Source organism: Orcinus orca, chromosome 2 (assembly GCF_937001465.1).
Source record: "Orcinus orca chromosome 2, mOrcOrc1.1, whole genome shotgun sequence".
NCBI classification, from domain to species: Eukaryota; Metazoa; Chordata; class Mammalia; order Artiodactyla; family Delphinidae; genus Orcinus; species Orcinus orca.
The window spans coordinates 71,612,261-71,756,439 of NC_064560.1; the positions used below are offsets into that span (position 1 = coordinate 71,612,261).

Here is a 144,179-nt window from a genome sequence, read left to right on the forward strand (position 1 = left end):
TGGCCAAGATTCCCAGCCTTCTGAATTCTGGGAAAGGACTGTCATTCCTGAGTTTGTGATGTGTTGTAGCCTAACAGCCTCCGGTGTAAATGGTTGCTAAACATCAGGGCCACCAGCAGGCATTCTGAGATCTTCAGAGACTAGGAGCCTCTCACACGTGCTTCCTTTCCCTTTCATGTGTAAAGGACCTCCACAGGATGAATGCCCTGAGTTCAGTGTCAGTGATCATGGATGTCGTGCCAGGAAGGTTGTTCATTTTGCACTAGCAGCCACTGGGAGATTGACACACTATAGAACATTAAGTACTTTTCATATCAAGGCTTTAGCATGTTGCTTACTTTGGGTAGTCGGGGAGATCGATTCCACTGAATGTCGTCTACATGTAGCAGATGTACTGTGGAAGAAATATCCCACCTTCATGCCAGATTTTGACATATTGTCTGAGGTCCATGTTAGGAGGGAATTGGTGGCTTTTTTAATAAGACTGAGTATAAGGCAATATACTGTTTCTCCTTGAGAAACTGGCTCACCTCTACCATGTGGGCAAAGAGCTGGGTTCTGATCCCGGGGACTGCTCCGGCATGTGCTGCCCATGTGCAGAGAACGAAACAATTTCCTATCTGCAAAGGATGCCTTCTCTTGTTTCAATGTTATTGCTTCCCCATAAAGGTCTGTACAAAGCCTCAGCATGCCTCTTGGTATGCTATTTTTTTTATTGAAGTATAGTTGATTTACAACGTTGTGTTAGTTTCAGGTGTCCAGCAAAGTGATTCATATATACATATATATATATATAATATTATTTTTTCAGATGCTTTTCCATTGTAGGTTATTACAAGATATTGAATGTAGTTTCCTGTACTCTAGAGTAGGTCCTTGTCATTTATCTATTTTATATATAGTAGTGAGTGTCTGTTAATCCCAAACTCCTAATTTTTCCCTCCTCACCTTGGTATGCTATTTTCATTTCTGCAATTGTGATTCTGTAATTCATTATATTCAGCACAAAAAGCAAAAGACACGTGTTCAGGTTTTATGTTAACAAAGTCCTTCCCCTTGACTGGCTGCTATTTAAACACTCTAAGACCACACGCTTCTCCCATGTTGTCTTCATCTGCTTAAGCCTGAATCTGTGCCTGTAGGTGGGGAATGACTGGATACTATTACCCTGATAGCTGATGATAATATTTCTACATCCACTGTTAAGCTTCTTAAGTTTCTTCTTCACTTGAGGAGTGTTTAGCATATCGTTTTCTAAAGACCATCCTCGGTGTGCCTTAGGTAAAGTACGATTCAATACCACGTTCGTGGGAGATTATCTAGGACTAAGCTGCTGAGTGAATATCTCAGCTCCCCTCAGCCGGTCTCTCCATAAATGCACCTTTATAAACCTCTCAGGGGCAAACTGGGTCACTTGATGTTGTTTCAGAACATCTGGAAAATAGTCATTGGGGTGGGGAGGGCTATAAAAGCATTTTGTGCTGAGGCTCCGGGGATCTCAGGAAAACACGGATGTGACACACACCAAATGATTCTAAAACGTCCACTTGTTTGTAAGTACCTGAACTACTCATTATCTGCTCTGACTTCACATAAGAGGGGTTTGACAAGGACGCTGAGTTCAGATCTGTGTTGTGGCTCCCACACAAGCTTCAAATCCCTTTTCTGGCATTTTTAGGCAATCGAGAAGCAGACTGCAGTTGAGCGGAGCTGAATCTCATTTCGCATGCCTCCCCAGAGTGAGCAGAGGACCGAGGCACCAACAACAAGAGCCTCCAAGCGACCAGCAGGTAACCACACAATAGATAGGACATCGTCTCTGTTTGTAGGTATTCCCCAAATATGACCAGGTATGTAAAGCAGCCAGAAAATGGATTGTCCTTCCTTAGGCACTTCCTTCATTGGTTGCAATACTTCTTCACAGGGAGAGGTTTAGACATTTCGGGTATAAAAAGTCCTTCCTTAAACATCTTGAATTCCAAGCCGGGGAACTTCTTAAGTGATTGAGTCATGTGTTTTATGGTTCTCACTTTCCTTAAAATATTAGTTAAGGAAACAAATGAGAGCTTTTCTTTAAGGGGCGCAGTGAGAGCTAAACTGGCTGACCCTCCATGCTAGCTATATTGTACTTTCCTCCTTGATTAGCACGGGTACCAGGCTCTTCCTTCAAATTAAGACAATATGCTTGAAGTGATGAACCGTATTGGCCATCTATCTTCCTTTTGTGATCTGGCTCTCATCGAGCTGAAATGAAGCCATTTCTTCTGCCTGTGGCTGATTAAACACAGAGTAAGTCCTAAGGAGGCTCTAATGATCCTCCACAGAGCCTGCGTCAGCCCAGCCCGCACCTGCAGGCTTCGGCTTCTCCACTTCCATCAGAAAATGAAGCATCTGTTTCAGGGAGGTGGTATCTTTTTATCATCCGGTGTATCACTCTGGTCAGAGTGGATGCAGCTCATTTGGTACCCAAGGCTGCCTCCCGTGCCACAGGTAACAAATTGTCCCTCAGGAAGTCTTGTTCTCGTCAGGGGTGAAAGGACACAACTTTGGGTAAAAATCTGTGACTGGTAAAAGTCTCCATGGCTCACAGCCCATGGTCTTCTTTTAAGCAAAACAGGTTGGGAAATGACAAGAGGAATCTTTTAAATAAACCAATCCTTTGTTCATCAACTCATTGATTCTTTTATTCATTCATTTCATAAACACTCATCAGACACCAGCTATGAATGGAGCCCTGTGCCAGGAACTAGAGCTAGAGCATGGACATGGCCCCTGGAGGTTACATCCTAGTGAAGAGACAGACATTAAACAAGTAATGATGAGTTAAGTACTTAATTACCACTGTGAGGAGTATCCCAAATAATAAAGGACTCTGGGAATATATAAGAGGGGGACTGACGTTTTCTGGAGTTCCGGGAAGACTCCCTGGGGAAGTGACATTTAAGCTGAGACCTCAAAGACAAGATCGAGTTGTGAGTTCATAGAAAGCCACAGGGTACAGCATGTTCAAAGGTCCTGGGGTGGAAAGGTAATGTTTAAATCATCCAAGCACTCAAAAACCCAGTGAGAGGGAGAGTGGCTAAAAAACAGGACTGACAATGTGGGCGGGGATCAGATCAAGCAGGGCTATTTTAGGCTGAGTTAAGGAGTTAGAATTTTATCCCAAAAGTTTGATTGGAACCAGTGGTTTGTAAGCAGGAAAGTGAAATTGTCATTACCATGATAGAACCTTACTACCATTTTTGAGTAGTGGTAAAGTTGCACTTTCCTTGCCAGGCACTGTACAGATTTGTAATTTATGATCTCCAATGGTTCCAGCATTCCATTGAGGTGAGAGGAAACTGAGGCTGAATGAGGGTAAGATCACACCAGATCACACAGCTGGCAGTGTGGGACCAGGTCCTGGCCAGGCCAACCCCACACAGACTGACTCTTAACCTGCTAAGCATTTGTGACACTTATATAACATTACTTTGTCCAACTCTATGACACTTTAGGAGAATTTACAATTTATTTATTGATAATGTTCAAACGATGATAGCTCCATTTAAATCATAAGAGAACTAAAAATAGTAGAGCTAACTTACCTTGTCCCTTAGAAAGGAATCTTGGCACAAAGGTATTAAATTAGTGCCATGTAGAAGCTAAAAGCCCAAGATCTGGAATTAGATTGACTTGGGTTCAAATCTCAGCTTGTCCAGTTCCTGACGGTGTGATCGAGAACAGGGGGACATGGAGACTGATGCTCGGTTTCATTCTCTATAAATGGATATGTGAACACCGAGTTCACTTGGTTGTGGTGAGGATTAAATGAATAGTTATGCAAACCACTTTTCTAACTTTCTGAGGCCCCCCAATACACATTTGTCACTAACACCACCAGCACTGCCACCATCTTCATCATCATTATTATCGTCATAGCATCATCATCATGGTTACTTAACTAACTTGCCAGGTTAGTGGGACATTAAACATCCCACCTCTTTCTCCTAGCATGTGCTTTTTAGTCTATTGCAAGTGCATTGCTCATTTTCCAGCTCTCACATTATAGAAAGGAATGTGCACTAATCCCTGGCAGGTAGCTGAAAACCAAGAATGCCTAATAAGTCAGGCATCAAATAAACCCAAGAACATTTGAAAGCAGCACAAAGTAATTCCAAAACGACTTAACTGTGCAGAAGAAGATACTTGATGGAGATGAGTAGCTATGAAGCATTTTAAATGTAATTCCCCTTTTAAATAAGCAGCTATAACAGATGAAAGGAACCTGTTTTGCTTTGAAAACTGCTTTTTTGTCTTGATAGTTTTTTTTTAATTATATGAGGAATCAAATGGATTGGCTTTTACATGAACAAAAGTTTACATACAAATATTATATAAATTGAACATAGATGTTTATAGGTATAGGTGATGCAAATTCCTCCCAAAAGGATATCAAATATCTAAATCCAGGGCTTCCCTGGTGGCGCAGTGTCTGCCTGCCAATGCAGGGGACACGGGTTCGTGCCCCAGTCCGGGAAGATCCCACATGCCGCGGAGCGGCTGGGCCTGTGAGCCATGGCCGCTGAGCCTGCGCGTCTGGAGCCTGTGCTCCGCAATGGGAGAGGCCACAACAGTCAGAGGCCCGCATACCAAAAAAAAAAAAAAAAAAAAAATCTAAATCCAGGAAGATATCTGGGCAGGACCATCTATCTGCTCTCCTGATGGTTATCTAACACCCACCACACTATTTTTTTTTTGGCCACGTTGGGTCTTCATTGCTGTGCGTGGGCTTTCTCCAGTTGCAGTGAGTGGCGGCTACTCTTTGTTGGGTGCATGGGCTTCTCATTGCCGTGGCTTCTCTTGCTGTGGAGCACGGGCTCTAGGCACGTGGGCTTCAGTAATTGCAGCACACGGGCTCAGTAGTTGTGGCACATGGACCCTAAAGCATGCAGGCTTCAGGTGTGGCTTGCAGGCTTAGTTGCTCGGTGGCATGTGGGATCTTCCTGGACCAGGGATCAAACTCGTGTCCTCTGCATTAGCAGGCAGATTCTTAACCACTGCGCCACCAGGGAAGTCCCAACACACTATTCTTGGTGTTAGTTATAGACAAATTTACACAGCAGATCCACAAAAATTACTTACTATTAAATGAAACGAGGCCTGTAAGAGCCTCCTGTCCAGTGCTTGGTAACATATTCAACCTTTGATCAATGTTAGCTATTGCAATAATACAAAAAAAAAAAATTCGGGTTAAAAAGTTTTTTGCTTTTTCTAATTTTATTGAGATATGATTGAGCTATAACACTGTGCAAGTTTAAAGTGTACTGGTGATGATTTGATACACATGTATACAGCAAAACATACGTGTGCATGGTAAGATCATTTAAGATCTACTCTCCTAGCAATTTTCAAGTATATAATGCAGTATTGTTAGCTATAATAACCATGCCATACATTAGATCCTTGGAAATTATTCATCTTATAACTGGAAGTTTGTATCCTTTGACTAACATCTCCCCATTTCTCCAAGCCCTCAGCCCCTGGCACCAGCATTCTACTCTTTGTTTCTATGAGTTTGACTTTTTTAGGTTCCACATATAAGTGGGATCCTTACAGTATTTGTCTTTCTCTGTCTGACTTATTTCACTTAGCGTAGTTCTCAAGGTTTATCCATAGTGTTGCAAATGGCAGGATTTCCTTATTTCTCGTAGCTGAATAATATTCTATTGGGGAATATTATATGTATAATATATCTCACATCTTCTTTATCTGTTCATCCATTGATGGACACCTCGGTGCTTCCGTATCTTGGCTATTGTGGATAATGCTGCAAGGAACATGGGAGTGCAGACACCTCCTCAAGATCCTGATTTCATTTCCTTTGGATAAATACCCAGAAGTGGAATTGCTAAATCATAGAGGAGTTCTATTTTTTATTTTTTGAAGAGCCTCCATACTCTTTTCCATAGTGGTTGCACCAATTCACATTTCCATCAACAGTGCAAAAGTGTTCCCTTTTCTTCACATCCTCACCAACATTTGCTATCGCTTGTCCTTTTGTTAATAGCCATCCTAACAAGTGTGAGGTGATATCTCATCATGGTTTTCGATTTGCATTTTCTTGATTATTAGTGATGTTGAACACCTTTTCATGTACCTGTTGGCCATTTTTATGTTTTCTATAGGAAAATATATATTTAGGTATTCTGACCATTTCTTAATTATATTGTTTGGGTTTTTTTGCTGTTGAGTTGCAAGAGTTTCTTAAATATTTTTGATATTAACTCCTTATCAGATATATGGTTTGCAAATATTTTCTGTCATTCAATTTTCATTTTGTTGATTGTTTATTTTACTGTGCAGAAGCTTTTTAGTTTGATGTAGCCCCACATGTTTAATTTTGCCTTTGTTATTTGTACTTTTAATGTCTTTTCCAAAAATTTATTGCCAAGGCCAGTGTCAAGAAGACTTATCCCTATGTTTTCTTTTAAGTGTTATGGCTTTTGGTCTTATGTTTAAATATTTAATCCATTTTGAGTTATTCTGAGTTAATTTTTGTGGGTGGTGTGAGATAGGGTTCTAATTTTATTCTTTTGCACATGATTATCCAGTTTTCCCAGCACAATTTATTGAAGAGATTAGCCTTTCCCTGTTGAATATTCTTGGTTCCTTTGTCAAATATTAGTTGACCATATATGCAAAGGTTTATTTCTGGGCTCTGGATTCTGTTCCATTAGTCTATGTGCTCATTTTTATATTAGAACCATATTGTTTTGATTTCTATAGCTTTGTAATATAATTTGAAATAAGTAAATGTGATGCCTCCCGCTTTGTTCTTTCTCAAAATTGCTTTGGCTATTCAGTCTTTTGTGGCTCCATATGAATTTTAGGATTTTTCTATTTCTGTGAAAAGTACTATTGGAATTTTGATATCTGCATTGAATCTATAGATGGCTTTGGATACTATGGGCATTTTAACAATATTATTTCTTCCAATCTATGAATAAGAGATATCTTTCCATTTATTTGTGACTTCTTCAATTTTTTCATCCAAATCTTACAGTTTTCTGTGTACAGATTTTTCACCTCCTTGAATACATTTATTCCTATTGTTTTTGATGCTATTATAAATGGGATTTTTTTCTTTATTTCTTCTTCAGATATTTTGTTGTTGTTAATATATAAAAACACAACTGATTTATGTATGTTAATTTTTTATCCTGGAACTTTACTGAATACATTTATTAGTTCTAAGAGTTTTCAGTACAGAAACAGTTTTACTTTTTTCTTTCCAGTTTAGTTAACTTATTTATTTTCTTGCCTAACTGCTCTGGTTAGGACTTCTAGAACTATGTTGAATAGAAGTGGTAAAAGTGGGCACCCTTGTCTTATTCTCAGTCTTAGAAGAAAGACTTCAATGTTTCACCAAAAAGACTTTTAAAACCATCCAGTTTAATTCCTATGTGTTCACAGATGATGAAACTACAGTCTCAATAGGTCATAGAACTTTCAAAATATTTCACCTCTACTAAGAACAGAGTCTATACCTGTTAGGACATGAAGAAGTTAAGGCAATCTGAGATCTGAGATAACCAGAAAGTTCCAACCTACTTAGCCCTCTGACAAAGTTGTTCTCATCTTATGGGACTCTTCTTTCATCACACTAATCCAACTGCCATTCCTTTCTTCTCATCTGCCCTTACTAGGTTATATGTTTCATTAAGGCAAGAACTGTGTATATGTCATTTTCCACACTATTCCCAGCATCAACACAGTCACCTGGCATGTAGTAGGTACTCAATATATTATTTGTGGAATTGGATAGAAACATATCGGCATGTAGCACAATGCCAAAGTTCAAGCCAAATTGCTACATTGTCCATCCCAGAATTATGTGCAGGACTTAGCTAAATGTTAAGCCTCCTCACTGAGACTCTGAGAGATAAGAACATTTGTTAGATAAATGTTTGTAACCCAAAGATACAAGGTGGCATGTGCCCAATAAGCCATGCTTATTGTGACTGACTCATTCTCAGTACAAATTCCTGTCTATCTGAGAGATAACTCAGTCTATAGTGAATGAGACCAGGTAAAAGGTAAAGATGGTCCAGCAACTCAAGGGCTGAACCTGAAGCTTAAGGAAAAATGGCTACACACTGGAGACCACTTTCAGGCAGAGATGCATTTCCACTGCCATCCATGCATCCAGTGCATTTCCATTGCCAATCACACTGAGGTTTTGCTCATGGCTATCTTAAATGTAGTTGGATACTCCCTCTAGTCCTGGAAGTGACGTGACAGAGGTGAGGAAGAAGTCCTGTGTCTTTGTAGGAAAGCTTCTATCAACTGCCTGACACCTGAACTCAAATATAAAATTTGTCAGCAACACTTTTCCCACTGCCTTTCATGGTAAGGCTCCTTCCACTCAAAATGTCCAGATGGGGGACACAAAAAAATGGATGCAGTTAGACATGGAGGGAATCAAAGATCACTTGCTCTCTCTCTGAGACTTAATCATCTGTGAAACAAAGGATTCTAAGACTTGCCCAATCCACCTCACTAGATGGTTTAAAGCACTACGGACAGATGTCTTCAGGAAGATAAGGTCTATACAATTATAAGCTGGTGTTTCTTTCTTGAAAGCCTTCCACTAGGTGTTACAGGGTTAACAAAATGAAAAAAACCACACAGCCCTGCTCTTCAAGGCACTTACAGTCTAGTACACACATGCGAGCACAGTGAGTTAAAAAAAAATTTATACACACACAGACAGTTGTTATTTTATCAAATATCTCTGTAAAGGAATCCATTATAGAACACACTGAAGCACAAATGAAATAATCTTTGTTTGATTGATTTTGAATACCCTTAGACCATTTCAGTCAAATAAGTATATAAAATTGTACACTTTTAGGAGAGAGGAATAAAGAATATATAAACAGGGCCCTTTATGTGAAATTCTATATAAGTCAACTCAGAATCAGACATAACTAAAATGGAATAGGAAGATGTGTCCAATTACATATCTGCCTCTTACTTCCTTTACAGCATCAGTATTCCATAAGTCCACAAGATCACAGCTTGACCGACAGAGGTCATACACAGAGCAGAGGATTTGTACTGATGAAAAGTTTATTTTTTTCCCTTATCAAAAAACAGGCATATTTGATTGCCAAAAGTGCTTAAAGTGGATTATATCTACATTTGACTTTGTGTTAAGTACAGAGACAGAAATCTCTAAAATTTATAAACAAGTTTCTCTCTTCCTTCAGAGTTCGAAGCAAAAAACAACTTGCACTGTATCTCAAACATACTACAGCTTGAATGTTACAGGGACATAAAATTTATTTATTGTTGCTGTAGCTCAAATTTTCCATCCTACTACATGTACAGAGTTGGAGTTTACCAAAATAGCATCAGCAACACTGCCAACAAGATCCTATAACCTTAACACAAAGTAAATATGAAAGTAGAAAAGAAATGTAACCTTTTTAAAGTTCTCTCTATGCAAATACCATGCAGAAGTCACTGACTACTGAAAACTGCACATCTCTTCAATATCTGAACCACCCCGAAAAATCATCATGGCAAGCTTGTTATTTTGATCTTTCACAGATTTCTTTAAATTCCTATTCACTTTCTGTGATGGTCTGTGTACCTACAATCATCATCTATTAATAGTACATTTCTTAAGAGTCCCATACAGGCATAACCACAAAATCACAAAAAGAGCTTTTTTATAAAGTTTCTGGGGCTATTTGTCTTTGAATACTCACTCTATGATCAAGTCATCTTCTAAAATGATCATTAAAATGAAAAATACATTCAAAATATATAAAGAACAAATACAAGTTAAGAGCAAAAAAAACCCCAACAATTTGATTTAAAAATGGGCAGAAGATCTGAACAGAGTTTCCAAAGAAGACATACAGATGGCCAACAGGTACGTGAAAAGATGCTCACCATCATTTATCATCAGGGAAATGCAAATCAAAACCACAATGACATGTCACCTCACACCTGTTAGAATGGCTATCATCAAAAAGACAAGAAATAAAAAGTGTTGGCAAGGATGAGGAGAAAAGGGAATCCTTGTGCACTGTTGGTGGGAATGTAAATTGGTGGAGCCACTATAGAAAACAGTATGGAGGCTCCTCAAAAAAATTATAAATAAGGTTTCCCTGGTGGCGCAGTGGTTGAGAGTCCGCCTGCCGATGCAGGGGACACGGGTTCGCGCCCTGGTCTGGGAGGATCCCACATGCCGCGGAGCGGCTGGGCCCGTGAGCCATGGCCGCTGAGCCTGCGCGTCCGGAGCCTGTGCTCCGCAACGGGAGAGGCCACAACAGCGAGAGCCCTGCATACCGCAAAAAAATATATATATATATAACTAGAACTACCCTGTGATCCAGCAATCTCACTTCTGGGATTTTTTCCAAAGAAACTGAAAACACTAACTCAAATAGATTGATGAACGTCCATATTCATTGCAGCATTGTTTACAATAGCCAAAATATGGAAACAAACTCTCTCTATAGATATATTGCCATTTATGACAACATGGATGGACTTTGAAGGTATTATGCTAAGTGAAATAAGTCAGACAGAGAAAGACAAAAACTGTTATGATCTCTCTTATATGTGGAATCTAAACAACAAAAAGAACAGCAACAAGCTCACAGATACAGAGAAGAGATTAGTGGTTGCCAGAGGCACGGGGTGGGGGGTAAGAGAAATGAATGAATGGGGGGGGTTGGTTTAAATAAATCGAATAATTTTAATTAAAAAATGAAATATACTAACAGTAGCAAAATAAGTATTGAAACTCATGGGACCACAAACTCCCTATCTTGCTACCCCATTTATTTGAACCCTTTATTAGCATGAGTTCATGTCCAACATTGGTTGGGAGTCTGAACTGAAAACGAAGAACTTTGGAGCACAGGCATCCATGATGACACTGGAGGCCAGGTAGATGGAGCAGGATGCTGTGTATTTCCCAGGCAGTGCCAGAAACTCAGTCTTACCTTCTATCAAGACACTGCAGGATGAGGCTAAAGGGGCTGATTTGACGAAAGCCATTGTGAGACTCAGGTCCAAGATGTGTTGCCTCCAAGCTGAAGTGATGAAGTGTGACACAGATCGAGGAACCTCCCACAGCCTACCTCAGACCCTGCAGCAGCTCTGACTCCCAGCCACGGATAACGGCTGAGCCCAGCAGAGCCCAGATGGAGCTATGGAAGGGACCAGGCATGCACACGGGGTCCTGCTGGTGGCCAGGCAAGGCCCTCAAGAACTATTAATGTTAATTTGACTTCCTGGGTGCCAGTTAATTGAGACCCAGGAACATCCAATTTCCCTTCCTGTATGGAATATGGAGTTGAACATGCATTCCCCACCTGAAACCTATGAGCAGTATTTGTTAAGTCTGGAATACTTAGCAGAAAGTTACCTAAAATGTTCATTGATAACATGAAGCGTGTCCCTGTGGTTCTTTCTCTAATATAGACTCTCCACCTCCAACACTAATACACCTCTTCTATGTATTACCAAATAATTCTGCTGCATATCTTTTTAATATTTATTTTTTATAGAAGTATAGTTAACTTGCAATATTGTGTTAGTTTCAGGTGTACAGTAAAGTGATTCAGTTATACATATATACATATATATCTATTTTTTTCAGCTTCTTTTCCCTTCTTTACAAAATATTGAGTATAGTTCCCTGTGGTATACAGTAGGTCCTTGCTGGTTATCTATTTTATATATAGTAGTGTGTGTATGTTAATCCTAAACTCCTGATTTATCCCTTTCCCCACCCCTTTCTCCTTTGGTAACCATAAGTTTGCTTTCTATGTCTGTGTCTATTTCTGTTTTGTATATAAGTTCATTTGTATCATTTTTTAAATATCCATACATAAGTGATATCACATGACATTTGTCTTTGTCTGGCTTATTTCACTTAGTATGATAATGTCTAGATCCATCCATGTTGCTGCAAATGGCATTACTTCATTATTTTTATGGCTGAGTAATATTCCATTGTATAAATACACTATATCTTCTTTATCCATTCATCTGTCGATGGACATCTAGGTTAATATAGCTTCTAAGGGTGTCTAATTTACTAGTAAGAAACTGCTTAAGAATTAGGAGAATCCGGCTCCCTGTCTTTTAAAATACATTCAGTTTTCATAAAACTTAAATATTATGGTTCATCTTCTTATAATGATTGGCATACATAATTAGGAGAATCCAGCTCCCTGTCTTTTAAAATACATTCAGTTTTCATAAAACCTAAATATTATGGTTCATCTTCTTATAATGATTGGCATACATAATTTTGTGTCAATATCTAAGTCTAGAATTTGGTGCTTACTTTGTGATGTACAATTAATATTGATAATATAGAATTAAGTACTCTTGATAAGCTACTCTAAGAATCTAGGTACAGAATAGATCAGTAAATCAATGATACAAAGAAAAGAGCACTTCTTGAATTTTTTTTACTGTTGCAATGTCAGAAGTCACTTAGAAACAGAACTACATGAGCAACTTAAACAAAGGAGAAAAATCCAGAACTCAGTATTTCTTCCAGCTTCTTGTAGGAGCTCTGACAAAGGGGAAATAATCTAAATAATCTAAATCTAAATAGAAAGTTTTGTTTTATAAGCTTGTTGGTTTGTTTGGGTTTTTTTATGCAAGAGACTGTTAAAATTTACACTTGTAAATTTGTATGAATCTTCCCTTTCACATCATCATTGTCCCCTTAGCAGTTAATAAGGAAGCTGTGTTTTCCCTGAATTAGATAAAACAATATCCAGATTCAAAATAAAAAGATGGAATTACTAGCAAACTTTGCTAAGTTAGTAAATCAAGGCCTTTTCTTATTCTTTGTATAAGGTCAAAAATGTGACATTCCAGGCTTCACTGGTGGCGCAGTGGTTGAGAGTCCGCCTGCTGATGCAGGGGACACGGGTTCATGCCCCGGTCCGGGAAGATCCCACATGCCACGGAGCGGCTGGGCCCGTGAGCCATGGCCACTGAGCCTGCGCATCCAGAGCCTGTGCTCTGCAACGGGAGAGGCCACAACAGTGAGAGGCCCGCCTACCGCAAAAAAAAAAAGTGACATTCCCTTAAATGATACAATTGAGGATCTTTACCCAGTTGTTAATTCAGAAGTATGTTCCTGTGCAAAAGAAAAAAAAAGTATTTACCATGGATTCATGGATTCATATTTTAGCATTTCTGAAAGCATGCCTTTGTGAAAAAATTCCCTAAACAAAGAAAACCTTTACCTGTGTCAAATTCAACAATCTGCTTACGTTGGTAACATGAAACACAAGCTCCTCTTCCAGGAGCTCCAACTTTGAGAATAGTTTAAGTGACCAATGACATAAAAAATGAGTTTGCTTTAGACCTTTCTTTTTGGTAGCCATGACATAGTAAGGAAAGGATAAAGAAAGACACTTGTCAAAGTAATACAGTATTTCACGTCCGCTGATTAGGTCTGTTCACAAGTGTAACAGCTGTAACCAAGGTCTTATTACGCAGTTAAAAATTCCGATTTTGATGAAAGGTATTGGACCAGGCCACATTTGTGGTAAAAATGTTTTCCTTTTTTTTTTTTAACTCTTCTGCCAAAACAAATGAATTTCTCAGTCACTATATGTGATACTACAATAGAATCAGTGGATCTTGCCAAATATGGAAATCTTCTAAAAAACTGCTCTTATCAACTTGGAAGAAGCCAAAAAGTGAAATGGATATTGTGACGCCCTGTAGACTCACGATATCACATTGGATGAGGCATGTGAAAGTACTTTGTAAATGATAAATAAAGCACTACAAGCATGCAAATTATTCAAACTACCTGTAAAGCTTCCTTCATGATGATGATGGTGATGGTAACAATAATAATAATAGCTATCACCGATTGAGTGATTTTTATTATATGGCAGCAACTATGCTAAGCACTTTCCATGTATTTGCTTATTTATTACTCACAACAATTGGTTAATGTTAGACTATCATTATCTCCATTTTACAGAGGAATACTAAAAGCTCAGAGAAGTTAAGAAAATTGCCTTAGGTCACACAGCTCATCAGCCTATGACATTAAAGTAGTTCTTCACGCCCTCATGCAAATACAAGTGTTGGTAAAGAATTCATGGATTAGGTCTAGTTATGTTATGTGATCCAGGTAACCCCACATATGGTCATATTACTTTTTAGTTACTGAAGAAAAAGGACACATACACATGTACACATACATGCAAACTTATTCAGATTCCCAGAGATATGTCAAGTATCCTTGAACTAACACATAGGTGTGTTCTCTTGATTTGACAATGATTCAAATGAGTCATGTGATTTTGTTCTGCAAAGGCTCTTTCTAGCATAAGGTAAGCATGTACTAAATGTTTGATAAACATGTGTTTCCCAGCTTGGCAGTATTTGCCTTACTTGCCTGGCACGTTATTCAGAAATCTTTGGTTTGCAAATGACAAAAAGTCAACTCAAACCAGCTAAAAGCAAAAGAGGAACTGATTTGCTCATGTAAGTGAAGAGTCTAGAAAGCTCTGGTTCCCAGCATGGCTGGATGCTAGCACTTGGGCATGTCTTGTCCATCTCACTGCTGCTCCGGCTCTACTCTGCCTTTCTCTTCCTTGGCTTCCTTCTCAGTCAGCTTCTCTTCACCAGCAGTTATTGGATTATATATGGCTGCTCTAGAGATGTCAGCACTTCTCTCTTTATATCACCAACTAAAGTCCCAAGGAAGCCTTGAGTTGGCATAGCCTGCATCATACACCCATCCTGGAACTGACCACTGCCTTCAGAGAGATAAGGCATCTGATTGGCCAACCAAGAAGGAGGAAGAGGAACAGAGGAAAGGAGGAGAAAGAATAAGACAAGAAGAAGTTGGTGATAAACTGAAGGGTGACACAAGAGTAGCCTTTCTTAGTCCAGAGATATCTTGCTGATTTTTAGTTTCAATATTATCTCAAAAACTTAGCTTCCAAGAAATGAAGTGAATGATAGGTTATTCCATCCTCTTGTTAGATTACATTCTGTATTTGTGCTGTCTTATTTATTATATTTAAAGGAAATGGACACAGAGCTTTGAAGAGGGCAAGGCTTATATGGATGTTGCCATTCAGGAGGGAAATTGTTTCTTTCCCTGCTTCATTATACTTGGTGATAATTATGATCCGTACCTCGGTGACAATTATACCATTCCAAGAAATCCACATTCGTCTTCCAATTCGTAAATTAACAAAAGGACACTAGAGAGTGTGCCCTGTTACACGTTTATAATCTTTTTGTCTCAGACTCTATGAACATGATGGGAGTTTCCCTGTGATCCTTTCTCACACAGTCATATCCTTCTGCCCTATTGCACACAAAGGTCTCATTGATTGGAAGGGCAGCTACACTGATGTGCAGGGCCAAAGGGTTAAGGATCCAGGAAATTCCCAACTGGTTTAACAGGAATGGGCACCACACCTTCTTGAAGCTCTACAGTGACCAAGTCACAAAAATTGGGTCCACCATGAGAATTGGGGAAACTCAGGGAAGTGCCTTCAGGCGACAAGGGTCTGTGGAGATTGAGAGCTCGGATAAGGGCAAATGAGTATCTCACGCTGCTCTGCTACATTCTAGTCTTGCATTTTTCCTAAGACTTCTTCTCACCCAAGGGGGTGGGGGGAAGTGAAGAGAGAAATGGAGAGCCATTCCACAGCCACATAGGTGCCCATCCTCATGCCCTGATCCTAAATCCCCCACAGCACTACTCTTATTAGACACTCTCCCTTCCCTTTGAGACAGGCTGGGACCTGGGACCCTCTGCTGCAGTGCTTGCACCTGGACAAATGTCTCCTCAAGCAACAAAATACAAAGAAACTATAAGGGACTAAAAATAACTGTGTGCATGTGCAGTTGGGACAAATTCTGGACAACAAGATACAAAGAGACCAAAAAGCCCAACTGCCACTTCTGAAGAGCCAGGAAAAAAAGCAGGGTACTGCACATGCCCCCTGCACACACCACCACCAAAGGGGTGGGCAAAACACCTAAGCCAGCCCTCTGGCCCAACCCTTGGACCCGCCCTCACCCTCACCCCATATAAGGGACCAGCTCTCCTGCCCCCCCCTCAGGGAGCAAGCTAGCAAAGAAACCTGTTACCTGTTCTTGCTGCCCCCTGCTGCAGCAAGGACTCCAACAAAGCCTTGCCTGAATTCGTTGTCTGGCCTCTGATCAGTTTCTATTGATTAAGGAGGCCAAGGACTCTGGTCAGTAACACCTTGACTCTTTTCTTGATCTCTCCTTTTTCTTTTAGATCCAGAGGCAGAACGCCAAATAAGTCATACTCCTCTACTGATAACACACTATCATTATAAATTTGTACCAAGCCCTTCCCTCATTGTTTATTGCCTTTTATCCCATTTCCCTTCCCCATTTTCCTCTCCAACCCATCACCACAGCACTAGTAGATTTGATGATCTCCTTGAATTTCCATGTATCCTCATAAAACACGTGGTATGTCCTTGTGCTGTGTGTATGTATGTTCTTAACTTTTACAAATTATGTCCACAGACTTAGTTCTGTTTCTTTTTCTTTTTGTCCACCCAGCACAGTTTTTAAGATTTATCTAGATACTTCAAGCTGTTTTGCATGGTATTGCATGGTAAGCCTCATTATCTATTCCCCCGAGGATGAACCCCTATGTCGCCACCGTCCTCACTACCACAAACCACACTTTGATAAATATCCTGGTCCAGCCCCCTCAGGGACCTGTACGACAGCTTCTCTGAGCTCTACATCTGGGAGTGGGACTGAAGAATGGTTTCCATCTGGCTCTTCTGTCCTGACTACTCTATGCAACACCTACCACGGTGACAGTACCAGGTTCATATCATGTAAATGGGAGAATCTGAGGCTTAGAGAGGTTAAGTGATATGCCTAACCCCACAGAGCTGGTTCAGTGCTACAGAGTCAGGATTCAAAGCCAAGTTTCTCTGACTCCCAGGCTTGCTCCCTTCCACTGTACCACACTGCCTTCCACAGGGACCTTTTGATTCAATGACCTATACTAGAGGCAGCAGGACACAGAAACAGGCCAGGAAAAAGTATCCGTTCCTTTCACCAGACATCCATTCCCCCAGGGGCCTTCAAACCTGCAGGGAGAGCTAACCGTGCCACAGGGGCCTGGGTTCCCCAGCCTGGCCTGCAGCACTGTGTAATCAAAGGTGCGGGAGAGCCCCACTGGCTGGGGGCCAGGCAAGCTTAGCCCCGCCTCGCACCCCTGATGCAGGCAGATTAACAGCTGCCATCTGGCAAGCAGAGTCTTTCCATGCAAACTGCAAACCCCCCCTGTGGGTGAATCACTAGTGTGTCCAATACCAGTCAGGGCCAATAAAACTTTGATGGCTCTATTAATGAAGACGAAAACTTGAGATATGCCAAATACAGATCAAATGGCATCTTGGTAACATGATTATCTCTGAATTACTAGCTGCATAGTGAGACAGCCAAGCGACTAATCCTGGAGAAGGCTGGGTGCTTCGGATGCAGGAGACACTACTTCTTGCCTCCTGGGTGTTTTTTATTGCATCAAAGTAGTACTTTACTAAATGGAACACCTCAGAAGGCCCTCTTTTACAGAGAAGATTTAATTTCTTGAAGTTCTGAGGTTCCAAATTCAGAGTGGTCTGTAACAAGATGAGCAGGGACTACGTCAGGAAGAAACGAGGAACAAACACAAGAGTCTAGCAAATGTTCATGTCTACAGCATTGTTGATAAAATTAGCAGAAACAGCAGGATAGGAATGATAGAGAGGAAAGTAAAAGCCACAAGTCTCTCCTGCTTTCCTTTTATTTTAAATTTTAATAGTAGTTTTATTTAACTCAGTATACCAAAAAATGCCATCATTTCAATATGGATTCAATATAATAATTAATGAGGTATTATATATTCTTTTCCAAGACTAAGTCTGAAATTTGGTGTATATTTTACAGTTTTAGTACATCATAATAAGGACTTGCCACAGTTCAAATGCTCCGTAGTCTGGGTTGGGTTCCTCTTGCATTTCCATCATAACCTGTTTCTGTCATTCTTCCACTAGACTGTGTTCTTGAGATCAGGGACTCTGCTTTGCTTCCCACATCCCTAACACATAGTACAGTATACATAGTTGGTACTCAACAAATACTTTGTTACACAATGAAAAGGTGTCATTGAATGAGATAAAAGCCTTCATGCAGAGCAGAGGCTCTTTCCATTTCTGACTTTAGCTCACTATTATCTAGTAAGTTCTTCTATGCTAGTGTTTTCAATACGTGAGCTACCTTAATGCCTGTCATTTCTATGAGGTAGGCATTGTCATTCCTTTTTTCCTTATGAGAATGTTAAGGCTTAAAAGTGTTAATAACTTGGCTGGAGTCAAACCTCGAGTATTGGGCCAAGCTGAGACTCAGCCTTGGGTCCTTCCATGTCCAAAGTGAGTGTCCTCTTAAGGAAATGCCATGGTTTGACATCCCAATTTTAGGGAGCTACAGAGAATTTTGAGAGGGTTCCAAGAATTATTTCCAAAACAAATGGAAAGCTAGCCCCAGTAGAAAGGCTTTGAACATTTCACCTTTAGGACAGAAAATTGGGACTCATCAAGTGGTAGTATGTTGGAGAAGTGGGGTTGTGTGTGAAGATCTGTGAATAATTTGACACATAAAATGTCTTTCAATTTAGCTGGAATTCTGTAACAAAGACTTGACTTGGCAGCTGTGGAATAGACTATGATACCTCCAAGAATCCCATTTAGCCACAAATGTCTATAAACTTCCTTACAATTTCCATAAGAGGCCAAGTACATGAATTGGTGGCATGGCACGTGGTCTAAATTGTGTGATGTATAAAGTTATCTAAAGATGTCTTGAGAAAACCCCACATTTTTCCTTTTCTCTTGAAGTGCATTTGCGTGCACACCAGATAGCTAAACAATCACTGACTCTAAAACTTCTGATATACTGTACCTTTTCAGTCAGATGCATAATTGTGGTAGGACTCATTGTTTAATGTTTCAGGATCATTAGCAACTTTAATTTTTCGTTAAACTCTTTTTTTTAACATCTTTATTGGAGTATAATTGTTTTTCAATGGTGTGTTAGTTTCCGCTTTATAACAAACTGAATCAGTTATATATATACATATGTTCCCATATCTCTTCCCTTTTGCATCTCTCTCCCTCCCACTCTCCCTATCCTACCCCTCCAGGCGGTCACAAAGCAACGAGCTGATCTCCCTGTGCTATGTGGCTGCTTCCCACTAGCTATCTATTTTATGTTTGGTAGTGTATATATGTCCATGCCACTCTCTCACTTTGTCACAGCTTACCCATCCCCCTCCCCATATCCTCAAGTCTATTCTCTAGTAGGTCTGTGTCTTTATTCCCGTCTTACCCCTAGGTTCTTCATGACATTTTTTTTTCTTAGATTCCATATATATGTGCTAACATACGGTATTTGTCTTTCTCTTTCTGACTTACTTCACTCTGTATGACAGACTCTAGGTCTATCCACCTCATTACAAATAGCTCAATTTTGTTTCTTTTTATGGTTGAGTAATATTCCATTGTAAACTCTTGAAATCCCTTTCTGGAAAGACAAATGAGATCACATTCTGCATTCTCCTGGTTAACAGTGGCATTATCGCGTGCAGTTCCTCAAACAATCAGCTAAATTCCATTGTCATTCTGAATTTCTTCTCTTTCTTTTGTGATGCATTCACAAACTTACTCAGTCTTCTGCCTGCTTAATGGAAGAAATTTTATAGAAACTACCATAAACAATACTTAATTGTAAATGGCTTTAAAAAGCCATATGGAAGGATGAATAATCTTCTTTTTGTTTCCATTTTTCCTAAATATTCTTTCACTTTGTGTTTTGCAATACCTTTTGCACTCGCTTTGGTCAAAATTGTTTTTGGCCATTTGCCTGTTTGAAATGTCCTACAAAATGAATTGCTTCTTTTGTAAATAAGAAAAAACTTCGAGAAATATTGCTTTGAAATACTGTGCTGGAGTTATAGCTAGCTGGTAGCACTTTCTGTAGGGGCAAAAGGGGGTAGAGAGTTTATTGTTTGTTCAGCATATATAAATCATGATCCGGGTAATATTTTGTGCTTGCCTTCATATCTTCTAGTGGCTGTAGTTTGGAGCATCACAAATATACTTTCAGGAAAGAATTGCATATTTCCTGTGTAATGAGAGCCTTTCATTTTGGGTTAAACTTTCCAGTGACACCCGATAGAAATTGGGACATATCTTTAACCACAAATTTCTTGGCTGACATTTAATGAGGACACCATGATTTTCAAGTGAATGAATTCACCCACTTTTATTGGCTTCCTTTTTTTACTTTCTACTTTAAGAAGTTAATTTATTCCTCTTACAATTTAAATGCTCTTCTAATATTATTCTTGCAAGGTAACTTTGGATTTGGCCACTCATCATCTTCCGTCTTTCCCATATCACCCTATGCTTTTAAGAAAAAAATATCTCTAAATGGCACATCAGGAACAAATATCAGAATTGGAGATCATTTTTATACCAGAGTAGTTGTCAAAATTAACCCAATATTGCATTGCAGGTCAATTCACTTATAGGGCACATTATCGTATAGATAATAATGTTTTTAATTTCTTGCAAGCTTAGAAATGACAGTGAATGCACACTAAAAGGAAATTTTAAAGCTCACATTTAAAAGAGAAATAGTTTTCTACTTTTACCCATTTAAATGCAATGAAATCGTATATGTATATACACTATGAGTCACTATGTAGGATTATTAAAAGAACTTTCCTTTCAGAGATTTTCTTTCCAAGTACAATTCTTGAATCACATATCTTAATATAATATTCAAAATTATGAAGACAGAGAGAAAAAACTTTATTGAAAAGATGGACCATTTAAGGCAGGATTGGATTGATGGTCAATTAAAACTGTATCTCCACACTTTCATTCATGATGTGGATTCTTTTTTTTTCTTTACCTCTGTAAAGTCGTTGAAATAAGATATATTATGCCAAGATATCTGGGCAGGAAATTGCCACTAGGTGTGAACAAGAGACATCCAATCTCTCCATTCTAATGAAAATGTGATCAGTCACATTTGTACTGAGAAGAAAAGACAAAATATGACAAAGACTCAAAAATTTAGAAAAGTACCATTAAAAATCAGCTCTGTGGGGCTTCCCTGGTGGCGCAGTGGTTGAGGGTCTGCCTGCCAATGCAGGGGACACGGGTTTGTGCCCCGTTCTGGGAAGATCCCACATGCTGCGGAGCGGCTGGGCCCATGAGCCATGGCTGCTGAGCCTGCGCGTCCGGAGCCTGTGCTCGGCAATGGGAGAGGCCACAACAGTGAGAGGCCCGCGTACTGAAAAAAAAAAAAAAAGAAATAATAATAACCAACTTTTAGGCTTCAGTTCCTTGTGAGATAGATAGAGAGAGAGAGAGAGAGAGAGAGCGAGAGAGTGTGTGTGTGTGTGTGTGTGTGTGTGTGTGTGTGTTTTAATACAAGTGTTTTCTACAAATAAACTTGGCCACCAAACTCTTTCTTTAGCTGCTGGTGTATTTTTGTTTTCATATGTGGCACTGAATGCATTTCTGTAGTTGTGAACAACTACATTTGATTAAAATCTGTCAGATTTATCTTTTTAGCAGGAGAAAAGAAATATGTGTTTCTCCAGAAAGGAAATCAATGTGTCTTTATGATAGATGCAGAGTGGAAGGCTGGGTACTGTCACTTTAAGTGATGAAGCAGAAAGACAGGGTAGCTCCACAGCTATCACCAACCTGCTGCCGACATAGCTGTTGGGAGGCAAAGCCCTGTTTAAATCTCATAATCATTGTTTATAGGATAGACTTACAGTCACTGACCTAATAGTTATTACTCTAACTTGTTAAGTTACAAAGTCTAGCGTCTAAGGTGTCCACAGTTTACTTTGTTTAAATTTTCTTAGCAATATCTTTGAGCCAGAGCTCTACTTTGTTGCTCTTCAGAGAAAGAGTCCTCCCCTCCCCATAGGAAGGCACCAGGTCTGCAAAGGCAGATAACTGTAGCACAGAATCTCCTTTCTCAAGAGAAACAGAAAACAGAAACCAGCTCCCAGGCTATGCCAGAGACACATGAAGCAGAAAACATCCTTAAGGGGACATAATGAGAGACTGCTTCATGGCAAAAATATGTCCAGAGATCTCCCTCCTGTTGAGATCCATGCACCTCCCCAGGACCCCAAGGGTAGATAGAGCTTCAGATAGAACTGTGCTGGATAGAAAAGAAACTTCTGCCCTGACGTTGTGAGGTTATAAGTTTCTCCATTCAGAGATGCTACAACCAGCGGACACTTACCCTATTAAGACTGCCTGAGAAAGTCATGGTGAGCAGAGATTTCTTTTCAGCATGAGTATTAGTGTCTCTGTGGCTACAACCAGCAAAACCATCCTAATGAGCTTGTAAAGGAATGTCAGGGTCTATGAACTCACATGTCAGCTAAAATTACTGTCTCTCTTGCCTCATGAATGACATCTGTCAGTAAAGTATTTGAAGTGCTTGTGGCCAATTTCTATAATAATGCTCTATGTATAAGCCCCTCGCCTAACCAACTTTTTAAAAATGCTTTGTTGGTTTGTGTTCCTTAATAAGTGTTTTTAGAAGGCATTTTATTGACGTGAGCGTGCACATGTATGCTCTGCATATTAAGACAGGCCTGATTAAACTATTAAATGACATTATATGCAGAGTACCTAGGGAGGGTTTGGAACATCATAGATATTCTTCACAGGTCCATTCCTTATTTATCACACCTCTCTTCAACTTGCATATCCTACAAATTAAATAAATAAGCACAAATAACTAATGCATTTGCTCAAAGCTAAATGACTCTTTTCCTTTTCCCCTAACGTTCACTTTCCACCACCCTTACTTCACGATCCCCAAGCTATTCAAGAATCAGGGTTTAAGAATTACACATTGGGCCTCCCTGGTGGCGCAGTGATTGAGAGTCCGCCTGCCGATGCAGGGGACACGGGTTTGTGCCCCAGTCCGGGAAGATTCCACATGCCGCGGAGCGGCTGGGCCCGTGAGCCATGGCCGCTGAGCCTGTGCGTCCAGAGCCTGTGCTCCGCAACGGGAGAGGCCACAACAGTGAGAGGCCCGCGAACCGAAAAAAAAAAAAAAAAAAAAGAATTACACATTAAGAATTCATTGGTCACCATCACATCCACTATAAATGATTGGAAGCCTTCCTACAATTTATATAAAATTGAATTGATTAAGATACATTCTTGCATTCTGATAATAGACTCTAGTAATGGTGTTATATGATTCTGATACAGTGATGGATTGGATTTGCTAATATTTTGTTTATAATTCTTGGTAGAAATTGGTCTTCAAATTCTGTACTATCTTTAGAAGTTATCTTCACAAAATGATTTTAGTACCTTTCCTTTTTATGGTTGAATAGATATTCTATAACACTGGAATTGATTTTTTTTTTTTTTTTTTTTTTTTTTTTTTTTTTTAAGGCTACGGACATGCAGGCTCAGTGGCCATGGCCCACGGGCCCAGCCGCTCCGCAACATGTGGGATCCTCCCGGACCGGGCCACGAACCCGTGTCCCCTGATCGGCAGGCAGACTCTCAACCACTGCGCCACCAGGGAAGCCCCTGGAATTGATTTTTAAAGACTGTAAGGAATTCATCTGTAAAACCATCTAGGTCTGGTGCCTTTTATAGTAATAGATCTTTTACTTTCCAGTCTCAATGATAATTGATCTGTTCATGATTCTTTAAGTGATCATTTGAAGAGTTTGTATTTTTACTAGGAAAACCGGACTCCAGGTTTCCAAATTTATTTCTATAGAGTTGCACATAATATCTACCAGTGAGTTTTCTCCATATCTGTGCTTATGTTTCCTTTACAATGCTGAATTTATTTTGCTTTCTCTCTAACCAGGCTTTACAGGGATGTATCTAGTTCATTAATCTTGCAAAGTACCTAATTTTGATTTTGCCTACCCCTTTTCATGTTTTTTTTCTACGTCATAAGTTTTAGTTTTCATCTTTATTAACTACCTCCTTCTTTAGTCCAATTTTTCTTCTACTTTTTAGTTTGAGTATTTTAAAATTACTTTCAATCCTTATTTTTTTAAACAATAAAGATAATCTCAGGATATAATTTTTTAAGAGTACAAAGTTTGCTTGAATGTCTCATATAGTATATACTTTACTGTATTATAACTACACTCTCATAGCTGAATAAGCATCACACCTCCATAGTTGCCATATTTGTATTATAATCTTTTATGTATATATTATCTCATACAATGAGAATCTCTTCCTCTTTAAATAATTCTTTGTATTCCTGAAATACTGAGCACAGCTTTTTGCCCATGTAGAACCTCATTAAATACGTGTAGGATTTTTTTTTAAAAATTATGGAAGGCATGAAACTTGCTAGAGTATCTAATTCAGCAAAGCCTATGCACATCTACCCATTTATCTCCAAGAATTAGGTGATGCTGGAAAACTGAATGCTCAGGGGGTGATGCTATTAGAAGAAAGCATCAGATTTAAGCAAGATAGAGCTGGGCTCCAATTCCAACTTTTCCACTTACCAATCAAGTGATTTACCTTTTCCAAACCTCAATTTATTCACATATAAAGCAGGTTAAAAAAAAAAAAAGTTCTATCCTCACAAAGCTACTATGAGGATTAAATAATGCATGAATATGCCTGACACATAATAAGAGCTCCACAGCCATGAGCTCACAGTATTATTGTTATTACCATTATTGTTGCAGTAGGGACAGGGTGATGGGGTGGGAAATAATTGAGAGGCAGAAGCCAGGGAAGTGGAAAAGGCGCTGGGAAAAGGACAAGAAAGGGAGGACCTTAGCCCAGTCTTGACCCGGTGATCTTGGAAACACTGATTAGGTAAGGAAATTTTAAATCCTTTCCCTGTAATGTGACATTTCTACAAGCTGGTTCTATATTTCATTTCCACTTTGCTAAATAATGGTACACCAAACGTCTCAAGAGAGTGCCTAAGTTCACCCCAAAGAGGGCTGCAGGGATGGGAGTGGACAAGAGGAGGCAAGATGGGGTAGCAGTAATGTAACCACCAGCTGTCCAGTGAGTGCCCATTTTTGATGGGTACTTCAGCTTGGAGGGTCATTAGTGTGGAGAGAGGTAGAGCCTTTTTTTTTTTTTTTTTTTTTTGCGGTACGCGGGCCTCCCACTGCTGTGGCCTCTCCCGTTGCAGAGCACAGGCTCCGGAAGCGCAGGCTCAGCGGCCATGGCTTGCGGGCCCAGCCGCTCCGCAGCATGTGGGATCCTCCCGGACTGGGGCACGAACCCGCGTCCCCTGAATCAGCAGGCGGACTCTCAACCACTGCGCCACCAGGGAAGCCCGGTAGAGCCCTTTTGCATTCTTTTCTGGGTGAAGTAAAGTCAGGGCAGAAGCAGCTGTAGCTCATCACTGTCTTGCACGGCCAGAGATCTCTCCAAGGCAGAATGGGCTCTGGTGCCAGATGGCCAGGTTCTAATCCCACTCCTGCCATTGACTAGCTGTGTGGCCTCAGACAAGACGTTTGATTTCTCTATGCCTCAGTAAAAGGAGGACTTTATTTACAAACATTTAAATAGAGTTATTTTATGTGCTTTACAAATATTAACCTATTAAATCCTTACAACAAGTATAGGAGGTAGGTCAGATAGGGTGCGGTGAGAATTAAAGGGTGAATATACTTAAAGTATAAGTACTTAAAGTGCTTACAGACCTTGTTGTTTGGCATATAGTGACTACTATGTAAGTATGAGCTGCTGTTATCATTATTATTGTAAATGTCATATATTAGCTGCTGTCCTCCTCATTATCATCACATCTTTCTGTTCTGTTGCAGTATGGGACTTGGTGGCATTTTCTCTCTCCTCATTCCATCACCAACTTCTCCCCACTTCTCAGGCGCAAAGAGTCATTTGAGTATTTCCTTCACATTCTTACCATCTTGCCCTCCACTGTCTACATTCCTCTTCTGCACGTTCTAAGACCCTAGTTCTTCCATCTCATTTAGATGAGTATCAACTCTCCTGGGCCTACAGGGTACCAAGTATAGTGTTAGGTATTCTCACCTACACACAGAGGTCTGTGACCAGACCCAGTCAGAAAGCTATAATTCAATCAGCTGTCTGTTTGCATTTAAAGCCCACTCTTTTTTTTTTTTTTAATTGGAGTATAGTTGCTTTACAATATTGTGTTAGTTTATACCATACAGCAAAGTGAATCAGCTATATATACACTATTGATACTATGTATAAAATAGATAACTAATAAGAACTTACTGTATAGCACAAGGAACTCTACTCAAGGCTTTGTGGTGACTTAAATGAGAAGGACATCCAAAAAAAGGGGATATATGTATACGTAAAGCCCACTCTTATCCTAATATCCTTAAAATCTCCACCTCGCCTTCCAAACTTTTTTACCATCACTCTCAAACACTGGACTGGTTTGTTTATAAAACATAACATCCAAATTTTTAAAATAAAGAGTCAAGCTAACTTGATGTTTATATCTTATTCTCAGTTTTCCATATGTTTTAATTTTTTTAAGGTGATGAACTGATTTGCAGCATGTAATATGCTTTCTTGACAAACAATAGTTTCTTATTCTAGCACATAAACCTTTGAGATGATTACACCAATCAACATCTTACTCTACATATTTTAAAGCAATATCTTCAAATAGAGAAAGTTAGAAACCACCAGATCGTGTCATAAATGCAAATTGTTTAAATATGCATTAGCAAATCCAGAAATGGAATAACTTGAAGCCATAAAAATGATTCTAAGGAAATAAGTCTAGTGATAAGGATGTATTTGATGCTACATTAAATGGAAAAAGCTGGTTACAACATATTATGTAGAATAAGATGCAATTTTATTTACTTACAAGAATATATAGCAGTGCAATCACAATGGCTGATTTGTGATGAAAGGGAAAATTCATTTTGGGGGTGCTCTTAGTTTTGCTTTGTATACTCTAATTTTTCTCTGTAATGAGTATACATTGCTTTTATAGTATCAAAAACAATAGAAAAAAACTGCATTTTGGAGGAAAACACAGTTGGGCACTTATCTCCACCAGCTGAAACTAGCCTCAGTTAAGCCTTTTAATCTGCTGTCTCATCAGGCCATGCATTTGTTTGATAGATGGCTCAGTTGCCTCTGGCCTGTCATGTTGTTATTTGCTTTGAACTGAACATCTGGGTGGCAAGGACTAGCTGTCTAATATTGTTTTTTTAGTGTTTGGATATACAGAAAAATACATTAAAATTCTTCTAATCATTAGGATGAATCAAGAACCACTATTCCAATATGTTGAAGGCAAAATCAACCTTCTAAGCTTGGAGCTCAAAGAGAAACAAAAGTGACCCATGTCACAGTCCTCTGTCTCCTTCTAGTCACTTCTGCAGAGTACGGCACACTCAGCCACCTTTAAAACAACCACAAACGCAGATTCCTTAACCACTGACTGTATTTTCTTCCTGGTATTACTGGGATTTATCTTAAACTACGCCTTTGCTTCACTACATATGTTAACCACATTCATTAACAATTTTTAAAGTTCTCCTTCTTCTTATCACCCTTAAAGTACACTTTATTTATTAAAAGATAATGAGCACACGTTCAGGAAATAGTAAAAGCCAAGCTTACATTTTTATCGAATTCATATTTTACATTTATATTTTCTGATTAAAATCAGAAGGGTAACTGGTGCTTCCTTCACTTCTACAGGAGAAAAAGACGGGCTGCGCCTCTTGAGAAACAAAAATATATCTGAAAAAAATTAAAATTTATCTTAAAAAAACATATTATATCTTTACAATGTCAAATACATTAATAATTGGGTGGTAGTGATATTTTTTTTTAATTTGGTCAGTTGGCATTATGTAGAATGCCACAGTGGAACTGATGAACTTTTCTTCAAAAATTAGGATAGCCAATAAAAATTAATTTAAAAAAGAAAATGGACATAACAAAACCAAACAAACAATCCCAGACATTTAAAATAAAACCTATAGAAAGACCTAAATGGTAAAACAATTATTCTACAATGATCTATGAATCCAATGTAATACCAATAAAAATATACTTAGACTATTTCTATTTTTTTAATTTTTTAAAAGTGTGATGATAAGAATTAGCTACACATAAAAGTGCTGTATACTAAACGTGGAGAACGCATAGGTTTTGGGGTTTTTTTAAACATCTTTTTGGAATATAATTGCTTTACAATGTTGTGATAGTTTCTGCTGTATAACAAAGTGAATCAGCTATATGTATACATATATCCCCATATCCCCTCCCTCTTGCGTCTCCCTCCCACCGTCCCTAACCCTCCTCTCTAGGTGGTCACAAAGTACCCAGCTGATCTCCCTGTGCTATGTGGCTGCTTCCCACTAGCTATTTTACATTTGGTAGTGTATATATGTCCATGCCACTCTCTCACTTGGTCCCAGCTTACCATTCCCCTTCCCCATGTCCTCAAGTCCATTCTCTATGTCTGTGTCTTGGTTCCTGTCCTGCCCTTAGATTCTTCAGAACCATTTTTTTTTTTTTTTAGATTCCATATATAAGTGTTAGCATACGGTATTTGTTTTTCTCTTTCTGACTTACTTCACTCTGTATGACAGTCTTTAGGTCCATCAACCTCACTACAGATAACTCAACTTCATTTCTTTTTATGGCTGAGTAACATTCCATTGTATGTATGTGCTACATCTTCTTTATCCATTCATCTGTCGATGAACACTTAGGTAGCTTCCATGTCCTGTCTATTGTAAATAGTGATGCAATGAACATTGTGGTACATGACTCTTTTTGAATTATGGTTTTCTCAGGGTATACGCCCAGTAATGGGATTGCTGAGTCGTATGGTAGTACTATTTTTAGTTTTTTAAGGAAATGCCATATTGTTCTCCATAGTGGCTGTATCAATTTACATTCCCACCAACAGTGCAAGAGGGTTGCCTTTTCTCCACAACCTCTCCAGCATTTATTGTTTGTAGATTTTTTGATGATGGCCATTCTGACTGGTGTGAGGTGATACCACATTGTGTTTTTTGTTTTTTTGTTTTTTTCTAATATCTTTATTGGGGTATAATTGCTTTATAATGGTGTGTTAGTTTCTGCTTTATAACAAAGTGAATCAGTTATACATATACATATGTTCCCATATCTCTTCCCTCTTGTGTCTCCCTCCCTCCCTCCCTCCCTATCCCACCCCTCCAGGTGGTCACAAAGCACCGAGCCGATATCCCTGTGCTATGCGGCTGCTTCCCACTAGCTATCTACCTTACGTTTGTTAGTGTATATATGTCCATGCCACTCTCTCGCCCTGTCACAGCTCACCCTTCCCCCTCCCCATATCCTCAAGTCCGTTCTCCAGTAGGTCTGTGTCTTTATTCCTGTCTTACCCCTAGGTTCTTTATGACATTTTTTTTTCTTAAATTCCATATATATGTGTTAGCATACAGTATTTGTCTTTTTCTTTCTGACTTACTTCACTCTGTATGACAGACTCTAGGTCTATCCACCTCATTACAAATAGCTCAATTTTGTTTCTTTTTATGGCTGAGTAATATTCCATTGCATATATGTGCCACATCTTCTTTATCCATTCATCTGATGATGGACACTTAGGTTGTTTCCATCTCCGGGCTATTGTAAATAGAGCTGCAATGAACATTTTGGTACATGACTCTTTGAATTTTGGTTTTCTCAGGGTATATGCCCAGTAGTGGTATTGCTGGGTCATATGGTAGTTCTATTTGTAGTTTTTTAAGGAACCTCCATACTGTTCTCTGTAGTGGCTGAACCAATTCACATTCCCACCAGCAGTGCAAGAGTGTTCCCTTTTCTCCACACCCTCTCCAGCATTTATTGTTCGTAGATTTTTTGATGATGGCCATTCTGACTGGTGTGAGGTGATACTGCATTGTGGTTTTGATTTGCATTTCTCTAAAGATTAGTAAGTTGAACATCCTTTCATATGTTTGTTGGCAATCTGTATCTCCTCTATGGAGAAATGTCTATTTAGGTCTTCTACCCATTTTTGGATTGGGTTGTTTGTTTTTTTGATATGGAGCTACATGAGCTGCTTGTATATTTTGGAGATTAATCCTTTGTCAGTTGCTTCATTTGCAAATATTTTCTCCCATTCTGAGGGTTGCCTTTTCATCTTGTTTATGGCTTCCTTTGCTGTGCAAAAGCTTTTAAGTTTCATTAGATCCCATTTGTTTATTTTTGTTTTTATTTCCATTTCTCTAGGAGGTGGGTCAAAAGCATAGGTTTTTACATAGATAGCATTGAGATACTTGGCTAGTTTTTCGTATCACTTAAGTGATAACTTAAGAAGTTTTAAGTGTAAACTTAAAAAATTAAACTATGGATAGAAAAAATATACAAAAGTTACAACAAAATGAATTTGTTTCTTGTACCTTTATCAGACGCTTTTGGAAAACATGAAAAGCACAGGTGAAGGCTATTAAAAGCTGTATATTTGTAAATAAGTGTTATAAGAACTGACATAACTGAATATGAAGAAGTATTTAAAAATGAAAAACATTTAAGAAACATTAGCCTGGAAAAGAGAAGAATAGGGTCTACCTGCTGAAATATTGAATCACGTCCAAATGAAAGAAATCATGTCCAAAAGAGAAGAATAGGTTCTAAATAAATAACAGGATGGAAGAAAAAACAGAGTAACCACATTGTTGCCAACCCCACTTAAAGACAATGACTCATGAGAACTGCCTTTAAACTGTCATGTCTTGGACCAGACTTCTCATGCTGGGCAAATGGTGAATGTCCTTCAACACCTCCTATTCAACAAATATGCCACATACAGGGACTGGTGGCCACCTGAGGCAGGGACACAGATCTGAGCCATGGTGCCATAGAGGGAACCAGGAATTTTCCCACAAAAAGGCCACTGATAACCGAGGAAATGCAGAAAATCGAGGAAATGCAGAAAAAACTGGCTGAATGGACACAAAAACAAGACTTGTATATATGCTGTCTACAAGAGACCCATTTCAGACCTAGGGACACATACAGACTGAAAATGAGGGATGGAAAAATATATTCCATGCAAATGGAAATCAAAAGAAAGCTGGAGTAACAATTCTCATATGAGACAAAATAGACTTTAAAGTAAAGATTATTACAAGAGACAAAGAAGGACACTACATGATGATCAAGGGATCAATCCAAGAAGAAGATATAACAATTGTAAATATTTATGCACCCAACATAGGAGCACCTCAATTCATAAGGCAAATGCTAACAGCCATAAGAGGGGAAATCGACAGTAACACAATCGTAGTAGGGGACTTTAACACCCGACTTTCACCAATGGACAGATCATCCAAAATGAAAATAAATAAGGAAACACAAGCTTTAAATGATACATTAAACAAAATGGACCTAATTGATATTTATAGGACATTCCATCCAGAAACAACTGAATGCACTTTCTTCTCAAGTGCTCATGGAACATTCTCCAGGATAGATCATATCTTGGGTCACAAATCAAGCCTTGGTAAATATAAGAAAACTAAAATCATATCAAGTATCTTTTCTGAGCACAATGCTATGAGACTCGATATCAATTACAGGAAAAAAATCTGCAAAAAGTACAAACACATGGAGGTTAAATAATACACTACTAAATAACCAAGAGATCACTGAAGAAATCAAATAGGAAATCAAAAAATACCTAGAAACAAATGACAATGAAACACAACGACCCAAAACCTATGGGATGCAGCACAAGCAGTTCTAAGAGGGAATTTTATAGCAATAAAATCCTACCTTAAGAAATAGGAAACATTTCGAAAAAACAAACTAACCTTGCACCTAAAGCAATTAGAGAAAGAAGAACAAAAAAACCCCAAAGTTAGCAGAAAGAAGGAAATCATAAAGATCAAATACAAAATAAATGAAAAAGAAATGAAGGAAACAAGAGCAAAGATCAATAAAACTAAAAGCTGGTTCTTGAGAAGATAAACAAAATTGATAAATAATTAGCCAGGCTCATCAAGAAAAAAAGGGAGAAGACTCAAATCAATAGAATTAGAAATGAAAAAGGAGAAGTAACAACTGACACTGCAGAAATACAAAAGATCATGAGAGATTACTACAAGCCACTCTAAGCCAATAAAATGGAAAACCTGGAAGAAATGGACAAATTCTTAGAAAGGCACAACCTGCCAAGACTGAATCAGGAAGAAATAGAAAATATGAACAGACCAATCACATGCACTGAAATTGAAACTGTGATTTAAAATCTCCCAACAAACAAAAACCCAGGACCAGATGGCTTCACAGGCAAATTCTATGAAACATTTAGAGAAGAGATAGCACCTATCCTTCTCAAACTCTTCCAAAATATAGCAGAGGGAGGAACACTCCCAATCTCATTCTACGAGGCCACCACCACCCTGATACCAAAACCAGGCAAAGATGTCACAAAGAACGAAAACTACAGGCCAATATCACTGATGAACGTAGATGCAAAAATTCTCAACAAAATACTAGCAAACAGAATCCAACAGCACATTAAAAGGATCATACACCATGATCAAGTGGGGTTCATTCCAGGAACGCAAGGATTCCTCAATATACACAAATCAATCAACGTGATACACCATATTAACAAATTGAAGGAGAAAAAACATATGATCATCTCAATTATGCGGAAAAAGCTTTTAACAAAATTCAACACCCATTTATGATAAAAACCCTCAAGAAACTAGGCATAGAGGGAACTTACCTCAACATAATAAAGGCCATATATGACAAACCCACAGCCAATATCATTCTCAATGGTGAAGAATGAAACCATTTCCACTAAGAACAGGAGCAAGACAAGGTTGTCCACTCTCACCACTATTATTCAACATAGTTCTGGAAGTTTTAGCCACAGCAATCAGAGAAGAAAAAGAAATAAAAGGAATCCAGATCAGAAAAGAAGAAGTAAAGCTGTCACTGTTTGCAGATGACATGATACAATACATAGAGAATCCTAAAGATGCTACCAAAAAACTACTAGAGCTAATCAACGAATTTGGTAGAGTAGCAGGATACGAAATTAATGCACAGAAATCTCTTGCATTCCTATACACTAATGATGAAACAACTGAAAGAGAAATCAAGGAAACACTCCCATTTACCACTGTAAAAAGAAGAATAAAGTACCTAGGAATAAACCTACCTAAGGAGACAAAAGACCTGTATGCAGAAAACTATGACAATGATGAAATAAATTAATGATGATACAAGCAGATGGAGAGATATACCATGTTCTCCGATTGGAAGAATCAACATTGTGAAAATGACTATACTACCCAAAGTAATCTACAGATTTGATGCAATCCCTATCAAACTACCAACGGCATTTTTCACAGAGCCAGAACACAATTTGTATGGAAACACAAAAGACCTCGAATAGCCAAAGCAATTTTGAGAAAGAAAAACGGAGCTGGAGGAATCAGTTTCCCTGACTTCAGACTATACTACTGAAGCTACTGTAATCAAACAGTATGGTACTGGCACAAAAACAGAAATATTGATCAATGGAACAGGATAGAAAGCTCAGAGATAAACCCACTCACATATGGTCACCTTATTTTTGATAAAGGAGGCAAGAATATACAATGGAGAAAAGACAGCCTCTTTAATAAGTGGTGCTGGGAAAACTAGACAGCTACATGTAAAAGAATGAAGTTAGAACACTCCCTAACACCATACACAAAAATAAACTCAAAATGGATTAAAGACCTAAATGTAAAGCCAGATACTATGAAATTCTTAGAGGAAAACATAGGCAGAACACTCTATGACATAAATCACAGCAAGATCCTTTTTGACCCACCTGCTAGAGAAATAGAAATAAAAACAAAAATAAACAAATGGGATCTAATGAAACTTAAAAGCTTTTGCACAGCAAAGGAAGCCATAAATAAGATGAAAAGACCACCCTCAGAATGGGAGAAAATATTTGCAAATGAAGCAACTAACAAAGGATTAACCTCCAAAATTTACAAGCAGCTCATTGCAACTCAATATCAAAAAAACAGACAATCCAATCCAAAAATGGGTGGACGACCTAAATAGACAGCTTTCTCCCAAGAAGATATACAGATTGCCAACAAAGACATGAAAGAATGCTCAACATCACTTATCATTAGAGAAATGCAAATCAAAACTACAATGAGGTATCACCTCACACTTGTCAAAATGGCCATCATCAAAAAATCTACGAACAATAAATGCTGGAGAGGGTGTGGAGAAAAGGAACACTCTTGCACTGTTGGTGGGAATGTAAATTGATACAGCCACTATGGAGAACAGTATGGAGGTTCCTTAAAAAACTACAAATAGAAGTACCATACGACCCAGCAATCCCACTACTGGGCATATACCCTGAGAAAACCATAATTCAAAAACAGTCATGCACCAAAATGTTCATTGCAGCTCTATTTACAATTACCAGGACATGGAAGCAACCTAAGTGTCCATCGACAGATGAATGGGTCAGGAAGATGTGGCACATATATACAATGAAATATTACTCAGCCATAAAAAGAAACAAAATTGAGTTATTTGTATTGAGGTGGATGGACCTGGAGTCTGTCATAGAGAGTATAGTAAGTCAGAAAGAGAAAACAAATACTGTATGCTAACACATATATATGGAATCTAAGTAAATAAAATGGTTCTGAAGAACCTAGGGGCAGGACAGGAATAAAGACACAGACGTACAGAATGGACTTAAGGACACGGGGAGGGGGAAGGGTAAGATGGGACGTAGTGAGAGAGTGGCATGGACTTATATAATATATACTACCAAATGTAAAATAGATAGCTAGTGGGAAGCAGCCGCATAGCACAGGGAGATCAGCTGGGTGCTTTGTGACCACCTAGAGGGGTGGGATAGGGAGGGTGGGAGGGAGACTCAAGAGGGAGGAGATATGGGGATATATGTATATGTATAGTTGATTCACTTTGTTATACAGCAGAAACTAACACAACATTGTAAAGCAATTATTCTCCAACAAAGTTGTTAAAAAAAAAAAAAGAATTCCAAGGATTCCAGGGAGAGGAAACTGCATGTTCAAAGACACTGAGGTATCACGATGTGCTCAGGGAATACACTTCTGTGTGACTAAAGAGCAGGACAGATGGCAAGAAGAGGTCCTGTAGAATCAGGCCCAGTGCACGTTAGCAGAAGTTTTCCTTTCTGCCATGTTAAGAAGTTTGGGTTTCGTCTTCAAGACAATTGAAGCTCTTACCGCAAGGATTTTTACAGCAAAATGACATCATTGTATTAGCATTTTAATGTTTAAAATATCATTCTGGAAATAGTATGAAATATAGATAGAAAGAATGTAATTTTGGAGACTGTTGCGATGTTTCAGACGAAAAGTATTAAGAAGTGAATTGAGGGTATTGCTATAGGGATGGTGAGACAGAAGCAGAGTCAAGCAGTGGTCAGGAGCTAGCATTGACAGAAATTGTGAACTGCTTTGGTGAAGGAGAAAGAGGAAGGGAAGAATCTAGGAGAATTGTAGGTTCTTGCCTTGGGTAACTGGGTAGATAGTGGCACATTTTCCCAAAATAGGCAATACAGAAAGAAAGGGGTGGGGTGGTCAGGAGAGATAGCACATTTAGTTTTCTAGGTATAGAGTTTATGGTGCCTATAAGATATCAAAGGAAGAAGTTGTATTTACTAGAATGTGAGATTCCTGAGGGTAGCGACTTTGTTGGTTTATTTATTTATTTATTTATTTATTATTTTATTTTAAAAAGGTTAAAATGATATGTATTTTTCTTTTTCTTTTTTAATTGGGGTATAGTTGTTTTGCAATGTTGTGTTAGTTTCTACTGTACAGAGAAGTGGAGTTCCCTGTGCTCTACAGCAGGTTCTTATTAGTTATCTATTTTATGCATATTAGTGTATATATGTCAATCCCAACCTCCCAATTCATCCCACCACCACCACCCCACCACCCTGTTCGTTTAGTTCAACGTAATCATTGTTTAGCACATTATCTGGCAGATGATAAATGGTTAGTAAATTCCAGTTGACTATGTGTTTTTGTGTGAATTGGGTCTGGATCTCAGGACAATGTTCTAGGCAATTATTAATGCTCTTTGGTTTCCTTACACAGAAAATTCTAGAACCTCTTCTGATGTCCACCAAGACCATTTTAGTTCCAGAAATAGGACAATTCTGGTCCACTCCAAAAGGAGTGAATTACAGAAATCTTACTGAGATTCCTAATGGTCCTATTACTCTTCAACAGATATAAGAAGGGTTGTTTGTTTACTGACAGAAGAAGACAAATTTGCAAAATAAATTTTTAAAGTGATCAGAGTGAGCAGAATGAATGATAAGTCATAGCATTGGAGTGAGCCTCTGATACTGTTTTAATCACATGTGTGGCTTTTAAGTTGCTATTGAAATGGTTAGGAGAGCCAAATATGATTGCTGAGGATGGCTGTGATCCACATACGCATCAAAACTCTAAAAGAGATTGTTGCATCAGAATGAGAAGCAGTGAGAAATGCAGAGCTCAAGTAGAAATCTGGAAAAGACTTTAAGAAAAAAGAAGGAAAGAGAAAAACACCCTATAGTAAATGGCTGTGCTACTTGGAGAAACTGGAACAAATCTTTTTTGTCAGAGAAGCTTGAACTACCTGCCTATCCCTTTAAGCATTTTCATGTACAAATCAAACACAGATGGCCCATTACGTTTATGACCTCCTGTCAATTACTCTCGATGGAGCATGCATTAATTATTGAAATATTTTCATAGTATATAAGTTGTTAGTGGTTACATTGCCACAGATAATTTCAGTTTTCTGATTAGAAGCCGGTATAAACAATTTTATTTATAAAAATTAATCTCTTGAATGTAGTACAAACTACAAATACAGTAGTAAATTTTTTTTTCCATTTAACAAAGCCAAACTAGAAATCCTGGCCTCTGTCCTTGGAAGTCAGCATTGTTAGCACTGCATACAATACATAAACTCTGTCAAAATCTATTACAATTATAGTAAATTTTGATTACTGGAGTTGTTTGTTATTTACGTCTAGAAGATAAAGATAATATTGGGAATAACCCTCTTCTATTCGATGTATAAATTACATCCATAAAATATCTCGTTTTGTAAACAGTAAAATTAAAAAAAAAAAAAAGACTAAACTTGGTTGAAGTTTCAAATTGTTGCATCTACTTTAGTTCAAGTAAGTCCATAAACACTTCAGATGGTGGGAAAGTCCACCAAGTGTTTAGACTCTTAACTGGGTTGCTAGTTTTTGTCTGGCTTAATAAACAAAATGCTGGGGTCAGTTAACTGTTGGAGAACAGTAACAACATTCCAGTGAAGCAGCACCTTCAGAGAATGTGGAGAAACACTTTGAAGAAACTTAGAGAAAATCCTAGGCATTTTCTGTCACTCTGGGAGGAGGCTATTCATTCAAGAAACATCAACTGAGCACCTACTATGTGCAGGGAACTTCTCTAGGCATTTGGAGTACATTCGAGGGACAAAGCAAAGATTTCTGCTCCTACCAGTGTAGATGCTAACAGAACCGATTGCCTCCTTTAATCCTCGGACAGCTGAGCTAACTTACCTAAGGTCACTCAGCAAAAACGTAGTCAAGACAGAATAAGAGCCCAGGTTGTCAGAGTCCATGTTCTTAACCCACCAGCTCTCTCAGGCCGTTACTGTTTCCAACTCACCTTTCTCTGGGTCCTTCAGACATGAATACTTATATGTTGTTAGCTAAACTTTCTTCAGTAAAAGTCTTCAGTTAGGCAGATTAACCCTAAAAGAAAAAGAAAAAAAAAGTCGTCTTTATCTATTCTCTCTGAAATTCACTTTTGAAAAGAATGTTTAGGCAAAGAATGGTACAAAGGAGATAGTCATCACAGGAATGCTGATTTCACAGCCCAGTGGGATAAGGTAGCCCTGGAGGCAGCAGGCAAAGTCAACATGCTTCTTTCATTGGCTTCTTTCTCTGGCCAAAGCCAAAGAGGGTTAAAAATTATAATTCTCGAGAGAGATGAATAGGCAGTGCTGATGGCACTCTGCTTTCACAACGGGTTTGCGCAACAAGGAAAAGAGCAATTCCCACATACCTCAGCTGCAACTAAGGCTGCAGAATTATGGTTCCCAGCTAGAATCATGCCACAGGATGGAAATTTAGCATATATACCAGGTGCAAATCATCTACCAGTGAGCAATGCTTATATATTGGACCCCTCTCAGACATTCATAAGAAACATGACCAGTGGGGAGAATTCATGTAAAATTTATTGACATATTAATAAATGCTGTTCAATTAATTTTGGGTGTTAATTTTGCAAAATTAAATGGTAATGTATATTCATATCATTAATAATGAAACTCTCAAGTTTATTTAGCACTTCATATTTTTTTAATTGAAGTTAATTTACAATGTTGTGTTAGTTTCAAGTATACAGCAAAGTGATTCAGTTATATATATATATATATATATATATATATATATTCTTTTTCACGTCCTTTTCCCTTATAGCTTATTACAAGAGATTGAGTAGAGTTCCCTGTGCAATAAAGTAGGACCTTGTTGTTTGCCTATTTTATATATAGTATTGTATATATGTTAATCCCAAACTCTTAATTTACCCCTCCCACACTAACCCTGCATTTCATATTTTTAAAACCTTTTGGTAAAAGAGAGAGAGGGTCAGAGACTTCAGATGACTTGTCTGAGGTCACATCAGGTTTAGCAGAGAACAGCCTAGAACCTAAGCTTACCGGTTTACATCAGGTTCTAGACACTCCTTCAGGCTTCTTATTTGATCCTCGCCAAAGGAGATAGAGAAGGTATTATCATGTCCATGGACAAGTGAGAGCCCGAAGCTCAGAAACTCAGAGCAAGTCAGTGTTTAATTCAGTTCAAAAGCAAGTAACCAGGCATACAAAGTCCAGCGAGGGTGTGTGGGTGAGGAGGGCATGGGTAGGAGAAGCTAAGGCACACAAAGATAGAAAATGCAATAATAGAAGTATGTGCAAGGTATGGAAGTTGTACAGAGGTGGAAGTAATTAACTTCATCTAGGATTAAATAAAGATTCAACTAGTTGCAAATATATCTGTGTTGTAATCAAAACTCTAATGATCTTGTGACTGGCGATGCAATGTCTAAAGCTGTTGATTTTTATGAGATTGAACAAGAAAATTACATGGGAATCTTGGAAAAAATAGACTTATGCTTACTGAATCAGAAACTTTGGAGATTCCCCCAAGTGATTTCCTCTCCACATTCAAGTCTGAAGAGCACTGGTCTACAACATCCCTCTCCTATTATACCTTAATCCTATCAGAAAAAATCAGGCAACTTGACATAGACTGTTCTTAGCGAACCCATGAGGACTCCAAGCCAGCTAGGCTTCTATCTCCAACTTCCTTCCCAGTCTAGTGTTCTCGATGTACATCACCCTCTGATCAAGGATTACAAAATACTCAATTAAAATTTTCTCTTAAATTTTGTTGAAATTCAACATCTAATTCACGGGCTATCAAGTGTTTCAAGCATTCCAAAATTCACCTTTAAAATATTTGGAAAGTAAATCACCATTTGCACATCTCTAAATTCCCAGTAATTCTCCCATTTCCCACATTTCTAATCCCATCTGCTGGTTTTCTTTGCCCCCTTATAAGATAATCAATCCATCAAGATGCAGAGACCTGGGTGTGTTTACAGTGGCTGGGGAAGCTATGATGAGTTCTACCCTGTGCTGAAGCTTCAGGTTTCTCTTACAAGTGTTTGTTTAAACCAGGCTGCTCGAGAGCAACTGGGGCAGTTTCTACTTGTTTGCAATTGTTCTCTTCCCGGCTTCGGGAACCCCTCCAGCCTCCATCCTGGGATAAGAGAAGAAGGAATTATCTTCCTCTGTTCCAATTCTCACTACTCAGCTAGGGGCAGTAGAGCTAGTATAACTCATTACTGTAACATTAAAAGAAATTTTAAATAAATAAAATTACTTGCAAGTCTACCATCCTGACAAGTTCATGGTCCATATATATATAAAGTTAAGTTTATGTATGGGTTTGCTTTTTAACTTTCCTTAAGAGTACATCACAAACTTTTTTCGATATTGCTATAGACTTCATAGCCTTTTACTGCAATCTTGATATGCTATGTGTATGGAATAAATCTACTACTCTTGGACATCGAGTTGGCTTCCAATTTTTCATTATGAGAAATAAATTCTAAAAGCTCATTTTAGAGATTTTTAGAGATTCAATCCCAATATTGAACAATTATCCTTAAAGAAAAGAAAAAACTGGCCCAAAGTAGCCAGGATTACTTTGTTAACTTCCATTAGCCTACCCATAAGTATATATCATTAGTCACAGGAGGGACCAGGCAGAAAAGTATAAAGAAAATTATATAAAATTTATCCTTATCTTAAAAAATCAGCTGAATGTACATGTTCTATTGAGACCCAAAAGTATCATTTTCATGTATGAATTACTATAAATAATATAGACTAAAATATATTAGTTATTAATACATATGGGGTTAGCTTCATTGCACTGAAAGTTTCTGAGTTACAAACAATTCATGGGTTACATAGTAGGCCATTTCCTGATTGATGCCTGCACTTGGGTAGAGCCGACTAGAGATTTGCTATAGCCTAACACTTTAATAAAGCTGTAATTTGATTACATTCTCACTTTCTGTTTTAGACTGTAGAGCTGAAAACACATTACTATCCCTCACATAGAATCTGTTTAACCTTTATTTAGATTACACTCAATCCAGCCATTGCACTGAGAACCAGCCCAACATCTGACTTCTGTTTTCCCTTTTCTGTTCTACTACCTGTCATTGGCCCCTCAGTAATGGTGACACTTATTTTGGTGAAGCATGAGGATGACAGTAGAAGCCTCAAGGAGTAGCCCACCTTTGAGGACAAGGGCTCCTCTGGCATTTCAGGCCATGAGAAGGGTGGAGAGGCAGAAAAGTTGAGGGAAGCAACTTTTTTTTTTTTTAGTTATTACTATCTTTATTTTATTAATGAAGCAAAGTGACTAATTTTTCTACAGCTACACATCTAGTAAATGACAGAGTTAGATTTTTTTTTGTTGTTAGTTTCTGCTTTATAACAAAGTGAATCAGTTATACATATACATTTGTTCCCATATCTCTTCCCTCTTGCATCTCCCTCCCTCCCACCCTCCCTATCCCACCCCTCCAGGTGGTCACAAAGCACCGAGCCGATATCCCTGTGCTATGCAGCAGGAAGCAACTTTTTGTTGTTGTCGTTTTGCTAAGTAGATGATCAGCAAAGGAGAAGGAAAAAATAAGTTTTAAAAGATGGTTTGGGGATAAATCATGGAGGGCTTTGAATGACAGGAGAAAGAGTCTGGATAATAAGAAAGTATTTTAAGCAGGAGTAAATCAAAACCAGATTGCGCTTTGTAAAGGTTTAGCTCGGTGAAATGGATGGAAGAGAGAAGGGCCTGCCGAGGCTAAGTAACTAGGGAGCCACAGATGGTTAAAAGCTGGTGAGAAGGGTCTGGATGAAGAGGCAGGAGTAAGAAGGGAGAGGAGGACATGTGTGTAAGAGAAGAACAGAAATCATTGGGTGAAGGGGACAAGAAAGTTGATCTTAGCAATATGTTCTCAGGACAATCTCCTTCACAGGCCCTAAGTCCTAAGCAAACACCACTTTGTTACAAGGCCATCTTCTAAAATAGTAAAAATCTATAGGCCTCAGGTATCAAACTGGCTGAAACAATTGTTTGCACCTGGGCACGAATATTGTGATTGAAATGGAAATGTGTCATTGACTTTCTGACCACATTTGAAAAGGACCAATAGGTGTGGTTTGGTTTGTTTTTTTGACTAATGCTGCCCAATCTCTGAATGGCTGACTACCTCAGTGGACATGAGCCACCCAATTTCTCAACATCTGGTAAGTGATTAGGCTGCCTGGCCCTGCCTGCCCTGGAAGAAGGAAAATTCAGTGAGAAAGTCACAATGGATGTTCTCCGTCTTCTTGGAGAAGCAAAGGCAATGTTAAAGAAAAAATGAGGGCTTCCCTGGTGGCGCAGTGGTTGAGAGTCCGCCTGCCGATGCACGGGACACGGGTTCGTGCCCCCGTCTGGGAAGACCCCACATGCCGCGGAGCGGCTAGGCCCGTGAGCCATGGCCGCTGAGCCTGCGCGTCCGGAGCCTGTGCTCCGCAACGGGAGAGGCCACAACAGTTAGAGGCCGACGTACACACCCCCACCAAAAAAAAAAAAAAGTAAAAGAAAAAATGAGAAAATGCAAGAGGGAGGAGATGTGAGGATATATGTATATGTATAGATGATTTACTTTGTTATAAAGCAGAAACTAACACACCATTGTAAAGCAATTATACTGTAATAAAGATGTTAAAAAAAAAGAAAAGAAAAGAAAAAATGAGAGTGACTGAGTGACGTGTGAGTTTAAGTAGAGTTGAGAAAAGTTGTATCAGAGATTCTGGTAGGACTCACTGAAAATTAAAATTGGTAAATAATTTGGCAGTAACTATTAAAACATAAAATATGCGTATCCAACAATTTCACTCTAAGTAGCCATGCTAGAAAAATACTCATAGCAAATGAGTATTATGCATATGAGCACATGAGAAATATTTTGGCACATAAGGAAGTATGTACAGGGATATTCGCTGCAGTGCTGTTTATAATAGCAAAAAGGTGAAAAGAATCTTCCTGTATATTGATTGTACAGGAATAATATGGCTATGTTACTAGCCATAACATGGGCAATCTAGAAACAGAAAGCATGATGTGTATCTGTTCACTAACAAGATAAGCTCTCCAAGACACTGATGAGTGAAAATATCAAGTGCATAATGATATTTAGAATATGACACATGTTTTATACCAAAGACATTTTTCCTCTAAAATAATTTTTTTTTTTTAAGTCAAGTGAGCTTTAATCCAGGGGTTAGTGGTTGAATAGCAATAGATGATAGACAGACAGACAAGCAAACCTCCACTGGCAATCTCCATTAGAGCTACCAATTTTATGTATGATTACCAAAGCCACTCTGTTCAATATAACGGTGCAGCCCTCACAGCTTAAATAACTTGGCAAAATAAGTATCCAAGGGCATGCTACTGAAATACCAACACAGGAACATCCTCATTTATGTCATATTTAAAAGGGAGCGTGAAACATTATATCCTCCTGAGATGAAATCCATCAGTGGCACTGATTTCAAATCAGCTCCAAATAATCTAGATTGGAATTTATTCACTCAAATATTTTTCTTTGTTTAGAAATAAGTGGAAGCAAATTATCTTCCAAATTAGAAACTATGTCTATCGTACCTTTCTATCAGTTCTAATTTTCGAGGACAAGGTAGAGCTGATGCAATTTTAATATAGTTTAGCTGGTAGTGATTATCGCAAGATCTTCTTTTGATCCCTTAGGACTTTTTCACTTAAAAACTTGATGGTGTTGGGGTAAAGTGTTATAAGAGGGATTCTAGCACATGACAGAAAAGAAAATATTAACCCACTACGTAGCCAAGAGCTGGATTAATCTTTTAAGCAATCCAAAAGAGAATCAGAACATGAACCCTAAAAGACAGTTCAAATATTCTGAAAAATGCTTAAATACATCTAACAGTCCACTCTGGTGGATTTTCAGTTATTTTGGTCACCTTGCTTTGACTCCTTATCTCTCAGAAGTAAGTTTTCATGTAAGTCATTTTATTTTTCATGTGTTTGAAAGTAATCACCACTGAATATTTCTTTGAACCTAAAAGTTGAACAGTCTGTCATGCTGAGCACATGAGAGTCACTATGGAGAAAGGGTGTTTAATGAATAACTTTGCAGTAAAAGGCCTTGAAAAGTTCCTCTAAACATTAGACCCGTGCTTGCTTTCTGAAATACATTAACAGCCTCCAGAAGGCTCAGAGTTGCTGGCAACCCAGTTAGGCAGACTTCAGAAGTCCCTGATACTTGAAGTGCTTCGCAAGGTTTGTGAAAACTCTCACCCCTCCCCAGCCCTGTCCCTGCTCTCCATCATCCCCCACTCCCCCACCTCCATCCCCAGCCAGTGTTTGGAGATCACGTGGATTGGAGTTCTCCTGGAGAGAAAGATTGATAAAGCAAAGCCATTGGAGTTATTTCCTATGCATGAAATTGATTAAATGCTTCACTAAATGGCTTATAAATTTGCTTCTCATATTTCTGTCACCCACTGAAAAGATTACAGAAACTCTGCATATAACCATGTTGTATACAATACCAAATTACAAAAGGTTGTAAAAACTAATGTTTTGTTTAAAGTTTTGAGCAGGACCATATGCCTTCAGTGACCTTGAGTAAGCTATTTTAATTCAAAACATTTCAAAGAATAGAGAGGGGAGAAATATTCAACTCCATAACAAACCAGACAAGTGGTGGGTAGACCTCGGTTAACTTTGCTGAACTTCTGCTCTTTCCTCCAAGAGTGGAAAGTGAAGCCCCTCCCACCAACGCCTTATAGCTCCAAAGCTGGGAAGCCCACGTTGTGTCAACAAGGATATATTTACAGAGGAGATGAGAAAAAAGGGCTTTTAGACCTCCCAAAGTTGAATCTGCTCTATTATTTTTAGTTCAGAGACACATCCTAATGAGTTCTGGGTCTTGCATAGACCTGTAGGACTATGAAGAAAAGCTGACAAATGTTAGCATGGGTGATGGGATTGTTTTATGTTTAGGTTTTTTGTTTGTTTATTTTTCATCTTTCCCCATCTTTCAAATGTCAGTTCTCTTCTTTCTTCCACGTGAGAATTCCTTCAACTCTTGTGTCACCATGGCGGGATGGGGTGGGATTTTAGCAAAGAAGAGATTTATAGGCAAGCATGTGACTTACAGATGTGACTTGGGAAACTAATCCTTTGCTTAACATGGCCTTAAAAGTACCTTCACTTTGGGTTTCCCTGGTGGCACAGTGGTTAAGAATCCGCCTGCCAATGCAGGGGACATGGGTTCAAGCCTGGTTCGTGAAGATTCCACATGCCACAGAGCAACTAAGTCCGTGCACCACAACTAGTGAGCCTGTGCTCTGGAGCCCACGAACCACAACTACTGGAGCCCGTGTGCCACAGCTACTGAAGCCCGTGTGCCTAGAGACCGTGCTCTGCAGCAAGAGAAGCCACCACAATGAGAAGCCCGCGCACGGCAACAAAGGGTAGCCCCCACTCACTGCAACTAGAGAAAGTCCGTGCACAGCAACGAAGATCCAATGCAGCCAAAAATAAATAAATAAAATAAATAAATTTATTTTTAAAAAATAAAGAAAATAAAAAGTACCTTCACTTCTACAGGAAAAATGATATTCTTTCATAACATTTATAAGACATCATGTCTCCAGCAAGAATTAACATTTGGCATTAACGGCCAGCTCTGGCAAGAGCTTCAAGAGGAGACGTTTATAACCAAGGATGTGCTTAAGATCCCTACTGGCCTGACCTTCGTGGTACACATCCCCAACCTCCTGTCACCTTCAGGAATAGCCAGAGTAGGAGCCAAGACGCTGCCACAGGCGCCACCACCTGGACCCCAGTACAGTGGAAAAAGGGCGATGCTGTCATTGGGGCCTGGAGGGACAGGGGGAGAGGGGGAAGGGCAGAGGACTTTCCAACACCAGCCTAGGTACACATCTGCTTTTGTATAACATTTCTGGGTACATGCAAGGAACTGTAATGGAATTATCCCTCATTTGTGAAAACACAATGTAATCTCAGTAGTAAAATCCAGGTTTGTTTTGTTTTTGTTTTTGTTTTTAATGAGTACCTGTTCTGGGACATATGCCAACAATTCAGGGATGATTTAACCAGACCATCAGCAGCTGGACAGCTTACTTAACTCTTTGGTGATGACTACACAAACCTGCTTGCTGGCTTCAAGCCACCACATAATTAATGTGGACACCAGACATACAGGGTTTAATAAATTATAACAAAGAGATTCCTTATTACACAACACAGAGAATAACTAGCTTCTACCCACAGGTGTTTGCCATCTTAGAAGATGTGAATGCATGTTTCCTAAAGGTTACTCCCCTAAACACTAATTCTACAAGATTATCCTTTATAAAAGGGTTTTGCTGATCACATCCATTAGGCAACAACACTCTTGGAGAATCACAGCACATAAAAATGTGTTAGAGGCCCCTGCTGCAAACAATCCCGCTAGTTCAGTGTACCTAGCGTTTCTCACTTGACCCCAGACATTTTTAATTTTTTTGTATTAACACTTAGAACCTGGAAATTGTTCTTTGAAACATACTCTGGGAAACACTGATTTAAACTTACTGCACATCTGGCAGACCAGTCCACCTCCTTCATAAGTTTAGTAAGCTCTGGACTGCCCCTTTAGTAAGCAACGCTGCCAAAATAAGAGAAATCTCTAACCTCACTGCAAGAAGGCCTCCTCCTTGCAATACACCAGCCTTGAATCGTGCACACTTTCCTGTCCTAATTGGGGTAGCTGCATGTTCTACAGATATAGATATATACACATATATAGAGATATTTCTTTTTGTAAGTAGATTTCACTAATCTACACAAGCACCTGTGAGCGTTGAATGCACAGATGGATATCAGTTGTATTTATTAGTAAATAAATGCTTCACATACCTCGATTTTTCTTACAGATTCCTTTTTATGTAAGATTACTCACAAACCCACTTACCCTTTCTATTTTATTTTATTTATAAATTTATTTATTTATTTTTGGATGCGCTGGGTCTTCGTTGCTGCACGTGCAGGCTTTCTCTAGTTGCAGCAAGCAGGGGCTACTCTTCATTGCGGCGCGCGGGCTTCTCATTGCGGTGGCTTCTCTTGTTGCGGAGCATGGGCTCTAGGCACACAGACTTCAGCAGTTGTGGCTCTCGGGCTCTAGAGAGCAGGTTCAGTAGTTGTGGCGCACGGGCTTAGTTGCTCCGCTGCATGTGGGATCTTCCCAGACCAAGGGTTGAACCCCTGTCCCCTGCATTGGCAGGCAAATTCTTAACCACTGCACCACCAGGGAAGTCCTCTATTTTAAATAATAAAACACAAGCCAAGTTTCTCCTTCCCCTTCTGTAATCAAAATCACTCAGACATCAATATCATGCAAGAAAACCTAGTGGTGTGTGCAAGTGAATGAGAGTGACGTGATTATGGAGATAAGCTTGGATCTACCCTCATTTAATTTTTTAAGTCAATCATTTGCACACTTCAGCCTCTTAACTAGTATGAGTAGAAAATTACCCATGAGGTGCCTGAGAGGACATGAATGATAGCGTTGGGTGACAACCCCCTGGCAAGAGTCTTTGCTCTACAGCCTTGGTTCTCAAACAGTAGGGAGCATCAGAACCACCTAGAGGCTGTGTTAAAAAAAACAGATCTTGAGCCGCACCTCCAGAGTTTCTGTTTCAGTGGGACTGGGCAGGGGCCTGAGAATTTGCTCCTGAACTTGCCTAATCAGAGTTGCCTGGAGCCTTTGTTATAAACACCAAGTGGCAGCCCCATCCCAGACTCCTGAGATGGCATCTCTAGGAAGGAGACTCGGGAATCTCTATTTTTTTTTTTTTTTTTTTTTTTTTTGCGGTACGCGGGCCTCTCACTGTTGTGGCCTCTCCCGTTGTGGAGCACAGGCTCCGGACGCGCAGGCTCAGCAGCCATGGCTCACGGGCCCAGCCGCTCCGCGGCATATGGGATCTTCCCGGACCGGGGCACGAACCCGCCTCCTCTGCATCAGCAGGCGGACACTCAACCACTGCGCCACCAGGGAAGCCCGGGAATCTCTATTTTTAATAAACTCCCCAAGCCATTCAAAACATCCAGGTCTGGACTACCTCCGCCAGAGGAGCAGGGCTTGCCTTTTAGACTGGGGCCTCAGGTCTTGGACCCCTGCCTGCCTCTGCGCATAGGGAGTCTCTTCCCTGCTCAAGGCCTCTTCAAAGTGCAAGGAGGCTGAAGACCCGTGAATGCCTCATCCAATAACTTGTACGGTAATTGGTATATTGATTGCTAATGTCATCATGTTTTAGTATATATAAACCCCTCACTCTATTACACAGCCCCCAACAATCCAAAAAGTCATTGTTTATTCATTGTGACTCCCAAACTGCCCCTTGTCAGTTCCCGCTGGAGGGCTTGCTGATAAAAATCAGTAGATGATTGGACGCACACATTCTTAACATGACTGACTCATGACATCTCAGAGGGCAGCCAGGGAGCCTGTCATTACAGTACAATACTTTTCTTTCTTCCTCCTTATCTAGCCCCAGATGACTTTGAGATTTTTATTAACTCATTAATGACTGAAGATGTCATTAGAACCAGTAGAAGGGTTTTTTTTTTCTTTCATTCTTTCTTTCTTTAAATGAGAATAAGTGCACAATTTGCTCCTGGTGAGAGGGGGAATGGGCTCACGGATGAAGCAACTAAGACAAATCAAGTGGAGAGACCCTTTAACTTTATTAGAACTTGAAATCTGATTGACAGGTACTAGGATTGAACGTCTGCACACAGAAATACCGCGTTGCTTCAGAAATAGGTTGGGCAAGAAAAATGGGGCAATTTGGTAAGGAAATAGCAACCCATAAAATTCAGCAGTTTCTATTGTGTTGTGGGACCAATCTTTCCAACCTAACAGCTAAATTTAAGAAAAGAAAAAATTCAGAAAAAATACTGAAACCTCTAAATGTTTCTTAACCTGCACATTCATTAAACCATATCTGTTTCTGCCTGCCTTTAATTTTCACATCTGCAGAATTGCTTTTAAAAATCAAATTAGATCTTTAGAAGGCACTTAAATTGCAACAACCTTATGTTTTTTTATATACTCTTGGGTTTCAGGCTTTTCATCTGGGTTGTGTGTGCAATTAATGGGATATCTCAAGGAAGCACTAATCATTTCAAAAACTTGAGAATCTAAAAAGCAAGCAGACTATTTTCATTATAACTGATTGGATTGAGAATAAGCTACAGAGGAAATGTTCAATAATTATGATAACTTTTTTTAGATGAGATCACAAAAAAATGTCAGTCACATAAGGTGCATTTCATTGCAGTGAAGTCTTTGAAGTTCGTTTCAGTTGATTCCTCTTTGGGGTTCAGCCTCGGGCATATCAGAAGGCTACTTACGAGAGTGGGTTTACACTGATTTTATCAGGCTGGAATAATCACTTGGCAAAGCAAACGTCTATTACTAGATGTATCTCATATGTTATTAAGTGTTTATGAAATTTTACTATTGTCAAAACACATTGTAAATTAACAGATCCTCATAAAACATGGAAACTACTCACCAGGAGAGAAAATTGTTGTCTGAGCACCTAAAAAGATTTCTGCCCAAGGAAATTGCTGTCAGTAAACTATGACCAAGATTTCAATATGCCTGAAGACAAGTTTTATTCTTAAATCACCTAATTATATCTTTCTTTCTGTATTTATTTGCCCGCTGGAGAATTGTAGTCAGTAAATGTTATGTTAAACAGAATAATTAGTTAATATTTGAATATTAATTAAATACAATAATTTTATCTAATTCAGTAATGACCATATTAATTTTTTTTTAATTTTTCACCTTTCTGTACATGATATCAAACACCCAGATAAAACCTGGGAGAAAAAGAGTCAAAAGCCCAGATGTTTTTAAAGATCCAGATGTATGGTGTCAAGTAAACAAAACATCAAGGTTTTTTTACTATTTTTTTCCATTTTCATCCAGATGTTTGGTGTCATACAGACACAGTTTTAATCTGTTCAGTCATAATCACAGTGTTCTTTAATATCGTTTGCCAATATTTGAATCCTTTCTTCACCAAATTTTTTTCTAAAAATTTTGTTTAATTCATTGATGGGGGAAAACACAAAGAAGCAAAAAATATAACGCCCAGCAGACTCATAACACAAGACCACCAGCTAGAATGGTGCTCAAGTCTTTCTGTTACAAAACACTTCCTATCTGCGTTTTTAAATGATGAAAGATAATTTGACTTAAATGGCTGGAATGGCAACTTAATTGACATGCATGTGCTAATTTCAATTCTAGTACATAGTATAGGAGAATCACAGGCTCTCGAGTGTAAATGATGGCCACCTTTTCAATGGGTTCCTTTCCCAACTTACTAAATTCCAAACGAGATGACTTGACATTTTAGGAACAATTTCTGCTCTGGTGACTTTGGGTATGTAGAAGATCTGACCTAGGAATTGAAAGACTTGACATTGAGCCCCAGCACTTCCATTTTAACTGTGTGACCTTGAGCTCATCGCTTAAGCTCTGAGCCTCAATTTTCTCTTCTTCAAAATGGGAATAATAATCCTTTCCCCAGTCAACCTGGGGATCTAATGAAAGAAATTTGGAACCGCAAAAGGCTTTGCAGATACAAATCTTCATTAATTATAAAATATTTTACAATTATTTAATGTATGATTAATGTTTAAGTATTAATAGATAAAAGTATTGTTACTGTTCATATGGAATCCAGGGGCACAATAGAGATAACCACACTCAGAAAGATCTGGTCAACTATTTACTGCTTACAAATTGTATACAGGAATGGCTATAATTCCTGCGTGTGCAAAACAACACCAGATTATACTCCTTTGCGCACCTACGCCCTTCCTGCACTTCATCTAGCTGAATGGAGAAATAATTTTAGGGATACTCTCTTTGGTAACTAAATAGACTAATCGTAAGTCCCATTGATTGTGTCTGTATTACAATAGGACACTTCTGCCAATCTAGAACCATATTCTTGACCCACTGGTGCACTTCACTTTGATGGACTCACCCACCCTCCTGGCCGATGGCAAAGACTCAAAAGTTTGCATATAGCAATTTTGTGGCTGCTAAATATTCAAACAGACCTCGTGGTTTCTATCAAGGGAGATGGATTTTATGGTTTTGTGCTTATTAGCAAAACATACATCCTGAGATATTGTCATCAACGAACAGGCCAACCTTCCTCCCACAAGATAAGAGTGTTTCTAAGTGAGAAATCAACTCATGCATTTGTAAAACACTAAGCACTAAAAACCTTTCAAGCATTTTCATCTTAGACTTTTTTGTCATGAATCCAAGATTTGGGGGAAGAAAAACCCCAAAACTTTTTAGTTCTACTTTTAAGATATGAAAAGTTCCTTGAAGTACAAAAAAAGGGAAGAAAATAATCGGACGGAAGACAAACCTGGTTAATTTTAAGTTTAAAAAAAAGTCTGCAGTGTCGGAACACTACAGTACAAAAAAGCTCCCACATTAAGAAATTTCTTTAAAAGTTGAGTCTGACTTTTTTCTCAATGATGTGACTATAGAGAAGATGGAATGAGTAATCAGGTTGTAGCTCCTCAACTTTCTGGAGTCACAATCACTCACCAGCACGTGGCTCTGTGTGAACACTTGCTGTGAAGAGCCGGAAATCAATACAAAAGGAAACAGTAATAATAAAAAGAAAGATTTCCACCATCAGAATAGGGAAAGTTGTGTGAGCTGGAAGAAAGTACAGTACCAAAGCCCATGACAAGTCATGATAAATGGGTCGTTATAAAATTCATGTTTAGGCAGCACCAGGCCGGGGATAATGCCATTCGTCATGGCAACACTAGGCCGCTAATGAGCCCTCATTGCATATTCATGTCTGAGGCGTTTCTTCTCTCCCTCCCACCCTGAACTAGTGCCTGGAAATATCTCCACCTCAAGCTGAAGCTCAGGCCTTCTTCTTCTTCTTCCTTTTTTTTTTTTCTTATTTGTTATGTTGCAGCAATTACACTGTAAAAGTGCTGTCCAAGATTGATTGCTCTGATCTGTAGTTCAATTGTAAATTAGAATACACATCCCCCCAGGGACACATGGCCCCTATTTGTGATTAAGAAAAAAGCCCCATAATAGACTAATAGCTAAAGTTCTCTCTCTTTTACTTTCAGGCAATTAGCTTGATGAAATGGCCTCTTTTTGTGTACCCTGGAAGTGTAAACCGATATCATAATGAAGTATATGATGTTTATTCTATTATTTTCACCTTGCTGGGTATGCAGGAATGCATAAGTAATGGCTGCTTTGTCTGGTGCGTTTACTGATTCAGAAGTAAACTATTTCTTAAAGATGCAGTGTGTGCATTCTGAGGCTTGAGGTAAGCGACCCCTAACTGCAGGTTGACTTCCGTGGAAAGGACTCTCTACTAAAAAAGGAGAAAATTTTCCCAGGTAGTGGTGAGAGCAGGACACTGATATTGAAGAGCCATGTAGCTGCTGGGTAGCTCTGGGGTGGATGAGGTGATAATACTTGGGCAGCATTCAGACTCAGTGAAGACACCGGCACATTTTGGCAAAGTGTTCTGTGGCGACCTTATGTCCAGTGAGACTCCAAGTGACCATAATGTGTGTTTTATCTCCCCAGTTGGTTCTGGAACACCAATTCAGTCTCTACTCTTGGGTGGTTGAAGCTAACCCTACACAATGTATAAATTATATAGCCATCTTTAAGTGGATTGCAGCCCCTCCCCCCCAAAAAATTCTTGTCTTTTCAAGATCTAAAACTCTGATCTCATAAGTTGTCAAGAAAATATTCTTCAGCTTCCTACACAAGCCAGCTGATTAAGGTTTTGACCAGTGAGCCAATGAATGCAATCACTTGATATTGGTGCATTCCCAAAGCCATTTCTTCTCTCCATGTGCAATATTTTAATATTTGTTTTAGTTTCATTCATGAGAGTCTCAAGAGTAAAGGAAGAAATAAGTGTCCCAACTGGCAAGATAGAAATAGAAAAGAAGGAAAAAGAAAAGAAAACAAAAAAATCTAGCTTGGTCAAAAATTCCCTGCCACTCATGTGTAACCCGTTTGTATGACCCACCAGACACTTCCTGGGCTTGTGTAGTCTGAATAAATCCAACTCTCTCTTCTTTACTGTGAACCCTATTTGCTTTTCTCAAAAAATCACTTTTATTAGCAAAAGGATCTCACTAGTTTCTTAATGCTGAATTGAACATGCATGTTTAGATTTGCTATATTTTAAAATTAATGTTTGTGATAGTCTTTTGTTACATATAAAATATGTTTGCATTTCCTCCCAGTTCCTGGTTAAATAAAACCTTTTGGGAAAGTTTATCACTATACCCTATAAAGCAATACTAATGTTACGTAATTTCCAATAGTACCACAAAATGAGCTACTCAGAAATATTTCAGGAAAATTTACTTGATACTTTTCTTGCTAAAAATCAAAAGTTCTTACCAGTCCTTATTTGGGGGCTTTCTCCTTAACTTTTACAACATTAAACTGCTGTGTAAATTATAAACCTGCAACATAATAAATGTACATTTTCATTGCTCTTTGAAATGGTTGACTGTCTAGCTGCCACATTGCTGCTGTATTGGAGATATCCTAAACTTTCAAATGACATTAGGTCTGGGAAGGTATCCTCCACACTTACAGCACTTCCTTGCTGAAACTTGTCACATTTTTTTGAGTACATTTTTCGATAACATTGATGACTCACATTTACCATGCTTCATGGTTTTTGCAGTTCTTTCATATAAATTATATCATATAAATAACCCTATGAGATAAATGAGGCAAATAATTTTATTATCACCCCAAAATTAGAGGGCAGACAATTGAGGCTCAGAGAGGTTAAGTCACTTGCCTAAAGTCACAAGTCAGTAAATGCAAAACTGATCCTTGTCCCCGGGCCTTGAACTCCAAAATCTGAGCTCCTTCTGTCAGGCCATGCTGCCTCTTTACTAGCTGCAAAGTCACCATTAGCAGTAACTCTCCAGAATACAGCTCTTACCATAAACAGTCCTTTCAATCTTTATTTGTACCTGGGCAAGACTGACAAATGAGTATAAAGACACACACACACATACACACACACCGCTTTATAAACACCAACTAAGAAAGGGATAGAATTCACACTGCATTGTTACCTCCCTACCTAAATTTAAGATAAATAATCTATATTTGATTACAAACATATGCTTAGACTGGAGAGATATCAGCCACAAAATTGAAGCAATTATCTAGATAATTCAAATTTGAGGTATAGGGCAAGGACCACTCTTTTTAAGAGATATGTGTTTATATCCAAATTTTCCAGAGATTCGGTTGAGTCTTTTCACCAAACATCTCTCCAAGACCTTTGCACACACCCTCCGCCCCACTCTTACCGCTTGTCACACATTCCCATAGAACTAACTCAACCCTGACCATCAATCTAGAATCAGCTCAAAGATCACTTCTCTTTAGAAATAGTCCCTGACTTGTATCTCTACCCCTGTTCCAAATACCTCCTTGATTTGATCTCCACAAATGAGCCTCCTTCATCCCAGTAATGGCCTCTCCCATCCTGAAGCCAGTGAAGACAGGATTTGGATCCAGAATCCAGAAAATACAAACTCTTTCGGGGGTGTGCGGGACCTATCAGCTGCAGATCCCCAGCATACTAAAGTGTCATGCTCATGATTCAGAGCCCTGAGATTAGCAAAGCAGCTCTGGGCTGTTCTTTGCAAAGGAGTGGCCACCACTTTGATGAGAGATAGGCAGCTGACCCATGGTATGCCACTTGTAGAAGTGGCCTTGAAATGACAACTCTATCAAATAAAATATCCAAAGCAGAAGCCTATGGGAGTAGGCAAAAATCTAAGATAAAAATCACATCAGCCATGATTTCCTATGAAAAACTATTTCTGCCTGAATTGGAGAAAGAGAAGACACCAGAAATAAGCCTAAAACAAAGGATCCCAAAACAGTGTAAAAGTATGTCCAAATCCCAGTTTGTGACAGACAGTACCTAAAGTTATAAGAGAAATGAGGGGATATGTCATTATTTCATTTAGTCATTCATCCCTCCATTCAACAATTCATTCAATAAATACTTTTGAGTCTTGAGGAGATAATGGCAAAAATAAGCATCATCACTACCCTCATGGAACTCACAATTTAGTGGGGGAGACACATATATAATCACACCATTGAAGACAAGATTGCATACTATATAATACATATGGGGAGTATAAGTGAGGATAAAATGGGACTCATAGTGGGATCTTGATACAGACAAGTGCTTCAATATAGAAAGTCTTACAAGAGAAGCCTGAAGAATGAGGTTATAGATGAATGTTTAGAGAATGGGGGTAAAGCATTTCTGGAAGCAGAATTTGCAAAGGCCCAGGAGTAGAACACAGCTTAGCAAGTTAAAGGACCATTAAACAGGCCAGTGTGACTGGACCGCTAGGAACTGGAAGTAAAGTATAATGTGTTGAAACTGAGGACATAGGTAGGTTAGGTAGTTCATGTAGGGGCTTGTAGACCACAGCAAGAATTTTAGATGCTACCTTCAATCTAATGCAAAGCAACTGAGGGTTTCTAACCAGGAGGGGCCCCTGATCGTATCTGCAGTGAGCTTTCTGGTGACAATGTTGTCACAGTTTGAGTAAAGAACCTCAATTTGTTAAGAAAGAAACATACAATGGTTTTGTTTCTCTAGCACTGGCTACCAACCATGCCCTAGGGAATATTTTCCCCTTTACTGTTAGAAAACAGAGCCCTCTCCAAACTGTTTCCTGTGTGAGCCCAGCACCAGGCCCACCAGTGCTGATGGGGGGGATCTGGCATAGCAGGTATGATACCAGAGACTGACTTTTGAGTCAGTTCTAAGAAACAATGACTGTTCTTGTGAGACCAAGACATCTGCTCAAATGCTGCAGCAAAGCTAGATGATACATAAGCTCTGAATGAAATGGAGTAGCAGCTGGTCCAAAGATCCCACAAGTAGTCAGTTTCAATATCTTGGAATGCTGACTGGACTACATGACATGCTCCTGAGTCACTGTCCTGCACCCTTTGACCCGGTCAGGACCTACCCACTCTGAACCCCCTGTTAGAGCCCTCTGCTGTCAGTACTTCTTAATGGCCTGTCTCCTCCACACAGCAGTAAGATTCACAGCGCAGGAGAGGCATGCATCTTAGTGACCACTTAATCGCTAATGCCTGGTACATTGCCAGACACTTGTAGGTGCCTAGTAATGTTGGTTTGTTTCATTTGTACTATGGTCTGCAACACTGTGTTGTCATTGTGGATTTTTTATTTTCAATCTCCCTCTGTGAGTTCTTTGAGAGCAATGTCACCATCTCTGTATCTCCAGTTGGCACTTGATATAGGATTGATTAATTGTTTAGTTAAGTAATGTATGGACAAAGTAATTAATATAAAGGATATTCATGAATGCCAACGACTCCACCTTATCTTTAGGCAGCCACAGGATGTATAAAACCACATCATCTGAGAATCTTGCATACCATCAATATTCATTGGTGAAAGATGATCCCTTAACACTGATGGTTAATGCATTTCTACATATTAATACACAACTAAAAAGAGAATGTATGTAGAAACTGCTGAGCTCCAAATAAGGTCTATAACTGGGTTAACAGTACTGAATCAATTTCCTAATGTTGACAAGGTACTGTGGTTATGTAAGATGTTATCTTTGGGAAAACTGAGTGAAGGGAACAGGGGATGTCTCTGAATTCTTTGTACAACTTCTTGTGAGTTTAAAACAGTTTTTAAATAAAAGATTATAATGGCTTAAAAACAAATTTTAATTTTTTGCTCTTATACATCTTTATATATTTTATATTTGTACTTTTAATTTTCATATCTATTTTTAGAATAGCTGAGAAAAATGTAATGATTAAATGATGCTGTCATACACCACACCATCATGCAGGAAAGGTAATGCCCTAATTCTGGGCACTGTTCTTTTGATCCAGCCAGGCTGGCATTTAAAATATGCTGGGAGATGAACAAGATGCATTACTTTTGCCTGATTCAAGTATATCCACGAAATGGTATTTTCATAAACAAACTGCCGATGGCTATGATCTTCTCTCCTATTTTCCTTTTATCCTGTCAGGTCAATAACAAATATCTCTGTCTCTTCTGCAGAGCCCAGGTTTTGGAAGATAGAGAGCAATTACAGGCTACAGGGAACTATTAGTGAAAAACTCACAGGAAGCCAGAGAGCCTTTAAACTTCCTTCTACTTAGCACCGTCCTTTTAAAAAAAAGTCAATTTTAAAAAAAGATGTTTTAAACAAATGTGGTTAGTGTGTACGCTCCAATGGTGCTCCTGGAGTTTTTAAATTACACGTTCAAGTGTCCACTGGTGGTTACATGGATAACAATGTGTGTCATGACATCAAAAGTCTGAAGCATAGTAGGCAATTTTTCTACTATTGGATCTGAAAACCACCAAAAAGAAATGCATATGTATGTAGATTAAGGAGAAATTGCAGTTTATCTTAAACTGCTTAAACATGGAAGGTCAACAAGAACTTCCTCAGCATGAAAAGCTTCAATTTCCAATACTATTTGATTAATAAACTTCCTGGAGTCCATACGATGAAAATTATGAAAAATCCTGTAGCTATCATAAACATAAAGTTAAATTCAAAGATGAATGACATTCCCCCATATTCATCCTTTTTTTTCTGAAAACTGAAAACCTTGAATAGGTATATCTGAGAAGACTACCTGCTCAGAAGTCCCTGTGGTTTTGTGATAACCTGTTTAAATCAAGTTCAGCTCCAGGTATGGCACTGTGACATCATCTTAGCAATCCATAGTCTTTCTCAGAAAAGATGCAGAAGGACTGTGTATGATAACCAGGTGCAGAAAAAGACTGCCTCTCTGATGGCTAGAAAAGCTCATTAGACAAGGGCATCCATCTTTACTTCTTCAGGATAACAGCCACAAGCTGTAAAGACAGAGTTTCACTTAATAAAAGAAAGGGAGGGAAAATGCAAGAATGTTTTTAATATTTGGCTTATTAATTCATGAATCAAAGAAGAAGAAACTATAATTATCTCTGGTTCTGTCAGAACTGAGAGATTTCTTCCACACAATCTTTTGTATGGCAGGAACAAAGCTTTATTCCAAAGAAAATTCACTTTAAAATATCCCCAAAGAGATAAAATACCCGCAAGATTCTGCAGCTCTTTAATGCTTGCCATAGGCCAAATCGTGCAATTAGAATCAGTCACTTTAAGGGCTGAAGTCGTATAATGCTAATAGATCACTTTATAATATGAGCAGTTTTTAAAAGTCGTATTTAATTTTCCATTATTACTGTACTGAATGCTAGTTGTGTCCATACAGTCAGTTAGAGATTCTCAAGTCCAGAGAGAACAGGGACAGACAGACTGCCACTTGCCACGGCATTGCTCTATCCTGGCTTTAATTCTGAGATCTGAATTAGAACTCTAAAATAGACCATATTTCAACTTTCTTCCTAACTGTGTTTATTTTTACTTCCAAACCAAATGACAAGGGCTCCTTTGGTTTTGTAATTATTTTATTTCAAAAAGTACAGATTGAGACAAAATCCCCTATGATGTGTGGGTGTGTGCATGTGTGTGTGTGTGCACGTGTGTGTGTGTACACGTGTGTGTGGTTTTCTTTAAGAAAATGAAATGAACCATAAAATAAGCCCTTAACAGTAACTTAAGAAATAAAACAAAATCATTTACAACACATGGGATTGTTGCAGGATATGTCAAGATTAGATGGTTTAAGGGAGCTCTCCTGAATGTGGAAGCAATTATCATGAAATTCATGACTCATTAGCAAACATTCCATATTGTGTTTCTCATTTCTGGGTCAACGTTATAAGGAAATATAGACTTGAGATTTAGCTGTTTCACTGACTTCAGTGCTAGATTAGAGATAGTTGGACCATACGATAGTATAAAGCAAAGGCTCCATGGTTTTGAAGTTCTTCATTTCTCAGTTGCAGGCAATTTGGTCCTTAAGTATGAACAAAATAACCTCGAAAGCACATAGGTAAGAATGAAGTTGGTGATAGAAGCGCCGCCTGTAAATGTAAAGTTAAGAATTGCACACTGCACATACGTACTGGTGGATGTCAGAGGGGATTTCACAGACACACTGCTTGGTATGCAAAATGGCTGGTGAACTCAAGTACCCAATACTGTATATAATGGGAACCAGATGTCTAACAGAGAGAGAAAAATATTTTATAGCAATAAATGTGACATTGACTCTTAAAGGGTTTGCTGCTTTTAAACAACTTCCCAGTCTTCCTTTTCCTCATGTATTTTAAAGTAGATCATGGAAAGAAATTATTTTCACATTTTTAAAGGAAAAGTGTTTAACTTGCCATGAACTTCTAAAATGCATACATAAGGAGAAATGATCTGAAAAAGATAATTTTGGAATTTACGAAAGCCCTGTACTCAGCAATCCAAAAAAAAAATTATTAAGGCAAATAAAGCATAATTCCTCCTGCCCTTTAGCAACTTAAAATATACAAGATGTGATAAGATGCATACAGCTGTTACGGGGATGTGGCCAAAGCAGGTCCTGGGAAAGAGACACAGAGCGTTCTGAGAATTCAAAGGAGGGAGAGAAAATGCCTATGGCTGGCAGGTTCCATGAAGGAGGATCACGCTGACTCATCCTTCTCTGGGCCTCCCATAGCCTCCTCTGCATGCACCAGTGTTGCCCTGGTGAAGGCCTTCTGTTCTCTTGCTGGCCACTGCAGGGGTCTCCCAGCAGCTCTGCTCTCTCAGCCTCCCTCCACCCACTCCCAATACAACCCTGATTTTGCTGCTGGGGTAGTTGTTCTGAAGCATTGGTGCTGTCAAGGAAGCTGGTTAAATTACAAGTTCTCTAGTTAGGCCTGGGTCCACATCTTGCCTTGCCATTTACTGGTTGTGACTTGGGGAATTCACTTAACTAACCTCCTTCGACCTGCATTTTTCATCTGTAGGGTGAGGATAATCAAAGTCCAAGTCTCATGGTCTTGGTGTCAGGATTTAATGAGGTCTGCACAGAATGTGCTTTGCTAGATGCCACCATGAAGTCAGGGCACTGTTGGTTGAGACTCTTTTAGCTAGCTGTTCCCCTATCAGTCGTCAGATCCAGTTTTTAAAGGACAAAATCTAATGTCCTTCTTTTGGGGTGCCAGGGTGCTCAGGAGCTGGTGCTTGCCTGCTTCTCCAATTCTTTCTTTCAATCCCTTCCCTCAAACACCCAACTCTCCTACCATCCTTGTCTGCTTGTCATCATCCAAGGAGGCCTTCTGGGCTCCAGCCCCTGTACCCTTGCACATGCTATTCTGCCTGCCATGGACGCTTCACCTTCCACCTATCTACATGGTAAATCCTTGCTGACCCTGTAGGTCTCATCTCTAGCAGATCTCTCTGTGTCTTCCCTGATATCTTGTGAAAAAAATAAGTGCTCCCTTTACTAAGTCAATGGTCGCAAACTCACGGCCCACACAGATAGCATAGCTAAGTGAAGGAGGACAAGGTAATGCAGTAGGGAGTGGTGGGGACTGTGGCAAAAAGGAGAACCCATGCCCTGGCTAAAGGGTCAGCCACTCCTCACTGTGGCCATGATAAAATGAGCATACGGTATTGCCCAAACTTCCATTTCTTCAAGGTAAGAAAGAAATCTGCATTTTTACCTGACACCTCCAGTTGTTAATTGTTGACACCTAAAAAGAGTTTTAATGCTATAACTTTGAGCCAAACAAAACCCTCTGGGGACCAAACGGCTAGCTGTGTGCAGACCTTGGCTCTTGGGTCACCTGACTCAGGGATTTCCTTACAGGTGCACCCCTCCATTCTTGGTCCAATAATTGTTAGCACACCTACTTCTCCAATAAGGATAAGGAGAACGTTGAGTTTTCTTTGTCTTTCCAGTGCCCAACACAGTGGGTGGCTCAAAAAAAGCATCTCAGTGAATTTTACATTGATATTTCCTGAGCCTGAAAGCCAGGGTAGGGTCTGCAGGTAGGAGATCATTCCAGGCAGGTCAAAGAATCAAGGTGTCCCTATTCCAAATGTCCCTCTTTCTAAAGAGGAAAGATTTCATAGATATCATAAGCCTTGGTCAATATCTGACTTCTTCAGAAGTGTCTGGAACTCTTCCTACAAAGCTCCAAAGCCCACTCCACGGTTAGCAACACTGGAGTCAGTCCTGAAAATATAAACCTAGTCTATAAACATAGTCTATATATAAACTTAATCTGCACCTGGCATGTGAGTGAATAACTCAATGAATGAGTTAAATCTTCCTGACAGAGCCCCAACTCAAGTGTCAGATATAACACTGTCTTAATTTTGTTGGAAGGTGACCAGAGAGCAAATGCTGGATCAGAAAGAGACATGTTGTCTCTGAAACTGTGAACAAGAAGAAGAAAATGTTAAAGGTTGGGATGTGGACAACATAGAAGATTCAGTGAAAGCAACAATACATTTTTTTTTAACTTTTTGAATACCCACAATCTTTGATCTGATGAGGCACTTATTTCAAGGAATAATCATGCACAAATATTTGGCTACAAGTATGTTCATTGCAGCTTTGTTTATAATGTTGAAAACTATAGGGGCTATTACATGAGCAGTAATAGAGGACTTATGATTATTAATAACAATAGATGAAACCTACTGAACACTTATAAGGCAGACTGTGTACTGGGAATGTTGGATTCATTATATCACTTAACCATATTGTTCTATCCATCTTACAGATGAGGACTCTGAGACACAGAGTGCTTAAATAATTGGTCCAAATCACATAGCAAACAAGTGTCAGCACAGGCATTTGAACTCAGTACTCATTTAATGCCAGACCTTCCACTTCTCCCATAAATATTCGACATCCACTGTGGTCGTTGTGCAGTCACCAAAATTATAATCTGGGAGGATATAGGATGGTACAGACAAAACTTATGAAGTGAAAAAAGCAGGTTACCAAAAAATGTGTCATCTTTCTCGGGCATCGTTAGAGGAAAATATCAGAACCCTTCAGACACTGCTCCACCACTAAAGAACGCTTTGAACTGAGAAGAAATGCTATCCCACAAAAGTCACTGCAGGATTAGTGCCAGATACAAGGAGTATCTCTAGCATCCTGCCATCCATTCCTCTGCTTCTCACCCTGTGTCTCTTTTACCTGTCTCTTGCAAACCACCTTCTTCAGTAACCCCACTTCACTGTAACCCAGCTGAGGCCTGAGCTTCACCCTGGTCCACTTAGCTGGGGTCAGGGGCTAGAGTTCTATAACAGCTGATTCTACAAAACAGCAAATGGTTTACAGAAAAGTGCTGCCCATCTAAGTAGTAATTCTATTTTTTGTAACTAAAAACCATAAATATGGAGAAAAAAGATGGGAAAGACTCACAACAAGGTATTAGCAGTGTTAAAACATACAACATTTGTCTTCTTATGTTTGTTTCTCTATATGTTCTAAGTTTTCTACAGTGGATATAAATTATTTCTGTACTAAGGGGAGAAAAGAGGCCAAACCATATAGGTCTAGAGTGGGTGATATTTGGAGACCAGAAATAGAAAATAAAAGTGTCCTTAGTGCTGCTAAGGTATAGGAAACTCTTACCAAAGAAAGGTTAGCAGCTGAACAGCAGACCCCACCTGAAAGTCGCCAGATGTGGAGCAAGACCTCGCCTTGAGACTGTCAAAGCTGTATTGATGGAGATGCTAGGCATTGAGTGCACCAGTTCCAGCGCCCTGTGACACTGTGCTGGGCGAATTGCTCCTAGGATAAGGCAAGTCAGAGCAGAGAAGAAAGGCATGAGCTACACGGAATATAAGATATGGTTATAGAAGGCAAGAGACAGTGACCATAAGAGGAAACCAAAATGAAAATACGTGTTGCAAGCACTCAAGTGAGGAATGGGACAAGGAAAAGCAGGGATATTGCTTTGGTCTGAAAAGTGGCACTCGAGTTGCAGATAGGTGATGAAGGGGAGTGAGAGGTAAGATTTTCTATGCACAGAAAGATAAAGTGATGCCAAGAGAGATGAAGGAATGGAGAGATTTTTTTAGGTCCATAGAAGGTATAGTACATAGAAGAGTAAAGGAGCTGAAAGAAGGATGGTGGTGGAACCAAGGTAGGGCAGAAGAAGAAAAGACAAGTAACAGGAAAATGAGATATTGAGGACAAACATTTGGGCCTGAATAAAGCTAGCAAGGACACCCAGTCCAGAGTTAGGGAATGTTACCCACTGCCATCTTATTTGCCTCTGATTCTCCCCAAATCATAAGCTGCCGTGGGCCTTCCTAATCACACACTGCCTGTGGCCTCTCTGGAGGCATGTGTTCATCTTGTATATCACTTGGTACAAGTTTCCCTATCACCTTGCTCAGCTGAAGAATAGATATTTCATTACTTTTCACTACTTACTTCATCAATTTTTTATAACTCCAACTAGACAGGAAGTTCTTGGAGATTGGGGGGTTGGGAACAGTTGACATTGTTATCGGACATCAGCAGTTTTAAGATGTGTCCACAAGTTTTCTAACACTCTTCAAATCCAGAGGAGGGGGCTATTTGTTCTCCTCTGTATCTGAGCTGAGCTTAGTGACTGGTGGACCAATAATGTGTGTGCCTGGGCTAGGACAAAACAGATGCTTTAGCTTTTGCTTTGTTTTCTTGGGATGCTCATTTTTGGAGCCCTGAGTGGCCAGAAAAGGAGCACAAGAAAGATGCTGTAAGGAAGCTCAGGCCACATGGAATGACCAGGCGTTCCAGCTGATAGCCCCAGGTGAGGATGCAGCAAGGAAGGACCAGCATCAACCATCACACATGTGAGTGAGGAAGCCTCAGAGGTCGCTCTAGCCTCTGCCACCATCAAACCTCGTTCTCGTGAAAGGCTGCTTGAGAACCACCCAGCTGAGCCCAGCCACCACTCAGAACCATGATGGATCATAATAAAATGTTGGTTGTGTTTTTATGTAAGTGTCAGGCTGAATCTGTCACACAGAAATAAATAACTGGAGCAGGCCTGGTTGGTTCTCAACAAACATCACATTTACTTCAACAGCAGATAAGGGAAGGCAACAATGTCTTTTGATCTTTTTCTCCCTTTTTGTCTTACTCTCCATTATTTTCTGTTCCTTGGTCAAACTCTCCTTATATCCTCAATCTCTCTCTCTCTCTCTCTCTCTGCAAATCCAGAATTTTCCCTGTAGAAGAGAGAGAGAGAGAGAGCCAGGGCTCTCTTCATACCTATAAAAGGCCACTTTTATTTTCTCTCTCTTTTGGTGTAAAAGAGCTCAAATTCTTTATTAAAAACAAAACAAAACAAAACCTTTCCCATTTTCCTGTTCTTTACTGACTTTATTCCTCCTTCCCCAATGACCTTTGAGTCTTGTGTATTCTTTTTAGGTTGTAAAAATTAAGAACAAGATACTCTACCAGTGATGATCTTGGCTATAGCCTCACCCACATCTGGAAAGCACTGTTGTTTGGGCCACCTTCAGATCATCTTGCAGCTGCCCCACCCATCCGCTGCAGGAGTCCTGACTCACTTCCCCAGGCAGTACAGGGGGTCCGCAGGCAGCAGCTGCATCTGGAGCCTGAGTGGGAAGACAGCAAGCCGGGTGGTCAAAATGGCTGTGAGGATGCTGAGGGCAGCTTCAAAGGTCTCATAGGAGGGATGCTCAGACCCTGTAACCTGGAGACTGGCCCGGTTCACCTTGCACGAAGAGGGAGTGAGGCACTGAATGGTCACTAAGCAGCTGATAAAGCATGGAGGCTGAGGGATAGGCAAAAACTAGACCAGAAAATCCCCCCACCCCCTATGTGGAAGGGCGTGCATACCATCTGTGCTGCCCCTTGGGAGTAGCCTGCGCCCCTACCTTGAGAGATCACCTGTGACAAGCCTCGGTGGGCGCACATTGACAGAGTGATGCTCCTGCACAAATTCATGGAATTCTGGAGGAGCACAGAGCTGAGGAATGAAGAAGCAACCCCCAGGAACGCCAAACACGCTGCTAAAAGGACCACGTGCAGGGTTGGCCCAGCTCAGTAGCAGCAGGCAAAGTAATATCATCTCAGGTCAAGGAGAAAACCCACAGCCCAAAATAGCCACCTTCCCAGTTGCCACTGGGTCTAAAATTATACCATTGAAGATTTATTCCTTTGCACACCTCACTTTCCCTGGGGGCCAGTCCGGGTGAGGGCAGGGACCCATGCACCCATATGTCTTCACATTAAGGTGTAAAACGCCTGACAGCTCCATGGAGTTACCTGGAGGTGGGAAAGGAAAGGAGGTGTTGAAAGGAGAGGAACAAGGCAAAGGAAGTGTTGGTGAGGAATACCAAAAGGAAACTTCTCCTATTTCAGAGTTTTACCCAGAAGGAACCTAGCTGGCAGCTACATCATAAAACAAAGGCCTGAGCAATTTGCCAGTAAATCTGAACCATGCATGTAAACAATTCTAATCATTTATTCCTTGAAATGCCTTTATAATATATTATTATGCAGAGTTACACATGCTTCTACTTCAAATTGCCTAAAGCAGGGGTGGGGGTGGGGTGGGGGGAGGAGTAAATGAAAGAGCAATTAAAAAGTATAACAAGAGGGAACATGAGGAAATGGTATCTGCCTATCAGGCTAGAACACAAAAGGAAGCTACAGACAGGTAATCAGATCATCCTCAACCAAAGTCTCCACTTCTGGGGGAAGATATGTCCTCAGAAATTCAGGCAAGGTCTCTGTTTTTATACAGAGAAGTTTGGTTAACCTTACCCTAGAAGATTAAGCAGTAAACAAAATGAAAACAAATAATCACTATTGGAAATACACTTCCAGTCTACTGTTCCAAAAACTACCACCTCCATCCTATTCTATCTTTAAAGTCCTTAAGAAATAGACAAAAATGTCAGAATGGTAACCCACCCCCCTTTTCTTAAGCCACCTCTTGGGCAGAAAGCTAAGTACATGGATGCCAGGGATGAGCTTTAGGCAGAGGCAAGAATACACATAGGGAACAGAAGAAGGAAAAGAGTGAAAGGCAAGGAAAGAGAACAGAGTGCTGAGAAGGACGGGTTCCTGAAAGAATGAGCAACATGTTCACAACTGTTTGGCTGTTTCTAAAGGGCTGCCACTGAACTTTACCTCCAGTCCTCCAAACTCCATGAAGGAAGGAAGTTTTACTCCCATTTTTATGAATGAGAACACTTTGGATGAGAGAAATTCGCTGACTTGCCCAAGGTCATACAGCTGGGTATTTGGGGACATGCGCAGGTCTTGAAAGCTGAGTCTAACTAAGTAAATCCCCTGTTCCTTCTACTCTAAGAGTCTTTGGAGTTACCAAACCCAGGGAGTCAAGAAATGTTCCTCCTGGGTCTGTGAGTAACATACTGATGATTTCCGTAACTAAGATTTCCCTTCTTAAACTTGATTCATTCATTCACGCAGCAACGATTGCGTTTCAGCTAGCTCTGGGCATTGTTCTAGGAGCTGGAGTTCACCTTTCATGGGTGAAGGGTTCTCCTTGCATCTATGTCACACAGACGACTCCTTGATAGTCAATCTCAGCTGTCCCCTTTTCAGGGGGACAGTTGACCAGGCCACCTCAAGTGGCCCCTGGCATCCTTTCCTAGTGACTCTTGTCTAATTTTCCCATAATACATAAGACACCTGAAACAATGTAAGTCCTATCTTTTTTTTTTTTTTTTTTTTTTTTTTTTTTTTTTTGCGGTATGCGGGCCTCTCACTGTTGTGGCCTCTCCCGTTGCGGAGCACAGGCTCCGGATGCGCAGGCTCAGTGGTCATGGCTCACGGGCCCAGCCGCTCCGCGGCATGTGGGATCTTCCCAGACCGGGGCACGAACCCGTGTCCCCTGCATCGGCAGGCAGACTCTCAACCACTGCGCCACCAGGGAAGCCCTGTAAGTCCTATCTTTATCCACTATTTTACTGCTTGTCTTCTCTCTAGGAAACCAGGTCTTTCAGAGCAAGGACCTTCTCTTATTCAAAGCTGTCTCTCCAATGCTTTGAACAGTTCTTGCCCATAATAGATGCTCAATAAATGTCTCCAATAAACAACAGTGAAAATCACAGAGAGCTTTTTCCAGTGCCTACTATATGTCCAAAGCAGTATGAAACTCTTTCCATCAATCATCCCATTTAATCAAGATTACACGTGCCAAAATAGAAAATATAGGAAGAAGATAAGGTTTTAATAATGGCAGAGAGAGTGCTTGGAAGAATTAAAGCTCAGTTTGAAATGCCTGTACCCTGTACCACTTAATGCAAGAACAAGGGCCATCTTGTGACATTAAAAGGTAACAAATTTAAAATGAATAAAAGGAAATACTTTTTAAAACAGCATATAATCTACCTGTGGAATTCACTGCCGCAGGATATTATTGAGGCAAATAGTCTAGCAAGATTCAAGAAAGGATTAGACATTTATATGAATAGGAATAATATTGGCAGTTACACTAACTAGGTTAAAAAGTTACAAGGCATGTCCGTCCTGGGCTCCAGGGCATAACTGCTCACCAGCTGGAGTGAGGAAGGAATTTCCCCCCGTGATAGAACATTGCATAATTGGCCAGATGCACAATGGCTGGTATTTTTGCAGTCTTCTGTAACAGAGGTAGAGACCGCTGCCCAGGGGAAGTTTCTGGAGAAGTCAGATCGATGACCTCTTAACATGGTTATTTCTGTCTTCGTTTTGTACAATCCTAAATAGAAGGTAGAGAGGACACATAAATTTGGGGGGATTTGTACCTGAAAATTATTCAACAGCAGAAGGGGTAAAAATAATTTTCTTCTTCCTGATGATGAAAATATTTCACAGAATGAAATCATACTCTAGCTGTAATCTTATTATCAGCATAGCCAATAGTTCCAGGAGGCTACCTGTGCAATTCCAAACCTCAGCATGCTAAAGTCCTGGCAAAATCTTATATAAGGGCATCATCCATCCATCTTTCATGTCCATCTAACACTATGCCTTCTGCATGTGCACTTAACAAGTATGTGTTTAATGAAAGTACATTTTTGCAGGTGTGGCAAGCAAAGCTGTTCATAATGCAGTCCACTCACATTTTGAAGCTTTTCCCTTTGTTATAGAGTCAGGCACTTCCTTTGATTCTTAGTGATGCATATCCTCCTTTTTTTTCTTCATCCTAACACGGAAAACCAAAAAGGCAGTTGTTAGCCACACATCGGAATACAAGTGGCCATAATAACATGTGAACATATTAAAGAAAACATGAAAACTAAATTATTCATTATACTAACTTACTTTACAAACCTTAGTTATCCAAGTGTAGATAAGACTCTGAGGAAACTGTATCAGTGTTTGAACGATTTAGGAAAGAATATCCCCCCAAATTGTGGGACAAAGAACACTATGAAAGCCAAAACATAAAAGGGAATTTTAATTTAAGTCCTCAAGCCATCAATGAACCCAAAAGATTTCAAAGTAGAATAAAAGTAGATAGATATGCAATAAAATGTTGTATAAATATTAATACGATGGGCTCTTGTTAACTGCGGATTCCACATCTGAATGTTCACCCAACCAAAATTTGATCCGCAGTTGGATGAATCTGTGGATTCGGAACCTGCCACTAGGGAAGGCCAATTGTACTACATCATTTATACAAGGGACTTGAGCATCTGTGGATTTTGGTATCCTCGGAGGTCCAGGAAGCAATCCCAGATGGATACTGAGAAATGACTGGAGAGAGAAAAACAGAGACAGACCATAGTTATCATTAGTATTTTCAAATATGTTCTCACACAAAGTAAGTTAAGAACCACTGGTCTAGGACCCAGTCCACCAGAAAATTCCCAATTCACCCTGGACAGAGTCTTTTCCATCTGCATACAAGAATTGCTCTCATTAAGATTTGCTTCTTTAAGTTGGCAGAATAATATTATTTAGATTCTCTTAGTAAAAGATCAGACATGTCAAGGGGATATGGGGATATATGTATAGGAATAGCTGATTCACTTTGTTATACAGCAGAAACTAACACACCATTGTAAAGCAATTATACTCCAACAAAGATGTTAAAAAAAAAAAAAATGTAGGATCTAATTCCCATCCAGAGGAAAGACCTTAAACATTTAAGTGTTGTTTCAGATAGCTACCTGTCATTTTATTAACTGGTGAAAGATGAGTCTTTTCAAGTTTGGCTGTTTTCTCTTGGTTTAAGCTTTCCTATTTACTTTTTCATGTGATTATCATAAGAATAGAGCTTGTCAGATGTTTGTTTATTGGTGTTGGGTTGCCTTTAGTTTGGGGTGCTTTTTTCTTTCTTTCTTTCTTCTTTTGTGGTTGATGATTGTTTTTTTTACTCAAAATTAACCACATAGCATGAGGAATTGCATGTTGTGTAAGGTCTGTCATCAACCAGGATGGGGTTCAAATTTCACCCTAGCAGTGTTACTCTAGATAAACCAATTCCTGTGACTCTCTTTCCTCATCTGTAAAATGGAGATATAATAAATTTGGCTTAATCTGGTGAGCAGATTAAAGGAGACATGACTATAAAGCATTTGACACATTGCCTTTTATATATTAAGCAGAGAATAAATTTTATCTATTATTATAATTCTGCATATTTTGCCTGTGTATTTGTAATCATTAAGAGTGCATATCCTATTTCAATATTATTACAGCAGCTGCATAACAATGAATATCAAGAAAATATTTTATACTTCCATTTCCTGTTCTAACTATTATAAGCAAGAGTTTGATGAACATTTTCGAGCATAATCTTTTTGGTACTGAGAATGGATTCCTAGAAGTAAAAATTAATTGGTCATGGGTTATAAAAAAATCTCATGGCTCTTGATACACATGGTCAAATGAGTTTCCAAAAGGGTTTTGCCAACGTACCCTCATCTCAGCTATACAGAGTGTCAGTTTCGCTGCTCTTTGGTGAATAATGGGAATTCCTATTTACCAGTAATAAAAAGAAAAAAAATTAAAATAATGAAAAGACTCTGTATACGTAAGCCATTGTGTTTCCAGATCTAGGAAAAAAACATTCTTTGAATGGTACACATTTCCATTCCTTCAACATCAGCAAGTTTCCGTCCAAGTGTTTTCTCAAAGTGTTATATTCAACCTCTCAGGAACTTTTCATCCTACAGTCACACACCTTGTAGTTTTCTGGCTGAGCGAAGTCACAGAAGGGAAGGAGAAGTTTCCTGGTTTCCTGTCAGCTGTCCAGTTGTCCCATGAAGACCAGCGATTCACTGCCTGCCGCGGGCATGAAAACACTGCACGCAGGACCATTCCCAGAGGAAATGGGACCTAATGAGACTCATACATAAATATTTTCTTGCAAAGTGGAATACTATAGAATGACACAGCACACATCAGACCACAAAACAGGGAAGGTATAACCCAAGGAGGCATATCACCTGAGCCCTGAAAGGGATAATCTGAGGAGGAACAGTTGGTTTGTGCCGCTTTGCAAGAGACATAAATAAGAGCTGGTTTTGTGGCAAGAGAGAAAAAAAAAAGGAAAGAAAAGAAAGAGAATACTTTGGCCTTTGGTAGTGAATTTATACACGTGAGAGGTGAGGGATTGACAATGTTGAAATGGAAATTTTCTAACTCGAGGTGACCAAGTAGAAGCTTTTTCTTCCCTTTCTACATTAATGTCCTGCTGACCCCCTCTTTCTCTTTAAACAAATCTTGAGGAGCCCCAGAATTTCATTTGAAATCTATGTGGGCATTGTTCTAATAAGAAAGCATCTGACCACCCTCCACACCAAACTGTCCGATGAGAAATCTCTTTTAAGATGCTGTCACTTAGAAGGCTAGTTCAACGGCTTCTCCTGGCTCAGTTACAATGCAGTATTCACATAAGGCGCAAATCACAGTTGGGCTCTTTCGACATTTATGGATGGTGTAGCATTATTTATTAAATTCCAGAATCTGGTGTTGGTTAAATAGGCTAAAATGATTAGTGACTCCAAAGATGGAGACCATTGGCATGACATTTTATCCTGGCTCCATGGATGTCTGCACACGTGGGTGTGAAGCACACCTAAAAGCAGGCAACAGGGTAGAAGGGATAAAGACTCAGCCTCCTATCGCTATTACCTGTGTGACCCTAATCAAGCAATGAACCTCTCTGGGCCTTTGCTGCTACTCTGTTAAATGGAGATAGTAACACCTGCCTTGCAGAGTTATGTGAGGAAAGCGCCAGTTCCCAGTACAGCGGAGATTCACTGTTGTGGCCTCTCCCGTTGCGGAGCACAGGCTCCAGACGCACAGGCAGCGGCCATGGCTCACGGGCCCAGCCGCTCCGCGGCATGTGGGATCTTCCCGGACCGGGGCACGAACCCGTGTCCCCTGCATCGGCAGGCGGACTCTCAACCACTGCGCCACCAGGGAAGTCCCCGGGGAGATTTTTATGTCTACACACATGAGCGCACACACACGCATATGTGAATATGTGTGCGTGCACTTGAGTTTTTGAAAATCAATTACACCTCTCCGTTTTTATAGCTCACAAGGTGAGTTTTGAAAAGTCAATCAAGAAAGGAAGGAAAGAAACAGATTTTCCTTTCTAACAAGAAAAAGCAATTAAACGTCAAATATGAACTGTTCCTGGGAGTAAATTTTTTTAATGGGTTAAAGACTTGGCCATTATAGACCTCCAATATGTAATTTCTAAGAAAGGACCAGGTAATATATATATTTTTTTAATTAAGTGGAAGATAAAACGCTAGAACCAGTGGATCCATTCAGAAACCACTTTTTTAGCCATTTTCCAGAGCTTCCCGATTGCATCATGCCTTTTAAGAGGCCCGATTTATTTAACAGCACTTTATTTTAAACCTTCATTTGTGAAAAGCATTGATTTATGATGGGCTGATTAAAGCAATGGTATCTTAAGCAATAATTATTTCAATTATTGGACTTTCACCAATGTGCATTATTCTGGCTTGCTCTCCATTCTTTCCCCATTTTGATTCACTATAAGAGAATATGGTAGGTGACTTAATTTTGAAAAATTCCTGTACAAATGTAACATGAGAAAGAAAGGTATAGACAGATGGACTGCTGTACCCTTTTTGATGATGTGAGGGTATGGTATTTTAATATGCTCTGACAAACTTGAACAAGTCCCTGATGGGCTCCTACTCAATATCATTTGGATTATTCCAAGCTCCAAGCCTGCTCTATTCTCCCTGGAGCACAGAGGAGTCATAGGAATGTACATACTAAAGATGACCCCTCGAAGCCTAGTACTTAGAATCTTGCCTTCTCTTTTCATGGACCTGGAGAAAACAGTTAAGCTCGCACTCAGATCTTTAACTCAATTCAAAATTAGCACTGATATAATGCAGACCAGATATTCTCTCCTGATCTGAGAGCCTGTCCTGTGGACCAGGCTGGTAAATAAAACAGTGAAATTGGCCTGGAGTCATATGCTAGGGAATAGTGGCAACTTGGAAGGGACACTGTATAATGGGGGCAGCTGCTCCTGGGCCCCAGCTAATTGTCACCAGCTGTGGCCCAAACGGTCCCACATCTTTAGATTTTTCAAAAGAATCCAGAAATCCATACTGTTGTGTGAAGTTGAAGTTTCTCAGTTTCTAAAGGTTAGAAAAGCACTGGCCAAATTTAGCCTGTAGGCCACCTCTGCTCTACTTCCTAGTTGGTGCACAAGTGGTCAATCCATCTAGTTACTGGGGAGAAGATATGCCACACATTTTTTAAATTAACAAAGTATTTTTATTCCACTATTTCACAAACATTTAATGGAAATATATTATGTGCTAAGAACTACATGCGGGGCACTGGGAAAGCAAAAAGAAAGTAGCACCTAGTATCTGCCATCAAGGAATTGACAGTCTAGCTTTTATGTATATGAACCATGAAGGACTTGGGGTTTAAAATCTTAAGAGGAAAAGCAACCTAACATTGGGGCTCAGTCTATCACATTCCTTTTTGTACATAGCTCCTTTGTTATCCTTCAGGTAAGTTAGTTTGTCCCTATGTTCTGCTTTGAAGCTCTCTTTTAATTTCAGGACTACTCCCATGAATATTAAAGTCCACGTCACGCACAGTCCCATTAAAACCCCCAACAGCAATTGGAAGGGAAAATTCCATTTGTACCTTGACAGTTTATCTCCATCAAATCAACTTTACAGATTTCTTAGTTTGGTGCTATTAACTAGACTCTTGCATGATTTGAATCTAGTTATTCTATGCTGCTGTAGTTTTTATGAGAGCTGATCAGCAAATGCTTTATGTATTAATCCCTCTGGAAAATCACCTTAATAACTTTTTTAAGTTTTGGGGGGGAATTATAGAAGTCCCAAGGCACAAATGAAAGCGTTTGGGTCCAGCCATTAGAATTTTCAGTTTAGCACTTGAAAAATGATGCACCTAATTGCTTTACAGAAGAAAATCAGATCAAAGTTAAGATTCTTTCTTCTTAAACTCTGTAATTATTTCTCAGACTCCTACTTGAAGTGCCTTAAAGTACTTCCATTGAAATGTATATGGGCTTTTTCCCTCTTTCTTTTAAATATGCCTTGACTTTGCTGGGTCGCTTTTCATTGCCCTCTTTGATGGCACGACCTGAAAGGAAAGTCCTCAAACATCACCATCACTTGCATGGTATAGAAACAGACAAAACAGGTGGGGTGCAGTGCTAAGAGCCAGGCATTGCACCAATTTAAAAACAGCATTTGATACAGTCTGCAGCTCAAAAACAGGCAATTACAGGTGGTCTCATTTCCTTCTTTGCGTATAATTCCCAGTCAACCCTTTGCATATAGATCCCCTCCCCATCCTCTTTTTCCCAGCCCATCCCCATAGCAAGCTCATGTATGGCTTCTCAGGGGGCATTGAATCATGGGTAACATGCTCTGACTGCTGTGGGTACTGGATGTTGGGGGACATTTGACGCTTCTCATTTGCTTAACACAGCAGGCAATTCTTACAAGGTCACTGACTTTCTCAGTTGAAGCTACTGTGCTGATTCATTGCCAAACCCAGTATTTGACAGATGAAGGAGAAGAGACTGAGAGAAGGGAGGTGACTTGCCTGGGGTCACACAGCTGGCCACAGTGACTTCCGTCTAGCGCTCTCCCCACTGCCACTCACAGCCATGGTACTGTACAAACCTCGTCTCAAACAGAATTTTACTTAGGCTTCACAATAAAAACTAATGTATGATAAAAGCACAAATGGGCTCCTGTTTTGCGCCAAGAGCCTGCCCATCGCCAGAGACTCAACAATGAATGGGAAGCAGCCTAATCCTGATTCAATCACCTGCTGATGATTTGTCCCCCCTGAATTGATGCACAGAGGGATCATTGACTGAACGCTGCCTAGATTGTAAAAGGAGGAACCTTAGAACTTTCTTCCCAACTTTTGTTTTACAGAGGAGGAAACTGAGGCCCCTAAAAACCTTAAGAGCTAATTCACACCAGAGGCAGGTCTAGAACCCATGATGCTGATCACTGAGCCATGTTCTCTTCACTTCCGTGCATCCATCTAATTCCGAATGCAACCTAACTTGGGGGCCCAACCTACCACATGGATCCCAGATATCTCCTTTGTTATCCTTCAGGTAAGTTAGTTTGTCAAGTGCTCTGCTTTGAAGCTCCTTTTTAATTTGAGAACTAGTCCCATGAATACTAGAGTTCATGTAAGGTACATTCCATCAAAATCCCCAACAATTGGACAATGGTTCCTGGGACCCAGAGTTTAGCATGCAGTGACTGGCACAGTACACATGGGTCCCAAGGGGCAGAGATTGGGGACATCTCAGTAAAGAGGGGCAGCTCATGAATAGAGCCTCCATTCCCAGCTAGGGGCTCTTGGGTTCTGCCAAGCTCTGGGCTTAAACGTGAAAACTGGACAGTACACAGAACAGCACGTACCCATAGCTCTGACATATTCAAGACAAACCCAGAGAAGTGGAGTGATAAGCCAATGTCCACTGAGACCCTGGGGTTAGTGTTTGTACCTTTGCCAGACTAATGGGCTTTTTAGGCTTCCCATAGATATATTTAAAATAGTAGCTGCAGTTTATATATATTTTCAATGACCTTGTAAATCAATAGTATTCAGTAATCTTAGCTGAAACTATAAATGGCTGCTGGACCCATTAAAGAAGTAAGTTAGATCTTCTATTTTTTTTAATATGGTCTTCCAGGAAGCTGCCTCTGGACATAAGTACAGAAAATTAACACAATAAGTAAAGCATTATAGAACAGCTATTAACAGATTACACTAATAAAAACCAAATGGGGGCTTTAATGCTGCCCCTCTGGGAGAGAAGGACAGATAAAATAAACAACAGGAAAAGAATATGGAGTAAAGGAAATTGATTTTAAACAATAATAATACAGAAACCTCCCACCACGTTAAAAAAAAAAAAATTAGATCTCTAGCTTCACTTTGGGAAAGATAGAAGGAAATTTTCACTCTGCCTTGGTAAGACTTAAGTTTGATACTAATAAGCGTGTTATCCAGGCTAACAAATTGGAAAAATGAAGACGTGCTGACAAGGAAGTTCTTAAATGCCAGGCACATGGCCACAAGGACTATTTACTGTAATATCAAAATGAGGAGCCCTTCCGGTCTCCTTCAGCAGAAGAGGAAATCTAAACATTTGGAGCTCATGGTCCGTCACGGTAGGACGAAAAGTCGGTTCCAATGATACTTGGCATTCACAGCAAAGGCCACGCCACACAGAGGAGTAAGAGTTTCTATCTCCTTGGGAGGTGTTCATGGAGATGTGTAGTTTAGAACTGCACACACACACACACGCACCCGCCCCAGGTACAGCACTGCCTGTTGGCTAAATCCTAAAATCCTTGAGCGTGCTCGGGGTTAACTCTATGTAGAAATTTATAGTAGAGAAGGGTCTCTTCTTTCCATTTTGTTACCTATAACATGGCCCATATCCCTACCTGCAAACCTAGCCGGAAGCTAACAGTTCATCTTTGTGAGTGCCTGCTAGTTGCCAAGTGTCCTCCAATATGCCTTACACATGTTGTCTCTCATTCCTGTATTTTGCTTGCAAGGCAGGTAATGATCCACAATCAGAGTTGAAGAAATGAAGGGTCAGTGTGATCCAGAGACTAGTTCCATTTCCCACCTTGTAGACACTCACCCTTCTTCCTTCCCATAGGTAACCCCGGCAGGATCCCTAACTGTTGCTGTTACTCTTTTCCTCACTCTGTCTTCACATATTGTTCTAACCAGCTGAACCCATGGAGCCAATCCTTTTTTGCATGGCATATGCAAAATCCCAGGTTATTTTTACTTTTCACTGGCAAAAAGTCAGCAAATTCAAATGAAATGATAATTTCTATGTGAGAAAAATAGTTTAGCATTTTCTTAAAATGCAAACTTAAAAAAAAAAATCTTACACAAGACTCTAACTTTTAATTTGGCAGAAAATAACCCGGTGGTTTCGTGGGATACACTAAGTAAAACAATAGTGGTTTAAATGTGTTGGTCTCAGAATTGAAGGTGAGCTTTACCACAGCGAAATGTGGGTGTTTCAACTAGAAAAGAAGCGTCGGTAGGTAAGAGATGGGGTTGTCTGTATGGAGATAGACCACTCGTGTATTAAAAGGGGATGACTTGTTCAATACTGGGCAGAGAGGGGCTGGGAGGTATACAAGGGAACCAGTAAACAGAGGTTCAGGAAGGGAGATTGAAATTTGAAGCTTTGAACACATTCTAAAAGCTGCAGTCCTGCAAAACTACGTTGTTTTCAGGCCACCACACGTGGTAGTAAAATACTGGAGTCATTCCGAATAAAGAATATTTTAAATAATGTGGAAGTTTACTCTTTGGTAATAAGACAGGGAAAAAATGAAGAAATTATATAATTTGAAGGAAAGGGACAAAAGTATCATTTTCTACAGATGATAAGATTTAATTAGATGGCTCAAAAGAATCCACTGGCAAACTCTTTGAATAAGAAACCAGTAAAGTGGGAAAATACAAAATAAAAAAGCAAAACTACAAAATAAAAATCACTTTCCTCAGAAAACAGTTATAAGATTTAATAGGGAAACTGTATTCACAATAGCAATGAATAAATTTGACACCATGCACATTGAAAAATACATGAAGAAACTACAAATTTAATAGTTCACGTGAAAAAATAAATTAGAAGGCATGCTTTACTTCTAAATGAGAAAACTCAGTATTAAAGACCTCAAATCCTCACACAGTAATGTATCAATTGTCTTTTCTTACATTTTGAACTTGATGAGTTCTTATGGGATAACAAATAAGGAGGCATAACCCAGAAAACTAATTGTAATGAGAAAAAAAAAAAAAACTTTGCATTACTGGATATGAAAGCATATTCTTAAATTGTGATAATAAAAATGGAGGGTTTTGGCAAAAAAAAGTGATGAAGACAGAAAGATAATGAATAAAATTTTAAAATACAGAAATAAGCCCAATAGCATACAACATTTAGATCAGGAGGAAATAGATTCTTACCACACAGACCAAATATGTGACAGATTTAAATCCTTTAAAAAGAGCCACAAAAGCACTAGTGGAAAATATAGGTTAACATTTCTCTGACCCTGGGATGTGCCTTTCTGAACATAAAAGTAGAGGAAGAAAGACTAAATGAAAATAATTATGTATTTAAATTCATAAACATATACATTAAAAATCCATTCACAATTAAAACTTAAGTGACAAAATGAAGAAATGCTTGCAATGGGCAATAGTGAAAGGGTTAACAAATTTAATAGGCAAAGAACTTTTACAACTTTATATGCAAAGAACTAACACAATTGAAAAATTGAATAGAACTTCTACAATTTTAAATAAATAGAAATTAGAATAACAGACAAATAACATACACACAAGACAGCCAAGAAACATGAAGAAGCTAGAATCACAATCAAGAAAATACGAATCACAGTAGGTTCTAAGTTTCTTAGTTTGGAAAGAATTAATGATGGTTTGTGAATTCTGTATTCTCACTCACTGCAGGTGGGAATATAAACTGGCATAAATACTTTGGAGGGCAACTCTGCAAATTTTAGCCCCAAAAAGACTTTGACCCAGGAATTTCACTCACAGTAATTTCCAGAGGGAACAGAGATGCACACAAACATTTTAAAAAGGCAAAAAGTTACATGAATATCTAACTAGAGGTCAAATGAATTATGATACCTTCAAATAAGGAAATATGATGCCAACATAAAAATCATGTTTTATAATAGTTTTAACAACATGAGCAAATATATATAAGGACTTGTCAGATGGGAAAACCGGATTCCAAAATAGTGGATGACAGCAAGGCGTCAGTCTTACTTTTCCAACATACAAATATATGCGTGTAAAAAAGGAGAGGAAAAAGATGAGAAAATACATATCAACACGTTGACAATGATTATATACAAGCGGTGGGACTAGCAATTTGTATTGACTTCTTTGTGCTTTTCCATAATTTCCAAATGTTCTGCGATGAACGTGTATTATTTTTGCAATCAAGAAAAACATTGTTTCATGTGTGTTTTAAATCCTAGCTGGCTGGAAGCGTGGAACTGTGAGGTAGGCTGTCCAGAGAGAATGCTGCAGGAGTATAAAGGGAACTTCTCAACCCCGTGAGTCTATGCCTTTACCTTATCCTGGCTTTTTTTTGCTCTTTTTTGTCAGTTCTCGGAAAGTTTGCAGCTTCCAACACCATTTTACATGCTCCTCCTGTGACTGACAGAGCAGTGTCCCAACAATACTTAATGTATTTTGGGTCAGGGGCCCGTGGGTCAGCAAGGTTATTAATAAACATCGCCTCTTGTTCTAATTTGGGTCCCTTCTCTCCTTCTTGTCTCTCCTCCTGCCCTGCTTTTCCTTTCACATCTCTTTCTGTCTGACCCTTTTCCCCTTCTCCCTGATCTCAAAGATTTGGCCTTCATTTTAGCTCGACTTCTGGCACTTTTACCGTAACACTTTTCTGATGTATTTGTTGGTCCTGTTAAGTTTTCATAGGGAATTTCATTTGTGAGGAAAGATTTCGTGTCCTAAATCGATTTGACGTGGGTTGATATGATTCTCTGATCTGACATGCCTGGGAGGTGGGGGGATAAGTCAAATTGAGGCAAATGTGGATGAGCAGGGGAAGGACCTTGTTTCTGAAAAAGAATTTTTGTTAAACAATATTCACTGACCACAGAATTAGCCAGATTTAAGAGGCCACTACTACGATCAACTCTACACAAGAGGAAGAGAGCTGGAAGGCAGAAGTCAGCTTAATTTTATTATTATTTTTTCTATTATCTTTGATGAGACAAAAAGAATTTAAAGAATTTATCATGTATATTTGGATGTATGTACACCCATTTTATTTTCTTTTTTAGAGCTTGATTTATGACCTTAGCTTATATTTAGAGTAAATCTTGTTGTATTTTTTCTGATTTTATTACACAAATAGAAGTGGCTGCATGGTCATCACCACTACCAAATTTTTACACATCAGCTCTTCAAAGCCCCTGAATTTGGTACAAATTCAATTTTTGTTTTTACTTTCAACATTTTCTAACTGCAATTTCAAACCAGACAAGATTCCTTTGTCAACTGAAAAAAGTCAATTCCTACACACACACAAATTTGCATGTACTCTTTCCAAATTTATTAAACTTCAGTTGCTATTTTCTTCTAATAAACATAATATCGCATCTCCCATCAGAGCGTTCAGAGTTAAATGTGCCAATGGGAGTTACTTAACAATGATAGAGCAACATATTTATATCAGAAAACATATAAAAAGAAATGTTTGAATCTTTACTTAATTACTCATACTTTTCAAATTTACCTATTGCACTTTTTCCTGTTCAAGAACGCCTTCTTTTTTAAATGTGACCTAGACTACCCTTTTTAGAATGACTGGAAGTCTTTTAGAGTGATATAATTTTTTAACACATGATTAACATGATTAATTCTACTATAAACTAGGGTCCTCATATTGAAAAAACTGAAAAAAAAAATGAAGAAATGGCAAGGAAGCTAAATTTATCCAGAAGAAAGATAGTTTTCTATACCTAAACTTATTATCATGAAACATACTAGTTTTGTTGCATTACCAGAATTGCACCTGAGTTTGGTCTTTCACAAACTAAGACAATCTATGTGAACTTTGAATGAACTATGCATTCCACTTCTTAATATGGTCACCCCTCACCACTGTACATTAACAGTCAGACAGGCAGGGATCCTGAACTCAGTTCAAATCACCATTGGAAGTAGCCATTAATCAGACTTGACTAAATGTCTAATTTGGTTCCTTGCTTACTCTTTAGTGTTTGATTTTCCTTTTGAATGGATTATTCTTATCTGTTCTGTAACAACTATCAAAGGATGAGAATAGCTTTAAATGTGCTCTGTCACATGTGTGGCCATTTGTCACACATGGGATAATATTTATTTTCTTTAAACGCCATATTTTTCTTAATAGACCTAGGTTTGCATGAGCAGTAACTTGTTAGGCTGTCTTGGGTAAGAAGAGAGGAAAAAGAAGGAGGAGGAAGCTTTTCTTGAGTGCCTACTATGTACCATACAGTATGACATGTGCATCCATCCATTCGATGGAGCTTTTATGTTGTGCTAAGTGTTTCACACATCTTTTCTGGTATTGTCTGCACAGCATCACAGTGAAGAAGAACTTGTTAACCTCAGGATACAGATGAGAAAATTGGGGCTTAGAGATGTTAAGCAACATGTCTAAGACACACAATTAGGGTGATATGAAGCATGGATTGGCACCCAGGCCCTGCTCGCCAAACTATGGCACTTTCACTTATTATGAATAGACTTCATTGTCTGCAGTGGCAAGGGCTCAGAATACAGATTAAACCCTGGAGTTTATTGCAGGCTGGGCTTGAGGTCAATGACACCTGATCACTTATAAGGTATGACTTGGGGTTGTCTGAAAAGCCAAGAAAGACCTCCCAAAGAATTACATTAGATAACATGGCAAAAACGTTATGAAAGGACTAAAAATAAAATATAACACCCATGACACCGTCTGACTCAGACTAGTGGCTTTCAAGAGGTGGGCATCTATGTACCTTTGTTGTACCTATTTTAAATATTCTCTATTTAAAGAGGGTCACTGGTTCCAAGATGTTCCTCGAAATTTTGATAAATAAATGTTCTGAGGATCATCTATGTATGGGGAATTTTTCCCTCACATAATCAGGTTGGATGCAGAGCACAGTTTTATGCCCTGTAATAGGCCTTTTTTTTTTTTTTTTTTTTTCCTGATCTCTCTGTTTCGGCTGCTTCCAAGTCCCAGGCTGGGATCCGCAGGCTGTGGGATGAGGGTGGTGTGGCAGGTGGCAGGCTACAGTTCTTCATGCTCTAGGGGTAAGATTTCTTGTGAAAACGGACAGCTTTTTTGTTCTTCCTCAGCCTTTTTAACACACAGCCACATCTCTGGCTGCGCCTGCTGTGGTTGTGACTGTACTGAGCTAAATTTATGCTGCTGACAACTCGCACTGAAGTACATCGGTAGCACAGAGTCAGTGGGAGTTGTGTGTATATAAACTCGGGCAGCCCTTGGCCCGCTGAGTGTAATAGCATCTCTGCCTTGGTAGATTATGGGTATGATACGGGTGATGCGTAATGGATGGGGCAGTCTGTGTACAAATTTCCAATGACTTGCTACACCCCTTTAGGATGGTGGCTGTCAAAAGTGTTAGCAGGGCTGCCCTGGTGGCGCAGTGGTTGAGAGTCCGCCTGCCGACGCGGGGGACACGTGCCCCGGTCCCGGAAGATCCCACATGCAGCGGAGCGCCTGGGCCCGTGAGCCATGGCCGCTGAGCCTGCGCGTCCGGAGACTGTGCTCCGCAACGGGAGAGGCCACAACAGTGGGAGGCTCGCGTACAGAAAAAAAGTGTTAGCACTTTACACCCACAACAACCACGGATCCTATTACCTACCGGTGGCCACTGCGCTCACAGACCGCCTCTTCCTCCGCTTCTAGTAGGTAATTGCTGCAGGGGTACCTATCGAACATATACAAAGGAGGAAACACAGTTGAATTTTCTTCCTTGAGCTCCACTGTATTAATAGAAGGAGGAAAATACGGAACGTGTTTGAATTAGCCTGGACGGAAGTTCAAAGGGAATTCCATGTAAAAGATATCTCTGAAAGATTTCACATACAGAAACTGAACCAAGGGAGGCATTATGTTGCTATGCACTTAAATCAAGACCTACCCTGATGTCAGCGCTTCATTTGGGGTGTTAATGGAAAGGTACACAGATGTGGAAACTTCCACGCTGTGGATGATGTTTAAAACGTTTAAATTGTTTATCATGTCTTTTTGAATGAGTCTGACGATGGCTGGGGAATCTACAAAAGTTTAAACATGAAGATCTGACTAAGGAACGCTAGCATTCTTGGGTTAAGAGACTTTTCATGCTAAAAATAGACAGTGTCACCTCTCAGATTGGGGCAGGCTAACTAAGCTGTATCCTTGCTCTTTTTCTGAGCTGAGACTAAACTTCGTAGTGTGATTTTTGTGGTCTTCCAAGCTAAACTGAGACATAACAGATTAGCATCAATAAAGACACTGGTGACAATGATGATCGTTCCTAGAAAAATTGGGGGCAAAATAACCACCCCGATGATGGCCTGAGATTGAATGTGGACAACTTCTTTTTTATAATAGTATTGAAAATCTGTTAGCATTGGAAATCATAGCATTGATTATATTATCTGTCTGCATCTAGTGTCTAGAACACTATGGAAACTCACTCATCCATATACTCAATTTACTAGCCCTAAATATATTCCAGGCACAGTGCTAGTCTCTGGAGACACAGATACAAACGAGAGACTGTCCTTGTCCTTAGGGACCCTGTCTTGATTTATTTTCATTGTATAATAAATAGTGTATGCTATGTATCTGTCACTCGTCTAAGTGCTTTACATATATTAACTCATTTAATCATCAAAACAACCATAGGTATAGTTATATTATTATCCCCCATTTTACAGATGAGGAAACTGAGGTACTGAATCAGCAGGCCCAAGGCCACACACCTGCTATGTCAGCAGACCCAGGATTTAAATCCAGGCAAATCTAGTTCCCAGCGACCTTACTATTAATGGTTGCTTAGGAGCTAATTAAAGAAATAAAGCTTTAACTATTTTCAGCATAACTACTAGTGACATCAAAGAGCCTAGAAACCCCAGAAATCCTGGCTTCTGCCATATTCAGATCAATGATTGGGCAAAACTGTAAGAGACATGCTAATGCAATTTGTAAAGGAACAAAAGATGAGAGAGATAGACTCTAAAAGCCACCAAAAGCCAAAACAAAATGCAGTTTAATGGGGATAAACATGAGACGTTCTTAAATGCAATAAATCCCCCGTACAAGCCGTAGATGACTGAAGTCTGACTCCACAGTATGGGGGCTCCTCCCTGACCAGGGCTCTGATTAAAGTCACGTGACCTGATAGATAGCACTGGTCACGAGACTTCTGAATATTTTATTTTTTTCTGGATTCTTCTTAAGAGACTCTGGCAAACTAAGGCCAACTCAGGAAGACAAAACTTCTGCGTCCGTGTCATATGGGGCACTGGGGAACTTAGCCAATAAAACGAAAGCAGTGGCTTGAAGGGGTGGGGGAGAATGAAAGTTACCTTCAAGGTTTTGAAAGTCTGCCATATGATGTAGGGATGAGGTGTTTCAACTCTATTGCTTCTGAGGACAGACTCCAACTCTGTAGAAAGATGCTCCAGGGACACCGTTCTGGTTCCCACAGAAGGAACAAAACTTTCTAAAAAAAAGCTCCCAATAGTGGTAGCCTGGGGGAAAGGGAACCCTATCCCTCCCATCTCTTAGGTGGCTGGCCAGGGCTAACTGGCAACCTTCACCCAGACCTTCACATATTTACATTACCTGCCTTGAATTTACAACTCTTGAAAATGCTGAATCGGTGTCTGCCTGACCGTCTGCCCATTTCCAGACCTCTGGCTTCAGTGGGAAGTTGGACCAGTGTCCTCCAAGCTTCCTTCCAAGGGAGCCGTTCATGACTTCTTGATTCCATTATGGAGCCTTGAATTCCACAATGTTTTAGAAACCGGTTATCCCTGTTATATAGATGAAGAAATATCAGAGGGCTTAGTAACCAGCAGAGTGAGAGGCAGATAACATCTCCCCCTCACACATAGATTCCTGCTCACACTTGAATAGCTACTTCTACACAACCAACCTTAGCGTTGTTACAGAGCAACTTAGCCCTAACCTTATTCTAGAAAATTGGTCTGGTCCCCAGTGGCCACTATATCATTTAGCTGAGAGCTTACTATCATTTCTAAGTTAATTTGTGAGTTAATTGTAAATGTCAGGAAGCTCTGACACTGCCAAAAATGGTAAATTATTGAGATAGACCAGGGTCAGAAGAATCCAAAATTGAATAAATTTGGTTGTTGATCAGTTTTTATCGAAAAAATATGTTGACATCCAAGGGGACCGGAATGCCCTCAGATATGAGTTGCCTCAGAAGACAGCCCTCCATAAAGTGGACCCTGGATTACGGGGTAAAAAATGTTTTCCAAAACAAAACAAAATGTTTTCCGATCCTAAGATTCCCATAATACTCCACAATCACAATGCCAATCACGTTTTCATCTAAATGACTATCCAACCTATAGAACTTTAAAAAGAGCTCAGTCCCTACCTCTGGATACATCCAGTTTGATGGTCTAAATGTGGTATCGAAAGTGGTTAAATTCTAAACCTCTGAACACGTGCATTACGGCCACTGGTAAAATAATGACTCGTCTTTTCCACACCACTGGGTTTGGCAGGTCTGTGCTTCAGGAATAGATATGCCTCCCATTCTTCTTGCCTTCTGACCTCTGTGGTTCCTTTTCCCCCGGCAAGGTCAAGCCCTTAACATCAGGATTATGTTGAAAGAAAGACGAATATTTTCCCCAAACTTCTGGAATTATCAGGATTATATAAAGTGGGGGCTGGCCTCCTTAGTAAAGGGAGAAAACGAAATCTCATTCCCAAATTATTCTGACCTGTATTGGCCTCCAAGTTTTGGCCAAATGATGCCTCTTTTTTGCCCACATGGCTGTATTTACCATAATCTGTGTCTCTCCATTCTCAGCAGTACAGTCCTCATGGTAATGATGCCACTAACTCCCATTTGTTACGGATTAATCCACAGCATATTGGAAAACGGAGTTAAAGTGGAATGCAATGGTAATTAAGCAAAAGATGTCAGAGAGCCTTTACTTTTAACTTCTTTTGCAAAAATCATTTTTGAGGAGTGGCAAACTGAAAAACCACATCCTGACACAGCATCCACAGTCAATTAGCCCCTTCCCTGAGTGAGAAAATGCACGCTTTCCTTGCAGAGGATCTGTGTTAAACATCTTACCTGGAAGACAACATTCAGTTCCCCATTCATTGACATTTTAAGGCAAGTAACAACAGGGTTTTTCTAGCTGCTTTTCTCTACCCTCAGACACACAGGTCAAAAGAGAAGGCAATGTTAGGCTGAAATTTCTGTAATTTACAATCTCCAGCTTGTGGGCCAGAGCCAAAGGGCTCTTGGCTACAAAGTGTAAACAGAGCATTGTTGCCTCTTAATCTGGGTAATTGGTCCCAAATGCTGTTGCCACTTTTCAGATCAGATGCTTTACATACTTTTTAAAGAACCTGGAACTTTTCTCCTTTGGCAGAGAAAAGTTTGGTGCATTAACTCAGTCTTTTCATCAGCACTAAGACTCCTATAAAGAGCCATGTGATTTCATTTGGGGGCCTGTAAACACAGGAGACTGGGGGCCCGCTTGGAGAGTTCCAGTCCATGTTTGAATGTTCATCCATCTATCGTTTGCTCCCCCATCCAAGCCAACTTCAGAGTGTTTACTTAACAGACATAGCTTCTGCAAAAGTTGAGCAGACAGGCCACCTCCTAGAGGGTGCCCCCAGTTATCAGAAGCCAGGTTATGTCCCATTCCAGCAGAACGTGTTCTTATCAGTACATGCCTTATGTGTGATGCACCGCAGTAAATTTGGCCTAAAACCAGTTGTTCTGTGACATCATCTTCTGGGAGAAGTCCTGGGGATGCTGTGGGAGAGAAGACAGTGTATGGTGTTCTGGGAGGAGACGAGGCTTGGGACGATGCAGGGGGACCACAGGCTGCATGACCCTGGGCAGGTAACACAACCTCCCTGAGCCTCGGTTTTCATATCTACAAAATGGAGCTAATAATATAAACTTCACAAACTCATCATGAGAATTAAATGAGAAAGTGAATATAAAGGTTATGGGGGCATTCCACATACTATTATGAGGTAAAGTAATTTTAAAGCCATATGGCTTAAAAAATACTTTACATCATAATAGTATATATATATTAATAATTGTATAGTATATATATATTACTATCATATAGTAATATATGTAATAGTATATATTATATATATATTTATATATATGTATGTGTATCTATATATATATATAATATATATATGCCTATCTTTCTGCTTCAACCTACACGAGGCAGGGAACATATTTTTGTTTTCCTGTGAAATCTCTGATTTAGGCTTCAGTATTCCAAGAAAATATAGCTTTCATTACTGGTCTTGCAAGAAAATGACAAAATCTGAGTTCCCTTAATTTGTTTTTCTCTTAGACCTTCCTCTTTACCTATTTCCAATCTCCCTGGTGACATTTGTAGGCCTTCATTTTCCTTCTAAATATTTCTAGAGTGCTATTGAGTTCTATATTAACTATTGCTTCTCCAAGTTTCCCTTATTTAGTTCTTCTGATCTTTCCTCCCAAGTCAATCTCTCACCCTGTCATTTTTGTACTTTTTTCTTTGAATTCCAGTCCATTTATCTCTATCTCTTTGGCATTAAGGTATTCTACATATGTAGCATTCCAAGTAGACACTCAGCAAAGACTTCGGGGAGATTTGGGACTTCGACTCCCTTCCTACTTCTGGGTTAAGAAGATTAGACAAGAATGAGCTTTCTCGACCTTGGTTTCTGCCATTATATTTACTTCTGTTCTCAGCAGTTAAAAATGGGAAAATACTTCTCCTATGTATAGTCTGTAGCAGTTTGTTTTCCAAACAACATTGCAATTATATTTTCTCTAGGGAGGCAGTATAGCATTGTGCTTAAGTACAGAGATTCCAGAACCAGGCATCCTGGCGTTCAAATCCCTTTTAGGAGCAGTGTAACCTTGGGCAAGTTATGTAATTTCCCTGTGCCTAGTCTTTCTTATCTACAAAATGGAGATAATTGTGTTTGTTTGGTACTGTTATGGTCAACTAAGTTGAGTTAATACATGCAAAATACTTAAAATTGTGCCTGGTTACAGTAAGCACTCAAGAAATGTTGGTTACGGACATTTCATTTAGATTCTCCTTTTTTAAAAAATCGTATGCGTATTTAACTGTCAGTTTCCCCTCTGGTCTCTCATATGTGGTCACATTTCCACATATATCATTGAAAATGGGCTTCATATACTGTTCTTCCCTACTTCAGAATGTTACAGGAAATACGAAATAAAATAGGACAAAACAGCAATTCCCAAAACATCTAGCTCTCTTCCCCAGCCCATCATCTCTTCATCATTAGCTAAAGTGGGATGAAAGGTTTATTATGAACCCAAAACACAACTGTAGTTTACCCCAAAGTGAGTGACTCTGGGTTAGCTTTAGGAAAATCTGGTTTGAATTTTAGGTGAACCTCCTTTTTACTCTCAAATGCCGAAAGAGGATTTACAGTTTCAGGTGGATACCAAATGAAATTTGGTAAGTTCATCTGAGTTTTACTTTGGGTTTGTCATTTGAATGAACTCAAATTTCATGCAGCCTTAATCCTTATATTTATGGTTTTCCTGCCACTTTCACCTCAGTTGATAAAAAACATTTTTAAATAAAAATTGAGACATGCTGTTCAATATTTCAGCGAATTGCAATATTTTAGAGCATATACATTTCTTTGTCTCAATAATATGCAACTATGAGGAAAATACAGTTTTGGTAATATATGCTTTAATGAGTCATGTTATTTTTGCAAATATTCTCCTTTACTTCATACTGTGTTTATTAGCCACAAAATTCCAAGTTGACCAGACATTAATTAACAAGATGATCTATTTCTGTCAACATTTAAAGATCTGCAGCTGCATCAATTTTTAATCCCTGGCTCAGGTAAACCATGACTTTAAAATCAAATTTGTATAATATAAGCTTTCTCCAGTTTTACATTTCTTCCCCCCAGAAGTCAGAAGCCCAGACTTTAGCTAATTTCCTCAAATTATATGCTAGAGGTTTGAGGAGATTTAAGGATAGATCTTTTATGTCAAAATGGTAGGTTCACAGTTTGTGACTGATGATCTTGGACATATAAATGATATATGCCCATTAAATAAAGAGGCCTTTGGGATGAGAAGATTAGGCAAAAGTGAGTTTAGGGAAATTTCCAAATCCTACATTTGCAGAGATATGGGCAACATGCTTACAGTTTCTGTTTTATTATAAGGCAAAATAATCTTAAATAACTTATATATTGAGACTAATATATCAATGAGATTAAAAAGATTATTTGCCTAGAAGTGCATTTTTCACTCCAATAGTTAACTAGAAGCTTTGCAGTTACATTACTTTGAATACCTACTTTTTTTAATGGAACTAAACAAAGTTACTCTGGGATTTTAAAAAAAAAAAAATTCTCTTAAGAAATGTGCATTAGATAAAATTTCTCCCAAATACTACTGATACTTTTTCATAAATTAACCACACTTTATATTATTTAAAAAATTAAAACCTGAAAACACACACAAAAAATGTCACACGTTTTTTCTTCTAATCTGTAGTCCCCAAATGACTGGTAACAAAAATAAACTTTACAACATTTTTGAGAATACCAAAGAACCCCAGTCAAGATTATTTTGGCTAGAAAAGAAAGCAATTTTTATATTCAAAAATTTGGCCTTCGGACATATATACGCTACCAAATGTAAAATAGATAGCTAGTGGGAAGCAGCCACATAGCACAGGGAGATCAGCTCGGTGCTTTGTGACCACCTAGAGGGGTGGGATAGGGAGGGTGGAGGGAGGGAGATGCAAGAGGGAAGAGATATGGGGATGTATGTATATGTATAACTGATTCACTTTGTTATAACACAAAAACTAACACAACACTGTAAACCAATTATACTCCAATAAAGATGTTAAAAAAAAAAATTTTTGGCCTTCCTTAGTCAATTCCCAAAAGGGAAAAAATCAGCTAATCTTAGAAAGGTGGTAAATTTAAGTGATTCTGTAATCCAAGTTAGTCCTCAATCATGTTTTGAAATATGATGAAACAGTAAGGACTGGGAAAAGACATAAAAAGTTTCAGAAGTAACTCCAAATAGAAACACCGAGCATTTCTTTAAGAGGCTTTCGGCTTCTAAATTAGAGGATGAATAGCGTCTAACTGGAAAATAGCAGCAAGTTTGTGCTAGCGTGCCCGCTTCATGGTATTCATGGCAACCAAAAAAGAAGAAAAATACTCTTAACGTATTCTATTACCGGATCATTTAAATCAGCATGAAACATATTTTTGTCGGTCACATATTCCAGGTATCACCCTAGACAGCAAGTCAGCTAAATATGGACACATCCATACACAGGTTCTAACACTCATACAACAAACAACTGGGCATGCACGTACACTGGCATACGCATGCGCACACACAAACATATACGTCCGAAACCTGCCCAGGCTTCCCTCTGGGTCCTTGAAAACTCTGGCATATTGTAAACCCAGGAAAGAATTTTAATCTACATGGTTTGAAAATAGGAGCCTTTCAAATATGCTGCATACAATTTGTGATGGTCATCTCTAAAATGCTGCTCCATTATCCTTTTCCATTTGGAATGAATGAGGCTAATTAATTTCAGGCCATACTTGATGAGGTCAGCACCATACGAGGGGTGCGTGCTAGACATTGCTAATCTCTTTCAGCTGAGAGTGATGAATTAAAGATGAAGCATGCCTTTGCAGGCCTAATTTAGAATGTATATCAAAAAACCTACAGCCAATAATACTATACCCTACAACAAAGAAAAACTGGTTCACTCAAACTCCCTGAGTTGTGTTGATTTTAAAGACATTTTCAGTCCTCTTTCGAATTCCATCTGTGGATGGGTGAACCATATCAAGAAAATCAAGCCATCTCTCACACATAGCCATGTGGACAAAAAGTAGGATTAAAGGAAAGAAAGAAAGAAAACAGAAACAAAATACAACAATCAGGGTTTGATCCCTTATGTATTAAAATTCCACCTACACATTAGACGTTTTTTTTTTTTTCTAGAGCTACCAGACTGACAAAGATCCCAAATTAGCAATACCTGTATTCAAGCAATGACCACCCAGCTCTGCTGAGACATTTCAAAGCAACATGCTAAATGAGGCAGCCTGTTGTTTTTAAAGCAGGTATCTTAATGAAGCTTATTAGGTTTTTCCATGTCTCTCTTTTGAAAGCCAATAGAGATTGACCAGGTAGATAATGTGATACCTTTTATAAAGCCAAGAAAGAAATTGTAATACTGATGCCTCCAGGCCAAAATGTTCTTATGAAGTTAATGCTGAGCCAACTTCCGAGTTGTGAAAATGGAGATACTCGCTGATCTAAACTCTAAAGAGAAGAAGGAATTAGTCTAAATTTCTCAAAGGTAACTACTCCAAGTCCCTAAGGGTGGCAAGAAAGGTGTTTCAGCCCAGAGAGTAGAGAATACACCTTGAAAAAAGTATTTCAACATACCTAGCAAGAGAAATCCTGACATTCTAATGAGTGGGCATTTCCTACTGGTGGCCACAATAACTCCTGCCTCTGTATCTCGGTAGCCTTCACTAGAAAAAAGCTGCTTCGAATTAGGTCCAATCTACATGCTGAATCAATCTTTCATCCCTTTGATTGCTTCTGAAAATATTTATATTTCTTAATAATGCACATTTTGTCTTGCAACTTCTGATTAAACCCAGACGGGGTTTCCCAAAGCAGCCAATGTATGTGGAAGGGTGATTTGGGACAGGAAAAGGAAGATAAAAAACACAGGTTTTTCCCATTGGGGAACCATTAGAGAATATAAATCTAGCAATTTTGGTTATGTAAGCATAAGAGGAGGGTTGTAATAAATACAGATTGGAATATTACAGTGACCTAATGGAGATTACAGAATATTTTTATTATTGTGTGATTCTTCATTGCAGCTTAAACTCTTCGGCTGGTTAGCTTAACAGATTTTATGAAAAATTATTGTGGGAGAGATTTAGGAAGATTTCATATTACAACCAATAATAACCTACACAAATTATCATATCAAAATAATTAGAGCAGCAAAATAGTTATAATAGGGACACGACGAGATCATCTAAAATTTTTTTTTTTTTTTTTTGATGAATAAGGAGCATAGTTTGGAAGATATTGGGGGAGGGAGGGTGGATTCCTGGTTTGGGGCCCAAGAGAAAAGGGGTCTAATTTCAACCCTGTCACCAATCAGCTGGGAGAACTTACAGAAGTCACCCACCCTCTCCAGACCTCAGGTTTTTCTTCTTGCTTTTATCTGGGAAATAAGGGAGGTAAAGTTCTCCTTGTAAGTTTTAAATTCTATGGTTTTGTAAAGCATTATCCTTGTCCTTAAGCATTCCGTGTTCTCTGAAAGCAGAGAGGAAGAAAAGAGACTTTGTCCAATGCTGTGTCCCCAATGCCAGTCTCTGAGAGATGGCAGTCACAACTTCTCAAAGAACCTCATTTGTCACTTGTCCCTGCTTGCCTCCTCAGACATGGCTGTCACTTTTCTGTTCCTTACTTCTTCTCTCTTAGAGACCATGACAAAAGGAAGCACCCAGAAGCAATGCCCATAGTTTCATTTGACCCAACCACCCATTTTAGAGATGAAGAAAATAAAGGCCAAAGAAGTGAAGGTCACATACTTAGTAACTGGTAAAGCTAGAATTTAAATCCAGGTCTATTTCCAAACCAGGATCTATTCTGCTATGACACACTGCCTCAGAGTCTGAGGGATTTTTATATTCCACAAATAAGTGGGTTTCTTGTGACCACTCAGTGCAGTTGAAGACTCCTTGCAATTGGAAACGGGAACATAGGATAGGGAAGTGGCTTTGAATGTAGACTTCCTGGATTTGAATAACATGTCACCAACTTACTAGCAATGTGAGTTTCAGGCAAGTCCCTAACCTCCATAAGCCTTGGTTTGCTTTTTATTTTTCTCTTGGATAATGGAAAATAACACCAACATCTACCTCAGAGTTGTGTAAGAGATTAAATAAAATACATGTGTATGTTTACCATAGTTCTGGTATATAGTCAATGTTGGCTGCTGTTAGTATCACCACCCTTTTCTTCTTCATTTACATAGAGAAAAACCCTGAAAGGATCCTAGGAAACCTAGGTATGAATTCTGACTGTGCTCCTATTAGTTCCATGGCCTCAGATAAGTCTTTGAGCCTCAGTTTACTCGTCAGCAAAATGGGAATTTAAAATATCAACCTTGCAGGATTTTAGTAAAAACCAAATGAGTTATGCATGTGCGAATAACTTTCATAAATAGGTAGAGTCCTATAAAAATACAAGGGTTGATGGTTTTATTAAAACATTATTATTCCTAGGTCAGAAAGCCTCTGGATGCTTAGAGCTGGTTAACAGATGATAAAAGAGATAACGCCACTGATTTGTTTCTCAAATAAATCTCCTTAGAAACGAGATACATGCAACACCATGTAATCATAAAAGAATAAATGCGTTTCCTCAGTTATCACTGTTATCCATTTAATCCTATTCTACTGCTCTCTACCTAAACTTGCAATTCTCTCATAATTTTATCTTACCAGGGAATTAGAAGATGATTAGGTTGCAGGAGCAGGGTTTAGAACAGGAAAACAGCACTCTCTTCTTTGCCTTCCAAGTAATTAGAGAAAGAAATATCTCAAAGTAAAGAAAACACACTTTATGAAATATTCAATGACAGCTTCCAAGAAGTCTTCATACCTTGTTAAAATACTGTCAGACTTTGCCATTGACCAGCTGTCCATTGCACGTGAACTTAAAAATATATACATTATTGAGATACAACTTTTTTTAAGCTAAAGAAGCATCATGGGACGGGAATTGTTTTCTGAGTAGGATTAGTAAAGAGTTGGGGCTTAAAGGTGTATGTCTATTTTAAAAAGAAATTTTCTGATTGCAGATAACTTCTCAATTTGATTTAGTGTCGAACGATAGTGATGGGGTTGATAAGTGAGCATTCATCAGTAATTCATCTTGTGCTGGTAGAAATTTACAGCAAAGCAGTGCTTTCCCAACAGTGACAAGCCCTATTAATCTTCTTCAGACACATTTCAATAGGTGTTCCCATCTGTGGCCAGCATCTAAACGTTCTGGCATCACTGGCGACTTGAAGACACCTTCATTTCAAGTTACACTCGTGAAAATGTGATACTAGATTGTACTCTATTTTTTAACCTAATTCTCTCTCCTCATTCAATTAGCCTTTCTTGCCTAGATTTTCTGCTCATGTGTAACATCATTTCCCAGGGAGAGCTCTCAAAGATTTGGTTTCTCAGAGATGCACAATCTCCCCCAAGGTTAACAACTAACAACTTTTTTACAAATTAAAATTGCATAGATTCCTGTTCTGGCAGTCACTGGCCTCAGATTGCATATGTCCTTAGAAAGTAGAACCTGCTCAAATACAGCATTGAGAGGCCTGAGGAAAAGAGGAAGGCTAGAAATTCCATTGTGTTCATATTCGGAATGCAATTTGTTATACTGAACTATGATGCTTAATTTCAGTGCAGGGGAATGCCGGGAAAAGGAGAAGCAATTAGGAAAACCGAAAAAAAAAATGAAACAGCAGCCAAGTGTTCAAAACAGCCACATGTACTCAACATAGTCAGTCTATAGGATAAAACCCCTCTCCTGTTCTTTGCATCTGCTGGAGGACCTCCAGTTAAGAAAGAAATACAGTAAGCACTTTAGGGATAGCTTATTTCACTTAAATTGCCTTTATCTACAAGCAACATGCTCTATCTGGCTGCAAGGTTAGTCTAGGTGAAAAATCTGGAGGGGGTGTTTGATTTTGGATTGCACCTAAGTGCTTTTTTGTGCCATTTCATCCTCATAATGGATTTGGTCTTGCAAGGTGGATTTGAACAGCATTTTTCTTGTTCACTTTAGAAATCATTCAAAAGAGAAAACTGGCTTACACATTCTTAGTTTAGAAAGGTTAGATCTACCTGCATCATGAATGGATATTTTTAACCTTACTGAACTTTTTTGTTTGCACGTGATCTGACATGTATGTGTGTTACTAGTATGTGTGTATGTATATATGCATATGTATGTGTGTGTATATGTGTATATATATATATGTAATAAAGATATTCATTCTCAGAAAGATCTCCCGCCTTCACACAAACTATTTTTCACAATAATCATCTGAGTTTTTTACAGATCTCAAAAACCTTATTGTAGGTGGCAAGTTTAAATGTGCCATATTAATAACTTGTTACCCAAGACAAATTAAGTCCTTATATGTCAAAAGCACTTGGCACTGTATTATCTACAAGACAAGTATTTATTGAATAAATGTTGAATCCAATTTCATTTTAATGTGACTGACTGTATGTTTCAGCCTCTTAGAGATAAAAACACTCAGACCCATAACTGTGTTGCAACATTACACCTAACTTGTCTATTTCTATTATTGTCTCCTAACTTAGAATATGGAAAGAAGGGTTTTTTTGTTTTGTTTTTTTGGGTTTTTTTGGTTGTTGTTCTGAAGAGCAAGGGAAGAGATAGAAAAACGGCTGGCATTCAGCCTAAAGAGAAATCATTGAAACAAATTAATCCTATGCCGTTTAAATTGACGTGGTAATCCATCATCAGAGAAGGCAAACTCTGAAAGCAATCTAGAATCTGCCCTGCTCTTTCACTAGCCCTGGAGGCACAAAGATGGATAGTAAAGGAAAGGGGGGGGATCATAAAAGTTAGCGATGCCTTAGAAAATAATAAAATTGGTTATATCAGCTTTCACTGTCGTGCCTCTGAAAACCTTCTTTGGAAAGGAGAGGTTAACTTTCAACAGTTGCTTTCCAAACTTTACCTCAAAGTGGTAGGTCATCTGCAGTTGAGCTCAGAGAATCTGCCTCCTTCTTGAGGCTGCCAGGCTATGGACTAGAGTCTAACCACTGCAGGACCCACAGTTACACAGAAACTTTCCTTATAAGTGGTAAGGGTGGGGGTTAGGATTGGGGTTTCTTTGGGGTTTTGTTGTTGTTTTGTTTTTTGGTGGCGGAGAGTGGGAGGGAGTCTTTTCTTCTTTTTTCTCCTATAATTATCTTGTTTTGCACCCAATGAAAAAGCATGTTATTGTAATTTTTAAAGTAAAACTTCTGTAACATCCCTAAAAACGGAGGCAAGCCATCATGCCCTGTCACTTATCTGTGTTTTTTTTTATTCTGGAGGCTTATTTTTCAAATTTTCTTCACTTCAAAAAGCCTGTGATATGTTGTTAAAACTTGCTCAAAATTCAAAAATCATACAAAACTGAAGTGTCCCATCTTGGTAGATAAGATGAAAAAAGCCTTGTAAAGAGCTCCATTGTAAAAACAATGATTCTGTATTTCCAACACACTGAAGCCTAAGGTTTTTGTTTTTGATTTTGTTTTCCTCTTTAGCTTGTATATGTAGTGATGTTTTATTTTTTGTTATTAGGGTTTTTTTTGGGGGTAGTGCAGAAACTCACCTCTTTACTATTGTCTGGACATAGAAATTTGAACACAGAAGTGAATATTATTTTCCAATTTAATAATGCATTGAGCTATAAAGGCAAGACAATTTGAAAATATTTTTTAATCTCAAAATCTGCTAACAATAGACAGTACGTGAAGACAAAAACCCAGATACCTTAGTGCCAAAGGCAAGAAGGCAGAAGCACACGAATATAAACCATACCCAATAGCTGCCCTATTTAAATTTATCTAGGATAGAGTTTCTTCTAGTTTATTAAAACTTTACATGTTCCTGAAACTTCAGAGTAAACATCACACCTTTTCTCTATAATTAGAATTTTATTCACTTTTTTTTTAAAGGGGATGAGTAATTCTTGCATATGGACTAACACTTTTTTTAAAAGTATTTAAGCATAAAAGACAAATTAGAGGCATTTCCCTGCTAAACAAGAAGAGAACAAAAGGCTCGTATATAAAATATTCATCCACAGCCATGCCAGTTGCAATTTTAAGAGTTGTTCGGAAAGAATAGATTCAGGTGTTTGTAAGTGTGTTTGTTTTTAATGGAACCTGGGAAATTTAAATAGTAGCTCTTCATTAACTGAACATTCAATTGCACTTTCTGAGAAAGATCTGATGCCTTTGAATTTGTTTTCAATGTATAAACAATGACTTCAGCACAATAGTATATGATTTTAAAAGCTATTAAATTAATCAAAATCATATGAAAAAAGTCAATGAGTAACTAAGCATAATTATTGAAGACTATAAAGAAAAACATTGTTTAATATTTTTTAAACCCCATCCCCCCTCGCTTAAATTTCACTTCTTTCTATTTGGATGGCAATATGGCAACAAAGTATATGCAAAATAAAAAATTCCACCATAACTTTTGGAGTCAGTAAATACATTATTAACATGCATTCTGCAAGAAATAGGGTTGCCTAAATTTTTAACTTCTCCCTGACATGCGATGTAATGTGGTCCTGTCAATATATACCCAATGTGACATTTATCACTGAAGTCAATATTTTCTTCCTTCTACATTTTCACTTTTGTTTTAAACTATTTTAAGTGATATCATCTCAGTCAATTTACCTCAGTCAAGCACATTGTACTCCCTTTGATAAGGTTGATTAATTTATTATAAATTGTAATGTAGGGATAGGAAAGGTACATTTCTGTGTCCTGTATTCAAAATAAAAAAGATCAGTGTAAATTTTATTTAAACATTACACTTTGTAAAGCCTCAAGTTGATACTTCCTATGGTCAAAAAAACTGAATATTATGTTAGCCTCCTCTCACTTTTGCACAGAAGTCCTTTATTTTTAATGTGTATGTTCAACATTTCAAGAAACCCTCCATTTAAGAAGAGAAATGCAGTTGATAGTTAATTAATTATGTTTTCTAAATTCATACATTATGTTTTTCTATTATGGCAGTATATCTGTCTTTGTCCATTTACTTACTTCTCTAATTATATGCTTTATATTGAAACTGGGGTTTTTCTAAAAACCAACAGAATGGAAATTAGCCCTTGTTTTCTCCTTCTGAAATTCACCTTGAGTTTGTGGCTAAAGAAAATTAAGCAAGATAAATCCCCTTTGTTGTTCTGTTTGTATTTTCTTTAAGTACACTGATGCAGCTAATTAACAACATAAATTTACCTGGATATTTGCCTTACTAACACCTGCACATTTAAATGACTGGCACTTGATACCATTTGATTAATGCCTTTTTTGACATACCAAAAATGAACTGTCATTTTAAAGGTTTCATTACCAGTCTCCTAAGAGAAAAAAATACAGAATCAGACAACCTTTCCTCACCCTGTCCACTTCTAAATAAGAACTGATGTCCACATGGCTTTAGATATCTTTAAAACTTTCTCAGCTGGAGTTGCCTTGCAATATAATATTAAAAGCATATACAGCCCACATCAGACTTAGTTAAATGGGCAACAAATCCCTTATGCTAGCATGTATAGCTAGAGCCTATTCTCTTTTAATTCTTCAATTCATTGAAAAGTAAAATAAACAGAGTAGCATATTGTTGAATTTTAAAATAAATGTATTAGGCAAAAGATGTTCACCTCTTGTTTAAATGCCCTGCCAAAGCTACCAAACTGAAAACTGACGTTTTTACCTTGAAGTATCTTTCCATGATTCTGCAAGGCACAACAGCTTTACCATTACTAAGTTGCTTCAGCTTGTATTTCAACAATAGAGATTCCAAGGAACTCATTCAAAACTCTTTTTTGCACTGTTTTCTGCCAGACCCTCAGCATGTACACATGAGTGACAGCCTCTGTCTAGTGCTTGAGTATATAAACCTTTAATCTATCATGGAACTTCTACCACCATAAGAATATATACACACCCATGTGCATATACCTTCATTCACATAACTATTATATAACTACTCATTAAAAATGCCACCAGGTGTGAAAACAGCAGAATGGATTTTCCTAATCTCATCTAGATTTCATGGCTATAATTTGGCTACTGACAAGATTCTAAATTAGCTTTTACTTAAATGAAAGAAGGTAAAACGTATATTAGGATTTGTATTTTTTTAAAAACCTCTCCCACAATAATTAATTGTTGCATATATGTTAGAATTATTTTTCAAGTGAACTGGGTGGTCAGTTAAATAGAAGAAAATATTTCACTACATTGTGTTTTCTTATTTCCTAAAGTCCATCTCCGTGGAGTGAGCTGCCTTGATGGATGAAACTGTTGTCTCTCAGAATGGAAACCCGCTTTCGTAGGAAGGGTGGGGGTGGGGGAGGACCAGTGAAAGACAGAGCTCTAAAATCCTTGCAACTAGAGTGAATTTACCTCCCCTCTCTCCCCCTTCTTCCCTTTCACCCTTCCTTCCTTTTTTGCTACAGCCCCTTTGGTACATTAGTGTAGTTAACCTTCGCTCTGGCCGAGACCAAGAAGGGTTAATGGAGACCCGGCTTCTGACAGCCTCCAGGTCAGCGATGCTCTCGAGCTTCCATCGCAGGAATTAGAGGATTACCGAGGAATGAATTCGAGGCACCAATCGCCTCACACCTGAACACATCACTCCAAGCCACTGGGATTCATACTTAAAAAAAAAAAAAAAAATTCTCCCTTCTGAAAAACGGTTAATTAGATCTGCAGTTATATTTCCTGTTGCACCGAGGAGCCAAGTAGGGCAGCCTGAACTGAATTCCTCAATCTGCCAAGGAAATCGAGCAATTTGGGGAGAGGGAAAATAAATAAATAAATAAATAAATAAATAAATAAATAAATAAATAAATAAATAAATAAATAAATAATAAAGCCAGCAAGCTATCGGTTTCTTCAGCAAGGGCAGATTTTTAGGAAAAGTTTAAGAGCGAGAAAGGGAAGAAGAAACGAAAAAAATTCTTCCCTTTCCTCACCTTCGGTCTCCCCTTTTCCCCCCGAAATTAGTGCCTTCTTGATTATTTGCAGCTGTTTCGAACCTCAAGGTTTGTTCACAGCAGCGACCGATGCCTCCCGCTTCCAGAAGTGAAAAGCCATTTTCGCGCCAGGACTTTGCTGCTTGAGTTTGGGGAGAAGGTTTTCTTCTCCTTCCTAGCAAACTCCACCCAAAGCCTTGCTAACTTCAGCGAGCCCCGCAAGCCTTTGCGCCCTCGCACTTTAGGCTTCTGCACCCAGCCTTGGGGCCACAGAACCATTTCCCTCGCTGGACTGTCGCTTGAGACCCCCAAAAGCTGATTTCCCGCCCTGGAGAGGACGGGGACATCCAGGGGGCGTCGTTGGTGTGTGTCACCCTGCCTCTGCCTTCCTGCTCCCCCTCAGACTTCCTCCCACCTGCCTAGGAGCCCCAAACCTGGAATCCACTTGCCCTGCGGTCCGCAGCGGGTTCCGCCACCCGGCGGCCGCCCTTGACACTGGGTGGGTGGGATGGAGAGGCAGCCCGCTGGGCTGGGCTGGGCCGCTGCGTCCTCTCTGGAACACTAGGGGAGACGAGGGGGCAGAGGTGCATCCGGGAGAAAGTTCGGGGATGCTGCGTGGCGCGCCGGGGGAAAATGCAACCCGTTTGGGCCACGTCGTTACTCCGGGAAGCTGCCTGGAGAGCCCGCGCTGTGCGGGAACCTGCCAGCATCTCCACGCCGGGCCTGCGATCCCCTTCCGTGGCCACCTGACCACTGGCACTCGCGACGTAGAGCCCCGTGGCGCCCAAGCGTTCTGCCCCGCGGCGGCCCGCGCAGCTCTCACCCAGCGCCAGCCCAGCCGCGCCGGGACGCGGCGGACTCCCTGCCGCTGGCTGCGCCCTCGCGTCTCCCGTCGAGGAGGGAGGGACACAGGCTTGCCCCCGGATGCTCTCTGGCGGTGGTCGGGTCGCCCCCCTCGAGGCTCGCTCCCCCCTCTCAGCCTCGCCAAATCCCTGAAAGCCCCGGCCCCCTTCGTCACCCCGGGGGCTTCTAATCACTCCGTATCGATTTCCCTAACTCTTTTCATCCAGTTGAAGACACATCTTAAAACACTCCAGCCCGGAGTGTGCTCTGGGCTTTATCCACACTAATAAAATGATTTACCCTTCTCTCTGCGCTCTCCTCACTGAGGAAAATCGTTCGAGCCCCGGCTATTTGTGTGTGATCAGTAAATATTTAGTGCGGTGACATCCTCAGCTAGGCTTCTGATCGATTCGGGGCCCACCGGGAGGTGCGCACGGTCAGGGCGGGGCCGCGCCGAGCCCGCCGAGGGGGCTCCTCCCGCCCTCGCCGCTGGCCGCTGATTTACGGCCTCTGCAACCAGCAAAGGGGGGCGAAAGCGCGCCGGGAAAATTGGCTTTTCAACCTTTTCACTTTTGACATTCAGCTGCCTCCCCAGGCTCTAATTCTCGCCCTACTCCCCCCTCCTCACCCCAACCAAGGGCGCCCAGTGCGCCCTGCGCGCCCTTCCTGCGGCAGCGCGCTGCGCTCGCGCCCCCGAGGCCCGGGGACCACCTAGCACAAGCCTACGCCTTGAGGCGGGGAGGCCCAGTCCCCTGCCCTGGGAGTCGTCGCCTTCGGGGCGAAATGCACTCTGCCCGCCCACACCTCAGAGGGTGGAGGGGTTGTGGAGAAGCCGAGAGCTGCGGTGGCCCGGACGGGGAGCCACTGTCCTCGCTACCTTTTCTCCGACCCTCAGTCTTTTCCCCACTTCTGTGGCTGGTCCTCGACGCCCCTCGGGCCGGATGGCGTCGGGCGGGAACTTTACTTTCCTCGCAGAGACGCTCCCGTTTCCTTAGAAGCGGAAAAAGCGCTTAGCTTGGAGGAGTTGGAAGGGGGCCTCCTACCCTGATCTTGGCTGCCAGAGGGTTGCGGCCGCGGCAGTGAGAGTGTCCTCATCCCCACTGGCCTCCCCGAGGCGCACACTCCTTCCTTATTTCAGGGCCGCGCCCTGAATCTAGACACCAGGCAATGGGCCGACCTGGAGTAAGGCATGACACGCTCTCGCCCCCTCCTACAGACCCACCACCTCGGGCCGCTGCCTTGTCAGAGGAGGAAGATGTGAAAGATACTAACACCCTGGGCTCCACCGCTCTGCAGTCGGGGGCACGGGCCTGAAAAACTCCAACACTGTTGCCCACCTGTTAGCGGCCCTGATCCCCTCTCACCTGAGGCCGAGGCTTCTGCAATTCCCCCCGGGTCCAGGGAGGGAGGTGAGCCACATCGCTGGTTCACGCACCCCTCCCCAGCGCTAGCACCCTCTCCTTTGTCGCACACGTGATTTTCTAAACCACTTTATCTGCAGACTATATCTTTATACTAATGCATACTTAATTGGTCCGTCTTGACTGTCCATATAAAACAATTTAATTAGGGTGCTTTCTTGCTTTGGAAAGCAAAGAAAAAAATCTGCCCAGTGCTTATTGTATTTAGCACCAATACAGGCAGAAAATGTAGCACAAGTTTTTGGTTGAAAGAGCACCTCTGTGCCCATTGAAGGGCGTTGATCCGAAAAGACAGAAAGGACAAGTAAAATCGATTTGAAGCGACCCTCTCTGTCCCTTTCACACCATTCAGAAACTCCATTCCTTCTAAGACAAAGACCAGAGCCTTGGGAATTCTCAGGGAAAAAGAGGACTCCAGTCCCACAAGCCTAGGGCACTTTTTAAAAACCTTCAATATTGCACTTAAAACCCGCTCTCGGTTCTGTGCCCCCCCCATGCGGGTTTCACTGGCACCCTCTCCAAAGCGTCAGGCGGCGTGGCTGACAAGCCCCCACTCCTCTGCGGGCTCGGCCTTCTGGCCAGGCCGGACCAGGCTTTTAGGGTTAGTGCAGCCCTCACCTTTGACCCCCAAGATCGAAGTGGCTGCCACACTGCAGAGTGCAAAGCTACAACCCAGGCCAGAGTTAAAACAAAACAGCAAAATATTTCTCTACTCCCAAACCCAGGGAAACCAGTTCTGGTTCAGCCGCCTGAGCCACCTTACCCAGTAATACCTCACTCAACTTTTTTTTTCTTCTTCTTTTGCAATGAACTGCCCTAGCCACCTCTAAAGCAGGGAACTTGGGTTGTCAGGGCTGCATCGCTGGGTAGCGGTGAGTTGTCCTCCATTAGGAACCCAAACACCAGGTTATCCGACAGGCACCCTGGCTGGGGAAGGCAGTCATCGATCAGACCTGGCAGGAAAGGGAGGAGGGAGAGGAGGAGAGAGGAGGACGAGGGGAGGGGAGGAAACAGGCTGAGCTGTGATCACCTTCACCTGCCCTGAGCCCGGCCCCCCTGTTCAACTATCCCTCGACCTTCTGCTGGGGTTAAAGGGGGCGGAGGTGAAAGGGAGGGGGGCATCCCCAGTTACACAAGTGGCCTCCTTCTATAAGAGAATGAGTTCATCACCTCCCCAGAGAAGCCTCACCATCCATCCACTCGTATAACTGATGAGACAAACCACAAGGAAAAACTTCTGTAGCCCATATTTATGGTATTAATGAATAGTTAAAAAAGATTTACACTTCTTATGATCAATATTCTGAGTTATTTCCCTCAAAGTATATAATTACAGTGTCTTCAGAGTTTTCATCATTGTTTGAGGTGGCAAAACTATTTGTAATTTTCATTAGCCAGTAAACATGTAATTAACATTCAGCACTGTGTTTAACTTAATTCCTGTTTAAGACAAGGACAAGAAGCAGCCGAAGAGGGTTAGTTCCATTTGTCAAGTCTGACATACATCTTACCATAACAGTTTCCTAAAATAAAAGATCCGTGTTTCCCCATTATTCTTCTCTTAAAACAAAACAAAAAAATTCCATTAGTTAAAACGGTATTAAACTGCGAGGGGAAGCATAGTTTATTCTCAAATTTTGCTAGTTACTGTATTCCTGCTTCCTTTATTCATTTTGGGAGGTGGATGTAGAGAGGGGGTGAATTAAGCATGCATTATCTGAAGACAGAAAGTGGGGAAACCCCTCCCCCCAAAGAAATAGGTTTCCTCTTCAGGAAAGTTCTAGAAGGGGAACTGGGAAGGGGGGACATGAATCTGCAGGGGAGAAGGAAAAATCACTTGGGGGGGTTGAGTTAAAAGTAGAAAATGAGGATTTCAACGGATTCCTAGGAAAGATGTTGCCCTCCTGTTTCAAGTTCTATCTTTGATCTAGGGTGAGGGGAGCCTGTCTGCCAGTCTGCGAGGCTGCTGCTTTTTTCCCCTCCTCTCCCACCTCTGTTTTTTTCCAACTTGCTTTAGGATTAGCCTCCATCCCTCTCGACCCCAAACTGTGGAATTTGGCTGTGCCTTGGGTCGTCTTTGCTCTGCAATATCGCCTATAGTTGTTGGCGGTTTTCTGCTGAGGCTGAGCCGTTAGCTCCAGCCTCCGACTAAACTCATTAAGTTGGGAGATTTTTTTCAATTGGACGGGTGTTTTTAAAGTCTCGTCTTTCCAGCCCCAAACAAGGTGTAACAACGCACTCTTCCTTCTAAGGAATGAGATGAGAGACAAGGATCACTCCAGACATCTCCTACCTACGGTTTGGGGTTTTTTTTCTTAAAGGCGAGGCTTGCATTCCTCAGCAGCTATGTACAAAGCTCCCTGAAACCTCGTCTCTCTAAAGTTACTGTGCAGGGCTTTCCAAGGCTGAGAGCGCCTAATACATGGGGAAGCACTTCCCTGAGGTGGAAGATCTCTCCCTTCACCTTTCCTCTTTTTCCCTGCAGGCTAGTGCCTACTTTTTATCAGTTTGCACAATCGCTTAGATAAACACCGAGGAGGAGATTCTCTTTAATTATCAAAGACACATCTTTTCAGGGGGCCAACAAAGCATTTATTTCACCCGCCAAACTAAAGGAGAGTTATTCCAGTTTAGAAGGAAGATGCAAGCGGTTTGGGACCTTGAACAAAGCAAATATGGTTTTGGTATGTTTACTTACAGTATTTTTTTTCTCTCTCTCTCTCCTTTCTCACTTTCCTCCTTGTGCTGTGTGGGGTTGGGGATGACTTGGGGATTTTCAAAAAATCGGATTGCTAACGTGTATGAAATGCCTAGGACTGTGGTTTAAGGTGTTCGGGGAAGGGGGGACAGTCAATTCAATGCCTTGCCATATTTTATTACATGTGTGCGGTAGGAGAGGTGGTGGGGGGCGGGGAGAAGGGGAAAATACAATTGCGAAGCTGCCAAAATATGATTAAACCGAAGCGTAAAGACTGCGGTGCCTCCCATCTCCTCAAACTCATTTCCTTCGCTAGAGCAAACTAAAAACCAGTCCTATAAGCGTGTTTTTCCAAGCAATAGACGACTCGGTTTTCTAGCAAAGGAGCTGCTAGGCTCGCACTAAGCGTCAGAATTTACTGTTCGATCTGCCTCTGCGCTGTATTTTGCAACCTTGTGCAACTGACATCCAGCCAGGCAGGGAGGGAGAAAAGCTCTGCCCGGCGCCCTCGCCCGCGGCTCGGGGAGCAGAGCGCTCGGTTAAGCTAGCAGAATCGCAACGAGAAGGGTACTCACCATCGGGCGGGGTAGTGGTGCTGGCGTGCGGATTTCAGGCAAACGTTTACCTTTTTGCTGTCTATTACAACCGTGTCGGGCTGACTTAAGCAATTCTGTGCTCTGTCCAGAACGTTCAAGGAACGGTTCCTCATTTTTAAAAAGCCAGCGAGAGAGACGACAGAGACAGAGAAAGAAAAAAGAGAGGAGGGGGTGAGGGGGACGCGCATAAACCCAGTTCAGAAAAAAAAAAAAAAAAATCATCACCTCTCCGGCAGTGACTCAGGAAACGCAGAGGTGGCGAGATCGGAGTCCGGTCCAACCAAGCCAGAGCCAATTAATTTTAAACCCTGAAGAATTATTCAGATTAAAATGTACAGAAGTTTCATTCTGCTATGCCTACGTGAGCTCAAAGTCGTTTCCCTTTAAGAGCTCTTTTCTTTTAAAGTTGCGTTTTAGGCAGCGAGGACTCTTACACTAGGGGGCAGACAGATACTGTACTTGCTCCAATCTTAAGCAATTTTTTCCCTCCCAGCATATGCTCTGATTTAGCACTGTAAATTTTTCAGAGGACCCAACTCTGACAGCCCCTGGTGATTTTCAAAGTACCACAAGCCAGTGGTTAAAAATTGCATTGACTTGGAAGTTCAGAGAGACACAATGGAAGCCCCTTTCTCTATTCATGGAGCTCCAGTGTGGTGGAAGAGAAAAACACACACGGACTAGATTGAGGGGAAGGAGGAATTCAATGAATCCTGGTGGACAGAACTGGTTTCTACTGAGTTCAGAGTTAATCTCGACATTTGCTGAGGTCTGTATTCATATTATGATTTAATTTGTGGAGAATTACAGCCACTTTCTGGAAGAAAATCATATTCCTGGGTGGCTTTTTTTCCCCCTACAGTAAAGCAAATGTTTTTTCAACTTTCTCCGGCCAAATTAAAGCTTGCCATTCTTCTCATTAAAATAAATTTACATCTACAATAAAAGACTGGGCTAGATTTTCTTAAAAAAAAAAACAGTAACAACATATTGATATTTATCTTTTAGCCTTAGAGCTGTTTTAATCAAGGAATATGAGCACCTCAGAAGAAGACATTTTAAAATATTTTCTCCTTGTTTTTCTTCTCAGTCTGCAGTCTTCTCTCTTCTTCTATACAATAAATTAACTACAATTGAAATGGTCATTTTTTTTTTGATTTTGTTTTTTGGCTTTTTAATAGCACCCCCATAACTGAATGAGTCCTAAAATACAGAGTAAAACACCTCTGACTTATTGGCAGCCCTGTGGTTGTATGCCTATCAGGATCCAGAGCTGTAGGAGATGGTTGGGAAATCCTTCATTTTAAATCTGAAGCCATCAGAGCGTACTTCAAATACCAAAAATCTCAAAGTGTCCTGGAGAAGCTCTTCTTCCTCAAAAATTTCCAACTTTGTAAAAGGTGATCTTGCCATGGAAGTGTCTGCACCCAAGAGGCGAGTTTAGGATTTCCTTATAATCAGTTATATATATATAATCAGTTATATCTTCTATTAAATTGAGATGGGGATGCCCATTAGATTTTCTATCTCAACCCCAGCCCTACCACATCTCTGCTGAGTTTGCCCCTAATCTACTGACATTTGTAGCATTAGGAAATTCCTCAAATCATGGAGGTTGAAAAGAAAAAGAGTAAAAAAAAAAAAAAGCACAGCCTTCTCCGAAATGATTTCTTTTCCATCCTTCTCGTCCTCTTTAGGAGAAAGTTATATTGTGTCTCTAATCAACCTGAAATTTTCTGCCTGGCTTTGCTGTATGGCAATCTCATTACACACCAGGTTTATGATAGCTCAGTGTCCACTATAGTTCTTTTTTTTTTTTTTAACAACTTCCAAATAATCCCAGCACCTGCAGCCTTAGTGAAATATGTGATTTCAGCGGAGGAAGGGTGAGGGCTAAGGAGGTTTCAAGAATGAAGCATAAGGAGAATCTTTCCTTCCCTATAAACTAGTGCCTATCTTCCTACATCTTCATTTAGTTCCTACCTCGTATTCTCCCCATGTGTGTAAAGGGTATTGAGTGCAAAGTGCAATCTATACATGTCAGTTATATGTATGGTTTATTATTTTTTAATCCTTCATCACTCCGATTTTTTAAACTATCAAGGATGCTTTCCTATGGTCATTAATTTACTCTTTGTGTTCATGTTTCCTGAAGCTCAACATGTTTTGTGTAAAATATCTTGTTCATAAACCTGGTTGCATTACCAGTCTACAGTTTTTTCTTGGTGCAAAGAGTGTATGATGGAGTCACAGTTTTGTTCTATAAATTTTGAATAATCATAATCCACTAACTGGTCAAAATCCAACAGACAGGTTACTGATTTGGAATACAGTGTGTTCTGAGGGGCAATTCTAGATGTTTGATGTTTAAAACCAAAAGCCCTGGAATTCAGAGACATAACTGGCTTGATGATTTTAGCACATTGAGCAGAATGGCACAGGAGATGAAGTTGTTCTCATTGCAGTGAATCTCCTGAGGAAGAATATGGCTTGTGCGTGATTCCTGTGAGTTGTACTTGTTATTATTCCCAATTTGGGGCAGAATCTCTGGGTGTGTTTTAATGACTGTATGAATGCTTAAAAGGAACTTGAGGAACAATGAAGTCGTACTCAACTGTTCTATTACCTAGAAGCATAGTCGCTGAAGCCTTTGTCTGTGTACATTGACAAATGCGCATCTGATATATGTGCGCTTACATATGTGTACAGAGGGTATGCACAGGGGACGCTGGGAGGCTGCCTCCGCTTGTCCATCAGCGGGCAGAAAGGTCTTTTCACCTCTCAACACGACTGGGTGTGTGGCAGGACGTGGGCTTGGGAGTTAGCTGAAACTAACGAGAGAGGATAAAGTTGAAGAAAATTGATTTTAATTGCATCATGACAATGAGATGAAGTCTATTTCTGCTTCTCAGCATCCGAGATGCTTTATTTGAGCAATTAAAATGTCAGGCCACATTCCTGTGAAATGTTAACCCTACAAGGAAAACACAGCCACTGACGGCTCCTTTTCTCTAAAAAAACGAAAGAGAGAGAGAGAAAGAAAGAAAGAAAGAAAGGAAGGAAGGAAGGAAGAAAAGAAAGAAAGGAAGAAAGAAAGGAAGAAAAGAAAGAAAGAAAGAAAGAAAGAAAGAAAGAAAGGAAGGAAGGAAGAAAGGAAGGAAGGAAGGATGGAAGAAAAAAAATAGCCACCAAACCAAGCAAGTGATCAGAGTAGACTAAGGGAAGGGTCTACCATCACCCGGATTTGACCAAATGTTTCGTTTGGAAAATGCCTGCAAGCTCGGCTCGAGGTACCTTCCCATCCTCACCCACTACCCCTCTGCAAAGAAACCGGGGAACTTTTCTCTTTCTCTGGTACTGTGGGCATAAAGATGCGCTGGGAGTCCCGGGTGGTGCGCGAACGACGGATTTGGTGGCATCGCCAAGTTGCGAGAGTCGAAGTCCTCGATTCCATCCAAAGCCTCTCGCGGAGCCTTTAAGAGGCGTTGTGTGTGCGCGCCGCGGTCCTCTCCCCTCTGGAGCGGAAACCTCGGGTGCGGGGTGCGGACAGAGCCGTGGCCGCGCGCCCGGGGCCAGTGTGGGCCCATCCCCCGCTTGGCAGTGGCGGCGGCACAGCCGCCCCCTCCCCGCCCCCCTTCGCCCCCCGCGCCAGGGCCGCGACACTGCTCGCGCTAGGACCGGGCTGAGCCCGCGGCCGCCATGGCGGGGCCGCCGCGCTCCGGCCAATGACGGCGAGGGGGCGGTGCGCGCGCGCCTGGCCAGGCCAACCCCGGCTGCTGCCTTATAAGGCGCGCCGTCGCCATGGCAACGTGCGCTAAGTTGCAGCAGTCGTGTCAAAGTTCACTATATAGAGAGCTCAGTGAGCTGATCGCGGAGAAGCCACTTCTGCCAGCCCCGGCGCCTATAAATCGCATTCCCTCCCGCGCCCCCCTTTTTAGCATATTTGATCACTTTGATTCTCTGTTCTTTTCTCTCCGCGGTGTGTGTGTGCGTGCGCGCGTGTGTGTTTTCTTCTCCTCCTCCTCCTCTCCCCGAGTTGTCTTCTTTCTCCGGGTGCCGTCCTGCCTTTTTTCCCCTCTTTCATTCTTTCTCTCCGTCTTTTCCTCCCCCCTCTGCGCACGAAGGATGTGCTTCTAGGTGGTGATCTGCCCTCCTCTCTCTCTTTTATCATTTCTCCCCCGCCGCCGGCGAGTTGACTCTTTCCCTATGTGTGTGAGGCGGCGGCGGCGGCAGCAGCAGCAGCAGCAGCGGCTCCGGCGGCGGCAGCAGCGGCTTCAGCGGCGGCGGCGGCGCTAGACGCGGCGGCTCCGGGCCCGACCCGGCGGCTTCGGCGGCGGCGGCGGCGGCTCCAGCGGCGGCGGCGGCCCAGGCGGCCCGCAGGGAGCAGCGAGCGGCCTCTATCCGGCGAAAGCGGGCGGCGGCGGCCGGAGCAAGCGAGGCGCGCGCCGGGCGCCTGTGGCAGGCGGCGGCGGCGGCCCAGCGCCAGGACGACGCCGCGCAGCGCCCGACGCGGACCACTTTCATGCTGATTCCCCCGGACCCGGGCAGCGCTCCGGCCACTCCGTGGGCCGCCGGCCTCCGCCCCGGCCTGCCTGGCTCTCTGGGTGCGCCCGAGACCGGCGCCTCTGCTCTCCTAGTCCTCCTGATTTCGATGGCTTTCCTGAATGGCTGACTGTGGGCTGCCCTGGACTTGGCCCCCGGACAGTCGCCTCTCCTCCTCCACCTCCTCCTCCTCCTCCTCTTCCTCCTCCTCCTCCAACTCCTCGGCTGCACACCAGCTCTGAGAGCGAGAGAGTGAACGAGAGAGGGAGGGAGAGAGTGAGAGCGAGGGAGATCTTTGGAGAGATTTTTTTTTTTTTTTTTTTTTGCCTCTTACTTCTGTCTTGAAGCCAGACAATCGACTTGCAGCTCTCCCTCCCCTCCCTCTCTCTCCACGTTCTGCTCCCACTTGCTCTCCCCCGGCCCCATCCCCTCCCCTCCCGGCGGAAAGCCCCCCGAAAGCAACAAAGCTGAGCCGAGAGAAACAAACAAAACAAACACACCGGGCCAGACAAGCAATCGACAAAACTTTGCAAAGCAGAAACAAAAAAGGAAAAACTAACCAACCTCAACCAACCAGACCCCGAGCCACCCGGGGCGCCCTCTCGCACCCTTGCACACACAAAAGGCGGCGCGCCGGAGCCCGAGACCCGGGAGCCGCCGCCGCCAGCAGCCAGGGGAGCAGGAAGTCCGGACGCGGCCCCCATAGATATGGCAATGGTAGTCAGCACGTGGCGCGACCCCCAGGACGAGGTGCCCGGCTCTCAGGGCAGCCAGGCCTCGCAGGCGCCGCCTGTGCCCGGCCCGCCGCCCGGCGCCCCGCACACGCCACAGACGCCCGGCCAAGGGGGCCCGGCCAGCACGCCGGCCCAGACGGCGGCCGGCGGCCAGGGCGGCCCTGGCGGTCCGGGCGGTGACAAGCAGCAGCAGCAGCAGCACATCGAGTGCGTGGTGTGCGGGGACAAGTCGAGCGGCAAGCACTACGGCCAGTTCACGTGCGAGGGCTGCAAGAGCTTCTTCAAGCGCAGCGTGCGGAGGAACCTGAGCTACACGTGCCGCGCCAACCGGAACTGTCCCATCGACCAGCACCACCGCAACCAGTGCCAGTACTGCCGCCTCAAAAAGTGCCTCAAAGTGGGCATGAGACGGGAAGGTATTGGCCTCTCATTTCTACCCCCCTCGCCTGGGGTCCCGGGGCCCTGGGTGCGTTTGGCTAGCCTGCTCTGGGTAAGGACACGGAAGCCCCAAGCTCTTCTCTTCGTATTGCAGCTGAAAGGGGTTTTATACTAGAAGCAAGTTCTGCATTGGAACCCAGATCCCCAAATCCGCATGCTTTGGCCGACTGATTTCCTCTTCTACTCTCTCTTCGGGCTCTTTTAATTTTCTTTGCATTGACTGCCAGTTCATTCGAGTTCGCCTTTCTGCAAGTGATGGGGTGTTGTTTGTTGTTGTTGTTTTAAAGCCTGGTTTACTTCTCTCTCTTTCCTCTCAGTTTTTTTTCTCTCTCCTTGTTTTTCCTGCATGTTCAACACATGTCCCTCCTCCCCACCCCTCTCCCCAACCCCCACCCGCTCAAAAAAAAAAAAAAAAAACCCAACAACCTGAGATTGTACTTTTGTACAGGAGGTTCAAATTACAAATGGCAATTTTACGCACTTCGCCGTATTAACGCTGCCGCCCGGGCAGCACTCATGTGACCCTCCGTGGATTAACATTCGGCTGAAAAAAAAACCTCTGTTTTCTTTTTTCCTTTCACTTTTGAAAGGAGGAGAGCGCGATAGGGAGTTAGGGGAAGGGTGGGCGAGGGGCCCTGGGCGGCTGCTTTCGCTCTGAGCGAGTTGGGTCTTTGTGATATGAAATTCGCCGAGCGCCGCAAGCCGTGCTCGGCCAATGGCGCGCTCGGCGCCGGGCGCGGGCTCCGGGTTGGGGCGAGCGAACGCCGCGGTTTCTTTGTGTTTCTGCGAGAGCGACTCTCCCCGTCCGGCGTCAGATAACAGCTCGTGCCCGAGCCTGGCCGGCTTTCCCCGGCCCTCCCCGGGCTGCGCCGGCCGCCCGCTCCCCGCCTCTCCCCGGCTTCCTCTCGCCTCGGCCGGCCTGTCTCTCCGCCCTCTCCCTCCGTCTCTCTTCCTCCGAGCACACCGATTAGGATGCCGCCAGACCTCGGTTCTCAGCTTGTCTCTCACCGGGGGTGGCCCGCGGGGCTGGGGTTGCGGGGTTGGGGGAAAGCGGTTCCGGGGTGGCCACAGGCCGTCCGGGGTGCAGCTTGATGTCTTTTGCAAAAGCGTCTCACCCTCCCCCCAGCCTCGCCCCTCCCGCTCCCTCTCCTCCAATCAATAAAAAATATCAGCCGTTTAGCAGTAAGGAAGAAAGATGCCCCCAGAATGCTCCATCCCTCCCATCGTGCCGGGGACCGCGAGGCAAAGCGGCCAATTCTGGGTCCTCGGCCGCCCAGCCCGGAGTGGGCCTCCGAGGCCAGTGTGCCGCCCTGGCCGCCAGAGCTTGCCTGGGTGGTGATTTGAGAGGAGTGCAGCCGGGCTCCCGGCGACTCCCAGGTCTGTGGCCCTAGCGCGCTGGTGAGAGGGGCAGGCCTGCCTGTTCCTGCGCCCCGCAGGGTCTGGGTCAGGTGGGGGTCGGGCTGGGGCAAACCCTGACGGGGGAGCAGGGGAACGAAGCTGGTCATTAACTGCGGAGTGTCTCCTTTCCTCCCTGCAGCGGTGCAGAGGGGCAGGATGCCGCCCACCCAGCCGACCCACGGGCAGTTTGCGCTGACCAACGGGGACCCCCTCAACTGCCACTCGTACCTGTCCGGATATATTTCTCTGCTGCTGCGCGCCGAACCCTATCCCACGTCGCGCTTCGGCAGCCAGTGCATGCAGCCCAACAACATCATGGGCATCGAGAACATTTGCGAACTGGCCGCGCGGATGCTCTTCAGCGCCGTCGAGTGGGCCCGGAACATCCCCTTCTTCCCTGACCTGCAGATCACCGACCAGGTGGCCCTGCTTCGCCTCACCTGGAGCGAGCTGTTCGTGCTGAACGCGGCACAGTGCTCCATGCCCCTCCACGTCGCCCCGCTACTGGCCGCCGCCGGCCTACACGCCTCGCCCATGTCCGCCGACCGGGTGGTCGCCTTTATGGACCACATACGGATCTTCCAAGAGCAAGTGGAGAAGCTCAAAGCGCTGCACGTCGACTCCGCCGAGTACAGCTGCCTCAAGGCCATAGTCCTGTTCACCTCAGGTAGGAAGGAGCCCTGCCCTCTCATGCCCATGCGCTCCTAGCTCAGAGTTAGGGCCTAAACTCTTCGGAGCCCCCAGAACTAGCCCAGCCTCCCCCTTAAAAAGCCAAACTGTCTGTGCAACTTGGAATGGGAACTTTGCATAGCTGTTGGGGCCCCACCAGGCCTGTCCTGGGGAGAGGGGAGAGGAGAGGAAGGCTGGGTTGCAAGAAGGATGCTTCAGACACAGACTCTCAAAATAGGCCATGGGGAAGCCTCTCAGGCCTGTTCCCCTCCCACCAGACTAGGATGCATGCTTCTGCTCCTTCCCTTAGCTCAGGCCCTCTGGGCCAGCTGAGCCTGTGGAATCTCCTCTACCCCATGGCTGTCTCTGTCACCCTGGCTGAACCTCTAGAAGATGCCCCTAGGCACTGGAGCAGTCTTGGTATCATCCCTGCAGGGGAAAGTTTGCCCCTGCAGGGGAAAAGTTTGCCTGCTAATTCAGTAGGAGTTGGAGCTCCAGGCACATCCAACCTGAGGGCAGCAATTTTCAAAATCATATTTTTATTAAAACAATGCAGACTGCCAGGAGAGGGGAAAGAGCTGTCAGAAAGGGGCAAGAGGAAGAAAGGGGCCATCATAACTCTTCAGAACGCCTGTAGGGGGTTGAAGACTCTGGCCTCTCGCTTCCCCTGCCCAGGCAAACAGCAATTTTCAAATAACCCAAAGTGTATGCCAACTTGGGCTGGGTATGAGTATTGCTTGAGATATAAAACCATCATTGACTGCATTATGAAATCTAATTAGTTTGCAGGTAGTTTAACCTGTGTGAGTAATAGACCTTATATTAATTAACTCTTGAGGCCAAACGATTGTTGAAGGTGTCTGGCTTACCACTTTGGGCCACACCTGAGCCTTTTGGCTGCCTCCAGGCTGAGTTCAGCAGAGCCCAGGTGGGTGGAAATCACCCCTTCCACATTCCTGTTCTAAGTTGTCAGCTGATCCCTTTGTCACGGCTGAGAGGGGAAGGGGTTCCCAGTTCAGGATAACAAACATCTGGACCTGGGTAGGGCTTGGAACCCAGTCACCCACTGCAGGTTTTGCAGCTTGTAATCAGGACACGAGGAGAGCTGTGGAATTCCTGTGGCAGACAAAAAGATCCACAGTCTCTTCCTTACTGTTCCAAGGAATTCTGGGGGCCCAAGTCATTAGCTGAATCTATTGCAGGTTCTGAGTCCTTAACCCACTGTCTTTTACATATTGCTGTTCTTCACATAAAATCCACCGCCTCCACTGCCACCCCAAATTCTGCCTTTGAAAGTCCTTAGGTAATCAATTAAAGGACAGTGTCTGGGCAAGGAATAGCTGTATGCAGAGGCTTGGATCTGGATTATTTTTCTCGGGGGACTTGTCATAACTAGAACATTTGCCTGATGCAGAGGTACAGGCAGGATCTTCCCCTAGCCTATAGCCACCTTCACCCCTTCCCAAAACCCTAACCCAGCCCAAGTTCCCAGACCATCTGGGTGGTGGTTCATTTCTTGATATCCTTGTTAGCTCTTAGACTTACCCTTGGTCTTCCAAGGAAAGAAATGTCTGATACTGTCGTAACAGTTTAATTTATTACTATTTGCAAAATGTAGAGGCCTGTGTGGAGAATGCAAATCACCTCACAAAGAGATAAAGGTTCCTGTTATCTGATTCTGAGACAGTCCGCTGTAAGAAGGAGTCCTATGCAAACAGATCTTTTAATTCCTGATCACAGACACCAATGCATTCTGTATACATGCAAAGTCCTAGATCCACACATGAGGAGATTGTATGTGTGTTCTGTTTCTTGGGGTGGACGTGGTGGCAGCTGTTTTTGAATATCTGCTTTAAGAATTCACAGTATGCATGTGTTAGCCCTCGTCTTGCCTGGGGAGCCCCCAAAGGTCAGGTCACAACCTGCACTGCCTTCACTGAGAAGCCTCTCATTTCAAAGGCACTTATTGTATTTTCACGTATCCGAAAAAGAAAAGTGTTTTCCTGAAGATAACGGGGAGGGGTCTCTTCTTGCAGGGACCTGGGTGTAAAAAAAATAAATAAATAAGGGGGGGTGGTAGTAGGAGAAAAAGGGAGAGAGAAGAAAAGGAGGGAAAAGAAACAGCTCAAATGAACAGAGAGATCACAGTTTGCATGGCTGCCCTTCAATAGGCTAAACTGACAAGATCAGTTTTAAAGGGCCACTTAAATCAGTTTCAAAGACTGGAGAAAAATGAGTCGCCCTCTTTGGGGAGAATCTGAGGCTGGGTCGTGGGCGCCATTACCCGGGGCTGGGCCAGGTTGTTGCCCCCCCCCCACACTGTATAGTTATAAGCCAAACTATTATTTACAGAGGAGGAGGGGGCAGAGCACTGGCACTTTTGGTTTCATCTGTTTGTCTGTCTGTTTACTGACCTGGGCCAGATTTACCCAATGCACTTTGCTTGGGCCTCCCAGTGACCAAGCCTGAGGACTCGGACAGGGAAAGCCTGCAACGCATTGAGCTGTGTTTTTATTTTAAAGCAAATACCCCAGGGTTGCGGTCCCCACCCCCCCAACCCCCCCATCCCAGTTTTCAGTATGTAGGCATTTGCTCCAACTCCGGTTGGGGCAGTTTGACAGAGCACTGTACACACACCTCATGTGACCCATTTCAGACCTCTTAATCTGATGACTGAATTCTTCGTCTTCTTCTTCTTTTTTTTTTTAAACTTTCTTCCAGATGCCTGTGGTCTCTCTGATGTAGCCCATGTGGAAAGCTTGCAGGAAAAGTCCCAGTGTGCTTTGGAAGAATACGTTAGGAGCCAGTACCCCAACCAACCAACCCGATTCGGAAAGCTTTTGCTTCGTCTCCCTTCCCTCCGCACGGTCTCCTCCTCAGTCATAGAGCAATTGTTTTTCGTCCGTTTGGTAGGTAAAACCCCCATCGAAACCCTCATCCGGGATATGTTACTGTCCGGCAGCAGTTTTAACTGGCCGTATATGGCAATTCAATAAATAAATAAATCAAGATAAGAAGGGGGAGTGAAACAGAGAGAAAGAAAAGGCAAAAGACTGGTTTGTTTGCTTAAATTCCTTCTATTAAGAAAGGATATAAAAGGATGTTACAAGTTTGCTAAAAGAAGAGAGGGGAAGAATTTAATGGACTGTGAATTTCCAAAAAAAAAAAGACTGTCAAATGAACTTTTACAGAATGCATTAAAAAAAACAAACTCCTGTGTCGGTCAGAACAACTTGCTACTTATCATTTTTGTATAAAAAGGAAATTAGTCTTTTTCTTTTTTTGGTAAATTTTGGAAAAATATTGCTAAAAGTGCATTTAAGGAGATTGGGAGAAAAATTAGCAGAATGGAGAAAGTAAGTCTTTTTTTTTCCAAATTATTAATTGTCCTGTGTCTATGTACCTCTAGCTGTTCTTTTTTGTACTTTTCTGGTTCCAAACCAGTTTATTCTGTGGTTCTATAATAAGTTTTGATATAATCTTGGCTTCTTAAAAACTGTGTATCCTTAAAATATATGTTCTGCAAGAATTAAAACTCAGTCCATGAAAATATCATAGGAAGACATAAAACTTTAAAAGGCAACTCAAAGATGATGGAAACGCACTTACAAGTGGTGACCAAAAATTTTAGGTGAAGTTGAGCACTCTAATTTGAGAACTGGAGGAACCACATACAACACTTAACTTCCCCTACCCTCCCCACCCCCCCAAAAAAAGATACCATGACAAACCTAGCTTTTTAAAAATATTTTAAGAAAGAGAATGAACTGTGGAATTTATTGGCAGCCAAGGAATGTGTCCAAGACACATGCTGAGGTTTTGAATAAAAAGTGAACTTTTGTAATTTGAATTGGGTCCCGCTTACTTCTTGAATTGTTATGAAAATCCTATATCTGTTTGTATATTTGCAAACCCTTTGTATTATAATTGTTGATATTTTCCCTTTTTAAAAAATACCATTGAAATCAGCATGACAAAATAACACTGTTGGCACTTATAGGTAACGTGATTGATTCAGTATCTTAGAGTTTACAGTTTGTGTTTTAAAAAAACTGAAGGTTTTTTTTTAAGTGCAACATTTCTGTATACTGTAAAAGTTATAATAACTGAACTGTTTGGTCGAGTCTTTGTGTGTTATATTCCAAGGAAAATTGAAAGTATTCAGAAATTAAAATATTATTTGATATCTGAAACCTGTTTGGCTGTCCCCACTCACTGTCTTTCCTTCGAGAAGCCCCTGTGAGCTCTCACTGAGCTGGGCCGGGGGCTCTATTTGTTTACTCCCCTCAGCCAGTTTGTTCAAAGGTAGACTAGTGTATTTGCCTGTTTAATTTGGGTGTGTGTGTGGGGGGAGCTGAAGTTAATGGTTTATCTATGGTTTAGGAAGTGCCATACTGATATAGTAAACCACCCCCATTCACCTAATCCTTCTTTTAATTAAAAATGGATTTTCCAGGAAAAAAAAGGCCCTTATATTTGTCACACTTAAGTGCCTGCTTAGGGAAGGTATTGTGAAAAGTATTAGAAATCTTGAGATCAGTATCTATTTTATGATCAGGAAAAAAATACTGTTTTGTACATTTCTGACAGTTACGCAGAAGACCGTTCAAGCAGGCTATCACAGCCTTATAAATAGAAGGCAGTTGTTTGCAATGAGTTTTTCCTTAAGTAGGTGTGATTTTTAAAAATATTCTGTGGTTCTCATCTAGTGTGGTTGTTGAGAGGATTTCAAATTCAGTGGTATAGCTTAGAGCGGCTGAAGGGTTTATTTTTAATGTATATATGATAACTTGCAGTTGGCCTTCCTCCCCCCTCCCCCCGTATGTTCATTCTGTGAGAGCATGACCACAGGTCAAGGGAATCTTTTCCATTGGAGTTCTGTACATAAAAACACGTCGACATTTTGACATTTCAGATTGTGTAGATGCAGCCTGTACTGCTCTTGGGATCCTTTGTCCTTAAAAGCCAAATTAAGAAAAGGAAGAGAAAGAAAGAAGGAAACTTTACAGGGTGTGCGGATTTGGAAGTATCTTGTTTTGGAGTCTTTTCCTCTTTCTCTTTTCCTGGTTCGGAGGAAGCTCGGTGTGTGGGAGCTTTTGCAATTTTTGTTCCTATTGAGGCTTTGCAGCAGCCCCACCACTATCCCGTGCCGTGGTTTGATTTTAAAAGGGGGTGGTGGGTAAGGGGATGTGAAAGAAAAGGGATCATTTTGTAAAGTGTATTAAACTTTGATACTCAGTTCCAGTCAATACATGTAGACCAGAAAAATCTGTCTGATTTGTGCATTTGAGCGGAGTTCTCCATCTGACCCTCAGCTTCTTTCTGTAGATATATACATACATAAATATAAGTATGTTCTTATGGCAGAACATCGCTGACCTCTAGATCGAGGTTTTGTAGGTTGTTTTTTTTCTCCTCTTGCAAGTGCTATCCATGTGAGTGTGTGAAGTTTCTCTAATAAGTAAAACACAGGCCCTTTTCCTTGTTTGTTTTGTGTTAGTTTATTGTAAACAGCCATTTGTTGTAAATTATTATTGGCATTAAATTATAATTTATGATTTTCAAAGCAAAAGACAGTCCCTGTTTTATTATGCTTTAAGCATGTGTTCTAGACGTTGGAAATCTCTCTCTCACTCTCTCTAAGTTTCAGCAGTGAGCTTGGGGTCTGCGAGGCAGAAAAACAGGACCCAAAATTTTTCAAACGGTTAAAACAAAACCCCTTGTATATGTTTAGAGTGGCCGGAGGAGGATCTGTTTAGAGTCTTGAGTTTGGTTTAAGTTTATTGCATTTAAAGAAAGTTTTTCTTTTCACGCTGAGTTAGAACAAAAGATCTTTGCTGCGACTGAATTGGACAAAAGACGAGGGCTGGGACCCAGCGAGTGCGTTCTGTGTGAAATTGACGAGATCTTTAAAAAAGCTGCTAAACATGGCGACTCTTTCCCTTTAAGTGTCTCTTTTTCCTTGCTGGTTTTTTTTTTTTTTTTTTTTCCTCCATCTGATCTGAGCTCGCTTTATTTCTTTTCCCAACCCCGCTCCCCCTCCTCCTGTTGGTGCTCGGGGGAGTGAGAGAACCCAGTTAGAGGCGAGATGCAACAATAGTCTGAGGAGGGAGAGGGAGAGAGGGAGAGAGAGAGAGAGAGAGGGAGAGGGCCGGTCGCTGCTTCTCGACACTTTCAAACAAACCTGGGGGGAAGACTAAGCTGGGGTGGGGGACGGTGAATTCTAGCCTGTTCGCTCGGCTCGCGGTCGTCCTGCCTCGGCCTTTCACCAAGAGTTCTCTCTGGGCCGCCAGGGACTGGGGCTCAAAGTTAGCGGGCGACGTCCGGGGCTGGTTCCGCGGAGACCGCTGGGTTAGCATCCGGCCGGCTGCGGGGACGGGAGCCTGGAGTTGGCAGCAGCTGCTGAGAAGTGCCTGCCCCCCCAGCCCCCGCCCCCCACTTACGTGCGGCGGAATTCCGCCCGCGCCCCCGGAAAGTCCGGGGTGCCGGGCGCGCGGAGCTGCACTCCTGGGATGTGCATTAAGCGGCGACGGGCGGGGGGCGGTCAGGGGGAGCTCGAGCGTGTGAAACTCTGCCTCGAAGCTCGCTTTTGACTTGGTCCTATGAGCTGAGCCAACATGGCGTCTCCCATTGCACCGCGAGCGCCGGGCTGCCAGGCACGGCAGGGCCGGGTAATAGAAAACACATTGGTTACCAAAAAGAAAAAAAAGCGGGGGGGGGGCGGCTAAAGGCCATTCCATCTGCAGGCAGAAAACCCTCTTTTAAACTCTCTGGCGAGTGAGTGCGGTCCTCGATTATTCTGTAATTAAAGCAGCAGAATTACTAGGGAACATATTGGTGACACAGTATCCCCTTCTCTGTTCGCCCCCTCCCCCTTATAATCCGGAGAGTTTATTTCAGGCCTCCCCTCCCAACAAGAACCAAATGAGAAAAAGTCTGTATCCTCAACCGTGATCTTAAATGTTTGAATGGTATAGGGGGAGGGGGAGAGGCCAGTATTAACAGACCTCGGTCAGTTCTCGCGCTCATTAATGCAGGGGCTGCGCCGGGGGGTTGTGCCGGGGCCTCCTCCGAGCTGGGGGGTGGGGACCGGGCTGCGATCCCCGCCGGACGTGGGCACAACTTGCTGCTTGCATGGCAAACTTAGAGGAAAGCTGGCTTTCTGGGCGGAGGGCTGACTTGGGGGTGCGCAGGGGCCGAGGGCGGGTTCCGGGCGGGCGGTCGCAGGCGCTAGAAATGTGTGAGCCGGCGTGGACGGCGCCCCTGACAGGAGCACTTCACAGCGGGGGATCCCCTTTATCTAATAGGTTTGAGAGGAGGCGAGGTCGGCCGTGGGACAGACCTGGCCGCCCAGAGAGGGTCTTCTGAGAGCCTCTGGAGAGACAGTGTCTTGGCCCGGGCTGAGCCTTCAGTCGACGGGGGAATCGCCCCTTACGTCCAACTGCAACTCCAGCCCAGGCCTGGAGACCCTTACCCTCAGCCGCCTGGGAGGGGAGTGAGGTACTCTGAATTCTGGGCCGCGTCAAGATTTATTGAAGTTAGGTTTAAAAAACGTGCTTCAGATGATTTTTCCCATTTTCTCAGATTTCAAAGGCTCCCTGCAGTGCGGCTGCCTAATTAATGGTGAAATTCAACTAAATCTAATTATGCAGTAATTTTAAAGCAGTTAGTGCTGGGCGTTGGTTTGTAATAGGACCCCAGTTTTTTAAAGTTTGCTTACTCTGTTGGTTTAGGGGAAAGCTATCTTTTGTAAGGCAAAGAAAGACGTGGAAATAGTTTTACTGCGTGAACTGGAGGGCTGAGAACGGCCCCCACCCCGTCCATTTCCATCCCCACTTCTATCTGCCTTCCCCTCTCTCTCTCTCTTTTTTTTCCTCTCTCAAACTCACGCTCAAAAACTGAGCGAGGTGCTAACCCAGCCAGGGGACCCGGTTTCATAGCCAAAGGGGAAAGAGAATTTTTCATAAGGAGACAAAAAGGGACTTGGTATCTGCCCTCTTGGACGCATCTGTAAATGCCCGAAGAAAACAGGGAAGGGACTCTCATCTCTTCTAATAGAGAACAGATTTCCTCTCCTTAAACATCCATTGTCATTAAGGAGAAAAGCTGACTCTTGGAGTTATAAATCTTATCGTCCTTCTGATAACACACTTGTAATAAGCGTCTTATTCAAAGTGAATTGTAAAACTGCCTCATTTAATATGGCATCTGTGTCATTAAAACTTTTCATCCCCCCCCCCTTGCGTTTTGCAGGCTTGGCATTCGAGCAAGCGCCTAGGTGCCATGTGGGCCTCTGGGGTAGGACCAAGGGAGAGAGAGGTGTAAGAGATGGGCTACCCGGATTTAGCCTGTGGATCTTAGTCTGGGGTGAGAGACCCCTGAGGCAGAGAGGGCCTGGCGAGGGGGGGTGCTGTGTCCCCCTTTCCCATCCCCCGGAGCAGCCCCCTCTAAATGACGTTCCTTGAAAGAAACATGCTTGTGATTAGCTAAGCAAACACATCTGCTTTCGGAGTTGGGCCTTCGTTAATTAGCTGAACAAAGGGCCGTTTTGCTTTTTACCTTTTGCTGGGGGAGAGGGTGTTATTTCAGGAGTGTCGCGGGCTCTCCTCTTTTCAATTGCAGCCACGACGTTAATTTTATTGGGATTACTGATGGGAAATGAGGTGGCGCAGGCTTCCGAGAGGAAAAGCTTGATCATTACCCCCTTTGGAACTATATTTTTCCACCCAACCTCCTGCTCGCGAGGAGGGGTTGGGGGGCGAACTACGCAGCAAGTTCGGAGCAATTGGAATCAGGTTCGCCGTCCGCTGATATCGGGTGACAGAGCGTGTGTTGAAGCTGAACTCTATAATTTGCGCCTCTGTTTCTTTATTAGGCCTGGACAACGAACTAATGAGCTTTGGCCCAGCACAGTGTCACTTGTATTTATTTTCTTATGGCAACTTTGAGATAGCGGAAGTGTTCCTTACCAGGAGCCAGAGAGGGCTCGGAGTCCTGACTCAGGCTGTCCCCGGCCGGGGTTGGTGGCTGCGTCCCCGGGGAGCGAGGGCCTGCGCAGAACTGACGGAGCCCGGAGACTGGGCCTTTAGGTGAGGCCCTGGGGCGCTCAGGAACGGGTTAGGCCCTTTGTAGGCCCAGACATTCCCGCAGGCCCAGCTCCCTGAGGTTGAGGTCGAGGGGCGCGGGGCTAGCCTAGGGCAGGTCCCCAGGCAGGATGATGGTCGGAGGTGCAAAGGTGGCTTGGCTCCCTCCTGGCGCCGGGCGGAGGAGGGATCCACAAGCAGAGCGTGTCGGGCCAAAGAACCCTTGGAGCGAGCGGGACTATCCCACCCTGAGGCCAAAGCGTCTGTCTGCTTTGTGTTGAGGGAGCCCTGGCTCAGCTCTCTGGTTAACTGGTTTGGGGGGTGGGTGGGGGAGAGGATGCTTTAAAGGAGCTCGCGGGGTCCTGAAGTGCGGGGGCTTCCCTTCCCTCTCTCCCTAGTTTGCTCCAAAGAGTCTCAGTTGGAGAGGCCTGAAATAAAGTAAAGGAGGAGCTGGGGGGTGGGGACCGAAAAGGGTCAGCGGAGGCAGCACGAATATCCCTTGTGCTGTGGCAGAGAATACGAGCCCCCCACGTGGAAGGGGGGTGGGGTGCAGGGAAAGGGGAAGCCCAGGGAACTGCGAGGCGAGCCAGGACTTCTCCGCTCCGCAGCAGTCGGAGACTTCCCGCGGCTGCCGCCTTGCTCCCCACCAGGCAGCCCTGGCTAATAACGCCCAGGCTCTGTGTCCCCGCCCGCCCCATCTCTCCTAGCTCCATCCCTCTGCCTTACTAGCCCCCTCCCCACCTCTTCCTTCCTTCCTGCAAATGGGTGTTAACGTAGGTCTTTATGTTCTGTCTATAACTAGGATGTAATCACGCGCCCCATGCCTCTCTCTAAAAGCATTTAATAAATGTCTATTAAAGCGCTACAAATGTAAGATGAATTTAGTGGCGCGGCTGCCTCCCTGAATCCGAACGGTAATGATGGATTTATCAACGGGGATTCGCCTTCAGCCCAGCAAGGGAGGTTTACTCAGCAAATATGTCGTTGAGCACCCACCCAAATACAACCATTTGACCCCCTGCAGGCGTTACCCACCTCACCCCTTCCGGCCCCTGCCTGGTGGGCCAGGGTTGCCCCGGGGCCAGCGACGGCCCGAGGACCAGAGGGGCACCGCCCCTCTCCTGGCCTCTCGCCCCCTCCTCTGCCTCCTCTCGGCCTGCGGGTCTCATCTTTTGGCGAGTGGGGGACCTGGCTTGAAGGTTTGGATGTGGGCAGTGGGTGATAGCAATATTAGAGCACATGACGAAGCGTGGGCTGTCTTGGTGTTGCCGACTCACATCAGTGGGCGCCTTCGCGCTCCTGTTGGTTTTTAGGGGGTAGCAGTTGTTCCTGAGAGTGGGCTCTTGAGCACTCAGGCTTTGACCAAATCTTAGGTTGTGAGATCCTCGCTGGGCCCCCAGCCCATCCCTGGGCAGCATTCTAGGCGAGATGGCTCAAGGACAGAGGCCTCGGCCCCCAGGCCCTCCGAGGGCCCTAAGTGTGTCCAGAGTGGGTGCCTCTAGTGCCCACATTCTCCAGGCTCCCCGGACCCGGCCAAACCAAACTAGAGGCGGCTATTTTCCGAGGTTAGGGTGTAGCCCCCAAGGCAGAGGACAAAACTTCCAAGTCTCTTCCCCTAAACAGATCTGGCCTCTCTCCCACCTGCCCTGGCAGGGCCCACCGGCCATTTTAAAGTTTCTGTGGCTGTGGATTTTATAGAATTTGGTTTGGACTGTGATTATTAACGCGCACAAACCCCGGTGACCACCACTTCTTTCTTTTTGTCTTTTATCTTTCTTTGCGAGGGGGAGGAAAGTGCTGGCCTGTTCCGTCAAGCCCAGTTCGCATTTGCTTTGGCCTCTGATTTCTTTCTTCTTTGGAAATTTCATTGAGATGTCTCTGTACTTCGCTTGTCAGTTATCTTTGTTCCTTTTAAATAAAGGGCTTTTAAATGGACTTATTGCTCCCAGCGTGGGTTCCTCTCTCTAAATGTTAGAAAATTGTGCCATCTACCCGCTATGCTGAGTACTGTCACACTCGGAGACCTCGGGGACCTCCGGGCCGGCTTCAATGCAGCGGTGTCAGGGGCCGCGGGCGGCAGGAGGAGGGGTGGCTCACGTGGATTTTTTACAGATCTCCGCCTGCAGTCGGCCCGCGTGGCCACGGCAGGGCACGGCCAGCAACGCGCGCAGCCGCCGGCTTGATGGCGGCCGCGAACTTGGCGGCTGCGGCTGATCCGGCACCACATCACAGGCGTGGCTGGGACTCTTCCCTTCTCAGAGATGCCCCGGGCCGCGAAGGGGAGCGCCGGGGCTGCTTTTAGACCCGAACAGCCGCTGGGGGTCGGGGATAACAGTGGACAATGTGGGGGGAGGCTACCAGGGAGGGGCCGAGGGGGGGACTTGGCCACGCCGCTTTGGAGCGCTCCTACCCGCCTCCAGCCCTGCTGTCTCCCTCGGGGAAGCCGGGCCGAGGCCTGCGGAGAGTCACAGCCGCCAACTGGCTTCCCAGCCTGGGTGAGCGAGAGGAGGGCTCGGGCCAGGCAGTTCGGTTGCAACTTTCAGCTCTGTCTTCTGGAAGGCCACAACTTGCTTTGCTTTAGGGGAGTGTAGTTTAGTTGGACCAAGTTTGAACGAATCAGAGGTCTGACGTGGGGTCTCCTCGCCCCGACCCCTTCTCTGCAAAACATCCCACCCGCAACCGCAGGTTCTTTTTGAATGAGTTAGAATGGATTAACAGTTCCGATTTTATTATGTGGCTACCCCTCTCAGATGCCTTTCTTTTTTTAAAAAAACCCATTAAAAGTATTAGCTAAGATCTTCAAGTGTCATTTGGGTATTTATGCTTGTGTGTGGGAGGGGGTGGGGAAATCTCCGATACGGTTTATGACTTTTATTACATGTTTCACACTGTTCGAGAAATGGAGTTTTAAACAACATACAATTAAATCTATATTGCTCTTTGGAGAAGGGCCAAGGAACTCGACAGTCAATTAGTTTAGATCTTTTGATACTTGTTGCTAAAATCAAAGTGTGAAACTACAACCCCAATGTAGAGCTGCTTCCCCATTTTTCCTAAGGTCGTGGAGCTACCACATAAGAAATGGCAGTGGCTTTTTTCCACCCCGGGTTGTTTTTCCTGATAATTCTGCACAGATTATTCTTTTAAAAAAATCAGACTATTTTCTATGTTTTTCCCCCATTTCTCTCTCTTACTGCAACTTCTCATCTCCTGACTTTATCAGCCCGATTTAGTTTTTAAAAATACTTTTAATTTGTATTATTTGAAAGTGAATTTTCCATTCACCCTCTCTCTCATCCCTCCTTTCCTTGCCTGACAGTAAGAAGGGAAGCCAGGTTGTTTAATAACCACAATAATACAGTGGTTTCCAGACAAAGGCAAAATTAAATTCTTTATAACCACAACAGGACGAGAATCGGGGATTCATTCTCCACCCCCACCCCCCACCCCCGCTTTCTCTCATCTCTGTCTCTTTCAATAAGCAGTTTAGGAAATAATCTGCATTGAACAGAAACTGCTTCCTCCTTGAAAATGTCACCGTTCCCACCTCCCTGACTCTCTCTGGGCCAATCCCCTTGACTGCCTGGTGGCAGTCTGCCTGTCCTTGGCCCGAGCAGGGGCTGATGGGGGTGGGGGCGCCTATGGAGACAGAGCATCACGAGAAAGCGGTGGGGTCCAGCTCGCCTGTACCGGGCCGCTGAGGCAGGGCTGCTAGCAAGTTCCAAAGAGGGGCTTGCTAACTGATTAGATAATTCTTACTTCCCCTCAGCATCTTCTCCCTATAGACACCCAGGTTTTCAAAATGAGGGGGAGGGGTCTGAGGTCTCATATCTGTCCCCCCATTTTCTTCTCCATTTTCCAGGCTGGGTTGCCCTTTCACCAGCTTCATCACTGATTTTAATACCCTGTGGCTTTGGGACTGAACAGGCCAGTCATTGAACTGTCATCTCCACCAGGTTAGAACATCCAGAACCTCCTCTCTTCTCCAAAAGAAAGGTTCTGAACCGAGTGAAGTGATTGGGTGGAATGTCATTAGCCTCTCTCCAGAAGCCTTCCTTTTCCTCCCAGGGAATGAGGACTCCCGGGTGGGGAGGAACTTTGCCTCCACCAGTGCTGTGGCCTTGCAGGGTCTGGGCCTCGAGTTTCCACCCCGTCTTGTGCCCATCCCTATGCTGTGGCCCTAATTGTAAGGAAGGTCTGGGAAACATTTTCTCTGCTAATTTTATATTTCCCCTTTCCCCCTTGCAACATTAAACATAATTTTGCGCTGTCACTGTCACTAAGATTGTGGTTTGTTGATGTCTCTACTTGGAAACATGACCCCTTCGCCTCCAACAGGGAGTCCTCCCTGTGCAGCTTCTGGGAGGCCCCTTCTCCATCCGGGACTTCAGGGTTTCTGGAAAACCCTGAGAGAGAGAGAGAGAGAGAGAGAGAGAGAGAGAGAGAGAGAGAGAGAGCGGGAGCACGGGAGAGAACTGCAACAAAGGCCAGAAGGGTCCCTACCAGAACCCCACAATCATTTCAAATCCCCTTTCCCTATGACAGCAGGGGCCAATGTGTTTTTGATGTGTGTTTGGTTGTTGGCTTGTTTGTTTAATAAAATCTGTGTGTGTGTGTGTGTGTGTGTTTTAATGTCTCAGTGTCTGTGATGTGTAACCATAGCCACTCCACTTTAAAAATTTCCCTTCAAATTTCTCTTTTGCTTGTTTGTTTTTGTGGCTGTCCTCTTCAACCTCTCTCTGTTCTTTATCCCCCCACGCCCATATATTTTCTTTGCCTAAGCAATAATCCCCTGGCCCAGTGACCACGTTCCTGGAGATAAAATCCATTTATCCCTGGTGTTGCCTCACCAACGCCCAGTTATCCGGGGCATTTGGTGACAGACTGGAGCAAGAGAGATGAAGATATTTTTTATTTTGCAGGCCCTGCTCCTTTCTTTAATGTGCCAGCCTGGAGGGGCTTGGGAGTTAAGCAAATGCACCAGGGTCTATGGGTTTGCTCTCTGTGCCTGGTTGTGGTTCTGGTTGCTTCTCATCTGTTTTCCTTTTCTTTGGAAGAGCTGCTAGCTACTCTGCACTCTCCACAACAGTGTTTCAGAGCCTGTGTGCACCAAGGCTGGTGAGTTTCAGGGCGATTATCTCATTTCGCTGGTGCAGAGTGAAGCGGCTTGCAGCCCCTGGGTCAGGCATTCAGCTGAGGGCCCATGTCACAGACCCAACCCGAAGGTTAATTTTCCCTCATTAGCATGTCCATAGTTTGCTTCTAGCCCAGGATCTCAGGTCCTTGCTGTGTCACCTCCCTGCTCCCCTCTCAAAGTCCCTGGTATATTCTGTCTCTCTCCTGGACCCTTCTTCACAACCTTACATTCTGCCAGGTTTCTACTGGGTTCATAGACTCTAATCACTGAAAACCCATTTCATCAATTTTCAATTTGTCTATTTTTATTCTAGAGCCTCTTTCCTCCATCCACCTCTCTCTCTCTCTCTCTCTCTCTCTCTCTCTCTCACTCTCTCCTCCATGCACTTCATTTACAAAGTATTCTGCTTTATTTGAATTAGTTCACTTCTCCTCTTTTACTTTCTCCCCCCCCCACCCCTTATCCTTTCATTCACTGCTAATAAAAGCAAAAGATACAAAATGGCCAAGTTCAGCTGCATGTGCGTGGGGGGAGCCAACCATCCCAGCCACCTAAAGTGAAGCTGGAGGTTTCTAATGACAGAAGAAACAACAAAGAAAAGAGAATTGCATTTGCAGCTTAAGTGGGGGCGAGTGTGTTTGTGTGTCTATATCTGTGTGTGTTTTTAAGATTTTTTTAAACTGCTTTTGTGCTGACTTGACAGAGGCGTTTGCCGAAGCTAGTCACAGTATAGGAACTTTGAGTTAACCTCTTATATCAAATGAATCTTCTCATTTAGAGACCAATAAATCTCAATCTCTAGCTACGTTGTGTAGACCCAGCCTGAGCTCAATGATACAAGACTGGGGCTTATAATAAAGACCAGATAAAGTTTGCCAAAGTTATTTTTTCCCCTCCATCCTTTTTTAACTAATCTAAAAAATTCCCCCATCTAACAAATAAAAGTTCGAGGAAGTAGCAGCTTTTCCTCAGTGAGCAGAAGGTTGGGGATTTCTTTACCTTTTCACAGCAAGCCTGTTGACTGAAGTGGTTTTCCAAGCTCAGACGCTGAAATGATTTATAGTTTTTCAACGTCATTATTTTGGTGTGTTGTTTAGGTGGGGCTGAGACAATCTAATAATCAATGTAAGGCTGGGGGGAGGGGATTGTCTGTGACCAAGAGGAGAGTTAACACCAGAAACATGAAAGCCAGTCCGGTCTCCAGGGATGGAATTTGGGAAAGAGCCTGCACACGTCTGCTCCTGGGCTATAAAGAAATACATTGTTAACAACAACAAAACAGACAATGCCCTGAGCTCTGCCTTGATTCAGAGCTGAGCTACTTTCAAGATTTTTTAGCAGCACTGTTCATTTTTGATGGGGTTTCTGGGCCATTTGAAATTCAACCTTTAGCCAGCCTGCTCATGGGGTATGGTTACAGAATTCATTTTCTGATTTACTACCCCTCCTCCTATATTTTCTTTATTTCCTGATGGCCTCCCATGAGGCTAATTTTTTTCCTTTCTTTTATATTTTCCAGTTTTGTTCTCCCCACAAACGACTCAGTGTTTTTCCTGTTTCTACTGATCACTCATTTGCTTCCTTTCTTTCCTTCCTCAAGAGACAGAGGAAAATAAAAAGCATGGGAGGGGGATTTCCAAATCGTTCCTCTCTAAGTGTTATTAATTACTGTTACAAGGCAGGCGATTCTTAACTAATAACAAAGTTGTAAATTATCCCTGACTTTCAAATATTTCTCATTTGTCAGCTCTGATTGATTTGATTAATATTCCGTTCTTTGAAATAATTTTAGCCACACTTACAATCAGCTCTACTCATGAAGCACTGAGCAGATCATCACCCCTGCACAGGACCCTGTCCCTCTGGTTTTACTTTTCAAGTGAAGTGTTGGTTTTCATCCTGAGGTCCATGATTCTGCCTGCAAAGCAGTGCTGGAAAGGCTCACGGGTAGTTAAACTGCAGAAATTGAGTGGATGGGGTACCTGCGTATGTTCAATGATTATATGTAATTTTGAAAACATTGTTGGGGAAATTAATTGTATTGAAAGAACCAAAAAACTTCATTTCCTAGGTCTCCTAAACATTTTTTTCCCCCCAGATTCAAGGCTGAAGGAATGGATGTTTAAAGGATGCCTAAACCCGGGACATTCACCCAAGCTAAGACCTATTTCTCCTTATTCTCCTCCATACCATTTCTAAGAAAGAGCTGGTCTACTCCTAGCTCACCTAATCAGAGATGGGAATTACTGATGGGGAAAAAAGGTGTCTGTTGGGAGTGGGGGGCAGAAAAGGTCAAAAGGGCTCCCGGGACAGGAGCACTCTGAAAACCCCACCTTTGGGAAAGGGGGGTTATATTTTCCAAAGGTCTTTTTCTCTTGCACCATCATATCCAGAATGCGATTTTTGAAGCTATCAATACCTGCTGCCTCCAATACCTCTGGAGTTTTAATCTTAATTATATTATTAAGTGAAGTACTGTGCTGTCAAGGAATTGAACATGATTTATGACGTCTGCCTATTAAAGAATCGATTGTGAATATCGCTACCATCATCTGTCAATATTCTTAGGCCGGGGGTATTTCTCGCTCCACGGTTTTTATTTGTAATACCGAAATGATAGACTGCAGGATAAGGCTATTTCTTCTTCGCAGGACTAGCTTTCCAGGTGCGGCGGGGAGTGAGCGTGCGGAGACAGGAAACTCCGCGCGGCCCACCACTTCTCTCACCCAGGGAGAGTTTTAAGTTTTTTTTTTTTTTTTTTCTTAATGTGAAAACCAGTGAATTCTCCTTCGGGCGCGTAGTAGAAGAAAGAAAGCCAGAGTCGTTTTTAGGGAAAGAAATAACCTCTGCAGGTCGATATCAGGAGCGAGCATTTCCGAGCTGCCAGGTGATTTGCAATGAGACCAGAAGCAAAAAAACAGCGACGAGGGAGCCCCTTTATAGGAGAATGGCTGGATGGGGGCTGGTGGAGCGGGCTAGGGCAGATACCCGGGTCGTGGCTATGCCCTTGGACTCGGAGGTGTTCAATTTCTGGGATCAATCAAGGCTCTCTACTACGAGCCACCCCTACCACGACACTTCCACCTGCTCCCGGATGCTCTGCATAGGTGGAGGCGGGTGCGAAACGCGCAGCGGCTGAGCCCGGAGGAGCCTGAGCGCAGAGGCCTTTTGTCTCCAGACAGAGAGCAGCGCCTGCTTTTTTCCACCCTCGCGGGGCACGGCACGGGGTCATCGGCGAGTCTCAGCCCCTGTTTTAGGGGGATGGGAGGGAGAGGCCATGCATGGCGCCAAAGTCCGGTTCCCGGAGAGGCCTCGGAGCGGAGGCTGGAGCACCAGTGTGGCGTGGGGCGTGGAGAGCAGCCCGAGCGCGGCCAGGGGGCGGCACGGCCTGCGCCCCGTTCCTGCCCTGGGGCCCGCACCGGGCCGCGAGGGCTGCGGAGGCCCCGGAGCCGGTGCAGTGTCCCCGGCCCCGCGAGGGAGGCGCACCTCGCCTGGAGCAGCGCCGCCGCGCCCTGGGCCTGGGCGGGAGGAGGAAGCGCGGAACACGGGGCCTCGGGCTTGGCTGTGGGCCTGGTCTCGGCGCGCCCAGCACTCGCCCTGACCCTCGCCTGGCCTTCGCCGTCCTCACGGCCCAGTCGACTTGCCTCCAGAGTTCCAGCGGGAACAAATGAGCACATCACTGAAACTGTTGGTATTCCTTTTCCCCGGCCAGAGATTTGGGGCCCACACCGTGCGTGGCCACGCGGGGCAGGCCGGATATGGGAAGAGGACCACAGACAGGGAGGGAGGATGCCATGACCCGGCTCCTGGCAGCCCGCAGTGCCCCCTTCTCACCGGGCAGAAAACGGATTGCGGGGCAGAAACCTCTATCCTCAGCCATGGGATCCCACCTAACTGGCTACCTGCCTGCTCCCTCCCGGCTTCCCTGCTCTGAGGCCTACCCTTGGCCACGATGGTGTATCCTCGGCCAAGGGTAGGCCTCCCTGGGGGGATGGACACGATGTCTGGTACATAGTAAGCACTCAATAAATGTTAGCTGTGGTTCTTATTATTATGAGGCTCGTCCGGTTTCCTCCGTGAGCATCTCCTCTCTCCTACACGTTGATCCCAGATCAACCACCGCATAGCTGCGGTCCCCAAGCCCCCAACACGTGCCTAGGTGTCCACCAGCTGCTTCTGCCCCCTCTAAGCCCCAAAGGCACAGCCCTCCACCCCTAACATACGGGGAGAAAACCCGAGGCCCCTGCCCTTCCTCCCCCAGCGTGTTTGTTCAGGCCTGGACCACTGTGAATGGAAGACACGGAGGCCTGAAGCAAGTGTTAGCAGGTTTCTAATGCGCCCTGCCCCGGTCAGCGCCAAGGGAAGGGAATGTCTGTTAAATAAGAACTTCCTGGGAAAGGGGGTGGTGGTTTGTTTTTTAAAAGCAAACAAGAAAAAAGAAAAGACACTTCAGTGTGGGGTTTGGGAGGAGCAAGGGCAGGCCGAGACAGGGGGAGCAATAGTAGCTGGGTCAGAAGCATCGGAATGACACCTTTTTCTTCCAGAAACAAGTTCTTGGGTAAGCCTTTAATCGGCCTAGGCCAAGGGGAATAAGTTGTCTGAGACAGGCCACTAAATATACATAGGACGCCTTGAGGCCGGAATTTATCTTAAGACCTCAAATAAATATCACCCCGCCTTCTAGATTCTTCTTATTATCAGTAATACTCCTAATATTGTCGTTATTGTTTTGCAAACGACGTTTCGGTCCCGGACAGCCCCTGAATCCTCAGCAGGAGCCACGCCCAGGACGGCGATCACCTGCAGCGCTGGGGCTGGGACTTTGCCCCCATCATCGTCCCTGCCCTCCTCCCCACTCGCCTTAGGCTGATAGATATTCTTGGATGTGGACCCCTTTGAAAAGGACAAATGTCAATACAGACCATCCATCCCCTCTTGCTTTCTAATTGTGTGTCGGAGCGAGGAGGGACCCAGGCGCAGGCCCAGCGGCGCGTGTTACGCGGCCTGCGTTGTACTGTAATCACCAAAACCTTGGCCTAATTTACAGCTAATAGATCTCGAGCTAGGGAGTCGGGAAGAAATCAGTGGCCCAAGGAGCTGATTTAAGCTTTGGAAGGATCGGAAATTAAGAGACTGGAAGGAGGATGTGATTCATATTATTCTCTCCCCCTCCCCCTCCCACACAGGACCAGGCGTCTCCCGGCTCGGCTTTTGGGGATGCAGCCCTTAGCTCTCCGCGGCCTGTGTCCCTGTCGCTCGCTTCCCTCAATCGGGACCACTGTGCGTCTGGGGCGCCCTTCCGTGCGCTCAGACCCCGCGCCCTCCGCCTGGCTTCTCCCAGCCCCCGAGAGGAGGCGCTGGCGCCCGGGTCGGCCTCTGATCCCTCCCAGCCGGCGTCCCGGAGCCCCCATTCACAAAGCCCCGCTTGGAGGAGACGACACACACACGCACACACACACACACGCACGCACACGCACACGCACACAGCGAAGAGGGGAGCTTGATCTTGTCTCATTGGTGTCTCGGGCCTGAAAGGAAAATCGTTTGGGTAAACAGCCAAGCTTCCAGGCTTAACGCCCGGCTCCCGCCTCCGCCCCCTCCCCCTCCCCCCTCCGCCTCCCCCACTCCCCTTCCACCCCACCCGCCACCCACACTCCGCGCCGCAGCCGGGCCCCGAGCGAGCTCCGCGCGGCGGGCCGGGAGCCCAGGGCTCCCGGGTTCAAAGGGCCGCGGCCCTGAGGGGATGCCCTTCTCGCTGTGCCCCGGGGGGCAGAAGCAGACTGCAGGGCGGTGGGACCGGCCCGGGCCACGGTAGGAACCGCGAAACCTCCCGCTTCCCTAAATAGAGCTGGTCCCGCGGGAGGGCGCCGGGGAGTTCGGAGCCCGGAGGGACCTTTTCGCCAAGACCAAGCGGAGGCCGACCCCCGGGCCCAAGCTGGGCCTGGGCGGCCCCGGCGGGTACCCTGAGCCCCAGCAGGCGTTCCCAGGCAGGTGTGCAAGTGTGTGCACGACCGCGGGCGGGGGCGGTGACCCTCTGCAGGCCGCGTGGCGCTCCGCACACCCCGGGGTGATTACCGGGTCCCCACCTCCCTCCAAACGGGGCGGCTCCTGGAAAAGCCTTTAATCTGATATGAAGCGTTTTCCGAAGTTAGATTCTTTCCGAAAGGAGAGTTCTTCACTTAACTGACTGTAAACATAATGAATAGTTATTAACATGCAAAAAAAAAAAAAAAAAAAGCAACCTTTGTGGTGTTTAAAAGGTTACTGCTCTCTCCCTAGCTCATACTCTCAAGCATGGAAAGAACCTTGAAATCTGAAAATATTCTGATTAGATTATTAGACTTGATTATACGGTGACCCCCCCCTTCTTCTAATGAAATTCCTCTCTCTTCTCCTTTCCTCTCTCTCTTGTTCTCTCTCTCTCTTTCTGCTTCTCCCAGTCTCAATCTTGCTCTAATCCAGGAGTCATTAGCAACACCCTCTGGCTACATGTTTTGCATCAGTGAAACATTGTGACATAGTTGTAATACAAACTCTGTCGCCTTGCACTGCATCTTGCGGTAGGAAGTGTAATAGCAATAAAAATCATTTTTCATCTCTAGGCATTATTCGGTGGAAAAAACAAACCCCAGAAAATCTTAATGTGAGAAGTGGAGGGGGTGGAGGAGAGAGAAATGAAAGGAGGGAAGAGAAGGAGGGAGGGAGAAAGAGAGAGAGAAGAAAAACCTTTCCAATTTAGACTGCTCGAAACTAGAGACACATCGATTCAAGCATATTATTTTCTCTGCTTTCCTCTTCTCTGGTTTTGTCCCTGGTCCCCATGGCTGTCCCTCAGTGGACCCCTGGACCCTCTCAGGAATTGCCTCTTAGTTCCCAGGATATCTCAGCAACTCCCTTCTCCCCCAGCACAGCATCCCTTTGGGCGAGAAAGCCCCAGGATTCCCAGGGTCTGGGCCACCCCTTCTCAACTGTCTGGGGTGAGGAATCCTTATTCAAATCCTGCTAAGAAATTGGGGCCTCTTTCCTGTATTGTATCTCAGGAATGTTTCCTTGCCTGATGAAGAAGGGACAAACCACCCAGCAAGCCAACCTGTCTATTTTCCTGACGCAGCCCTATAATTTCTGAGCAAGGGCTCTCTGAGAGCCTCCTAATCTTCAGTGAGGAGTACTGCCTCCTTTGCCTGCTGGCCCTTTGGGAACTCACCCTGCCAACTTAGGGAGGGCAGAGTTTCAGAGAAATGGTCTCTATGTTGGATTTGCTTAGGCAGGGAAATGCAGGGGCTTACACACCACCACGTGCACACTCCCCCACCCCCCCCACACCATAGTTCCCAGTTCAGCAATCATTCCATATGGGATCCACCGAGTTCCTTTAAACAAAAACAAACTTGCGTCAAAACTAAATTAGAAAAAGTTTCTGTGCCTGCCTGAAAACAAAGAAAACACACAAATTTTATCAACATAAGGTATACACTCTATTTTTAACAGGAAAAAATCTTTTTTGTGTGTGAAAATATTTTACTATAACCCTATCTCTGGGACAGTGCACTTTGAAAACAAATTGAACAAATTCACATATGAGTTAAATTTTCTGTATATTTTTAGTCTTGTGGGCTTAAGAGTAGGGCAAAACTCCTAAGTTACCAACTGGATAAAATAGGGTCAAACTTGCACCTTAGAGAGAAATGCTGTGTGATTTGTAACTCTTGCCGTTCCTGTTTTCACTGGCCCACAGGTGTACAAGTTAGGGGCTGCATTTTGTGGTTATTTTGTCAGCAGAGCCAAGGGCTGCAGGGAACAAGTCCCAGTAGGCTGGCGACTGGCATGGCGCAGCCCCCCTGATGTCCGTCTGATCAGAATGAGTGGATTTCGGTGGAACTCGTAATTGGGAAGGGATGACTTCATAAGCACCCGCCTCATGGGAGATATCTGCATTGGCCACAGCTGAGTGGCCCGAAACACACGGCGGCCCCAACCCGTGGCAACCCGTGGCCTCCGAGAGGACATCGCTCATTTATTTTATCTTTTCTATGAAAGCAGCATCACAATTTAGACTTGGAGATATTGTACCTATATATTTGTTCCTCTTTCTCCTGTTATTTGCCCTTTATCCCAGTGCAGACATTACGGGATATGTCGGTCACAGATCACGGGTTTTAATTGGTGGGAAGAAGGCCTGCGCGTTTCGGCTTCTCTTAAGGTTTAGATGAAGGAAAAACCCCGGTGACGGTCAAGTTAGGCAGGAGGCTGGGCGGCATGTCCGCGTAATTCCAGTTTCCGCAGCGAGGTGGCGCTCCAGGGTACGGCAGCGCGCCGGGCTGTCCGGCGCCGAGCGGCGTGGCCGCGTTCCCGCAGTGAGGCGGCGGCCACCGAGCATCGTTCACGCCGGCTTCCTTTCGCCTCGGCGTCAAAAGTCGGGGAGCGCTCAAACCCGCTAGGCCGACTTGTCCTCGGGGTGGGCGAAGGCCCGAGGCCACGACGGGGAAGCTGGCGGCGGCAGGGAACGCGGCGGGACCCAGGCCGGGGCACATTCCGGGCGCCTTGCCTCCGGGGAATCTCTGAAGTCCGTATTCGCAGTGGGACCCGGGCGGGGCCGGTGCAAGGGTGCGGGGCCCGCAAAGCCCGGGGACCGCGCGCGGGGTCAGCCTTGGTCCAGTCGTGGAAGGCCTAACCCAAACACACCGAAGGAGTCGCCCAGCTCCTTCTCCCCGGGCTCGGGAGACTTCGCTTCTTTTTTTCCTCCCCCCGCTTTTTTTAAAATTAATATAAAATAAAGGAAAGAAAATCTAATGCAGTCGTTATTGGTTTGTCCCCAAACTAGGTAGTTTTCCAGTTTGATAGGTTTTTCTTTTTCCTTTCCTTTCCTTCTCGTTCTTTACATTTTTCCCTTTCGTCCCCCCCCCCCCGTTTTTCTTTCTTTTCTTTCTTTATTCTTTTTAAAACCTACTTCTGAGAGCTGGTACCTTGTGGGTGGGTGGGTGAGAGAGAGGAAGAGAGAGAGAGAGAGATTAACACCAGCCCTGGAATACCCAGAATTGGGCAAATGGCAGCGAAATTGAAGAAGAAACTATTTTGATTTATTGAACTACTTCCATACATGCGATTTCATTTTCACACAATTGCCTTCCGTGGGTATCTCACAAGCTCTAAGTCAAAGACGACTGGGAGGAAATGCTTTTCACCCTGTCACTCTCAACTTGTGGTTGTTGGGCCCATTACGACCAGTTTGGAAAAAATACTAGAAATAATAATACTAATAAATAGTCACGATGAACAGCATTTCCATCCTGCATGAACTTTCTCCTACGTAGCTCTGTGCCTGGATCTCTGGGACCCGGGCGACACGCGCAGCCATTTAGGCTGGGCCCTCTTTTCAACAGTTTGATCCACTGGAGGGCCCTGCCCCGAGAGCTGCCCCCTTACCCGGTGGCTTTGGGTGCCCGGCCTGGGCCCTGGCCGCCACCGGGAAGCTTTCCTGAGGCTGCACCCGGTCGCTGACTTGTCACCAGCTGCACTTCTTCTTTTAGTCCGTACTTTTGGCCACCTCACCTTCCTTGAAGTTTCCTGGTATAAACGCAGGAAATTTCGGCATTAGGAGTCTGCAGAAACTCAGAGGGTCAGGTCATGAGGAATGTTAACGTGGCGACCAAGGATTATAAACATGATCTAAAAGTCTCTTCCAATTCATTTCTTCAAGTATTTATTTGAGTTAAGCGATGAAAAGTGACAGTTGTGAAATAGACAGCTTTTAAAAGTAATGAAGTCAGATGAGGATTTAACCTGTCGATTGCTATAAATCAACTTTGAAAAAGACAAATTAAGAATATTACTTGGGCGCCTAACCGCCAGCATTCGCTGTGCGGGCTGCAGACCCTGAAATCTGCTTGCTATTGCCCTGGGAGCAGCGGCCCCGCAAGGCTCTGAGATTGGAGCTTGGCCCTTGGGTGACTGAGCGGTCCTGGGACTTGCGCTGCCTGAACGTGACATTTTGGCAGAGGTGGGTGTCCACTTCCCCTCGGACTTGGGCAGATTTGGGCCACCGCAGTGTGTCTTGAGCAGGTGACCCCAGCCCTCAGCACAGCTGGAAGTTCAGAGGGGCCACCACCCACAGTAAATGCCATGATATAGATGGGCGCTTAGCCCAGCTCCCCGCCCAGCTGAGGGTGCCAACTTCCTCCAGCCGAGCGGAGAAAGACCGGGGCCTGCCTGACCCCCAACCCCTGGCCTGCCTTAACTAACCCTTTGGAAATGGCGGCAGAGGCAGGGAGGAAGGTGAGGAAGAAGAGCAGGAAACTAAATTTCCCAGGGGCCCAGGGATCCTGGGGGTGGGGTGGGGAGGGGAGGGGAGGGAGGTGCTTCGGGTTCTCAGTGACATCAAATGGCCTTATCTACAAGGGAACCCGGAAAAGAAAGGGACCGAGACAGGCATCCGGAGGTCTTGTGATGGGGAGAACGATCTTAGTTCTCCACCTGCCCCAGTCAAGGAGTTCAGATATGGCTTCTAAGGAAGGTGAACTGGTGGGGTGTTTTGAAATAAACTGGACACAATTTCTTGGAGATCTTAAGTTTCCCACAACTGCAATTTTAGTCAAAGCCAGGCTTGGGGGGACAGTCCCCTTCCCAGTGACTTCACCCCCAGGTCCCCATCCCACCCCAAGTCTGAAGGAGCATGCCCGGAGCTTCTGGCCCTCTGGGTTAGCTAGGGTCTCTTTCCTCCAACACTTCTCCCAGATGAGGAGGGCATAGAGGTTCCCCCCTTTTCCTTTGCCCCTCTCCGACGTTGCTTCTTGGAGAAGTCGGGCATCCGATATCCTCCCGGGAGAGGCGCCGCTCTGCTGGAGCACCAGCAACAGGTCCTATGCACTTTATCCCCTGAGTCCTCCACCTCTTTCCCTCTCCATCCTCACTTCTTGGGTCAACTGAGAAGAGAGGGAGTACCTCTCTTTTGCTCTGTCCTGGGACCACCGAGCGCAACCCAAGGAAAGTGAGGAGACGGCGCCCGAGTTTGGGGGCAAGTGCCAGGCCACTTGGCTCTTAGAGACGTTCTGTTGCCCCCGCCTTAGCCCTGCTCTGAATTCTGACTCTAGGCTGGAGGCTGTGACTCAGAGGACTGAGGATGAGACCCAGGAGAAAGTGATTGGGAGAGAGAGCGAAGAGGACCACACCCTCCCCAGGGACAGTCACTAGCGACGTGGGGGCAAGTTGGGCTGGTGGCTCCACTCGGCCCATCGTGGCCTGCGACGCCACCTCGCGGCCTGGGGGCCTGCTGCCGACCTCGTGCAGCGTCCTCTCCCCCTTCAGGTCGATTTCCCTTCTCTACAGACCGCGACTCGGGGAAGGAGGCGCCCCACCCGGGCGCACAGGGCTCCCGCACTTCCCGCGCCCAGCCCGCCCTCCGGGTCAGCCGGGCTGGAACCCGGCGGCTGGGACCCCGCCGTCGGCTGCGCGGCCACCACCCTCCGCCCGCCCCGCTGGCGCCAGGGTTCCCAGTGTCCCAGGCTGGGGCATGAGGGGCACAGGGCACGTCCGGACCCGCCGGGGTGGAGGGTGGAGAGCGGGGACGGCGACTTCCAGTTTCCGGCCGGGCGGAGGGAAACTCGTCGGAGGGGGCAGGTAGAGACTCCTCCTCCACTCCGCCCCGAGGCAGCCGGACGCGGCGAGCAGCGCTTCTCCGCCCGCCCGAGCGTTTCCATAAATCAGGCTGCTGGCAGGCTGCTAATTAGCTCAGGCCGAAAAGAATAGGAAGAGGGAGAGTCCAGTAGCGCTCGGTGGGGTGGGGTGGGAGCTCAGTAGGTGGGAGATCAGAATTTCCCGGGGACCAACAGGAGAGTCCTTGGGACACGTCAGCAGCCCCCGCGGAGGCCACCGCAGGTCACTCCCTCCGCCCCCCACCCCCAGCCAAGGCCTCCAAGCTGGGCCTCCAGATCACCAGCCCCCAGCACTGAGCGCACCTCGATGTTCGACCCGGCCCGCCCACCCACGCCGACTCCTCCTCTACCCCTCGCTGAGCCAGACCCGCGTTAATTAACTCTCCCCTCACCCCCTGCAATATCGCAGGACTTTCACAACTCATCCCCGAATGTTTCCTCAAGGAGGGTCAGTCACCTCAAGGCTTTTGGAATAACGGGGTTCTCCCAGGGATGGAGGATGGTGTGGGATAGGATGTTGTAAACCTGTTCTTCCTCGCCCAATGAAAAGGCTAGACGGGTCATTCAAGATTAGAAATAACAGTAAAGTTGGATTATTGATTTCCATGTAAATCCAGAGCAGAGGACGCAGCGAGTGAGAGCAATTACTGTTTATTTTCTCTCTTTTCCTCCACTACCCTTCTCCCGGTCCGCCTGGCTCTGGTCCCCCCGCCACCCCCCCCCAGTCCTCCCCGCCCTCCGCCGGGAAGGGACTCTGCGATGACATCACCGCGGAGACGCGCGGCCTCCCCGCCCCCGGCCCCGGGACCCCAGAGCGGAGATTGACAGGTGTCGCTCGCAAGGACAATGCTTTCCAGGTGTCACCATCACAGTCTCAGCCCTCTCAACCTGCCCTTTCTACCCCCTTCACTTCCAACTCTGCTGCCCCTCTATTTCTCCTCAGAGAGAAGCCCTCTCATCCCGCCCCCCCCCCCCCCGCTCCAGCTCCTCGCATCTGGGCAACGGGGCCCGGGTCTGGAGATGCGGGCAGGGGTGGCGGGGTCTCTGCCTGCTGCCTGCCGCGGGGCGGCTGGGAGATGCCAAGACCATCAGTAAGGGGCCAGGCGGCGATAGCCCGAGTGGGCAAAGAGGGAACGTGTGTGTATTTTAAAGGAACCAGAGCGGTCTCTGGACTTCCCTGCCTTCGCTCTCCATCCTCTCCCCCACCCCGACACACACACACACACATAATATAACAGACGCGAAGATAATCCTGCCATCTGGCAAATCCCAAATTTGGCGACCAAGCTCTGAAAGCCACGGCGAAGTGTCATCCTGGGAGTAGATGCCTAGTCCTGCCCGGCTCTCCGGAGCTGGGACGAGGGCTCTGAGGTCTGCGCCTGCACCTGCCCGTACCTCGGCTGGATCCTCTATCCCTGCCCGGACCCCACAGATTTTGTGAAGTTTTCCTTCCTCAGTGGACAGAGGCTCTGGGGGTCGGGAATGGGGACGCAGGAATTTTGCCCCCCCCCAGTTCCCACCAATACTGCTTCAATGAGCTAAAACCCAAATTCGGCTTCATTATGTAACACCAAATGTAATTTATAGCTGGGCAGCCAGTCGGCGGCGATTTAGATCATTTGGTGATAAGGATCACACTTATTAGATTTCTTCAAAGCCGATGGGGGTTTTCTTTTTTTTTTTTATAAGGAGGGCATTTGTGCTAAATTGCCCAGTGCTGGTGTGATAACTGTCAAAAGTTTGACATCAAAAGAGCTAATATTATTCAGTTACTAGAGAAGCTGTCTGTCTAAATAAGAATATCTTAATTACTGCATGACAAAGGTAGGAAGGGGTCGGATCTGAAAAGGGGAGAGGCATTCAGCCACTCCTTTTGATGCTCTATCTATATTAGACCAATGTGCCGCTCTTAATCAGGCCTAGTCCGATTTATTCTCCTCTCCCCGTCGGTCCTCTGAACTTTATAACTATATGTAAACACGTTGTCAGTGGGGACATAATCTCAGGTTCTTATTAGAAGAAATTTCCATCCTTTCCCGTTCTAGATTAGCAGTGGAGTCCCTCCATCAATGAAGGGACTAAGGTTTCGTGGACAATAATGTGGCAATTGTTGATGGTTTGTGACCCATAAAATGTGGAGGTGACTGTTCTGGCTTTGGTATGTAATTATGCAAAACACTTACCATAAAGGCTTGCCATTCGATCTAATGGCAGTCCCTGCGGTCTATTTCAAAAAGGGAGGGTCTATGTACAGAGAGAGAAAAGTAACATTTGTTTTAACACAGGTTTTATGGGGGGGATGGATAAATACAAACACATCGCAACGCCGCCCAAAGTATTTTTTCGAGTCAAATTAAAATAATTACGAGGGGATTTAATAAGTTAATCATAGCAACACGGCCCATCCAAACACAGAGGGAGGGTCGTTCAGGCTTCAGCCCACCACCTCCCCGACCTGGGACTGGGTTTGTGGGTGGCGATTCACCTCCTGCTCATGCAGGGTGGTGTGCGTCTCTGTCTCAGCTCAGTCCACCTGGGCGACTGGCTAGGATCTAAAGGTCAGTCTGGGGCTGAGATTGGGGGAGGGGTGGGCTAAGTCCCCACCCCCAAATCTTTTCCGCAGAATTATTTGACAGAAGGCATTTTAATAAACCAGTTCTCTCCCAAGAAGCCCTCCCCCACATTCCCTTTGCCTCTAGTGCCCTCAAGCCCCCAGGATTTAGGGGCCCACAGAAAGGCTGGTGGCAGGGGATGCCGGGGCAGGAAGGGGTGCCCGGCTGATTTGGGTAAGATGTCTAAACGCAGCGTCCAAGCTCAGGGTCGTCAGCTCGGGGGCCGACTTCCAGCAGCTAAAGCAGCACCTTTCCAAGCCACCTGAGGGTTTTTCTTTTCTTTCTTTCTTTCTTTCTTTCTTTCTTTCTTTCTTTCTTTCTTTCTTTCTTTCTTTCTTTCTTTCTTTCTTTCTTTCTTTCTTTCTCTCTTTCTTTCTTTCTTTCTTTTCTTTCTTTCTTTCTTTCATAATAGAAGGAATTAAAAAGGGCTTGAAGGAGGAGAGGTGGAATGAGATGGGAGGGTGGTCACCGGTCCCGACCCAGCCCTAGCCGCTGGCTAAAAAGCAAGCGTTTCTCTGTAATACCACGGGCCCCCACCCTGCCTGGAGAGGAACCCCCCGCACTCGGATCGGCTCTGCGTCCAGCTCGGCGGCCTCGCTGCCCGCCGCGCAGTGACGTTGCAGTGTGAGCCCGGCAGAGGCAGGCAACAGGGGATTTTTTCAAGGGGGAAATGATGATTAAAAGGGAGAATCATCTAAATATCAAAGTGACATATGGGGAGACCTGGAAAAAATATTTAAGCTATTGAAAAGCAAATAAAGAAGCAGGCACTTAGGCTGGGAAATTAAATGTTATGTTTAAGATGGTGCTTTTGTGCGGGCTTGAAGATTTCCGATTCATGTACACATAATAAACACTCAGGTTTGTCATCTGGAGGTGCAAATCTGAAAGATATTCCAACAAATGAAGTGCTGGCAGAGAGAGGAATAAAGAGATCGGCGCCTGTCAGGGGTCAGGCAGCCTGAGATTGCTTCTAGAGATCTTTTGAAAATTTCACACGATTGAAGGCTTAGGGGCTTCACTGTGCTTGCATTTCAAACTCAGATCAGTGGGATCACAATCAAAAATAGAGGTCTGGAAAATTTTGATGCAAAGATGGCCACGGGCTGCAGCATTTCGCTCACTAGCTCACTCTCTCTCTCCTTTTTTTTTTTTTTTTCTTTCCAAGACAGACACCCTGACATGGCTGTGATCCTTTGGATGACAGAGTTGTCAGAAAAAAAAGAGAAAATTGCATCTTGTCTCGTAACTTCCTTTCAGTCAAAGGAATTTAGGATCTTATTTCCAATAAGAGAGAAAAATGATTATTTTCTGGCAGGCAAAGGACTCTAGCTCAGAAGAGTTTTGGATTTCATGATTAGTTATTTACTCCTAGACATTTAGGTCTGGGGTCTCCTCTTCATTTATCCAGAGTATTAAGATGATTTCTCATTCAGCTTGTGTTCCTACATTACATTAAAATTTCTTACCACTGTCAGTCTTATGCAAGTTCGGGTGGATAAACAAAAGTATATACTTACACATACATATGTATGTGCACACACAACTGTAATTGTTAAACCTGGAGACTGGCCTAGCTGCTTCATATTTTGTGGGATTTCGTGCTCACTCATATTTCGTCCACCCCTCAAGATGTCAGCACTTTCTGATTCAAACAGGACACAGGAAAATCAATTGTCTCTGTGATTGATCCATGGCGGGCAGGGGGAGAAAATAAAGGAACTGGGGAGGGTGGGTTCTATGAGAACAGTTCTAAGGAACTCTGAAATGGGACCAGGCTGAGTAGATGCAAAGAAGCTGGTTTGACAGGGCTGTAGAAGACTTTGCGAACAAGCATAAATAATGCCAATTATGCTAAAGTTGGAGCCATCTAAAATCAATTTCTATTAGTTGGGCAGACTTTAGGAAGAGAAAAAAAACAAGGACTAATTAATCATCAATTTGCCAATTTTAATTTTTACCTAGCTGTGTTAGACAAACGACAATGTACTTTGGGGAAATAATCTAAATTATAGTTGGGTTTCATTAAGTCTGAGACCAGGATGAGCAGAAATTAGATTGCTGAGAACTTCTCTGAAGGGCATGTATTAAGAGCAGTGATCCCACAGTGGAGGAAGAGACCGGAATAAAGAATGTCTCCTTATCCCTGAATTATGGAGTCAAACCACTTAAGAATGTGTGTTCTTTAACAGGTGGGCAGACAGGGAAAACTGTAAGAGTTGCTCTAACTGGTTTTACAAGTTCAAATCCTTGATTCCTCTAGTTTCTGTCAATTGGAGCAGCCGCTGCCAGCGCCTTGGAGTTGGGGAGTGGCGGCAGGACCCGGGAGGCCGCTGGGCCGGTGGGACAGGCCTCAGCTGTGGAAGCTTTCTCTCCTATGCCAGGCCGAGGGGGAGAACTTGGCTTCTGGAGCCCCGGATTTAGTGATTACAGAAGGAAGGCGGGGAAAAGTAGACTGCCCCTCAGACCTCACATTTAGAGCCTTAGCAGACACCCAAGTTGCCAGGGCAGAACGTCCCACTCTGGAGGTTTAAGGAGGGAGTGGCCCCATGTCGACAGGGCAGCCGCTACCCTCAGATCAGCTTCTCCAATATATATATTTTCCAGACCCACAGTAAAGGAATAGACAGCAGGTCCTAAGTATAACTTTTAAAAACTTGAGCAGAGATGCAAACGAAGGGGAGCCTTCTCTTTGCAAGAGGGCCACCCACTGGGCTCTCAATCTCGCTCTTTCTCTGTCTTCTACGAGGGACCAAGGCCCCCAGCTGGGCTTTAAAAGCGGGGTTTTGCACAGTGAATACGGTGGGGCCTATCCTGGCTTCCAGGAAAATCGCTTAGAGTGAAAAAGGGCAGGCGGGATAACGGGCAGAAAGCAGGGGAGGCAGGAGGGGATCCTTGGCCGAATGGAAACTGTGCCGCCTCCGAGCCGGAGCCGCGCGCAGGCCCCAGCGGGGAGGGGCACAGCGGGGCGAGGATTCGGCGGAGATCAACGCCACCGTGGGCGCGCCGAGTGCCCGCGATAGCCCCTGCGTCAGGCTGGAGAGGGTTCGAGGCTCCTCCGGTGGGACGTGGGAGTTCTTGGGGTAACCTTCCCTGCAGAATGTAGAGCTGGCAGGAGGCTCCATAAAAACAAACAAACAAACAAAAAACATCATGAAGATGCGGTCTTGAGGGTCGCCTGCTTTGCCCAC

General features: G+C 42.9%; 1 protein-coding gene and 2 long non-coding RNA genes across 5 annotated transcripts; 1 reads left to right on the plus strand and 2 right to left on the minus strand.

Annotated features, from left to right (window-relative positions):
- Window positions 1–26,516: 26,516 nt before the first annotated feature.
- On the minus strand, window positions 26,517–74,646 carry LOC117202021 (uncharacterized). The gene is made up of 6 exons (XR_004484198.2): window positions 68,035–74,646; window positions 67,486–67,670; window positions 65,125–65,224; window positions 64,391–64,551; window positions 37,853–37,938; window positions 26,517–27,872 (listed from the first exon to the last, which is right to left on the minus strand). It is a non-coding gene; the product is annotated as an uncharacterized LOC117202021 (long non-coding RNA).
- A 470-nt stretch (window positions 74,647–75,116) lies between these two features.
- On the minus strand, window positions 75,117–105,062 carry LOC125963422 (uncharacterized). The gene is made up of 3 exons (XR_007475385.1): window positions 104,707–105,062; window positions 83,880–84,070; window positions 75,117–81,972 (listed from the first exon to the last, which is right to left on the minus strand). It is a non-coding gene; the product is annotated as an uncharacterized LOC125963422 (long non-coding RNA).
- NR2F2 (nuclear receptor subfamily 2 group F member 2) lies at window positions 103,461–116,701 on the plus strand. 3 transcript variants are annotated; one of them, XM_004271664.4, is made up of 3 exons: window positions 103,461–104,117; window positions 111,979–112,506; window positions 115,230–116,701. In XM_004271664.4, exons 1-3 carry the CDS (start codon window positions 104,075–104,077, stop codon window positions 115,502–115,504), a joined length of 846 nt encoding a protein of 281 aa, XP_004271712.2. In that variant the 5' UTR covers window positions 103,461–104,074; the 3' UTR covers window positions 115,505–116,701. The 3 variants fall into 3 exon arrangements, with proteins under 3 accessions (XP_004271712.2, XP_004271709.1, XP_033287356.1); XM_004271661.4 differs by lacking the exon at window positions 103,461–104,117 and adding an exon at window positions 108,600–110,419; XM_033431465.2 differs by lacking the exon at window positions 103,461–104,117 and adding an exon at window positions 111,536–111,818.
- Window positions 116,702–144,179: the final 27,478 nt, after the last annotated feature.

What these genes read in the sequence shown, in the direction of transcription:
- NR2F2 (XM_004271661.4), top strand. Translation starts at nt 109,978, where the DNA reads ATGGCAATGGTAGTCAGCACGTGGCGCGACCCCCAGGACGAGGTGCCC. An exon ending in AGTGGGCATGAGACGGGAAG is followed by an intron (nt 110,420 to 111,978) that starts GTATTGGCCTCT and finishes TCCTCCCTGCAG; the next exon opens with CGGTGCAGAGGGGCAGGATG. An exon ending in CATAGTCCTGTTCACCTCAG is followed by an intron (nt 112,507 to 115,229) that starts GTAGGAAGGAGC and finishes ACTTTCTTCCAG; the next exon opens with ATGCCTGTGGTCTCTCTGAT.